Raw genomic sequence first — 129,892 nt, 5'->3', positions numbered from 1 at the left:
AGGGAGTCTTCGAAGTCAAATTCGGACCGTCTTAGTTTTAAGACATTTTCTAAGGTAAATAAGTACTTGCCTAATCGATGGAATCATAAAAAAAGGATGTGAAAACTAATGATTACTTCTTAGAGAATTGACATACTATAATTGTAAACAAATTGAAAATAGTGGTTAAATTCATGAAAATTATGGTTGTGCTGTCATAAAACAATATTTACACAGAACAATTTTTTACATTTGACAGGCTTTTTTCAGGCATAAACTTTCATCAGTTACCAAGACTACGGTACTTCAATGCAGTAAATGAGCACATACATAGTGTTATTACATGGTCAAAAATCGTGGTTTGAGAATAAACCATACAAAAATAAAGTCAATTAAATGCCTCATACATTCATGAAACAATTTCATCATAAATCAACATACGCATTAGTTTTTTCAGTTGTCAACTCTCATATTAGTATAGACTATTTATAAAATATTACGTAAAAAATTAATTACAGTTAAAAAATACCAATAGATTAACTTTGCTAGACATGTGCGTATGCAACAGACAATGAGCTGTGCCCTGCAGTGTCAGTTATAATTCATCACTTTGGGGTTAGCTTACACACGTCTGCCACTTCTAACCGAAATGCTCTGTCACTCTCTCTATTAAATTTATATAATTGCTCTATATTAGTCTATAACAAAAATGTAAAATGAGTTATGTTTAAAAAGCTAATGGGTTGGGGTTTACAAAAGAGCTGCCAATAAACAGATAAAAGAAGAAACCCTCCTAAAAATTGAAAAACCTAGTGCTTGGGATAATCTATTTTTAATAGCATTGTTACTGGATGTGAAATCCTCAATGCCCTCCTGTCTCATGATTCAAAAATGCCAGAATACAGATGACGTACAAAATTATGGAGTTGTCACCATCTGTTATACCTGACTTTATAGAGGTGCCTACAATCATGGTTCAAGATGTTTTCATAGATACACCTCAGCAACATGGAACATTAATGATAAAATTCAGGTAAGTATGGTAATTAAATTCAACATCAAGCAACATTTACAGAAAGACTTCTCAAAGTATGAACATTACTAGATTAAATATATTAAACCCATACGCAGTAAATTTATTCTCTAGCATAGTTCATAACAGTGAAACATTTCAAAGAGAATGGCCGTTGTACTCTAAACCTTCAGGTTGTGTTTTCCATACCTTGCTTGCTATGTCAACCCAAGGAAAAACAAATATCTTTTTCAAGAGGATTTAACGACTGGGAACATTACTTAGACTTAGTTAAGCAACACAAACAGTCGAGAGATTAATGCACATTTCTAGAACAAAATCCTCGTAGAAAAACTGGTGCTCACACAACATGAAAATTAGGTAAAATATTGGTAACATGTATTAAAGTAAATGAAATGAAAAATGTGTTTATTAAAGAGGCTGAGTTAGAGCTGTTAAGCCCTCTCTACTACTCAACCTTACCATATATACAAAATTAACAATAATTTAATACAAAATATAATTTTAACAAACCATACTTATAATGAAATGTAAACAAAATTACTTAATTTATATAATATTAAATTATAAACTTAATAATATAATTAATTCTTAATGAAAGAAAAAGAAATAAACAACAATGGAAAAGAGGGAAGAAGCAGAAAACCCCATATTTAGTCACTCTAATATACTGTCTGACCACAAACACCGCAAGCACCACCACCTCCAATAGGCCTTCCAGAAGCAAGTTCCTAACCCTCGCCCCGGGGTCACTCAATACTTCTACAGTAAACAATCTATTAAAAATTATTATCTATGAATTTGAATTGACAGTCAAGTGTCTTCCCTTCCTGTCATTCATTAATTTCCAAGATAAAATTGAAATGATCAAACTGATAAATAAGAGTTTAAGTTTTTACAATTAAGTATATAACATAAAGAATTTGGAATTGGTGTAATTCTGAAGTTTCATGAGTGATAACTCATGAAAATATTGTGAAACGTGCTCATGGCTTATAAGATTTAAAATAAATCTTACACAGTAATTCCTGAGCATGGTGCAGTCTTTGCGATTGCTCAACAGTCAAACCACTAATGATGTCACGTAGTTCAAGTTTGGAAATAAGTGTCTTAAAAGAAGAAACCCTCCTAAAAATTGAAAAACCTAGTGCTTAGGATAATCTATTTTTAATAGCATTGTTACTGGATGTGAAATCCTCAATGCCCTCCTGTCTCATGATTCAAAAATGCCAGAATACAGATGACGTACAAAATTATGGAGTTGTCACCATCTGTTATACCTGACTTTATAGAGGTGCCTACAATCATGGTTCAAGATGTTTTCATAGATACACCTCAGCAACATGGAACATTAATGATAAAATTCAGGTAAGTATGGTAATTAAATTCAACATCAAGCAACATTTACAGAAAGACTTCTCAAAGTATGAAACATTACTAGATTAAATATATTAAACCCATACGCAGTAAATTTATTCTCTAGCATAGTTCATAACAGTGAAACATTTCAAAGAGAATGGCCGTTGTACTCTAAACCTTCAGGTTGTGTTTTCCATACCTTGCTTGCTATGTCAACCCAAGGAAAAACAAATATCTTTTTCAAGAGGATTTAACGACTGGGAACATTACTTAGACTTAGTTAAGCAACACAAACAGTCGAGAGATTAATGCACATTTCTAGAACAAAATCCTCGTAGAAAAACTGGTGCTCACACAACATGAAAATTAGGTAAAATATTGGTAACGTGTATTAAAGTAAATGAAATGAAAAATGTGTTTATTAAAGAGGCTGAGTTAGAGCTGTTAAGCCCTCTCTACTACTCAACCTTACCATATATACAAAATTAACAATAATTTAATACAAAATATAATTTTAACAAACCATACTTATAATGAAATGTAAACAAAATTACTTAATTTATATAATATTAAATTATAAACTTAATAATATAATTAATTCTTAATGAAAGAAAAAGAAATAAACAACAATGGAAAAGAGGGAAGAAGCAGAAAACCCCATATTTAGTCACTCTAATATACTGTCTGACCACAAACACCGCAAGCACCACCACCTCCAATAGGCCTTCCAGAAGCAAGTTCCTAACCCTCGCCCCGGGGTCACTCAATACTTCTACAGTAAACAATCTATTAAAAATTATTATCTATGAATTTGAATTGACAGTCAAGTGTCTTCCCTTCCTGTCATTCATTAATTTCCAAGATAAAATTGAAATGATCAAACTGATAAATAAGAGTTTAAGTTTTTACAATTAAGTATATATAACATAAAGAATTTGGAATTGGTGTAATTCTGAAGTTTCATGAGTGATAACTCATGAAAATATTGTGAAACGTGCTCATGGCTTATAAGATTTAAAATAAATCTTACACAGTAATTCCTGAGCATGGTGCAGTCTTTGCGATTGCTCAACAGTCAAACCACTAATGATGTCACGTAGTTCAAGTTTGGAAATAAGTGTCTTAAAAGAAGAAACCCTCCTAAAAATTGAAAAACCTAGTGCTTAGGATAATCTATTTTTAATAGCATTGTTACTGGATGTGAAATCCTCAATGCCCTCCTGTCTCATGATTCAAAAATGCCAGAATACAGATGACGTACAAAATTATGCAGTTGTCACCATCTGTTATACCTGACTTTATAGAGGTGCATCACCTTACTGTTGAATTGCAAATACAAAGCAAACCTCGTTAAGCAAAGACTTTGTGGCATTTTACTACAACATGAACAGCCCATTTTAGGCTTGTATTCATAGTCAGTCTGGGTTTCTTCAGTTTATTTTGGTAAGTTAGATCACAACTTGTAAGTTTTTTGTTTTGATGTGGTATCAAGGTTAATACAGTTTATCATTCACAAATGACTTATAATTATTGCTTGTGTGTTATTTTCATTCAAATTCAGTTTAGCCCGTAGAATTAAATCATTTCAATATCCAAGTTGAATAGTAACACAGAAATGTCTAGTTCATTACGTAAACAGTTAATATATGTTTGTAAATTATTAGCGTACAGATAAATAATAGAGCCCCTTACGATTGAAGTAAAAGTAATAACCCATTTCTTTACACATTGCTGATGTCCAGTAACTAAAGATTTTACCCAGTTTAAACAACCATCGGAGAAACCATACTTGAATAATTTGATGTAAAGGGGATGGTATACGCAGACCACTTTTCTTGTTTTGTTTTGACTTCTCTTTTGTTAGTTAGAAAAGTCTAAACATATTAGAATGGTCACTAGCCTCTTGTCCATTGCCAATCAGATATGTTTTAATAAAGCTGTTGTGGTACTGTGATTAAACCTGAATCCCAGCTGAAATCTGTTTAAAATATCCTGATTGCGTTGCTAGTCATTCTCTAAAAACTGTCCAGTACCTCACTCAGGTGCAAACGAGAACCTGCCGCGATGCTTCTTGAGTAGCAGCTACCAGCTCATCTACATTACTGTGAGCAACAGATTGATCGATTAGACTATTTACAAAATAATTTTTAATTATATTTAGATTACTTAATTACTTGAACCTTATCAAGAACAGGTGTGTTGAAATTTTATTTTGCAATACATAGGTGTTTAGCCCTGCTCCACAGTGACCTCACGGACTGTTACTTGGACAGTCTTATGATAAAATCTGACTTTGGCATTTCAGATCTGTTGTGTGTGATTCCTGAGGTGTTTTAATTTGTCCAATTATATATTAACTTTTGACTTATTGGCTTTTTAAATAGCTGATTTACTTTGTTTCTGTAAATCTTATAACATTATTTATCCAAAAGGTGGGAGCTTTCAATTTTCGTTTTGTGACAATCGGGGTACGTATATCAAATACATTTATTAGAAAAGAGTTCAATTAGATAACCATATCGTTTACATTGTTCGTGACAGTAACATCATGCCAGAGCAAAGCAGCAGTGTCAAAGAGAAGAGCAGCATAATTTATTTCCCTGTACTTTATATGATAGTTTTGGTATACATTTTGGAGTTTATAGGCGCAAAAGATGAGATTATGTTTTGAAAGGCCAGGGACAGGAAGTTGTCTGTGGTTCACGACATTGATCGGATCAGCGAGACAGCCATGATGTCCAGCCAAGTATAGGTTGTAGTGGTATGGGGAGTAGGTTAAAGTAATAGTAAAGTTCGGTTACAAGATTGAAACATTGTATCCGAGCATGTTTGGCCGTGAGTAGGACCATTCAAGTCTGAGTTCAGGTCGTTATGACTGTGGTATAACTTTAAGGAACCACAAGGTTGATAATTGTGTGTTAATATTCAGCAAGGAATCCTATATTGGTAGCTTTATACGATACACTTACAATAATAATTGTTCTATTGGCAATAACGCCCAGAAACATGTATTCAGGATGCTTGTTAAGTATTTATTGCGTTAAATAACTTGTTTTTTATTGCCTAATATGAAAAGGCTACTTTTATTGAATAATAATTATGTATATATTTTTTGGGCAATTTATACTCTATATTTGCCTTTATTTACTAAACTGTATATACTACATTAATCCTATATCTCTTTATGCAGCCTAGCGCCTACAATACCATTCCTTACTGGATTAAAATATTCACGTACAGTGACAGACAAATGAACCATTGTTTCCCGAATCAGCTGTTTACTGTACAACTCACCAACCAATCACAACGGTTGACTTATCAAGGATCAATTGCCTACCTTGCAAGCGACGGCACGCTTGCTCGTTATACTCTCGGTCCCGCCTGGGGCACTTATGTACTCTCTAGCCACTGCTTACCATACTTACTCTCTCCCCCATGCGTTACTCTCTTATTTAAATATTAGTTTATCTCTATTTGTTGTACATTTACATTAACATTAAAGTCAGTGCTCTGGATTGGCAATCTCTACCAGAACGTCTCTGCTCCCGGACACCCGCGTCTACCGTGCTCTACAGGACTGGCCACAGTGTTATGAACTATTCGTTTGCGGTCGTATTGTGCGTGAGTGAATCCGTGGAGGACATCTTCCGTCTTCACACCTGCCGACAAGACAGCAGCCTATTTCCACACTTACTGATCACAACCTGGCCCTCAACAACAGCAGACTACGGTTAGGTACCTCTCATGAAAACAAAGGTAACTGTTTATTTTCTGCACTTTATTTGAATATGCACTGTTCATAAACTCATTATGTGTAACCTGGTGAACTCTTGTTAAAATCAGTGTGTTCGGCGTCTTCACTGCCTAGTGTGAGGTGGTCCTTCTTAATCGAGCCTCTAAAATATTATCTAACGGTTCTCATAACCAAAATTCATTCTTTTCAATGCTCTTACCTAGATTAAAGTTAAAATAAGGCGTGATGTAGGCAGCAACTTCCTCCCTCAAGCTTGTGCAGACGGTTATTTCTAAAAAGGATACAGCTAGTTAGTTCGACGCCTTTGTCCCTTGGAATAAGTTTTAGCCAAGTAACAAGCGAGAGTGGCACCGCACCGTGATACCCGTGCCCTTCAACTTCTTATTACTGTGTTAATAGGTCGGTGCCTCTTCTTGCCACCGAGCTCGGGCTTGGATTAACCGCCGACTTCAGTACGATCTGTAAATAGCGGATGCTGGTAGGTCCACATTAAGTTTTTCCCGGCATATATCCACCATTATGTAGTCGGTGTCCTCTCCCGTCTTCTCTTGCATTTCGAAGATACGAAGGATCTGGTATTGTTCAAGGTCGTCAGCGCCCCTGTAGTCGGTCGTCCAACTGAGAACTTATAGTAAAAGCTGTATCGCTCCTTTGATGTGAGCGGTACCGCCTTGATTCCATCCGCAGTCAATGAGGGGCAGGGATAGTGGCATGCGGTGACATATAGCCAGTATGACACTGCTCGCAGCCTTCCCGTTGTCTTGCAAGTTGTGACTTGTTAACTTAGTTACTCTGCCTCAATTGAGTTATTATAGTTGATGCAGCTGGTTGTGATCAAGGGAGTAATCCATTGTATTTTATGGATTTATAGATGTTCCAAGTGTTTTAAATACCTAGGGCTACCTAAGTCTTCAACATGGCAAATTGTGTAAACGCGATCTGCTCAAACTGTCACATAAAAACAATAATTGGACGTGCAGGTTATGTAACATAGGTTCCCTAAAGATCCGGATATGTGTCAGTTGTGGGTTGTCAAGTGTAAAAGACAATAATGTTTAATTATAAAATGCTTTTATACCTAATATATGGTCCTGCGTCCAACCTCTACAGTCTCCTGGCCAGGCTGCTCGTACAGTCTCTTCGATTACATTTCAACTGATCAGTTTTTAAAGTCAAACTGACCGAAAATTACACTCGAAGAAATATGTTTACCGACAAGGACGACGATGACAGTAGCATGAACTTTAGCAGCCTTCTCGGTCCTAGTGCGAACCTTCGTTGTTTTAGAGTAGCCTGGTCGGACTATGTAGATAGGGAGCGCACGAACTCTCCTTATAAGCTATGCAAGATATCAAAACAGGCCCATCCTTAGATCCGGACCTCGTCCTGCGACAGCGAACGAAACACGAAATAACTATTTCGAATAAGTGATTTTATTTTTACACATCTAATTTGATGAATCAAAAATCCTCAGCGAAAATATTATCTTAAATTCCGCGTGTGTTAGTCCCACATTTTATCAAATCTATGATAAAAATCCCAGTAAAAGGGTGATAATTTACAAAGCCAACGTGCACACGTGTCTACTCGCTATCAGTCATCCCCTCTCTAAAGTAGTAAGTGTTGTAAAAACCTCAAATTCTGGTATGTGTGTACATTTCTCGAGGTTATGGAGAAATAGTCTGAAAATAAAAAGAGAGGAAAAAATTAATTTTCAATGCAGGAAAATTCAGGGTTGTTACCCTCAGAAAATGAAACACCTCATAAAATAAAGTATTAACAGTTGGAGACAAGCGTCATAACAACTTAAAAAAAGCATATTCACGATGGTTTCCAGCCACAAATTCCGCCTGTCGGAACATGGTTTTCACTAATCTGTTAGACGATACTTGAAACTGATCAGTGATCTACTTATAAAATTGCAAGTTTTATATAAACTTGGTAATAATATTAAGATTATTCATGAAATAGTTCATTACTTTTGTTTTTAAGTTTACAGGTTTAAATGAGTAAAACAACTTACTAAAGCAAATTGTAACATGTCCAGTATATTCTAATTCTTCCTTTCAGTATGAATACAATCACGTTTTTAGAAGTTAACTTTTCCGAATTTTCTGTAGGAGGATCTCGGACTCCCATATTCCGATTTCCGAGACATTTCATGAACCCTCCCCCCCATGGTACTTGCAAGTTTACGAGTACACCCCTGAAAATAAGAAATAACATAATACATAATACTTACTCTCAATCAACTATTATAAAAAAAATATTAGAAGCAAAAAAGTGTCAATAAGGAAATTCCTATTTCTTTCTTCTCGATCTGCGAGGTTACATGGTAATAACCTTCGTCCCATATTCACATGATCAAGAAAACATTGAGACATAACCTCTTCTATCATGTTACTCTTGTACGTATTGCTTGCACAGTTTTCCTAATTTAAACATTGTTAACTGTTAGATTGTTAATGATAACATTTAACTGAAGGATTTTCCTTTTAATATGAATAGTTTTAAATACTTATTTAATTTCCTTTTAGCAATTTCAATATAAAAGTAGTTATGTAAATCTGGTAGGCTAATCCAAGAAAGATTGTTATAGAGTGTTATTTCCAATCAATTAGTTAATATATTTAAATTGTGCAATAAACTGTTAGTTGGTTTTAGATCAAATGAAATCAAAACATAGATTATAATTGGTTTGAGTCCAATAAGTGCATCCTTCATATGAATAAGCCTAGCCAACATATTTAATTTACTAATCTATAGATTCAGTATCAAAGGCATCTTGTAACAATTTATACTAGACACAAGACTCAATCCAATATGAATAATAATTAATAAATCATTACTAGATCAGCCTGCACAAAAATGATCTGATTATGATGGCTGCTGTGTTTTAATCCTCCCTCTTTTAATCCTACACCCAATAATTGTCAGTTTTACAGGTATAAAAATTACTGATCCATCTCAAAATATGATGCAATAAACAAACATTATTAGTTGTTATCACAAGCAAATATACGTCATTTGATTTCACACATCCGTTTTTTCAGAAAACATGTACAGTAACTCAAACAGACAGTAGTGATCGTTTAACATCATAGCAGGTACAAATAGTGGTCATCAGAGATATGGTAACTGCACCTCAAATGTCATCAGACTGTGTTGGTGCAGGTTGCTGTAGGTATCGTTTTTTTTTTATTAATAACACGTTTATAACATTTTCACATAATGTGGCGGCTATTATTTATTCAGCTATTATTACAAATATAGTTTCATTCTAATTTATTAATTTAGGCTATTTCAGCCAGGATTTATCGGAATATTGGTAGCCTAATACTTTCTTTAGTTATTTAGGATGACTGATCAGTTATGTTTATGCTCTTAACATAAATCATGTTTTTGATATGCAAATGAAGGAATGAATAAATTGTTATCTATTGGATCTAAAAATAATTCTCACCGTCTAAACATTATGAACACACACATGTTATCAATATGTTATATTATGTATTTTCTTACTATATTTTAAAACATTTTGCTCCTTATAAGATTTTCTGCCTCCTGAAGCAAATCTTACATCGCTTTGTAATTTTGCAGACAGCATTGGCTTCAGCAAAGTTAAATGACAAAATAACCAGATTCTGGATTCTCAATTGTGTAAAGTTTATTGTAGAAAAGTTTGTTCACTAATGAAATCAAGGGTATCAGAGAAATTATTGGCTGGAATGCCAATTCTAATTTTAAATGTTACTAATGTATTCTACACATTCTCTTAAACATTAAACTATACATGGTTTTAGGGGTTGAAAATCACAAATAAAGAGGATTTTAACATTAGAAATAGAAATAACATGAATGTTTTCTATTTGTATAAGTTGGTTAATGAATTTTTAGACTGCCTCTAGCTGTCATAGCTGATAAATTATAAACACTCAAATAATCTATTATTAGGTATCTGCTTTAAACTCGTTTGTTGTATAAACGTTTATAAAGTGAGTATGACACTTTAAAATTTAATGTTAAAATAAACTGTAACTGGGTGTAGAATAGATGTAACTAAGATGTAGAAAAAAGAAATATTGCTCCAAAGCGAACAAAAACTTGGAGTTTTCTAAAATTTCATTATTTTTTATATCCACTCTGAAACTTATATTTGTTTTGTTCAGGAGGATGATTGCATTAGATTAATAATGTGAAACTCATAATTAAACTCTCCAGACAATAATTTTATTTTATATTTACCAAAATGAAGAAGCTAGTTGAAAATATTTTAGAATGTTATGATAGTAAGAATACCATTGGAAAGGCTACTAGTTTTTAATTTTAACCCATCATACACCAGGCTCTATGTTTTGAGGGGAAAATGTGCCGTACTAGAAGAAGAAAAGACTTCAGCTAATCATAATGTAATATAACCTACTACAGTAAGTTATACTTAAAAGAACCTAAGGTGTTCCCCTAGTCGTTACACAATAAACATTTGACACTCACACCTACATTTGATACTCAAGAACAAAATCCATTGGAGTTATTACAGCTTAAAAATTTGACTAATGATATGGTTTTTGAGATTTTTAGTAGTTAGCCTTCAAGACTTACAGCCATAAAAATAGTTCTAACCTTTTGATACCACACACTTGGCTTAGAGCCACTTTCAAGCCACATTGTTCAACGTACGTTTTGATGTTACTTATTTAGTGTGAGATGTTTGTTGGACTCCATTTTGTTGAACCTCAGAAAAATTTTAATTCTATTTTCTGAGAAATAATTTGAAATTTTATTTGTATGTTAACTTTGGGAATGAAAATAGTCACAGGGAGAAGTATCATGTGACTAAAGATCTGTTGTACTTGTGGAACTTGACGTTTAGTCAAAATTTGTTCCAAGTTGCACTTATCTGCTGAAGTATTACCTAGTAGAGTTGCTAATTCCCAGTAATTTAAATATATCTATAGTTTTCTTTGAATATAGTGTTTTACCTTCTTTTTTCAATGTCAGTCGTAATTGTGTTATCTTTCATACTTGTATAGAATCAGAATCATCTTTATTTACAATCATTGAGATTATAAATAGTGTCTTTTACAATAATGTGAGTTTTGAGTCTTCAAGCAGTTTCAGATGAGAGTTTCACTGTAGAATTCTTCGAGTTTGTAAAATGGTGGGTCCAGGAGCCATGCTTTTAGTGCCGATCTCAGCGAGTTCCCTCTCTTGGTGTGCATTTCTTGAGGCAGTGAATTGTGAAGTTTTCTGCCGATGAAGGATGGTTTAGTTTCAAATAGCGTTAGGTGGTGTGCTGGCAGGATGTAAAGCTCACCGTTTCTGGTGTTGTGATGGTGAGTGTCCTTGTTCCTTGGCAGATCTTTTCCATCTACGTACAATACTACCTCTTGGATGTAGAGTGAGACAACAGTCATGATTTTCTGTGCTCTGAATGTATCTCTGCAGCTATCCAGGTGGTGTAGGCTGGCAAGGGCCCTAATACATTTCTTTTGGAGTGTCATGATTCTTTTTAGGTTGAGTTTTGATGTACCACCCCATACAGAAAGACCATATCTTACGTGTGATTCAAATAGAGAAAAATAAGCTGTTTTAGCTGTTTCTAAGTTGCTAAGAGATATTTGTTTTATCATGTATAGGCTAGTATTTAGTTTTTTACTCAGATTGTCTATGTGTGGGGTCCAAGAGATGTTTTCATCTATAGTCAAGCCTAAGAACTTAACATGTGTCTCCAAGCGTACATCTGGGATGATTTAAACTTCGGTCGCTCTTCTTCCAAATGCTATCTGGCTGGTTTTAGTCGCTGGGTTTGAGACCAGATCATTCCCATTGCAATATTGGTATGCCATGTTGTGGGCAACGTAGGATGATACTGCCAGGTCGTCTGCGGTTTGTCCTTTAAGTAGCAGGGTTGTATCGTCCGCGTACATGAGAGGTAAGCAAAATTCTCCCACATAGTGAGGCAAGTCATTTACAAACAAGATGAAGAGTGCTGGTCCTAGAACCGATCCTTGAGGCACGCCTCTTTGAACTGGAAGAGGCGGTGATCTTATTCCTTCTGTGATTCCTCTGTGTGTATGTTTCAGTTCAACGAGTTGTTGTCGTCCCTCTAAGTAGCTTTTAAACCATTTTTTTGCAGTGTCACTCACTCCCAGGTGTCCTAATTTATTCATGATAAGACTGTGACTGAGGCAGTCGAAGGCCTTACTCAAGTCAAGTAGTATAGCGGTTGTTAGTTTTCCTGCTTCCAAGTTGTCTACTACGGTTTCAATTAGCTTTATTATGGCTGTGGTGGTTGATTTTCATGTAGAGAAGCCATGCTGGTTGTCGGTAAGCAGGTTGTTTCTAGCACAGTGGTCTAGAAGTCTCTTTAGGACAATTTTTTCATACACTTTTGAAAATGTTGAGATAAGGGAAATGGGCCTGTAATTACTAATTTGTGTTTTTTCACCATTTTTGAATTTTGGGTAGATTTTTGAGACCTTTAGTTTTGAGGGAAACCTCCCTTCTCGGAATGATCTGTTGAAAATAACGGTAAGGGGAATTGTGAGTTCATCTCAAATCAAATCAAATCTTTAATTGCTTGTCACAATTACACATTGTATGGCAAACGTCAGAATTAATTATAAATTTAAAACTCGCATACCACATTACCACCACGTCCAAACTTACATAATTTTCATGCATTCCAGTCTCATTCATTCATTGCCAATCTCAACCCACTTTCAGCGCTGGAGTCAGTCATCGAATTGGGCGGTCTCCCAGTTAAACGCCAGAAACTCGTCAACGCTGTAGAATGCATTTGACATCAGGAAGCGCTTAAGACGAGCTTTTGACGCCTTGGGCGTTTGGGCGTTTGTAATAAAATTTGGCAAACTGTTGATGAAATGAACACCTGCCTGCGAAGGCAAGTGCTCATAAACCACCGTTCTGTGTCTTCCAGTACGGTAGTTATCTCTGCCTCTAGTCTCATACCCGTGTATGTCACGTCCCCTGGTTAGGGCACATTTAGACAAACAGAACCAAGATGTTTCTAAAATGTAGAGACTGGGCAAAGTCAACAGTTGCAAAGTTTTGAATGCTGTCCTGCACGACTCTCTGAAATTCAACTTTGCGATGATACGAATAGCTTTTTTTTGCAATTTGAACACCCTCAGGAAATTATTGCCTGTACAGGCCCCCCACAACACCACTCCATAGGAAAGGTGAGAGTGAATTAGCCCATAATATGCCGCAATCAATACCTGACTGGGGCAGTACCGGGCCAAGGACCTCAAAACATATATTCCTGAGGACAGTTTGGCGCACACATGGTCAATGTGATTATTCCATGTCAACCCTCGGTCGAGGAGTATTCCAAGGAATTTTGAGGAGTAGACTTCTTCCAATATGGAATCTGCCAACATGACGGCTGACCCACATTGGGAGTCCGTTGGACGCAGTGTGAAATTCAACACGTTGGATTTCGAAGAATTCGTTTGAAGGTTGAGGCTATTGAAATATTGCACACAATTGTTGATATCTACGAAGGATTGTAGCTCCAAACCTTCTTGTGTGTTATCTCTGAAACAGAGAGTCGTGTCATCAGCATACTGCACAATTTTACCATGCAGCAGCGATGAATGTACGTCGTTGACGTATATCAGGAAAAGGATTGGACTGAGTATAGAGCCCTGAGGGACTCCATAACTCAGTTGAATTGGTTTAGAAAATTGGTTTGAGATCTGAACCACTTGACTTCTCTGACTTAAAAATGATTTAAGCCATAAGAGCGGCACACCTCGGATGCCATGAGAATGTAATGTGTCAAGCAGTATTTCATGGTCAACGCAGTCGAATGCTTTAGAAAGGTCCAGGAACACACTTAATGTGTGATCCTGACGTTCTGGACCCTCTACAACCATATCAACCAGACTCACCACTGCGTCTATCGTCGATTTATTTTTCCTGAATCCAAATGGTGTTCAGAAAGCTGGTTGTTTTTATTTAAGAAATAAAGCATTCTCGTTAGAAAGAGTTTTTCAAATATTTTGCTCAATACAGGCAAAATTGAGACGGGCCGATAGTTATATATTGAACAGGGGTTTTCTTTCTTGAAAATTGGATGCACTTTTGCAATTTTTAGGAGAGAGGGAAAAACTCCTGAGTTAAAAGACAAATTGATCAATTGAGTCAGTGGTTTCACGATATGCTTAGAGCATTGTTTTATTAAGCACATGGATCTCGATTCTAGATCATTCGATTTTTTAGCTGGGAATTGTTGAATGATTTTATCGAGCTCTTCCTCAACTACAGGAGTCAGAGCCATTGAGGCTGTTGGACTCTGTCTACGCGTGGGATTCCCCTGTGGCAGCGATGGACGAGGGCCTCGTCCACAAGCAACAGACGCAAAAAATCCGTTAAACTCGTCGGCAACCCTAGAGGCATCGCTCACAAGGGTGTCCCCAATTTTGACTGTGATTTGCTTGGATTCTTGATGTTTATTGTTAATGATGCCCCATACAGTTTTTAGAAACGTTTTTTGAAGAAGTAATTGATTTTGAGACATCATACGATTTTGAAGCTTGGATCACCTTCCTGTAAATTTTTTTATAATTTCGAAAAAAAGATTTTGAACTGTTCATTGGCTGCTTTTCTGTTTATTTCGGAGAAAAACTTGAGTTTTTCTCTCGACACCAGAATGCCTTTAGTGACCATCTGCACAGTGCTTTAGTATTTGTGGATATCTCATCAATGCCGGCTGAATTCTTAGTTTTCATTTCAGTGATAGTGTCCCTGACCCCTTTAGTGTCTGCAATGATATTGAGATTTTCAGTCGGTTCATGGGTTGCAGGATGTATTGGTTTCCTCTTGAAGCTGGGATTTTTTGCAGAGTCTCCTCTGCTACATTTACAAAATATGTGTTAAATTGGTTTGCTATTATTTTTGGGCTTGTTATTATTTCACCATTTATGTGGAGTTTGAGCTCTGATGGGCTTTTCTTTTTGTTTCGAGCACTGTTTATCCCATACAGCCTTTGACTTGTTTTCAGCTCTGGTTATATAGTTGGTGGTTGCTTGCTGTCTCAAGAATTTTAATCTTTGATCGTAGCTCTTTTTCTTTCAGTTTGCCTCTGCTTTATCATTTTGATTTCCTGTCACTTCAAATCGACTTTGAGATGTTAAATAGTCTCTTTTGAGCCTGATTGCTTCTTCATCAATAAAGTGCTCTGGCTTGTACTTTTTTTAGGTCTATTTTTCTTTTTAGGACATGCAGTGTTTAGAGCCTGTGTTAAGGTTTGATTGAAAATGTTGTATGCCTCTTCGACCGTTGAGGCTTCAGTCAAGTTCTCCCATGATTCATTTGAAAGAATGAGTTTGAGTTGGTTTAAGTTTTCTTCTCGGAGGGCTCTACACACCATGGTTGGTTTTTGAGCTGGTGGTTCTGTGTAGAGTGTGTGGAGTTGTGCGGTGTGATCAGAGATTCTTCCCTCTATTACTATGCTTTTTGTAGTTTCATCATCAGGGATATTAGTGCAAATACAATCGATTGATGTTCTTGAATGTTGAGTTATCCTTGTAGCTGGTAGATTTAATCTGCGGATGTTGTGCAAAGCAAGTGTTTCATTTAGTTTAATGTTCTTCCTGTCTGGGTTGAGGATATCTATGTTTATGTCTCTCATAATGATTAAGGGAGATTTCTCTATTTTGGTTTCTTCAATGGAAGTTGAGAGTTTGTTTAGTGCCTCGGCAACGTCTGCATCAGGTGGTCTGTATATGCCCATGATGTTAAGGCATGTTTTATTTAGGATTATTTGTATCATAGCCATTTCACAGAGCAGTTCTTGACAGTACAACCTTGTTTCTATCTTTTCTGTATCCTTTACTAGGTGTTATTCCACCAATATTGCCACGCCTCCCTTTCTGTGATGTTCCCTGCTATAATGTGCTTTGAGGCAGTATCTCGGTATTAATTCAACATTTTCAATTTGATGGGGTTTAAGTCCATGTTCACTGAGGATTACGACATTTGGTTTTGGGTTTGTAGACTCTATAAAATGAATTAATCTGTTAATTTTATTAGAGACTTCTTGGACGTTTTGGTGAAGTATTGTTAATCTGTGCTTGAGTTTGTTTGTTTTTCTTTGGCCCTTCCCTTTGAGTTCATTTCTAAAAACATGTCTTGTGTTTGGTGTTCTGCAGTTTTTATGAGTTTGGTTTCCTCTAAAGTTGTAGAGTTTATGCGCCCGGCATTTTTCTCAAAGAATTCTTGTGGATGGTCCGAGTTTTGTAGCAGTGTGCGGGGGGGTTTTCGCAACCTTGAATATTCCGTTGAGCTCTTTTTTATCAAGATTTATGTTTTTTTCATGGTGTGGTTTTGCTGGGGCAGACTGTGGTTCATTGCCTATTGCTTGTGCAACCTTGTTCTTCTGATTCTTTGCAACTTGGAGAGAGATACTAAAGATGTTTTTTTCGCCGTCTGACTGGAGGTTTCTTCCCTCTGGACAAGAGGTTTTTTGAGATTTTGAGGTCTGTGGAATTTCCGGTGAAATAAGTTGCAGGTGTTTTGTGAACTTGGGGATTGTTTAGTGGCTGATTAATTTTGCTCTCCTGTGTATGGTGTTGCTTAGTTGTTTCTGTCAGGTTCTCTGAGGTGCATGATGTTGGTGTTGGTCCAGGCAATTGCGGTTTAGGCGATGGTAGGTAGTCAGGAGCTGGATGAGGTTCGAGGTTCTCTAGAACTTTTTTTATGTACAGTTTAATTGTGTCATCATATTCCAACAGCTTATGCTTGAGGTTATTGATTTCTTGTTTTGCCCTTTCAAGGGTGTGGCTTAAGAGATCCATTTCTTCTTTTTGGGCTGTGTTTTTTAGCTTGAGGTCATCTAATTCAGTGTTTATTGCAGTTTTTACTGCCTCTATATTTTTTATTTTGTTTTTTAAGGCAGTGTTCAGGGATGACATATCTTTTATTCATCTCGTTTGGCTGTTACTTTCGGTCTCTGCTTGTTTAATGTATTCTTCCCTCAGTACTCGTTCAATTTCAAGTTTGCTCTGCAGAGATGTTATTTCATGGTGTAGATTTTGGTTTTTACCTTTGAGGTCATTTATAATCTCTTCTGCCAGGTTAAGTTTGTCTTCTAATGCAAGTTCGTGTTGGGATTTTTCAAGTTTAATTTCATGAATTTGTTGTTTAAGGTTATTATTTTCTGATAATAACGCATTATCTAATTCCGCAGCTAGAGTCAGAGATTCATCTGGGTCGAAATTCTCCCCTGATGACAAATCTTGGATTTTTGACTTTAGGTTTTCAATATTTATAGCATTGTCATTTGGTTTGCAGCTGTCACAAGACCAGGTGTTTATGTCATTGTCTGTGAGGTTTTTGAACTTTTTAGAACTCCATGCAAGACACTTTGCATGAAACCACCTTTCACAGGTTCTGGTGCATTGAATGCCTTGGTATTTAACGCCAATATCACAGATTCCGCAAGGATATTTTGACATTTTGTTGAGTTTGTTCTGGTTTCTGTGTAGTAAATCTGAGGATTTTTTGTTTTTAAGATGTATGTATGCCCAGGGTAAAGAAACACTTTTATAGCGAAATTTAGCAGACTTCTCTGTGTTGTTATGGACTGTTTTTTATTACGAGGTTTGGCAGGCTCCTCTGTGTTATGGTATTTTAGTGTCAGAAGTTTGAAATTACTGTTTTTTATTATGAGGTTTGGCAGGCTCCTCTGTGTTAAAATTTGTTATTTTTTGAAGTCATAAATTGCAATGGGAACTGTTTTTTATATAGAGGTTAGTCAGTCTCCTCTTGTTAAATTTCAATGCAAGGGAGTTTATGTTATATTGTTATTCAGATGCAATATAACAACTTAAAATATTGTGAAATCAATTGATAATATTAATAATAATATATGTATAAATGTTCTAGTACTTTGATTTCAATTTAATCGATTTACCCTTTTTATTTAACAAAAACACTGAACAGTATTTTATTAATTAAGCTATAAGATTGCAAGTTAGCAAACTTGTTTGTTATCAGATAGCACAGATGTATAGTTATGATTAGTTTGTAAAAGAAGCTCTTCGAACCTTGATTTTATGGCTGCTCTGTTATTTGATTTAAAAGCTTGTATGTGTTCTTTGATTCTTTCTTTGAAATTTCAGTTTGCCTAGACAATTTTTCACAATCACTACAATTAATTTAGTAAACTTCAGAATTTGTTTTCCTATTTTGTTTATATTTTTGTTAATATTTAAAAAAAAACAATTGTTTCTAGTTCCAATATACAAATAAATTTCTAAATTAAAAATATAATTATAATATTGTAATGACTTTTCCTGGAGAGACTAGACTGGTAGTTTAGTTATTTCCACAAACTTAACATATGTATGTAAATGATTTTGTTTAATTATTATTTATTTGTCTAAAGATACTTGAGGTTAACTACCGTGATAATGGCTTAACAGTTGAGAAACATGTCGGTGAATAAAAAAATATGCTTCAAGATTACCGATAGATTACCTTGTCGTGAAATGGGCCTTGATTCCACATTGGACAAATGTCACTGCACGCATGCACGATTCGCTCATTTAATCAGTGCAGACAGTCAACACTGCCTTCTCCATAATTGAAGTGCATACTAGTGTGACTAAATACATAAATATCAATACTTAAAATCGACACTTCAAGTGCTTCAGTTTCAAAAACTGTTTATAAGTTTATAAATATATGAAGAAACTGTACCAGTAATTGAGTACAGTGTGTTTATGAAGTACAGTAAAAGCCCATTAATTTGACACCTGATGGTTCGGCTCTCTGAACAGTCCGGCATCAATCTTGTGAAAGTTTATCACATTAAAACGTATTTGGTCACAACTGGCAGTGCCTACACATTAATTTTTGTATTAAATTGCGCATGAATGCTCGGAAGAGTTCGGACTCTGTTGAGAGAGATAGTACCGAAGGTTACTGACTACGAGCACCTGCCATTTTGTGTCAGTCTGATGTTTGCCTCAGTCCCTGCTAGACAGCTTGCTACTTGTGCTAATTTTTTTGTCAGTTTAATTTATTGTGGCTAACTTACTGTGCTATGTTTTTTAAATGGTGCGTTTCTACAAGTAAAGTGGTGAAAAAACATATGCATGTTATGCATACTATTCAGCAAATGCTGGACATCATAAAACGTTAAGAAAAAGGTGCGAATAGGAATAAGATAATGGAAGAATATAATATGTCCTAATGGACCAAAAAGCTATGAAAAATATATATGTATCATTGCCAAATACTTGTATACAGTGCTGATGAAACTGGGCTACTTTGGCGTTGTCTGACAAATTCTACTTTGGCAGCTGGTGATGAAAAATGTGCAAAAGGCTTTAAAAAGAACAAGGAACCTGATAGTTTTATTTTGTGGTAAAGCTTCCGGTGACCACATTTGACTCCTTTTGTCATAAGAAAGTAAAAAAAGCCCAGGCCTTTAAAAGAAATTAAAAACTTGCCAGGAGTTTACGGGGTTCATGCAAGTGCATGGATAGTTAAGTTTTATTCAAGGATTGGTTATTTCATCACTTTGTTCCATCTGTTAAAGATAATCTAAAAAAAAACATGGTTTATCTGAAAACAGTAAATATATGTTGTTGCTAGACTATTGAAGAGCTCACCCCTTAGCATCAGAATTGATCTCTGGAAATATTTGTCTGTTACATCTATACTCCAACCAATGGATCAGGGAGTTATACAAAAAATGTAAAAGTTATCACAAAGCTTCTCTCCATCATAGTTTAATAACTTAAGATTGTATGGTAATTGAGTTTGAAAGTAAATTCAACATAAAAAACACAATTTTTGGTACGGCTTTAGCATGGAGTAAAGTCAAGCCTACTACTTTTCATAAGTTTTGGTGAAAACATGGTTCAAAGCATACGAAGAAGTTGACTCTACTGTTACAGCCATAATGAAGCAATAGTGGATTTGGTAAAAAAAAAAAAAACTGTTTTCAGGATGATATAAGGAATTTGCTACTAGAGGAAATGGATAGAAGCTTGATTAGATAGATGTTAATCGTGGAGTCTATTGTAGAAGAAATTACTGATGAACCGCTCATAGAAAGTGTGTTAGGGCCCCAAGCAGAGCCTCAAGATATGGATGCTGAATCAGATAAAGAAGACGAAATTGGTGATAATTCTACATCCCCACCTACGTGGAATGAAGCAAGTGCCACTATTGACAAATTCATAAGGTTCGTGAAATACAACAATTTCTTCAGTGCTTCAGAACTTGATAATCTATATATGATGTAAAAAGAATTTTTGAACAGATCTGATTTAAAAAAAACATAGACATTAGGTCTTATTTTAATTGAAAACATTTGTTAACAATGTAGTCTGAACACAAGTAAGCATCTTTAGTGTACTATTAATGTTTTTATAAAGGCAATAAATATTTCTCGTTTTATTTTCGGAATACGATGTAATTTATTTGTCTCCTTAACTATTCTTTACAGGTACAGTACAGAACTTGTGTCCACATACAATAAGTATGTCAAGACATAAAATAAAATATTGACCCCAAATACTCATTACAAATTATGTGTAATCGACACGCTTTGTTTTTTTACTTGTGTAGCACTAATTTTCTGCAATCTGGCACATTGTTATCACCAAAGATGCTGTATTAGTGGATTGCTGTACAATGAAAGCCTAGGCACGCAACAGACCTATATCTGCAATAGTTCTAGTAGTATACTGGCTACACTTGCCACCCGCTCCTTTTACCTCAACCAGCCCACACTTTCCCTCAAAAGCCTCACCCCTCAACGCGTAAACCTTTTCATGTCTAAATAATCAATCTGTGCTATTTTTAATGTTTTTCAAATTTTAATATACATACAACTACTATCTAGAAAGTAGATTAAGTTTTCATATAGACAAAAAACAAAGTACATGAAAAAATTGTATTATCTACATTTGAAAGTTATACCAAAATACTATTTTTTTAAATAGTCATCATACAAATATAGGCACTTATCTAAATGAATTAGTTTTAAAATTCCAGCATTAAATAAAAAATTCTGCTGACCGAGACTTTAACCAGGCAGTCTTACCTTCCCGCACTTCCACGTCGTCATTAAAGTGCTGTATTGCAAGCCAGGTCTTCATTACTGGAAACAGGTGATAGTTGCTGGGTGCAAAGTCTGGACTAAATTTTTTTACCAAATTCACTATTCAGAGTCAACTTCTTCGTATGCTTTAAGACGGATGTAGAAACATTTCCCACTTAAAAGCATCCAGGACAACTCGATTTCGATTTGCCGTGTGTGGTTGGGTCACACAGAAACAAAATTTTCCTCTGTGCTTGTTTTGTATTTTTCTTATCTTTTTTAAGGTTTCACAATACCTCACAGAATTCATGGTTGTGCCATGTTCTAAGAAATCAACAAGAAAAACTCCTTTTCTGTCCCAAAAAACAGTCGCCATAATCTTCCATGCTGACAATGTTTGCATGCATTTCCTTGGTTTTTTTTTTGGAGGGAGTATGTGTGCCCCCACGCCATAAACTTTATTTTAGTTTCACAATTCACGTGTTTACCGAAGTCTCGTCTCCTGTAATGATTCGATCAAGCAGCAATTTACCATATTTTTTTACGGGTTTCTGTTAAGATTTTTGGTACCCAGCTTTTACAAAATTTATAGTAACCTAACTGTTACATTACAATTTCATGTAGAAAAACTCCTTGAAATTTGAGGAAAACTACATGAGAGTTCTGTTATAATGAGTCGGTAGTCTTCTTTAATCTTCTCATCAACAAGAGAAAATTTCATCGGTCACAATGCTTGGCTACCATCATGCACATTAGTTTGGCCATTTTTAAATCTATTGCACCACCGATGCTCTCTACCTTCAGTAATCACATTGTTCCTATAGACTTCACAAAGTTTGGTGATAAATCTCAATTGGTTCATTGTGCTTAACCAACAAAAACCGTATACTGACCGCACTTCACAACTCATGGATTTTCAATTGTGTCACAAATTTTAACTGCTATTTTAAAACAACAGTAACCTCTCACTAGCACGGCTGAATTAGTAACTGAACGGAACAATACTCTGACATCAAAATGGCCGTGATAGTCCTGCCCCTAGTGAAATGTAATCTACTTTCTAGATAGATCTGTTATATATTTATTTATGTATGTAAAATTTGGAACGTGGGGGGAGCATGTTCGACAGTGTTACAATGAGGACAATTGCAATAGGCTCATTTTGTATACAGAATCTATCTAAAAAGGAGTGGTTTTTTTCATAGACAGCACTAAAGAGTCTTAATAGTTCTTGATGAAGTTCAAATGAGTCTGTGTACATATCTTCCATTATCATTGTTTTAGAGAGTTGAAAAGATTGATGACAAAAGTACAGATATTGGTGTGGCAGCTATTGTACCATGTGATTTTTGTTGTCAGATGCGTGCAATCGTGATGCCTAGTGATGTATTGCCGGCGTTTCTCCAGCGGCCCGCCCCTCTCTGTCATTGCCGCTGTCTTCATCTTCATTATTTTCATGACGAAGCAAGCCAAAGATCTATATGAGCGCAACCAGAAACACCACAGAATGGAGAACTATAACGAATTTGTGAGCCTGTTGTACCTATCTATAGTTTTGAATTTGATTCTGTTTTCACTCTTAAGACATTCTGGGGTTTAGTGTGTGCTTCATCAACTGCGAGTATTCCGAACGACTACTGTGAACATTCTCACATGATTAGTATCACATCTCATGTTACTAGTACCATATCACATTTTCACATTCCTCTTGATTTGACGCATGTATTGCTCATCATCAGGTGCATACTTTTCAAACATGACAGTTTATTATGAATTATTTCACATATCATATTAAAAAACAAGCGCAGTAAATTTATTACAAAATAGCTGTTTATGCATCAGCACCTGCAATGAGGTGTAAACAATATTTATTAAAGCAGGTCATGTATACCACTCTGGTTCATCTTGATAAACTTACATTAATACAATAGAATTTATAAATTTCAAAAAAATTTACTTACGTAGTGATAGTTGCAAACATTATTTGTTACCAATCAAGTGAATGTTTTTGCTAAATGTCAATAAGTAATCTTCGTCTACATATCCATGTGTTACATGTACTATACAATGTCAAAACCACTAGACCTTGTTATCTATATGGAATTGGTATAATACTCTAATGTTCTATGTTTTAAATGTAAAAATACAGTATTGAATCAAGGATTTTGTTTTGTGAGGCATAAATTACTTGTTTTACTCGTAAATTATCTTCTTCAAATAGTTTGGGCCCATACACTTAGAATGTTTAGGCCATAGGATGTCATTAGAATTTAAACAAAAATCCTATGTCAGGCTTTTAGTTATATGTGATATTTTGAGCAAAACAACTTATTATCTGTTTGCTTGTCAGATAAGTGATGTGTCGTCTGCTATGAGCGAACTAGAGACTTCAGTGAACAAGTCTAGTGATGCACTTCATCAGCTGATGGGAGTGTTACGCCAACACCGACCAAGGCGAGGGCACAGATGACACTCAGGTAAATAAAAAGGTTTTCAGTGATAAAAGTATACAAATTAACCCTTTATTAACCCCATTTGAGAACGTCAGCATGTTGTGTGAGAACCTTCAACGTCCTTGTATGAGGATGTTTTGTAATATTGCTATATTTTTAGTATTTAAACAGATAATGAGGCCTAATTTGGTGCTTTGTCATCCTAAAAGATCAAACTAATAATGTTTATATGTTGGTACCACTGTTTCACAATAATCATATGTCTCAAATATGAGTCTGTCACCAGCTATTCATGCTAGGTGATCAGCAAAAAGCTTAAAAAAAATCAGTATTACTTCTGTCAATAGACAGTATGAATTTTAATGAATTGAAATAAAAAACAAAAGGAAAATAGTCTTTATAACCATTAGGCCTAAAATTATACGCACTAGAACGCCTTCATGGGTGGATTAGATTCGACAAACCAAATGCTATACTGTTATTTAGATGAAAGATGTACTCTGCGCTGTTGGAAAATAGTAACGTTCACAATTGTTTTAGAATCATTGTGAACCTCTACGTCCTTTATGAAATGAAAACAGACAAGCCCATTTCAAGACTAGTTTTCAAAAGTTCCATTATAGAAGCAATCACTGAAGAATGGCTCGCAACCCCACTCTGGTACAACATGCAGGTTTTGATAATGACCCTCTTTAACCGAAAACAAACAACAAAATTGTTTAGTGTACACAGTACCGATTTAGGAGGCAAAAGAAGAAAAACTCATTACGCCCGCAAACATTGCAATAAAGGCGTTCCTCCCCTCTGCTTGACAAAGCACAGGTGCTAAGAAGAGTACGGACGGCATCATGAACACAAGTTTTGTACATAATTGTGTAAATAATTCTGGTTTTTAGTTTTTGTATATGCTGCTAAGATACATATTACATCCTTAAAAAGTATACACATACAAGAATATGTCCAAACATCTTCAAGATGAAATTTGCACTGTCCATACTGACTAAGAACGCCAAATAAAGAGTATGTTGGAAACACATTTTTCTATATTTTAGAAAAGAATTATTGCTGTGTTATTTATCATTCAGTCTTCTTGAAACTTGTCACGTCTCCATTATTACATGTACTAGAATAAACAAAAAAATTATTTAAATAATAATGTTTGTATTGATTGAGGAACATAACAATTTAATTGTAAAACTTTTTTATTTTAGGTTTTAGTACTTTTTTGAAAATAACATAATTAAAAGCTTTGATTAAATAAGTTTATTCAATAGTATAGTCAAAGACAAAAGAGAGCAAAAACATATTGCCCTAGCTTCAACAGTCATGTTTTTAGAGTTATTTATGTAAAGTACTAAAAAAATGGCGATTTACGTTAGTCAGCCATGCTACACGCCCTGCAGCATTAAATTTATTACTTCTTTGTACAATTAAACATTCTTTTGTACATGTTAGCTGCAATGTCAATTAAATTTATTGTTAGTGAAAACTATATACAAGGTGAAACAGGCCATGTCTAGCGGCTGAACCGAGAAGTTTGAGTTGAACTTTGAAGTTTCAATGAGAAGTATGAACTCCTAAAAATAGTTTAATTTTAGGATTTAATTTCAAACTTGTAAAATCTAAAACATTCAAATAGCAAGGTATGACTTTAATCATACCTATCAATAGCTATTTTAAAAGCAAAAAAAAATTGTATTTATAGTTTGATTTTATCTTGGACGGTTGGGAAATGGTGGCAAAATACTAATTTTCAAGTCGTTTTGTTGCATTAGAGCATTTTGAACTGCTGTTTTTGCTGTAAGTTAAAAATTAAGGAGTGAGCTGGCACCCCATTATGCACTAAATTTCTTGGATAATTTGTTTAGGAATATTCAACAATAAATTAGGTAAGTAATCAATGAGGAAGTTGTGCATATTTCCGTCCAAGTGTCCTTCAAAAATAGTGGGCCAACAATTTGGGTAAGAATAATACCGCACCAAGTATTGAGAGTCCAGTATATTTGGTTGTCTACCTCTCCCATCCAGTGGGGATTCTCAAAAGCCCAGAGCGACGTGTTGTGACGGTTCTTTTCTCTATTGCTCTGTAAGGTTGCTTTGTTGTACCATAAAACCTTGTGGGGAAAAAATCATCTTTTATTCATGCATTTTATCACAAGCCTACATACAAAAGTTCATTTGTAGAAGGTAGTTGCCTCTATGCAGTTCTTTATGTAGTGAGATCTGGTATGGATACACTTTATTATCCATGTTGGCTAATTCTTGCATCAGAAGTCACTCTTCTAGATGCGTAACATGGATTTAGCTGAACCGCAGCCCTAAACGTCTGGTGCTTTATAATCCCTTATAGACCTAATGAGCTGTTTCCTTTTGTTGTAATCACTTTGTTCGATTTCGCAGAAACGACCAGTAAGTCTTGGAAAACCTTTAGTGAATGATGTTTACGGTCAAACCTTAAGTGAATGATGTTCATGGTCCAGGTAACTTTGAGTGTACAGAGCAGCAGCAGCTATGTAGTCCTCTAAACATTTACCTAACACTATCAACATCAATAAAGCTTCCTCATTGGAATTCCAAATATTTTCCAGACAACAATGCACGTCTTCACGGACAAAACATAAAACTGACTAACTAAACAACAACCTACCTGTATCTGTCACTGGTCAAGGCACAAGTGCTTTTTAGAGGGTGTCTAACTCAACTGTGCATATCAGTTTACAATAGTATTTCCCAGGATCTACATGAGGAGAGCTGAATTCTGTTTTTAAATTTTTATAAACAGATGCTTTTATTCTTTTAATTTTTTTTTTTTAGACTGTGTTAGTAGTTTGTTTAATAAGACACATTATCCAATATTTAATCACATATACGTAATAATCAGCACAATGTTGTTTTTATTTATTAAATTGATCTATCTATTGACCTGTTGCACTGTAAGTTGTACATTGAACGAAAAGAGAAATTAATGGAATATATAATTCAAACCACACTTTTAGCTGTAGAGTAAATACTTTTATATATTTAAATAGATTTGTCATCTGTTTTTACCCCATGGGGTTTTGTGCCTATTGAAGTAAAAATGTTTATCATAATTTGATCTAAAATTATATTATTAACATGTTATTGAATAAACCAGGAATCTAAAAAACTAACTTTGTAAAGTAAATTAGTTGTACAAAGAACTATATATGTCAAATGTTAGTCACCCGGTTTGTCTCTACTTACCCCTAGATCTATTTGTAAATCCAATATTCAATTATGTCTTGACTAAATTTCTGGTTTTTTTTCAGCTCTTCATCCAACTTCAGTCCTTGGTTTGGCCTCATGTATTTTTATATTAGCACTGTCCAACTAGTTGTTACTTTACTAAAAGTGTTGCCAATGCCATACATGTAATATTGTTGAATCTTTTCTACATTGTAAGCTGCCTATTCGTTTGTGATTGTTGACGTAATCTATGTATTGCGTACAAAGATAAAATTTAGTTCCAATACATTTTTAGCTGTGATTAGTGAATCTCCTAATACTGAATAGCAAAGTTTTATAACTAATAGATTGATAATATAGAATGTTATGAAATTTATATAGTAAGATCAAGTATTTGTAGTGTAATGTTGTTTACCTTATAGCTTTACTGTACTTTATATATTTATGTTTTTGTTGTAATCTCAATGATGTTTTCAAGCTTTATGTTATGGAACTGTATGGATTTAACAGAACTAACATTGTTATCATGTGTTTACATTAATAAATTATATTCTTTGTATATTGTGTGAGCTTTATTGTGCGACTCTTCCAGAAAGTAAGTGTACTAAGGCTCTCATGGCCTGGGGGATTTTTTGACATATTGGTTACACTGCCGTGTAGCCCAATTTCTTCCCTCCACAACGAGACCAGTTCGACGTCAGTACATTGAGAATTGTTGATGCGACAATACATTTCTTGAAAAATATCATTACAGTCTCCCACCAACCATGAAATACTCAGCGTCATCAATTACGTATCTCATTAGGAAGGGAAAAAGTTTTATTGAGAGGTAAACTCTGCATATGGTGATAAAGTTATGAATCGTAGGAAGTGTTCAAGTGGTGTTGCGAGTTTACAAATGGTCATATGCCTGCATGATGATTAGAGAAGCAGAAAACCTTCAATTGTAACTTATGAAATTCTGGAAAAAATTCTTGAAAATGTGCTCCGTAACAATTGAATATTGACTGTGTATGAACTTTCTGTGACATTTCCGCAAATTTCCAGATCTCTGCTACGAGCATGAAACCATTACAGAAACCCCAAGCTATTGGGAAATGTCTGCGAGGAGAGTCCCAAAACAGCTCACAGACCAACACAAGTTGAATCGAGTGGAGGTTGGGCAAGAGTTTATTCAGACGCTACAAACTGCATTCAGATCAATTTCTCTGCTCCATCATTTGGAATTTTTCTCTTCCAAATTAGGTAACAGATGAAAATGCGTATTTCGCACTTGGTGGGAAATTGGGGTAACATTTTTAAAGAAACGTATTGTCTCAGTGTAGTGACCTTGAACCGGTCTTGCAGAGATCTACATAGTAGTGTAGCCTAAACGTATAAAGAAATCCCTCCTGCTGGAAGAGCCTCAGTACAATTACTTTCTGTATATACCTCGTAAGTGGACCTCATTCCACTTGGCTTCCTCAATAAATGTCACTTGTGTAACTGCTCTATTCAATTTGAATTTATGGCCTCCACCAATGGTTTTATCTAAATCTCGAAGTGATATCTCCACAGAAGCATTACCTAATCACCCGCCTTGATTTGTGAATATTCTTTCTTTAATTTATGATTGATTACTGAAGAAAACAACAGTTACTACTGCTTAAAATGTATAGTGGCTAGAATCTACATTTACATAAGAACCTTGTTTGTTAGGACTAATTGGAAGATTGAAAATTTGTATGATGCAAAGATTAGGCTACTATGGGAAAAAATGAATAAATTAAAAAACAAACAACACAATTTTTCTTGCTGATATGAATGCACAACATGATCACACAAAAGTAACTTGTAGCACTGCCCAGGATTACTTTAGGCACACTGCCATAAAAGCTGACAAGAACATGAAGGACTCTGCAAACTTTCATCATTTGGTTGAATTTTCTATATTAAAGAAAAAATACTTAGATAAATGCTTCCCCATGATGTATCACTGCATCTGTAATTATAAACTGTAAGGCATCTGAGTGATCATAGGTTTTTCCCATATTTCTGTAAGAAAAGAAACTTTCTAAAACATCATTATTTAACTTTAATGTAAGAATGTATGACGACATGCAGCACGTACTACTTAAATAAACAAATTGAATTTTGTTTGTTACAATAAAGTCTTTTTAAAAAGGAAGATGGTATCTTTTTTTACCACATACAAGCATTTTGTCAATAAAATAAGACAGTCTGTCCATTATTTTCACTTTATTCTCTATATGTAGCACATAACCACTTTTCTTTAACAGGCCCATAAGCGAACTGATAGTTTATATCAAACACAACACCTGCTTTGATATCACTAATATTCTGCTTAGACTTTGGAAGCTTAAGTGCCACGACTACATCTTGTTTGGTTTCCGTAAGATTTTGGGATATAGTTAAAAAACAAGAGTTTTTAAAGCAAGACAGTAAAAAGCAGTCTGTGAAGTGTTCAGAACAAATTGTAGCATTTTAAATTAAAGTGGTATAATCTCCTACTGGCAACTATCCACTGTGTTGTATGTGTCAATTTTGGGAAATTTACTTATTTTTTTTTCCTGAGGGAAAAGGACAGTTTGTCCCCGGGCTTATTCCTAAAAGGACCTTTGCGCCTCCCTTACTTTAATTTTGTGTCCTCAAAGTCTGAGGCTTTTGCAAAAACCAATCAGATTTGAGGGGTCCTGTTCTCTGATATCCTTGGGACTGAGGAGATATTCTCCCAGGTATCTTTTCCGAGTTTCTAAGATGGCAGGACAATCTAACCAAATGTGCTCTGCTGATTCTTCCTCTTCTCCACAGAGTCTACACTCATTAGTCTGGCTAAGACCTACCTTCATAAGATGCATCCTTAGAGGGCCATGTCCTGTCAGCATTCCTAATATTAGTCTTATATCCTCCTTATTCTGATCTAAGAGAGCTGTCCACCCTTTAACGTAAGGAGAGGTAAACAATTTGGATACTCTTAATCCTGAGGCTCTACTCTATTGTGTCTTATCCCTTTTCCCAATCTTTGACCAGAGCTTTAATGTTGGAGAAGGCTATCCCGCAACCTGGCTCAGGCCCCACCATTGTGGATTCTGCTCCCTTTTTGGCGAGGATGTCTGCTTTTTCATTTCCATGAATGCCTTCATGACCCGGTACCCAACCGAGTGTTACTCTGTTATTCATTGCCAGCTCTGCTAGAGCGTTCTTACATTCCCAGACCGCTTTCGAATCAAACGAACAGGTATCAAGTGCCTTCAATGCAGCCTGACTATCAAAAAGTATTAGGTTTTTTAATCCTTTTGTCCTCATTTGTATGAGTCTTCTGGAACATGAGTCTATTGCCATGACCTCCGCCTGAAAAACTGGCATGTCTTCCTAGGGGCACAGCCATGTTGACTCCTGGTCTGTGTATTCCGTATCCTGCCCTAGAGTCAAGGCGTGAACCATCTGTGTAAAGGAAACTTATAATACTTTATATTACTAACTTTATTTTCTTCTGCTGTAGTTTAAACATCTGTAAACAATACAACCCGGCAAGGTAAAGTATTTTCTTTAATAATGTAACAGTCTATAATGTTAAAGCTGTTTAAATTGTTCAATTACAAAAAAATAAAGTAAGTTACTGAGCAAAAATGTCACCAGTTAACAATAAACAAACATCAGCCACCGCAAGCGAGTGACAGCACGTCAAATCAGCTATTCCGTGCTCCATGAATGACACATCTAATTAGCTGCAATCCCGCAGTACATGCACAATGGCACACCTATTTTTCTGTCCATCATGTTACGCTTAGAGAGACAAAAACATTCAATGAACTAGGACAATACTCTTACTAGATATTTCCATTAGCAGTTCCAAAAGCAGCCATATGATGGCAGTACAAAACATTGATAAAGCAGTTAGGGGCGATTGGACTTAAGTGCCAGGCTTCCTGTTGAGTGGATTCATAGTGATTCACCGGAAGGTTAACCAATATTTATTACAGGAAATCTCTTTTATCTCATAGTTAAATTAAGAAGAGCAAAACATGGGGGAAAAATTACTACTTATGTCCTTAATGAAGATATCATTTATTGATAATGTCTTAATAAAATAGGACACCAAAATACAAACATACATATAACAATATATCCATCATGGTACATCTTAGGACACCATCTCACATTCAACCACATCACTAATCTGTCAATACTCCATATCTTAAGTAGTATACAAGATAAAAAAAATCTGTATAAAAATAGTATTTTTCTGATCAAAATGAAATACAAGATTGATGTTCCAAATAAATAAAAACTGATAATAATTCGGTCACCTCATCACATGTAGTTTTTATGTAATACTTTTAATCAACTATCTTGACATTGCTAACAGTATATAAGCTCCTAAGACATTTCATGTGATCAAAATTTGTAAAGCTATACAAAAAAATACCAGTATAATAATAATACCAAGGTAATAAATCCATTGCTATCACAAGGAATACATAGACAGAGGAACCCACAATAAAAAAGAAAAATTATTTACAGGCACATAATAAATTTTTGGAGAAAATCTAGATTAAGTGCATAAAAATACTTCCTTGCATTTCATTACCTACTTATCGATACTAGTTAAATTTTATGTATGTGTGAAAAACAAGTCTGTTTTTATAAAACAAAAGAAAACAGCAATCTGCAAAATTACAGCATCCAGTCTTAGTGGAGAGATGATTTCGTTAACAGTGAAATGTGCATTACTTGAAGCTTGAAAACCTGAAAAGGAGACAAATTATGAGTTACTATTATCAGGATGTCCACTCATATACGCTGAAGAAATTAAAATACATTCAAGATAATTCATGGCGTGCACCATAAAAAAATTCAAGGTGTTTGAGGTGTTTGAAAATACTATTATTTAAAATGTTGTAAAATAATAAACATTTATTACCAGATCACATACCAGATATTACAATATGGACATAAAATCTGTTTTATTACTACACAAAAATAAAGTCTTGAATAAGAATAAACAAAATTGATGCCAACTTAAGAATTGCCTTCTTTAATGTAATTTTATTTCATAATTTACTTAATGATGAATTTCCAAAAAGAATTTCAAACCATACATTATATTAATTCTAATAGAGCCAAAACAAACTGTTTTAATACCTAAAAATTTTAGAATTTTTATTATTTAGCACTATATTGTATATGTGTCAAGTGTTCATGTAAATGGAAGCTAAATTTGTATAAATATATAGTTTGTGTGAAATATCTTTAAAGAAGTATTTTTATAATAATTCTTTTACTTTTTTAAAAAACTACTGGCACATTATTTACAGTCATTTTGTTTAGGCATAGCTGTTATAAATAATTGAAACAAAATAACAATCAACTGTATAGATATCAAAATAACAAGAAATGTAGAAAACTAAATAGGTGGTCTGGACAGCTGGTTGTTGCAGAAAGATGTTCGTTATAATTATCATATGTTGAACCAAAAATGTTAAGAGCAAAAAGCTCACCTAGTCTTCCAAAGTGACGTTCTTAAACAGGTAGGACATGGACTCTTTGTTGTGAATACGCCGGATAGCCTCAGATAGTAATACACTGATATCCACGGTCTTGATCTTGTGACACTGCAATTTCTGGATCTCGTGTGGGATGGTGTTTGTGACAACCACCTGTACAGAAACACCAAGTATATATACCGACTGTATAGGATGTCCATTTTATCAGGCTATAAGAAAACACTGTGATGGATAGAGACAATGTACATTTCAAATGATGATTTCTTTAAAATTTTACTAAAATTATTTCTATTTACATAAATAGTAAATGAAACAATATTGCTTTCTTCTAAAAATATATCTTGGTTTTCAAATGTAAAAAAATCTATAAATCTAATAAAATATATTCATGGACAACAGTATTTCTTTCTATACATAATATTTTTCTTATAGTTTGTATTTTCTATGTGCATGCATCGTTATGTGTCTATTCTGTAAAAGAGTGAATGTCCACTTCTCAGTGGTAAAAATAGATGTAAATGTTTTTTGCTAACTTCATAATTTGTGTGGTTGTCTAATGTCATCATGTACAGGGTGCATTATGAAAGTAATCTATCTTCTAAGAAAAATAGATTTATTCAACTGATTGTTACAAAAGGTTACAATTCTTCAAGATAGTCTTCTCCTGAATCATTAAACCCGCGGAGATGATTCTACCATACCTAGAAAGCACCCTGGAACTCCTCGACTGAAATGCCTCACAGGAACTTTGTAAAATGAGTTTGGATGTTCTTCACAGACTCCCAGTGCTTTCCCTTCAGCTCTCTTTTCAAAATTCATATGGATCAAAGGCAGAACTGTAAAAAGACTGGGACCAAGAGTTCTGGGTCAAGTAGTGGGTAACGACAAAGGCAGTGTGGCAGGGGACGTTGTTGTGTTGGAGCTTGAAGACATTTTTTATTTCAAGCCTGGCATGAGCGACTCGACATTTCAGTCTCTTGAGCACCTCCAGGCTAGGCTGCATTGACAGTTTATCATTGGGGTACAAACTCAAAATTGATGATTCCTCGGTCGTAAAAAAGACAATCAGCATTGCTTTCATGCAATATTTATTCATGCACGCCTTTTTTGGATTTGGGAAAAGATTTCGTGTGCCACCTTCCCCGCACTTAGATCTCAAAATGCATTCCTACTCAAAGCCCTCTTGAAGCACTTGATAAGTTTTCGTTGCATTCTTCCGAAACCGAACATAAAACTTAATAGCGTTCCACAGTTCCAGCGAGCTTTATTGTGGCTTGAAACAATAAAAAAACGGACTTCATGCAGGCACATCCTACCACTCTTACTGCTTCGAGCGAACTGAGACTGGATGCGTTTGGAAGGGCAGAACCCCCACCACATTATCCAACCGGTCCAAACTCACTGCGATAATCGCGTCACAATAAAATCATGTGCATTACTTTCATAATGCACCCTGTATATATTTTAAAAGGTTATATAAGACTAAGGGTGGTTTGAAATTTTATGATCACCACTTATACTGGCCAGATTTGCTTTAATAGTAACAAAACTATTTACCATATTATACTCGTAGTCACCTTTATGATTAAATAGTGGGAAATTCCATTTTTAAATGGGAATTTAGATGGGATAGGAAGAGAAGGTTTATCTTTACGAGATTGAAAGGATATTTCTCTTCTTCTTTGAAGAGTGTGTTCTTTTTATTGGCTGTATTACGAAGAAGAAGAAAAAATTCTTCATCTGGTAATGGTTAGCCTTCACGCCATTTTAGTTGTTCTACGTTGTTTTCAGTTTTCTATGAACGTTTAAAATGTTTAAGACAATTAGTGATCTCAACGATTGTGAGATTCTTCTTCTCTGTTGATTCTTCTTCATCTTGCCCCTTTATTCGGATACTGTGTTTTTCTTTATATTCATTAATTTCTATGCCTCTTTTAGTTAGTTGCTTGTTTAGCGAATCAATTAAGTTTGAGAGCTGTTGTTTGTTTATCAATAATACTGGTAAAACTTCTTTCACTGTTTTTTCACACAAGACACCACCCACCATTCTAAAACACTTTCTATCTTCATTCATTCTTTAATAAGATTTTTTTTAAAGAAAGGAATGTGAAACCGGCTGAAATTTATCGTCAACTTCGAGATGTTTACGGGGAAAATGTAATGAGTAAAGGAATGGTTAGAAAGTGGGTTAGAATGCTCAATGGTAGTCGAACAAATGTCCATGATGAGAATCTGAGCGGTCGGCCTTCTCTTGTCACCGATGAACTGGTAAGGACAGTTGACGAAAAAATCCAAGAGAACAGACGTTTCACTATGATAATGCTATTTGACGATTTCCAACAAATTTCACGCACTCTTTTGTACAAAATTGTTACGGACCGCTTAGGTTATCGCAAGCTGTGTTTCCAATGGGTTCTAAAAATGTGCTTTGACTTTTCTCACACGGTAGAGTGATGATGGTCAGGATTTTTTAAACAAAATTGTGACAGGTGATGAAACTTAGGTCCGTCATGTCACACCAGAATCCAAACAGCAGTCAATGGAGTGGCCACACATGCAATCCCCAAAGAAACAAAAATTCAAGATGACAATGTCTGCACAAAAAACCATGTGCACTGTCTTTTGGGATTGGAAAGGTGTTTTGCTAATTGATTTTTTCGCAAGAGGTGAAACCATTAATGCTATGGCAAGGTATTGCTAAATCTTAAGAAAACTAAGGCGGGCAACTCAAAACTAACAGAGAGGAATGCTCATTAACGGAATTGTGTTACTCCATGACAATGCTCAGCCCCATATCGCTGGTGACACATTGGTTCGACAATTTCGTTGGGAGCATACAGCATTTTGAACTTGCCGTCTGACTACCACTTTTTCCTGCACATGAAGTGCGAGCTAGGCTACCAATGCTTTGAAACCGACGATGAAGTGAAAACTGCTGTGGAGTCGTGACTACATTCGTTGGCAGGAACCTTCTACACAGGCGGTATAGGCAAATTGATCACCCGCTATGACAAGTGTTTGGACATCAGTGGAAACTAGGTTGAAAAATAGTTTAAAGTTTGGGCTTTCATGTAGGAATAACATTGTGTTGAAAGAAAACTGTTTTACTTGTTTTTCTAAAAACGGTACTTTCTGAACATGCCTTATATGTATCTCAGAGATACACTCCATCATTAGATATAGTATAAAATTGAATCTGCCGAAGGGCTTATACTGCAGTTGGTGGTGTGTTATCTCTGAAACATGTAACTTGTGACAAAACCTCCCTGATTGTTTTTTAATTTAATGGAGGTAAAGATATCTAATTAGTTGTTAAATTAGTCCAAAAGGGGTATTGCCAATGAACAGGAATCCGTATCAAATTCAGAATCGACGCCAAGTTTTGGTATTGAATTTCTTTGGTATTAGGTGATATTTAATAAAAAAGATAAAACATTTTTTTGGAATCATGCTACATTATTTCTTAGTATGAAATAACACAGGAATCGGAATCAAACTTTTCGGCCTATCACAATATTACAGGAAACAGTAACAACTGTTTCACATGAGTTTAGCCAACTGTAGAAATAAAATTGAAATTTTGAAACATGCAGTTCCTCATGATTTTGTAATAGACGTATTTAATTTTTAATAATTTGGTCAAATATATAGTTGATTTCTCTATTATTTATAGTCAAATTTAAATAAATATATCACTGGATTTTGTACAAAAAATTAGAGTTTTTAATGTTATGTTATATTTACTTCCAGTAAAGCATTTTCATGACATTTTATAAAAGAAATATTAAACGACTGCCATTTTGAAGATTGTGATATTATTATTATATTTACCATTTTACACTACAAACATCAGTAATCACCCCAAATTTGTTGAAATAACTCAGTTGTTTTCGTAGATCAAAAATATTCTTAAATCACAACAGGTTCAAGACTTTGCTATCATCATGTATAACACTGTTTCAAGGATTGATATATATACTCTTCGTCAGATGAAAATACATGTGACAATGGACTGCCACTAAAAAAACATATCCCACTTTTGCCTGTGCTAGTGTGATTGTGCTCTTGACTTCTAGCGCACTTGTCTTCTCACCTGATGAAGAAGGTACATTTCAATCCTCGAAATGTAGTGTTATACATTTTGTAATATATAATGATGACAAATGTCTGAAATCCTATAATCCTTTCAAACCTGCAATCATTAATAATAAACTTTAACATACAACATACAGAAAGATGGACGGAACACATAACATCTTATGTCATAACCTTGTCTTTGTTTTTCTTATGTCTAATCACTTTCCAAATTATTTTACCAAAATTTTGAATTACCACATATATAACAAAATAATATTAAATTTTCCTTTTAATTTTAGATCCTTCAAAGAACAACGGCACCCCTAACTATCATATCATGAAGATTAATTTACCACTAGTTCCATTTTAAACTCCAACAAAATTGCTAAAAACCGCCTGTCAATTGGAAAAATGTTGGCCTTTTTTAAGGTTAACACATTAACTGCGGTAAAAATATTTTACCGAATATGAGACTGGCTGAACCCCAATAAACCCTTAAACAAACAATGGCGTGCGCGGTAGCTGGCTACCGCCACGCTCTCCACTGGTGTTCTGTGGTGGTTGCCGGTGACCACACCTCACACGATGTGTTAATTCTAACAATTTCAAGCAGAAAATAGAGTTTTAGGATCTGAGTATCATATTTGGCAGACAGAAAGAAATGGCCGCCCCATTAAGTACAAAAAAATTTTAATATAAACTGTAAAAAGAATTACCTCATCTATGGGCGAGTCTTCAATAAGTCTTGGTGCATCGGAACTGAGAAGACCGTGAGTGGCAAGTACATATATCTTGTAGGCTCCCCTCTCCTTCAGTACTTCAGCTGCCGCAACAAATGATTGGACATCATCAACCATATCGTCCTGTAATACAATAACAATAGAAAAATATTTTGTTTTAAAGACAAAATAAGATATGAGATTCTATATGTGCATATAACATTTTATACATGGGTTAATTTTACAAAATGTGACAGTTTCAATCTCTATAATATACGATTAATTATAAAGAAATGAACTGTGTTTAATTATTTACTAGCTGTTTCCCGTAGCTTCCCATGCTTTTCGTAAACTTTGCCCGTGTAAGAGCACTTCTGGTTCAAGTGAATTATATTTCCAACAACGAAATAGAGTTACGCCTGGTGGCGAGTTATTACAATGGGTATGGCATATAAATCTTCTCCATGGAAAAATATATATACACACACAAATTTTCATAATGATCGATCAAATATCAATGTCATACACACAAACATTCTCTTATATATATATATATATATATATATATATATATATATATATTAGAGGAGTATTCCTACTCCTTATAAAATTATACCTATTTGAGGTTGTTCCCAAATTGCAAGTAACTAAAAATGTTAATATACAAGTCGCACAGCTACCATGTTTTTTATTTAACAGTTCATAAAACACAAAGTATGGAGTAGTTACCACTTTAAAGTAAGAATGAGAAGTTGAAGAGCAATTTCAAACATAAATAACTAGATAATTTATATCAGTATTAAGTTAGTCATCTTTAACTCCAGACCCTAAAATCACATTAGATAAGATATGAAGCTGGTCTAGGAAAAAACTTTTTGTATATAGTGGAAAATGGAGTTTTCTATGGTACTAATATTATTAGGAGATGATGTTTACAGTTTAAACACTTCATCAGAATATTTACTTTTAGAGGTAATAAAATTGCAAGAGCTATACATACTTTAATTGAGTTACAAGTCAATTCACACATGCTATAATAACAATTATTAACCTGAACTCAATTTATCATTCAGCACGTTTGTTTGGCAACAGTTTTTTTTCTTAAATAAACAAGTTATTAACGTATGAATCACTTACGATAATTAACTCATATTCTGTATACGACTTGTGCTATATCATGGTAATAATTTATGCTTCCAAATGGTTTAGCTGTTTGTTTGGTAACAGTTTTTTTTCTTAAATAAACAAGTTATTAACGTATGAATCACTTATGATAATTAACTCATATTCTGTATACGACTTGTGCTATATCATGGTAATAATTTATGCTTCCAAATGGTTTAGCTGTTTGTTTGGCAACAGTTTTTTTTCTTAAATAAACAAGTTATTAACGTATGAATCACTTATGATAATTAACTCATATTCTGTATACGACTTGTGCTATATCATGGTAATAATTTATGCTTCCAAATGGTTTAGCTGTTTGTTTGGCAACAGTTTTTTTTCTTAAATAAACAAGTTATTAACGTATGAATCACTTATGATAATTAACTCATATTCTGTATACGACTTGTGCTGATATCCATGGGTAATAATTTATTGCTTCAAAGGGTTTAGAGCTGTTTGTTTGGTAACAGTATTTTTTTTCTTAAATTAAACAAGTTATTAACGAATGAATCATTATGATAATTAACACATAATCTGTATACTACTTGTGACTATATCATGGTAATTATTTATGCTTCCTAATGGGTTTAGTTAGCTGTTTGTTTGCAACAGGTTTTTTTCTTAAATAAACCAGGTTATTACGTAGAATCACTAATGATAATTAACTCATATTCTGTATACGACTTGTGCTATACAATGGTAATCATTTAATGCTTCCAAATGGTTTAGCTGTTTTTGTTTGGTAACAGTTTTTTTTTTTCTTAAATAAACAAGTTATTAACGTATGAATTCACATTATGATAATTAACTCATATTCTGTATACGTACTTGGTGCTCATATCATGGTAATAATTTTAATGCTTCCAAATGGTAGCTGTTTGTTTGGTGACAGTTTTTTTCTTAAATAAACAAGTTATTAACGTATGAATCACTTATATATTAACTCATATCTGTATAACGACTGTGCTATATCATGGGTAATAATTTAAGTGCTTCCAAATGGTTTTAGCTGTTTGTTTGGTAACAGTTTTTTTTTCTTAAATAAACAAGTTATTAACGTATGAATCACTTAATTGATAATTAACTCATATTGCTGTATACGACTTGGTGCTATAATCATGGTAATAATTTATGCTTCCAAATGGTTTTAGCTGTTTGTTTGGCAACAGTTTTATTTTTTTAAATAAATCAAGTATTTAACGTATGAATCACTTATGATAATTAACTCATATTACTGTATACGACTTTGTGCTATATCATGGTATAATTTAATGCTTTCCAAATGGTTTAGCTGTTGTTTGGTAACATTTTTTTTTCTTAATGGTTTAGCTGTTGTTTGGTTAACAGGTTTTTTTTTTCTTAAATAAACACAGTTATTAACGTGATGAATCACTATATGATAATTAACTTCATATTCTGTGTATACGGACTCTGTGCTATATACAATTGGGTAATAAGTTTTATGCTTCCAAATGGGTTTAGCTGTATTATGTTTGGTAACAGTTTTTTTTCATTAAATAAACAAGTTTATTAACGTCATGAATCACTTATTGAGATAATTTAACTCATATTCTGTATACGACTTTGTGCTATATCGATGGTAATAATATAATGCTTCCAAATGGATTTAGCTGTTGTGTTGGCAACAGTTTTTTTTCTTAAATAAACAATTATTAACGTATGAATCACTTATGATAATTAACTCATATTCATGTATACGATTTCTGTGCCTATATCATGGTAATAAATTTATCAAGGTAATAAATTTATGCTTTCCAAATGGTTTAGTGTTTGTTTTGGCAACAGTTTTTTTTTTCTTAAATCAAAACAAGTTAATTAACGTATGAATATCACTTAAATGAAAAATTAACATCCAAATTCTGTATACGACTTTGATGCTTATATCATGGTAAAATATTTATGCTTACCAAATGGTTTAGCTGTTTGTTTTGGTAACAGTTTTTTTTCTTTAAATAAAACAAGTTATTAACGTATGAATCACTTAATGAGAAATATAACTCATATTCTGTATAAGGACTTGTGCTATAATTTCATGGTAATAATTTTATGCTTCCAAACTGGTTTTAGCTGTTTGTTTTGGCTAAACAGTTTTTTTTTTTTCTTAAATAAACAAGTTTAATTAACGTATGAATCACTTTATGGATAATTAAACTCAAATATTCCTGTATAACGACTTGGTTTTTTTTGCCTATATCATGGTAATAACTTTAATGCTTCCCAAATGGTATAGTCTGTTTGTTTGGTAACAGTTTTTTTTCCTTAAATAAACAAGATTATTAACCGAATGAATCACTTATGATAATTAACTCATATTCTGTATAGACTTTGACGCTTGTGCTATATCATGGTAATACACATTTATGCTTCCAAAGTGGTTTAGCTGTTTGTTATGGCAACAGTTATATTTCTTAAATAAAACAAGGTTATTGAACGTATGAATCACTTGATGATAATTTAACTCAGTATTCTGTTATACGACTTTGTGGCTATATCATGGGTAATAAATTATGCTTCCAAATGGTTTTAGGCTGTTTGTTTGGTAACAGTTTTTTTTTCTGTAAATAAACAAGTTATTAAAAACGTAATGAATCCAACATATGAAAATTAACTTCATTATTCTGTATAACGAGACTTGGTGCTATAATCATGGGTAATTAATTTATGGCTTCCAACAATGGTTTAAGACTGTAGTTTGGTAACAGTTTTTTTTTCTTAAATAAACAAGTTATTAACGTATGAATCACTTATGATAATTAAACTCATATTCTGTATAACGCACTTGGTGATCTATATCATGAGTAATAATTTAGTGCTTCCAAATGGTTTAGGCTGTTTGTTTTCGGTAACAGTTTTTATTTACTTAAATAAACCAAGTTATTAACGAATGAAACACTTATGATAATTAACTCATATTCTGTATACGACGTTGTGCTATATCATGGTAATAATTTATTGCTTTCCAAAATGGGTTTTTAGCTGTTTTGTTTGGCAACAGTTTTTTTTTCTTAAATAAACAAGTTATTAACGTATGAATATCACTTATGATAATTAACTCATATTCTGTGGTATACGACTTTTGCTATCTACATGGTAAATAATTTATGCTTCCAAAATGGTTTTAAGCTTGTTTGTTTGCTAACAAGTTTTATTTTTCTTAAATACACAAGTTAATTAACGTGATGTAATCACTTATGCTAATTAAAAACTCATATTCTGTAAACGACTTGTGCCTAATATTCATGGTAATTAATTTATATGCTTCCAAAATGGTTTTTAGCTGTTTGTTTGAGTAACAGTTTTTTTTTCTTAAAATAAACAAGTTATTAACGTCTATGAAATCACTTATGATAAGTAACTCATATTCTGTATACGACTTGTGCTATACTCATGTAATTAATTTATGCTTCCAAATGGTTTAGCTGTTTGTTTTTGGCAACCAGTTTTTTTTTTCTTAAATAAACAGTTATTGAACGTATGAATCACTCTATGATAATTAACTCATATTTCTCGTATACGACTTGTGCCTATAATCATGGTAATAATTTTATGCTTCCAAATGGTTTAGGCTGTTTTTGTTTGGTTTAACCAGGTTTTTTTTTCCTTAAAATAAAACAAGTTTATTAAACGTATGAAATCACTTTATGATCAATTAACTCCATATTCTGTATAACGACTAGTGCTATTATCATGGTAATAATTTGTATGCTTCCAAATGGGTTTTCAGCTGTTTGTTTGGCAACACGTTTTTTTTCTTAAATCAAACCAAGTTATTAACGTAATGAATCACTTATGAATAATTAACCTCATATTCTCTGTATACGACTTGTGCTATATACATTGGTAATAATTTATGCTTCCAAATGGTATTAGCTGTTTGTTTTGGCAACAGTTTTTTTTTCTTAAATAAACAAGTTAATTAAAACGTATGAATCACTTATGATAATTAACCTCATATACTGTATACGACTGTTGCTTATATCATGGTAACATTAATTTATGGCTTCCAAAATGGTTTACGCTGTTTGTTTGGGCAACAGGTTTTTTTTCTTAAAATAAACAAGTTATTAACGTTAATGAATCACTTATGATAATTAACTCATATTCCTTGTATACGACCTTGTGCATATATCCATGGTAATAATTTATGCTTCCCAAAATGGTATTAGCTGTTTTGTTTGGCAACAGTTTTTTTTCTTAAATAAACAAGGTTAAAAAAAAAAAAAAAAAAAAAAAAAAAAAAAAAAAAAAAAAAAAAAAAAAAAAAAAAAAAAAAAAAAAATTAACGTATATGAATCACTTATGATAACTTAACTCATATTCTGGTATACGACTTGTGGCTGAAATATCATGCGTAAATAAATTTATGGCTTCCAAATGGTTTAGCAGTTTGGTTTGGCAACAGTTTTTTTTTTCTTAAATAAACAAGGTTATTAACGTATGAACACTGTGATAAGTTAACCTCATATCTCTGTAAACGGACTTGTGCTATATCATTGGTAATACTTTATGCTTCCAAATGGTTTTAGCTGTTATGTTTCGGCAACAAGTTTTTTTTTCTTAAATAAAACAAGTTATTAAACGTATGAATCCTTATGATAATTTAACTTCATCATGTCTGTAAAGACGGACTTCGTATATGATCATGGTCATAATTTATTGCTTCCCAAATGATTCTAGAGCTGTTTGTTTGGGTAACAGTTTTTTTTCTTAAATAACTAGCTTATTAACCGTATGAATCACTTATGATATTAACTCATATTTCTGCTATACGACTTGTGCTATATCATGGTTAATAATTTCATGCTTTTCCAATATGGTTTTAGCTGTTTGGTTATGGTAACATTTTATATTTTTTCTCTTAAATAAACAAGGTTATTAACGTAAGGAATCACTTATGATAATTAACTCATATTCTGTATACGACTTTGCTATATCATGGGGTAATAATTTATGCTTCCTAAATGGATTTAGCTGTTTGTATTGGCTAACAGTTTTTTTTTCTTAAATAAACAAGTTAATTAAACGTATGAATCACTTATGATAATTAACTCATATTCTGTATACGACTTTTTTAAGTGACTATAACATGGTTAATAACTTTATGCATTCCAAATGGTTTAGCTGTTTGTTTGGCAACAGTTTTTTTTCTTAAATAAAACAATGTTAATTAAACGTAATGAAATTCACTTATGATAATTAACTCAAATATGCTGTATTACGACTTGTGCTAATATCATGGTAATAATTTTATTGCTTCCAAATGGTTTTAGCTGTTTGTTTGGCAACAGGTATTTATTTTCTTAAATTAAACAAGTTATCTAAACGTACTGAATCACTTAAATGATAATTAACTCATTATTCTGTATTAACGACTTGATGCTATATCATGGTTAATAAATTTATGCTTTCCAAATGGTTTAGCTTGTTTGTTTGGTAACAGTTTTCTTTTTCTTAAATAAACAAAGTTCTTAAACTCACAATGTATGAAATCCACTTATGATAATTAACTCATATCTGAATAACGACTTGTGCTCATATCATGGTAAATACATTTCTGCTTCCAAATGGTTTTAGCTTGTTTTTTGTTTTGGGTAACAGTTTTTTTTCTGTAAATATAAACAAGGTTTATTAATCGTATGAATCACTTATGATAATTAACTCATACTTTCTGGTATACGACTTGTGCTATATCCATGGTAATAATTTATGTCATCCAAATGGTTTTAGCTGTTTGTTTGGTATCCAGTTTATTTTCTTAAATAAACAAGTTAATTAACGTATGAATCACTATATGAAAATTAACTCATATTCTGTATACGACTTGTGCTATATCATGGTTAAATAATTTTAATTCTATCCAAATGGATTTAGCTGTTTGTTTTGGCAACAGTTTTTTTCTGTAAATAAACAAGTTATTAACGTCATTAAGAATCAACTTATCATAATTAACACATATTCTGTATACGACTTCGTGCTATATCAATCGGTAATAATTTATGCTTCCAAATGGTTTAGCTGATTTGTTTTTGGCAACAGGTTTTTTTTCTTAAATAAAACCAAGTTTATTAACGGAATGAAATCACTATTAGTAATTAACTCATATTCTGTATACGACTTGTGCTATAATCCATGGTTAGATTAATTTATGCTTCCAAATGGTTTAGCTGTTTGTTTGGCAACAGTTTTTTTTTCTTAAAATAAAACAAGTTATTAACGTGCGATGAATCACATATGAGATAATTAACTCATATTCTGTAAACGACTTGTGCTAATATCAATGGTAATAATTTATGCTTCCAAATAGGATTAAGCTTAGTTTGTTTGGTAACAGGTTTTCTTTTTCTTAACATAAAACAAGTTGATTAACGTATAATCACCTTATGATAATTAACTCATATTCTGTATACGACTTGTGCTATATCATGGTAATAATTTATGCCTTTTTTTCCAAATGGTTTTAATCTGTTTGGTTATGGTAACAGGTTTTTTTTCTTAAAATAAACAAGTTTATTAACGTATGAATCACTTATGATAATTTAACCTCATATTCTGTATACCGACTGTGTGCTATATCAATTGGTAATAAGATATTAAGCATCCAAATTGGTTTAGCTGTATTGTTTGGCAACAGTATTTATTTTCTTAAATAAAACAAGTTATTAACGGTATTGGAATCAATTATGATAATTAACTCATATTCTGGTATACGACTTGTGCTATAGTCATGGTTAGAATAATATATGCTTCCAAATGGTTTTAGAGGCTGTTTGTTTGGCAACAGTTTTATTTTTCTTAAATAAACAAGTTATTAAACGTATGAATCACTTATGATAATTAACTCATATTCTGTATACCACTTGTTGCTATATCATGGTTAATAATTTTATGCTTCCAAATGGGTTTAGCTGTTTGTTTGGCAACAGTTTTTTTTATCTTAAATAAACAATGTTATTAACGTATGAACTACTTATGATAATTTAACTCATATTCTGTATACGAACTTGTGCTATATCATGGTAATAATTTATGCTTCCAAATGGCGTTTAGACATGTTTGTTTCGGGCAACAGTTTTTTTTTCTTACATCAAACAAGTTATTAACGTTGATGAATCAATTATGATAATTAACTCATATTCTGTATACGACGTTGTGCTATATCCATGGTAATATATTTATGCTTCCAAAATGGTTTAAGCTGTTTGTCGGTAACATGTTTTTTGTTGTCCTTAAAAAAACCAAGTTAATTAACGTCATTAATCCTACAACTTATGATAATCTGAACTCATATTCTGTATAAACGACTTTGTGCGTATATCATGGTAATAATTTATGCTTCCAAATGGTTTAGCTGTTTGTTTGGCAACAGTTTGTTTTTCTTCTTAAAAATAAACAAGTTAATTAACGTATGACATCACTTATGATAAATTAACTCAGTATTCTGTATACGACCTTTGTTCTATATCATGGTAAATAAATTTATGCTCTCCAAATGGGTTTATGCTGATTTGTTTGTGGCAACAGTTTTTTTTCTTCTTTAATAACAAGTTATTATACGTATGAATTCACTTATGATGAATTAAACTCCAAAATTCTGTATACGACTTGTTGACCTATATCATGGTAATAATTTTAATGCTGTTCCAAATGAGTTTTAAGCATGTTTGTTTGGTACCAGTTTTTTTTTTCTTAAATAAAACAAGTTATTAAACGTATGAATTCACTTTATGATAAATTAACTCATATTCTGTATACGACTTGGTGCAATATTTTCATCGGTAATAATTTAATGCTTCCAAATGGTTTAGCTGTTTGATTTGGTAACAGTTATTTTTTCTTAAGATAAACATAGTTTATTAACGGTATGAAATCACTTATGATAAATTAACTCAATATTCTGTATACGACTTGTGCAATAATTTCATTGGTTAATAATTTTAATGCTTTCCAAATTGGTATTAGCTGTTTGTTTGGCAACAGTTTTTTTTTTCGTTAAATACAAACAAGTTATTTAACGTATGAATCACTTTATGATAATTAACTCATATTCTGGTATACGACTTTGTGCAATCATCATGGTAATTAATTTATGCTTCCAAATGGAATAGCTGTTTGTTTGGCAACAGTTTTTTTTTTTTCTTTTAAATTACCAAGTTTATTAACGTATTAATCACTTAATGTAAATTAACTCTATATCTTCTTGTATACCACTTGTGATATATCAAGGTAATATTCTTATGCTTCCAAATGGTTTAGCTGTTTGTTTTGGTAACCAGTTTATTTTTCTTAAATAAAATCAAGTTTATTAACGATGAATCACTTATGATAATTAACTCATTATACTGTATTACGACCTTTGTGCGTATATCCATGATAATAATTTATGCTTCCAAATGGTTTAGCCTGTTTGTTTGGTAAACAGTTTTTTTTTTCATAAATTAAACAAGTTATTAACGTATGAAAGCACTTATGATAAATTAACTTCATAATTCTGTATAATAACGGACTGTTGTGCTATATCATGGTAATAATTTTGCTTTCCAAATGGTATTAGCTGTTTGTTTTGGCAACAGTTTAGTTTTTTCTTAAATATAAACAAGTTATTAACGTATGAATCAACTTATGATAAATTAAAACTTAACTCATAATTCTGTATACGACTTGTGCTATATCATGGTAATAATTTTATGCTTCCAAAATGGTTTTAGGCTGTTTTGTTTTGGTAACAGTTTTTATTTTCTTGAAATAAACAAAGTTATTTAACGTATGAATTCACTTATGATAAATTAACTCATATTCTGTATACAACCTTGTGCTATATCTATGGTAATTAAATTTATGCTTCCAAATGGTTTTTATGCTGTTTGTTTGGTGACAGTTTATTTTTTTCTTAAATAAACCAAGTTATTAACTAATGAATCACTGTATTGATAATATAACTCATATTCTGTATACGAACCTTGTGCTATTATTCATGGTAATGATAAATTTATGCTTCCAAATTGGTTTAGCTGTTTTGTTTGCAACAGATTTTTTTTTCATAAATAAACAAGTTATTAACGTATGAATCCACTTATGAAAATTAACTCATATTCTGTTATACGACTTGGTGCTATATCATGGTAATTAATTTTATGCTTCCAAAATGGTTTAGCTGTTTGATTTGGCAAACAGTTTTTTTTTCTTTAAATAAAACAAGTTAATTAACTATGACATCCACTTTATGATAATTAAACTCATATTCAGTATACGAACTTGAGCTGCATATCATGGTAATAATTTATGCTTCCAAATGGTATGTTTAGCTGCTTCTGTTTGGTAACAGTTTTTTTTTCTTAAAAAATAAACATGTTCATTAACCGTATGAATCACCTTATGATAAGTAACTCATATTCTGTATACGACTTTGTTGCTATATCATGGGTAATAATTTATGCTTCCAAATGGTTTAGCTGTTTGTTTGGTAACAGTATTTTTTTTCTTAAATTAAAACAAAGTTATTCAAACGTAATGAATCACTTAAGGATAATTTAACTCATATTCTGTATACACGGACTTGTGCTATATCATGGTAATAAATTTATTGCTTCCAAATGGTATTAAGACTGTTTGTTTGGCAACAGTTTTTTTTTCTTAAATAAAACAAGTTATTAACGTAATGTAATCACTTATGATAAATTTAACTCATATTCTGTATACGACTTGTGCTATTATCATGGTAAATAAGTTTATGCCTTCCAAATGGTTTTAGCTGTTTGTTTTGGTATACAGATTTTTTTTTTCTTAAATTAAACAAGTTTTATTAACGTATTGAATCACATATGATAATTAACTCATATTTCTGATATATCGGACTTGTGCCTTATATCATGGTAATAATTTAATGCTTCCCAAATGGTTTTATGCCATGTTTTTTTTTGGCAACAGTTTTTTTTCTTAAAATAAACAAGTTATTAACGTATGAAATTCACTTATGATAATTAACTCATATTCTGGTATAACGACTTGTTCTATAAATCATGGTAATAATTATATGCTTCCAAATGGTTTAGCTGTTTGGGTTTGGTAACAGTTTTTTATTTCCTTAAATAAAACAAGTTATTAACGTATGAATCACTTATGATAATTTAACTCCATATTCTGTTATACGACTTGTTGCTATAATCATAGGTAATAATTTATTCTTCCAAATGGTTTAGAGCTGTTTTGTTTGGTAACATAACAGTTTTTTTTCTTAAATACCACGTTTATTAACGTATGAATCATCTTATTGATAATTAAACTCATAGCCTTGTATACCGACTTGTGGCTAGATCATGGTAATTAATTTATGCTTCACAAATGAGTTTAGGCTGTTTGTTTGGCAACAGTTTTTTTTCTTACAATAAACAAGTTATTAACGCTATGAATCACTTAAGATAAGTTAACTCATATTCTGTATACGACTTGTGCTATATCATGGTAATAATTTAATGCCTTCCAAATGGTTTTAGCTGTTTGTTTGGGCAACAGTATTTTTTTCTTAAATAAACAAGTTATTAACGTATGAATCACTTATGATAATTAACCCCGCTATCTCATAGCCTTTTCTGTATACGACTTGTTGCCTATATATCCATAGGTTAATAATTTAATGCTTCCAAATGGTTTAAGCTGACTGTTTGTTTGGTAACCAGTTTTTTTTATCTTTAAAAAATAAACACAGTTAGTAACGTATGAATCACTTTATGATAATTACCTTCATATTCTGTATACGGACTTGTGCTATATCATGGTAAATAATTTATGCTTCCAAATGGTTTAAGCTGTTTGTTTTGTAACAGTTTTTTTTTCTTAAATCAAACAAGTTATTAACGTGGTGATGAATCACTTAATGATAATTAACTCATATTCTGTATACCGACTTGTTGCTATATCATGGTTAAATAATTTATGCTTCCAAATGGTTATTAGCTGTTTGTTTTGGCAACATGTTTTTTTTTCTTTAAATAAAACAAGTTATTAACGTATGATGAAAACTCCACTTATGATAATTAACCATCCATATTCTGGTATACGAATCTTGTGCTATATCATGGGCTAAAAAATTTTATTTGCTTCCAAATGGTTTTAGCTGTTATGTTTGGTAAACAGTTTTTTACTTAAATACATACCAAGTTATTAACGTATGAATCACTTATGAAAATTAACATTCAATATTCTGTTATACGACTTGTGCTAATATCAATTTGGTAATTAAATTTTATGCTTCCAAATGGTTTAGCTGTTTGTTTGGCAACAGTTTTTTTTTCTTAAATAAAACAAGTTATTACACGTATATGAATCACTTATGGTATGATAATTAACTCATATTCTGTATACGACTTGTGCTATATCATGGTAATAATTTATGCTTCCAAATGGTTTAGCTGTTTGTTTGGTAACAGTTTTTTTTCTTAAATAAACAAGTTATTAACGTATGAATCACTTATGATAATTAACTCATATTCTGTATACGACTTGTGCTATATCATGGTAATAATTTATGCTTCCAAATGGTTTAGCTGTTTGTTTGGCAACAGTTTTTTTTCTTAAATAAACAAGTTATTAACGTATGAATCACTTATGATAATTAACTCATATTCTGTATACGACTTGTGCTATATCATGGTAATAATTTATGCTTCCAAATGGTTTAGCTGTTTGTTTGGTAACAGTTTTTTTTCTTAAATAAACAAGTTATTAACGTATGAATCACTTATGATAATTAACTCATATTCTGTATACGACTTGTGCTATATCATGGTAATAATTTATGCTTCCAAATGGTTTAGCTGTTTGTTTGGCAACAGTTTTTTTTTCTTAAATAAACAAGTTATTAACGTATGAATCACTTATGATAATTAACTCATATTCTGTATACGACTTGTGCTATATCATGGTAATAATTTATGCTTCCAAATGGTTTAGCTGTTTGTTTGGTAACAGTTTTTTTTCTTAAATAAACAAGTTATTAACGTATGAATCACTTATGATAATTAACTCATATTCTGTATTATACGAACTTGTGCTATATCATGGTAATAATTTATGCTTCCAAATGGTTTAGCTGTTTGTTTGGTAACAGTTTTTTTTTCTTAAATAAACAAGTTTAGCTGTTTGTTTGCTATAAAACATTTTCATCTTTACAAGTATATAGGCCATCACATTACATCATAACTTTATGACAGATGATTTCTCATGAAAATTTAAGAGTAAACAACATTAAAATATACTTAAAAAAGCCCATACCACCATTATGGCGATGCGTCCACCTACATCCCCCACCACATTTATAGGAGGTTTTTCCTTGGCAGGGTGCTGGGGCACCCCCACCCCCATGTCCATAGTACGGCTGAGTAGTGGGGGTGGGGGAGGAGAGTACCTCCCATCCACCTCGTCACTTTCCGCCTCCTGAACAGAGAATTGACCTTGAGGCCCATCTGTGTGTAAACTCACTTCAAAAAATCATGTATAAATTGCCAGCCTCTATTTAATTTAATTGATTCTTACATTTAACTGCAGAATAATATTCATATTATAAGTATTATATTAAAAATTATTCGAGAAACATAAATACATTATAGTGAAATATATTTCAATTTATAATTAAACACGAAATTTGAAATAAATAAAATGCATTTTGGTTTATCCAGCACCTATAAGATTTGTCATACTATGAAAACCATGAAAATCTCATTAAAATAGCTATATTTGTACTGTAAACAAGCATAAAATAATATTAATAAGATGCTAATGATATAAAGTATTTAATTCAATTGCAAGGGCTTGGGATAAAACATGTTGTATAATATGTATTCTACTAATTTGTTTAAAAAAGAAACAGAATAATGGAATCAATGTATATGTTTAAGGAAAATGGGTGCAGATTTTTATAAAATGTTATGTAAAAACTGTAAATTTAAATTTTTTTCAGTGATTGGTGAAAATAGAATAAGCTACGAAAACACAGATATCAATTTTGTCATGATTTTACAATAACAATTCACAGTATATTATGACTTGCTTTTACTACCAAACCTATGTAGCACACCGTAAGTGATAAATAATAACCTTGATATTATGTATGGTGAAATGGCTGAAAACTACACAAGCTGACAGAAGAGTGTAGCATCGGAATTTTGATTTGCAGAGCATGGAATATGAAAAATATATAAAACAAGCACCAAGGAATAGTTGAAATGCATTACTTATAGTTATTAGATTTAATGCCTAAAGTAACCTGTTTTATACGGATTATTACCAAAACACAAACCGTCTATCAGACTGACTATTGTCCCTCTGATTAAACCCTTATTAATATGTTTTGTTTTCTCTTTGTACAAGTTTTTTTTTAGTGCTATAATAGTGCATAGTGCCCAGCTAAAATAGTGCAGTTAAATGAACCACACAGACAAACACATAATAATTTAAAGACTGATTTAGTTACTTTTTGTTCTCCGTGGATGACAGCAATTCCCAGACGAAGACGCTCTGCGTAAGATGTGGCTTTCTTGGCTGATCCGGGATTACGAGCTACTATTACTGCATTACGGTAATCTGGTATCTGCAATAATATAACAATTATAGTAGAACTACAATTATTCCAGTGAGTGAGTTATAGTACTTGGCTACAGCTACAAATAAACAATAAAACAGGTAATAGAAAAATTCCTAAATTATACAATCTGATAAATTTGTAAAGCATTACAATAGTTCATGAAACCTTGGTATAAAGTGGTTTTGTTCAATGCTGCTTGAAATTTTTACTTTTTCAAAATAATGGAACTTTTTAATCCTTAAAACTAAAAAGGTGAAGTAGCAGCAGAAAAATGTAACAAAACCTCCAAATAAACATAATAATGTTTTCTATAAATGAAATAGACAAACCTTAGATTGTATCTGCATAAGTCTGAAACCAGTGTGGACTAAAAGTCATGAGTAAAATTTGAGAAAAGTTAAGAGTTAAAAACTGGTTCTCTTAAAATTAAATTAGAAGTGACATATAAATTCAAATTTAATAGCATTTCACTAAAATAATTTCAGTAAATTTATACTGAAGTTCACTGAAATCATTAGTATGGTATCTTATGTAATATCCTTACTACTATTATTACTTTAAATAAATGGTTAAACTTAATTTGTATTCTGATTATAGTTAGAAATAACAAATAACTCAGTATGATATAAATGTGAAATTTTAATGATGATAAATTAATTGACATACAAAGTTTGAATTTTGAAACAAGATGGAGGATACAATAATAGTAAAATTTTTAAATACAATTCTTAATTTTTAGGGCAGGGTGGTCGTGCTGGCTTAATGAAATAGAAATATTGGGGTTTTTTTTTTTTTATAAAAGATATTGTAATTTTGAAAATTAATTGTTGTTTAAATTTTAAATTATATTAAAATTGAATTATTAGCCAAATCGAATGTTCCTGGGTTTTATGTTCTTCCAATGAATCACTAGTAAACTTAAAAGGAATTTCTCACCCAATGTCTGTCTTCTGCTTCTTTGTGTACTTCAGTGATAATAAGAATTTAATAAAGTAACCTTTCAAATACTGCTGAATAAATGTAACCAATTTCTTTATAATAATAATCTTGCTTCACTTCTTTCAGATCCCTCTCTCCTCTTCACCTTTCAAATATCTGCTCTCTTCACTCTTCAACAATCATCCCTGCACACTGTATCACTGACTTTAGTTCACTTTATAATTTTTGAATTTTATATGTAATTAAGGTGAATTTTGATTAATTTTGATTTCGTATTTATTATTGTTTGTAGTTAAATTTGAGACAATTTTATAAATAATTATTCCTTAATTATTATTACTAATAAATTTCTAAATTAAATTAGGCCCTAAGTATTGAAATGAATGTGAGAGATGGGCGTATGAAATGAGTCATTACAATATCCCCTCAGAAAATCATGTGAAATAAATGAACATGGTTTCGATACAATGACGAATGAATAGCAAATGATACATATAGATGTGTGATACTTAAAGAGAAGGATGAACCACATTAAATGAGTGAATTAATTGATGATCATACATACTATTTAATAAATTTAATTAACAAACAAACAATAGGGAAAAAGGAGAACAAAATTAACATTAGGGTTAGGTAGTATTTAAGCTAAGCCAACGAACAAAGTTACAAGTTTCTTAGTATACAATAAAACAAACAATAGAGAAACATTAGATCAATGGCAAATATTAAACTCAATGTCAAAGGACATAGTTTTTTTTTGGAAATACACATTTAATGAATTGTGTACCGAATAGCGGTATACTTTCCACTAACAAATTATTATCCCCTCCTGATAGGAAAATGTTTATATAGTATTGATTAAAAGTGTCTATGTCACTGGGTGTATAGTTGCACTGTTTATTTGGGGAAATAGTATTAATTTCACACAGGTCCCCAACGCGTTCAACTTCAGTATATTCTGTAGCGTTGTTGACCGAGTTTTTATATGACTTCAAAGAGGATATATGATAAGGTCCATATACATGCTCTTGGGATAAATCAGAAATTTGGTTAGGTCGATTTCCCGAGGATTTCTTGAATTATGAATGGTCCTTCGTACACTTCAAATAATTTTGATGTTTCACCAGCTATAGCTTTAGAAAGGTGATGGGACTTTACCAATACTTGGTCATTAATTTGGAGAGAAACTGGTTTTCTCTTTTCATTTATCTTATCAGATCTCTTCTTTCTACTTTCTTCAAGTTTACGCCTTGCAATCAGTAGTTTTGTGTTCGATTGGTACTTCTTCAGCTAGAGGGTTTGATACATATTTTTCCCAAAATCTGATATTTCTTGTTCCAAACTGTAGTTCGTTTGGTGTGAATCCAGTTGATTCATGGTAAATTTCATTAAGACATTCATTTATAAACAGGTACATATTTCACCCATCTCTTATGATTCTGTGAACAATATGTTTCTGAGACAGCGCTTTATTTCTCTAATTGGCCGTTCTGCCAAATTAAAACTGGGGTGATACACTGGACTGTATATTAAACTGTATGCTGTGGGATTCAAATTTCCTGATCCATTCGTTACTTTTAAATTCAGGGTTCCGTTATCTGATTGAATTCGTTTAGGAAAACCGTAATTAGGAAAGTGATGGTGAAATAATTTATGTAATATACTTCTGGTTGTTGCTCTTTGCAGTGGATAAAGTTTAACGAATTTGGTAAATATGTCAATAACAATTAACATGTATTTTTGTATTTCCTACACTAGTCGGTAAGGGGACCTATGATGTCAACTGCTAACTGGTCATTCTTCTCTCTGCATTTAACTCCTTTGGCTTGACTGTTGAGTGGATGGTTGTTGATTTTGCAGCGCTGACATTTATCACATGATGATAACAGTTGCCTGATTGTTCGATGCATATTCTTGAAAATAAAAATTTTCACGCAGTAACAGGAAACAATTTTTTTGCACCGCAGTGTAGATAATAGAGATGGCATTCTAGTTATTAGTGGTTTAATTACTGATTCTGGGATGACTATAAGCCATTTGCCCTTAAATTTTTGTAGTAAAGTGTTGTCATATAAACGATAATTAGTATATAATTGTTGAAATTCATTTGTTTCCATAGGTGACTGTAAGATTTCTATAAGTGGTTGTAGTTTAGGGTCTTGATGTTGAAGCTGAGGTAAGTTTCGGAGTTGATCTTGTAGATGTTGGTCGGGAATTCCTCTCGATGTAATGAATAGATAACTCAGTGAGGTTGTTTGCATCGCTTGACATGTGCTGTGGGGATATAACGACTGAGAGTGTCAGCAAGTAATGTTGTCCCGTCCCTTTGCAATGGATTATTTTAAAGTCGTACTCTTGTATAGCCAATATCCATCTTGCTAATCTATTGTTTAGCAAACGGCAGGTTTTCAAAAAAGTTAAGGCATGGTTATCTGTAATTACTGTTAACTTTAAACGCCCATAACAATGTATCGACACTTCTGTAGGCAGTGGATTATAGCAATAATTCCTTTTAGGTTGTGGTGAAACGCTGTTTCTGCTGGTTGTAATGTGCGTGATATGAACATAATTGCAGCTTTTTCGTTATTGTCTTTTATTTGATATAGATGTCCGCCAATTGCAAATTCGGACGCATCGGTCTGTAAGTAGAATTCTTTGGATGGATCGGGGTGTGTTTAGAGTGTTAGTTTTTATGAACAGCTGTTTAATTTTGTTGAATGTTGTATCATCATCTCTAGTCCAATGAAATTTAACCTTCTTTGACGTTAGCCGTAATAGTGGCTGGACTGTTTCAGAGATTTATGAATAAATTTATTGTAATAATTTATACATCCGAGGAATGCTTTTAATTGTGTACGACTTCTGGGAGTTGGGAAGTTTAGAATTGGATCAATCTTACTGTTATCCAAACAAAGACCTTCATTTGTTAGAGTAAAACCTAGGAATGGTACAAAATCTTTACAGAATTGAGATTTTTTCAAAGTTTATTGTCATGTTGGCTTCAGCTAGCTTTTTGAATATGTATTTCTAGGTGTTGTAGATGTGTATTGAAATCGGGGGAAATGATACATATGTCATCAACGTAAATTGCTGTGAAAGCTTCTATCTCATCATCAAACACGTTATCAAGAGCTCTTACTAGTGCAGCTTGGGAAGTAGAAATTCCAAATGGTGTGGACTTTGTACTGGTAGGTCTTGCCTCTAAATTGGAATGCGGTGTATTGACGCGAAGTTTTAGTAAGTGGGATTTGCCAATATGAAGCCGTTAAGTCTACACTGCTTATGAATTTCGCGTTTCTACATTTACTTCAGAATTTTCGCTAAACACTGCGGTTACATTCGAAATCTGGTTTACTTATTGCGTTTTACTTTGCGGGCATCTAAAACACAATCGAATTTCTCCAGACTTTTTAATTACTGGGATGATAGCATTTACGTAGGTACTTTTGCTTCTCTCGATTATGTTAAGGTTCTCCATGCGTTGAATCTCAACTTGTACAAGCGTCTTGGTATGCTTGAGGTACTGGATAGGTTAATGATTTAAAATTTTTAGGATTTTCTATATTTAATTCGTGTTCATATTTAGTGCAACATCCGGGTTTGTCTGAGAAAACGTCCCTATATCGGTATAGTAGATTGATCAAACATTGTTTTTGTTCTTCATTTATGTAGTTATTAGGGATTAGAGTTTTCATTATGTCTTCCACCGACATATTATCTTTGGATGATTATACTGTGTTGTGTATCAATGTAATCATTATTCTCATTATTAATCTTGTTATCTTCCCATTGTTTCATTAGTGCCATACTCATTAAATGTTGACATTGAGTCATTAAAATCTTCCATAAGCATAACGCCTTGTTGAGTGGTGATTTCACATAAGTGCCCTTCATTTATTGCCATTACAAACTTTCATTATAACATTTGTATTGTTTATTTTCATATTTATTGTATTATTATTAAAGTTTAGCTCTGCTTTCCATAATACTAGCATATCCATTCCTAAAATTCACTGGTTTGACAAGATGCGGTACTATAAGGAATTGTATGTGAGTAGTCTCGTCAGCTACTGTGACAGGTACATATATTACTCTGTTGATTCGTTTTGAAATGTTTCCAATAGCAGTTTTAATGGTAGTATTGGCTAGGGGCAGTTCTTCAAATGGCTTTAATGATTGTTGGTTGTCCATAAACCAAGACTCTGACAAACAAGTAATAGATGATCCGGAATCAATTAAGGCATTAGTTTCTACATTATTAATTTTGATGTTAATTTCTGGACATCTTATTTGTATAGGATTAGTTATTAGTGGATGTTCTATTTTTTCCTCAAAAAGGAAATCTTTATCACATATTATGTTGTTAACTTGAAATTCACTACTAGGGTTATAGTTTGAAGAATAATTCTGATTTAAATATCCGAGGTCGTTATTTTCTAGCGCTGTAGTTTCGTATTTTATTTCTGGTGCGATGTTTCCTCGGTTCCGTTCTACAGCGCGCAGCCGTTTCCCGCCGCTGGAAACGTCTTCGCTGCGGTCGTTGCCGGGTACTAGAAGGTAGATTTCGAGCATTTTCTCCCTGGCCGCACGATAGTGCATACTTGTGCCTGTTCTGTGGTGGGGTAATGTCTATCGTTTCCTGGGTAGTAGTGAGTATTCTGTCGATTTTGGTAGTGGTCTTTGTATGGTTGTGTCTTACTCTTGAATTCATTATCATTACGACTGTTGTATGGGTGGTAATAGTTTTTGTTATGTTGGTTTCGATCATTATAATGTTGATTTTTGTCCGTGATATTGATTCCTTGGCTGATATGCTCTTTGTTCAATGTTATTATGTGTGGTGTGACTGGGGATTGGTGAGGGTTTCTGGTGTATTGGCTTTAAAACCAGATGAATTGTGATTTTTGGGATGAAATTTATTTTGTTCCGTTTTGGGCCGTCTCGGATGTCTTCTCGTTGTAGTAATCGTTCAAACTCTTTAATGGTGTTGATGTTTTGAACGCTCCGGCTGTCCTGAATAATTTGTTCAAACCGTTCCGATAAAATGGTGACGATTTCTTCTTCGGTTATCGGTGGGGTAATCGATTGTAGTGTGATAACACGCTCTGTGAAGTATTCAGCACGAGTCAATGTTCCATTATTCTTGTAATGTTCTGATTCTATTTTTGCACGTATGCCGCGTTGCACATCACGACTCCAATATTTCGTAGTAAATTCTTGTGCAAAATCCTCCCAGCTTTTAATATCGTGTTTTATTAATTGGAACCATCGTGACGCGTGACCTTCGAGACTACTTTTCTAATATGTCAATGAGATGTTCAGTGTTAGATGTGTGTGTGAGTTGCACACGACCTATTTTTTTTTCGTAATACCTTCTAATTTTTTGTAAAAATTCCATTGGACTGGTAGAACGTCCGTTGAATTTTGGCACTTGTCTGTCTACAGAATCTCCTCCGGTACAAATGACTTGCAATGGTTCACATGGTTTCGTCTCAAATTTGAGATTTAGATTTTATATTTTTCTAATTCACATTCATATTTATTAATACACTCGGCTAGATTGTTTATTCTATCATGATTGTTTTGGATTTGTGGTTGAATTTCATTTATAATGGTTTTGATTTGTATTTTATTTGTTTCCGCGTTTTCATGTCGTACTTGGTCTATAGCATTTTTTATTTCAAAAAGCAATTTTATTTTCTAGAGTTTGATTTTTGTTTTGTACCGATTCTAATATCTTGAACTGTTGGTTATTCATCTGTTGGTTTACAAATGCCTTATGTTCTTCAAAACTATGATTTTAATTCTCCTCTAATGCTGTCAGTGGATTATTTAATTTTCAGGTCTATTTTTTTCACGGAATTGATCTTGATTGTCCCTTATAGCGTTCAATTCATTTCAGAATTCAGTTTGATTATCCCGCAGTTCATTAATTTGTGTCTCGAGTGTCTCCCTACAAGATTTGATTTCATGGCTAAGTTCGATTTTAGTTTTAGAAATACAATCACTTATTTTCGTTTATTTTTGCGTTTAGGTTTTCGTTTAACTCAGATTTAGTGCTAATCAAATTTTCATTAAGTTGTTTTAAACCGTTCATGATAGCATGAAGAGCTGTCGATTGGGATTCGTCAGCGGTTTGTTTATTTGACCTGTCACTGCCAATGGCATCAAACTGATTGAGTATAATGAGAATGTTCAACTACGTTTAGTGTGGGAGGCGCAGTAGCTCCATCTTCACGTCTCTGCAGGGAATCAGGGAAATTTGCCGCGTAGGTGTTTGGTAGCACTGTTTTCATTCATCCGTGATTCGTTGTTGACCGCTGTGAGAATGTTGACTTGGTTAGCGCGAGGAATTATGGGAGTTTGTTCTGCTTCTTCTCTCTGTTCGCTTTCGTCTTCGATACCGGGATTAATGGCGTCTTTGTTTACGTTTAGCACTTGGTTATTTTCCATATTATCTGTTGGGAATGGGTACCGTTTAGGGTATCTTAAATTAAAATCACGGGACATTAATTGCGATAAAAGATAGAATAATATTACAGGACTAATGTATTGTTAATTAATGTTTTATTATAGTGAGTTATTAAAATAACCTATAGCCTATTGACAGACAATATGAATAAATGACAACTAACTACGTACAGTACTTATGTCTAGGCTATTGTTACGATCTAGAAAATTGTCTCAAATCAAAGATTATAAATATTTCATTAAGCCACGACTACGTTGGACGCCAATTTTGTAATATCCTACTACTATTATTACTTTAAATAAATGGTTAAACTTAATTTGTATTCTGATTATAGTTAGAAATAACAAATAACTCAGTATGATATAATGTGAAATTTAATGATGATAAATTAATTGAGACATACAAGTTTTGAATTTTGAAACAAGATGGAGGATACAATAATGGTAAATTTTTAAATACAATTCTTAATTTTTAGGGCAGGGTGGTCGTGCTGGCTTAATGAAATAGAAATATTGGGTTTTTTTTTTTATAAAAGATATTGTAATTTTGAAAATTAATTGTTGTTAAATTTTAATTATATTAAAATTGAATTATTAGCCAAATCGAATGTTCCTGGGTTTTATGTTCTTCCAATGAATCACTAGTAAACTTAAAAGGAATTTTCTCACCAATGTCTGTCTTCTGCTTCTTTGTACTTCAGTGATAATAAGAATTTAATAAAGTAACCTTTCAAATACTGCTGAATAAATGTAACCAGTTTCTTTATAATAATAATCTTGCTTCACTTCTTTCAGATCCCTCTCTCCTCTTCACCTTTCAAATATCTGCTCTCTTCACTCTTCAACAATCATCCCTGCACACTGTATCACTGACTTAAGTTCACTTTATAACTTTTGAAATTTTATATGTAATAAGGTGAATTTTGATTTCGTATTTATTATTGTTTGTAGTTAAATTTTGAGACAATTTATAAATAATTATTCCTTTAATTATTATTACTAAATAAATTTCTAAATTAAATTAGCCTAAGTATTGAAATGAATGTGTGATGGGCGTATGAAATGAGTCATTACACTTAACATAAATCTAACCCTGTTCATGGTAACATCAGTGCCATCTCCAGCAGCCAGGCAACATAGTTAATGACATATTTGGTCCAAATAAAGTGTTTTTCATTTCTTGTTACCTAAAAGTAATTTAAAAGAACACTCCATTATCTTTTCTTAACTCCTCAAAAAGTATCACAACAATTTTATTTTCTTAAGTTGATTAGGTGAATCCACTATGTGCTGTCTTCTCTTTAACTCAGTGAGGTAGCCCTGGTTGTGATGTATCAGTTATGTCATCCACATATACCTTTGTATTATTCAATTTAGCTTGCCAAATTTTTTTATTAAAATATGCTCTTTCTAAGCATTTAGAGACAACAACTACACAACTAACCACATAAATACTTATGTTTGTTGGGTGTGAATAGTCCGATTATTTTTCTTTTTGCTGTTGGCCTCACTTATGGTTTGTTTTATTGTTTGACTTTATTACAACTGATGCTATAAGGTATTGACTATTGATTACACTTCACAATTCTGAGCAACTTATTTATGATGTTGTTGTGAAATGGAGGTTATGATGACCATTGCCTAATAAATTAATTCATGGATAAATTCGAGTCTGAGTTACACAGAGCCTAGTCTGTGAACTCTATCATGCAACCCTTCAAATCTAATCTTGTAGAAAGATTTTTAATTCTCTTCGAATTTAATTCTTATTTTCTCAATATAGTAGACAATCTCGATTTAGGCAATACTCCGCCTATTGGGTTCTCTTCGCTGATATTGAAAGACTATTTTCCGGTAACCAATCAACTGAGTTCAATATTTATCTATCCACGTCTTACCACAGAATGTTGAAAGTGTAATAAAATCTCTAAAAAATAATACAGCTCCAGGAATGGATGGAATTAGTTCTTTTTTATTAAAACAGGTTTATTGTAATATATTACAAATTCTAACTTATTTAATTAATTTAAGTTTTCAGACTGGGGTTTTTTCCTGAGCGTCTGAAAACTGCAGTAGTCATACCCATATACAAAACAGGCTCGAATAAAAAATGCATGTAACTTCAGGCCTATATCTTTGCTTTCATGCTTTTCTAAAGTATACGAAAAGATTATGAAGCAAAGATTGGTTAAGTTTTTAGAAAACAAACAATTTCTTTAGCATGAATCAATTTGGTTTCAGGGAAGGGATGAATACTGAAAGTGCTGTGTCAAATTTTATAACTGATATCTATAATGGAATCAATGAAAACAAATGTGTCAGTGGGTTGTTTTTAGATATAAGAAAGGCTTTCGACACTTGATCATGGTATTCTGGTAGACAAATTGTATAAAAGTGGAATAAGGGGTGTTAGTCTTAAATGGTTTAGGAGTTATTTACTAGAAAGAAAACAGTGTGTTAAAATAAATTCGTACATCAGTGAAATGGGTATAATAAAGCAAGGGGTTCCTCAGGGCTCTGTTCTGGGAGCAACCCTTTTCATAATTTATATAAATGATCTATGTAATGCCAGATTTCAAGGAAAAGTTACATCATTTGCCGATGACACTGCCCTTTGCTATGTTGGTAGAAGTTGGGATCTAGTTCAATCGTCAATGCAAAACGATCTTAAGGCAATTCAATGGTGGTTTACCAATAATAATATGCTATTAAGTGCAGAGAAAACCAAGTACGTAAATTTTAATGTAAAGAAGAACATTATTTTTTATATTAATCTGGAATATAAGTGTGCTAACTGTCTTATTTACCAGGGAGTTTGTGGGACGGGTAAATGTGCTGTTGTGGAAAGAGCGGAATACATTAAGTATTTAGGGATTCATCATGACGAAAGAATAAACTGGAAAATTCATATCAATAAATTAAAAAACAATTTAAACAATATTTTGAGATACTTTTATTTTTTACGAGAAATGTGTAATGAAACATTTGTTACGAATGTTATATTTTGCTTTGGTCCAAAGTAGATTAGAATATGGAATAGTTTTTTTTGGGGAGGGACATATTTTTCAAACATTAAGCCATTATACATTCTGCAAAAACATTTCATAAGATTAATATCCTTTAAAAATAGAACTGAGTTTTCACGTCCTCTTTTTGAACATTTAAAAATACTTCCATTACAGTACTTGTTTGTCTTACAATGTAATGAAACTTTTCTATAAAAGAATGGTAGCATGCCTCGAGATAATAATACATACAAGCATAGACTTAGGGAATAGGAATGCATTTTTTGTCCCAAAACCTTGTACAACCTTTTTTACGAAAATCCTATATTTTCGTTGCCCCTAGGATTTATAATAAATTACCGGAGAGTATTAAAACTTCTAAAAATGTAAATATATTCGTTAAAAAGACTTAAAAATTGGCTATTTAGTATAAAAGAGATTTAAAACACTGCTAGAGATTCCTGGATGAGTAAATTAAAGTTGTAGTAGCAAAAATTGCAGCAGGGTATTGTTATTTATTTTTTCGATTTCTTATATTTCACAATATTCGTAGTAGCTGTATTAATATTATTTTATTGTTATATGTATATATGTATGTATGTGTGTATGTATGTTTATATGGATATGTGTGTGAATGTATATTTTACAAGGAGTTATTTTATTTTACATTATATGGCACAATTTAACCATATTAAATAGATGCGTGTTTTGTTTTGATTGTTTATGAGTGAGAAGTTGAATTTTATGTTTTTGTAATTCTGAAGCTGGATAAACCATTTGTAAAAATACATTGATGGAACCTCCAAACAGGCTTAGCCTTGGAGGCCCTATTATTTCCTCATATATATTAATATCATATTTTTATTTTGTTTTAAAACTATAAATTAAACTGGCGTTTAATTGAATTTAAGTTTATTTTTAAGTAGGACTTATGTAGCCTAAAAACCTGGCAACAAGACATTTGAGTTTTAGTTTTAGTTTTGAATTTTTCTATGTAAAAATGAATAACTTGGTAAATGTTTATTTTATTTTGAGGAAATAAATATATTCTATTCTATTCTAAATGAAACAATGATGGTGAGTACAGCAAACAACACACAATACCAAAGTTTAACAGTGGCTATTTGTCTTGAGCACGACAAATCATCTACAGCAAAAAGATAAGTGTAACAACACACACTATTATGAGCATATTAAAACTCTTTCATGGCCAGATAGTATAAAGTAACCTCTACAGTGACGGTGATTACATTCAAAGGGGACATATTCTAGGAGACTCACACATTCTTGGATATACTGTAGCAGGAAGGGGGAAGCTCTGAGATTATCAACCGGACAGTCGAAAAAGCCCTGAATCTCTTTCTGATGCAGATCCATTGTAATGATATGGGTCAGACCAGAGTTGCACATCATCTTCGCCAGCAGCTTTGAGACGATACAGCCTCGTTTCCGCATCTTGCCTGTATCACCACAAATATAGTCAGTATTCCCGGAAAAGATATTCTCCAAATTACAAATGATGGTTGTTGAGTGCACAATATCTTAACATTTCAACTTGTATGGAGAAGTATGGATATAAACAGAGAAGGATGAATGCTCGTACCCACAACACTAACTCCTATAAATTGAAGTAGGAGTGTTTTAACCCATCAAAACTATGATGCCACAGTTTACAATGTTAAAAAATAAAATATTGTTAATAAGTGGCTAAGAAGTATTTTTATCTAAAAATATAATAAAGAACAATGTATCTGAAAAGTTTAAAATACAAAAAAGTTCAATCTTTTTGAATAGGTTAAAACTGACAATTTAAAACTTTGGCTACCACTCAGTCATAATAATAGTTTAGTAAATTTACATAATTATAGAAATACTTAATTTAATATAGACTTTTCGAAGACTATATTGAATAGTATTGTTCTTCAGGGTTATGCTAAGCCTAAAATAACAACTTAAAAGACTATTGTGGTCTTATTCTTACTAAATAACAATTATTAAAGCATAAATGACAGGATTTACAGGATTATAACAGTGTTCATCTTAAGACAAAAAACAATTAAGATGATTCTGTGGGCTATATATGTAAGAATTGAAACCATTTTCTTTCGCAATGTTAGTATTTTTTTTTTTTTTTTTAGTATTTCAAACACAAAAAACTTATATTTTGTTGAAACTTAGATTTCTTGTTATTTTTGTTTTCGATTTGTGTTGTTTAATGTTTCGGAAGGTATTTACTTTAAAATAATAACCATAATAAAAGAGAATTAACCAAGTCTAGTGTTTTAGAGGACAATTACCAGCAGTTAGTTATAGTGTTAAAAGAGGATAATGAGACCTACCTATCTTCAGTCAACAAAGCATGAACCGAAACTTACCAGACCCATTAGTAATTTTTGTCTGGATAGGTGAGTTGTAGCTTTATTTTGATTGTTACTTACCCAATTATTATCAATATGGCTTCTCTATCACTAGATGTCAGCTTTTTGATAATTTCCTACAGTTGATTATTATTATTTCTACGATTTATTTTATTATCTGCAATAGCAGGGAGTTTTGCAAATAATTTGGTTTTGATATTCATATTTAGTTTTGAAAAATCTGTGCCTAAAATATTTCAAGTTTTTCATTGTGTAAGCAATGTTTTGACGAGATGAGAACTGGAAGACTGATGTTATTTATGACACTAGCTGCATAAACCTAAGACTAAGATTGCTTAAAAATTTGTTTTTTTTTTTTCAACTAGTGACAAGACTAACAACAAAACGACTTTCCCTGCAAGTAAAATGTTAAAAGTTGGTTGCAATTTATTACTTACACTGTTTGCTGTAAGGAAGGTAGGGGATGACCCCAACTATGTTCTTAGCAGAAGATGTCTTGCAAGCATATGCCATGATTAGCATCTCCATTATGTTGTTGTTCACGTCCCTGGAGAATCAAACAAGAATATTAATAAAATAAACATCAAGTCTGGTATTGTTTGTATTAAAGAAAATAAAGGATAACCCTAAGATATCTTGCAAGTTATAGTATGACCAAAATCTCTAATACATTGTTCATGTCCCTGAAGAATCAAACAAGAATATAATATTGTGAAATCATAAGGGTTGGTACTGTTTGTTGCAAAGAATGTAGGGGATGACCCTGTGTTTTTTCATATAAGATGTCTTGTTTTACGCATACACCATGGTTAAAATCTCCCAACAAATTTTAATCATATTTAAATAACACTAAGTAATTTGTTTAATAACAAAACAATTTTAAAGAGTTGATTTTGAAATAAAATCAATTATGTCAAACTTTTATTACTTAATTTTTAGTTAATTGTAATATTTAATAGACTCTGAAATTACTTACTTACATAAAGGAAAAAATAATTATTATAAAATTATGTATACTCTCTAATTGTATGTTTAATGATTGGAATTTTATTATAACATTTACATTAAAAAATAAAACAAAATTTAATGAAAATTTTGACAAAACAACATGTAATGTTCCTGTAAACAAGCTGAATATCGTCAGTTATCCGTAGGAACGCAGTCCCTGTACTGTGATAACGACGGAAGCCAGATTGATACGTATTGAGAATATTGTGGGACAGTAAGAATTCATTTATTTGACAGTGCACTATCCTCTCTAGTCCTTTAGAGAGGACAGGGAGAATACTTATCGGTCTGTCGTCATGTGGGAGTGCATGGGTGAGATCTTGTTTAAAGGTCGGACATGGGCTAACTTCCATTTGTCGGAGAAAATACCAGAACTCAACGACAGATTAAATATATCTGTAAGTGCAGGAAGAGTAGCAAAGACAATCTTTTTCACCAGAATAATTTAAATATTATCAGCTACTGTAGCATTTTATCATATTCGGTGAATAACTTTAAAAGCGTCTACCTGTAATATTGGCTTAAACTAAAATTGTGTGATATGTTCTGCACGAGATTGTTCTGTGAGGTGGGATAGGTGTGCTTCACTTCTGTTTTGGTGATGGGCTCAGAAAATAATCATTCAATTCATTTAAAGGGGTGTTGATGGGGGGAGGGACGATTAATGCTGCTTACCAAAACCCATTTTACTTATATTGTACCACATATTGTTTGAAGACTGGCGTTTCCTGTCGGCAAATAATGTGTTTATGTATCTAAGTCTGGAGTTGTGAAGACTCTGCTTTACTCTGTTATAAAGTCGGCAATATTGGTCCATGGCGTTTAAAGTCTCTGTAGCTAATGAATCTTTCTACAGGCTCTGGTTTCTTGTACGATAAAACACAAAATATTAATTCATGCCTTGAATTTACTGGAACTGGAAGCTGCCCTTTGTGTACGATTTTTTTTCATCACTTACAATAATAAGGTCTATTAAGGTGTGGGATTTAGCAGTGTGGTGTGTTGGATTCAGTGGGAGTACTGCCATATTGCTACATTACATTTCGCTGATGTATGGGATTAGTTTAGTGGGTTCTACTAGCCTTGCATTGTGCTGCTACCTCTCAGGAATAGTTTAAACTATTTGAAACAATATTGCAGCATAGTTTCTTTAAAAGAAACACAATTCTCCAATAATTTTTATTTCATACACAAGGCCTTTCTACATACAAGATGCCTTCATCAGGTGTGAATATAACAATTTGAAACAGTATACACATTTTTACAATTTAAAAACAATTATCAGATGAATAAAGCTAATAAAAGATTTGTATAGTTAAAAGTATAATTATTAATATATGTATAAAAGATCAGTCAAAAATCTGGGTCAACAAGGATTTAATTGTATTTTAAATGAAGGTGAATCTTGAACCGGACTAAAATTTCAGTAGATTTCAGCTGTCACTGTGTTGCAGCAAAGTCAGTTGAAGATTATGCACTTCGTACTTTCTTCGAGTACCATCCCAGCCAGGAGACGGAACTCTACTAATGAAACTTTCCTGACTTACAACTAATCTATATCTTCATTCTGGATCAAGTTCTTCTTTCAACTATGAGTCCACTTCACTTGTTCTCAGATTTCCTCTATTCATTCTATAAATGCACTTAACTTCCATAATAAAAGAGGGCTTATTATAACTAAAAGCAAACAAAAAAACAAATTTTACCAATATCGCCAAATAATAACAAACACAGCACACTGCTACAACAATAAAGGAAACTGAATACGTCAGTACTGGGACATATAACAGCTGACAATGGCCATTTAAATGTGTTATTGTTTTGTTACAAAATTAATAATGATCCTAATTAACACATTCACTGCGGGTGACGAAAATGGCGCACCGGGCGGTGGACGAGCGAGCTCGGCATACAGCAGCTGCTTTCATATTGCCTCAGTGTGAGCTGAGCAGTTGCCCTGGAAGGCTGTAACACTCATAGCGAGGTGTGCCTGTTTCGGTGAGTCAGTTGGTGCGATTCGTCGCCGGTTTACCATTTTCATTTGTTGTGTAAACTTTGCGATATTGTGTGAGTGGATTATAGTGTCTGTTGACTGTGTAAGTGTATGTACTCATAATGGAGGAAGACGATAATGTTATTGACGATAATTTTTCATCTGATGAAGACAATGAGTCGCAATGAAATGCACTTTCTCCAGGTTGTTGTAGTAAATTCTTTTTACCTGTACAACATGTACAACTCAGATAGACTGTCCCTGTATGACTTACGAGTTCGTGTTCTTGAAGACCTGCTCCCTCCAAAGGAAGCCCCACTGCTCATCACACTAACCCGCAACAGCATGCATCGTCTCTCCAAACTTACGAAGCGCATAGGAAACGGCAAGTCAGTTACCCGGAGGTGCCGTGTTTGCTACCAAGAAGGCAAGTGTAAGGAAACAGTATACTATTGTGCAGTGTGCCCTGACGAACCAGGTCTGTGTGAACTCAATTGCTTTGATAAGTATCACGAAGACAAATAAGTATTTTTTAGTCTTTGGTGGTGGGTGGGGATGTATATAGTTTTTTCCTAATTTTTACTTGGGGAGGGGGAGTGTTAACTGTTTTTGATATTGTATATTTTTCAAACTAATATGTAATATATATATATGTGTAATTGATGTACTATCTACGTGTCATTCATGTAGTATATACGTGTAATTCGCGAGTGTTTGTGCCGAAACCTAGTGCGCTGCGAGCACATACAACACGGTGACCGGCACCCGGTGCGGATGACGAGCAGACTCGGCACAGACATGACGTCAGCCGTTCCGACCAACGAAGCTTCCGGGATACCTTGGACAACCCTTTCGGCTATCCTGACTACGTTTTAGGTAAATAAAAAACAAACAAAAATCCCCGCATTTTCTGTCGCCAGTAATTTTGTCATCCGCAGTGAATGTGTTAAGGGCTATTTTGGCTGGAATCATTTTTAAGTCAATATTAATAAATTAAATGTTATAAGTAATAATTTTGAGAGTGATAACATCTTTTCAGTGAAAACCATTCACAATGCTGTGCAACTTTAGGACGGCCAGTCTTATATGCGTAAATAATGACCAACATTAAATTGACCGCCTCGTATTTTAGCATATTATTCTGTCAACCCAAAATCATACGGCTGGTCCTCAAAGGGTTACATTTTAAATCCAAAAGTAGCCCATATTTTAATATTGTAAAACTTTTATATAAAATCTTCAGTTTTTAAGTTATGATAGTAATACAGTCAAGTTTCCCATGGCTACAATTTTGGAACGGAATAATTTATAAACCTTTTTAAAAACAGGTCTACATTAAATTTAAAATGTTGTAATGTTTGAATTTTTATTAATTTCAAAGATAATTTTTGTCTAAATAACAGAAGCAGACAGACTAAGATATGACTACACTTTATTTGACTTCTTACTTATTTTGATCTGAAAAACCATACTATGAAGTTTTATAGACAACCTGTTTCTGTGTTAAATTTAAAACACTATGCTTAGTATTAATTCATTGAAAATTTATTAATTGAGTGATTACTTCCTTACATCATAATATATAAGTTAATGTCAACAAGGGTAGCTGAGGTGAACAAATTAAATTCTTTCCTTACTTAGTTCCAGTTTGAATAATGTAGATGTCTTTGCCTCGAACAGAGTCTCCAATTTCCACCATTGTCTCCCGGTTGGTTTTATGGTAAACAGAACAACCGCCACTCTTCACACCCAGTCGGCTGAAACCAATAAGTAGTGTTAGCTGTTGCAACTTGCAGAATTTTAAATAACCTATTGCATCCCACAGGAATAACGTGTGTCTTAGCCACATTCCCAGCCTATGGGCACATATACATTACCCCACAAATTAAGCGTTCGAAAGCCATCACTGACGTTCCCTAGAGAGCCACGCATCATTACTGCCATACGGAAATCATGCCAAATCATACATCTGATCACAAGAAAGTACCAATCACAAATTCCCTTAGCCACATTGCTGGCAGTAAAAAATACATCCTCTAGATAGTAGCATATCTACAGTAAAAGTTCAGTTCAGATCTTGTGAGCACTTAAACCAATTTTCAGGTTGGACGATATAAGAAGTGGTGGAGCATGTGGGCAATGAATTTCTTATAGCTTGGTAACGTCAACAATGGCTTTCCGATACTTAATTTTCATTTTTCTTACTCTTTAAGGACTTTCTGATTGTTGTACTAACACATGAAATTAATGGCCGTAGATCGTCGCTGTTCTTGTCATTACTCTGTCGCAGCATCTTTAGATAAAAAAAAAAAAACAATTAATTAAGTAAATTCTGGAGTTTTTGGCTCAAATGAATAATGGTATTCTTTAAAACAATGACATTAAGAGAATAACGATCAAATCAGGCTGCAGAAGCACTATCTGCCCCGTGCTGATGGCGACAAAATATATATTTTAGTACCATACCACTAAACGATCAAATTCTAGAAGGTCTTATCACAAATGGCTCCAGTAATTACTGCTAGCTTGATAATACAACTTGAAAAAGTAAACAAATATTGTAAATTCATTTAAATATAATCAAAAGTTAAAATCTTTTATTGTCATTCAACTATATACATAGAATTGACAAAGATCAATCCAATATTATTTATCTATAAAAATAGTTGACATAAGAATTAGATTATAAAGCACCTGCTTACAGTGTAAAGGACATTAAATATAAGATATGATAATTATGTATATGATATGTCATTATAGTATCACTATTTAACAGACTGGACAGTTGGGTATAATACTCTCGGACACTGTAACATTCCCTAAAAATGCTCTAAGCCTCCTCCAAAACAAAAACCACACCCGACTCTGACCTAAGCTATGGAGGAGAGGCATTACATAATTCAATTGCAGAGTAATAAGTATGTCTTTCAAAAAATGAATTGTTGTGCCTTGATATAACTAAAGATTGTATCTGTTAGTATTAGTAGGTTGAAATATGTTCTTATCTTTCATGTAAATTGTTAAGGTGTTAAGAATGTAGATACTAAAAAATATCAAAATATTATGATTCTAAAAAACCCCTTTACAGGAATCAGATGTTTCATTCCCAAAAGTAGCATAATTGATTTTTTTTGCAGGCGAAAGTTTGTTTTGTTTTTGTGGTTTCAACACCCCAAATTGCAACTGCATAGAACAAATATGGATATATACAGCCAAAATATGCTGTGAGTTGGACATTCCTGTCAGCAACAAACTGTGCAAGCCTCCTAATAACAAAGATAACACTGTTTAACTTATCAGATACCTTACAGATATCTCTTGAGAAATCAAGGTGAGAATCAATTATAAGTCCAAGGAAATTAGTGTAATGGCTTTAATCAATTTCGTCCTTGCCTGCAATAATCTGCAAGCATTTCCATCAGAATTCCTCAACCGAAAGTTAATGAACACAGTTTTATTTGTGTTCACTTATAAATTATTGTCAGCTAACCATTGCAATAGGAATGCAGCCTGTTGGAACACATAAATTTCAAGATCACTACAAGAGTGATTGGTAACACTTAACAGTCGTCAGCAAACAAGCATAAATCAGCACAAGTCACACTTCTAAAATCATTATTAAAAATACAGCAAGAAGAGAATCTGTCCAAGGAACGATCCTTGGGGAACTCAAAGCTTACAACAATTTCCTCTGATTCCTGGCGATAAATACAGCTCCTGTCATCTACAAGAAATTTGAACTGTTTGTGTTCTACCTATAAGAAAGCGGAAATCCAATGAAAGGCTTTGCACTTAATTCTGAAATGGTCAAGCTTTTTTAAGAGCAGCCTATGGCTGACCATATCGAAGGCCTTACTTAAATCTAAAAATATACCAAAAACATGTTTGTGATCATCCAGAGCCTTTGAAACATTCAAAATGAAATGAAACATAGCATCCTCGGTTGAAGTGCCTAGACAGAAACCAAACAAAATATCTGACAAAAAGAACACCATTTAACATTAAAAATGGACAAAGGTCATTAAGAAATAGATTTCAAACATTTCTGAAAGTTTTGACATTATAGAAATAAGACGAGTAATAGTAATTATTTTTATCGAGAGTACTGCCCTTTTTGTGCAAAGGTTTTCCAATGGCCGATTTAAGAGATTTGGGAAACTCACCCTGCACAAAAGATGCATTTACCAGATGTGATAAGTTTAGTGAGATACTACAAACTCATCAACATCCTATAGTAATTTGGAGGAAATACCATCACGGCCAGCAGTGCTACTAATCTTAAGGCAACTTATAGTTTTCAACTTCACTGGTTGGAAACAAAAACCGAGATGAGTTGACACTTCCTAAATCCAAAGTGTTATTCTTATTTGCACAATTTACCAGATCAGATTTAAATGCTACATTTGCAAAGAAATTATTGAATAATTCAGCTACCTGTTTGGGCCTAGAGACTGTAAAACTGTCATCTTCTTTCAACATCCAGTTTTTCATCTGCTGTGGGCTTTTTTTACGAATTATTTCTTTAATTACAACCCAAACAGCTTTTTAAACTGTTATTTGAGTGACTCTATATGAAGTGCATGGCAATAGGCCGCCCCATAAAAGAAAAAGAAAAAGAGAAGAAGAAGAACCACAGAATGCTCAGATACACTACAGGTGCAGATAAAAGAAGCATAATACAAAAATATAACTATAAAATTATATTCCCATTTCCAATAGGATATTACAAAACATTATTTGTGATGTACTCATAAATATCCAATTCTTTTCCTGATCTGTATCAATGACATAGGATCATAACTTCTGTACGGAAGACTTTTGCAGTATGTTGATAACACTCTCTCTGTTTCACTACCAAATTAAAATTGATTCTGGACCAGCACAGTTTTGTTGAGATCAACAACTGTGTCTAACATTTCAACAGCCTCAATTTCAAGACATATTCTTCAACATTTTTTGCAATCAGTAGACAGGGTAAACAAGTCACCTGTTATGTTGGCTGACACCATGTTGGAAAAAGGCTACTGTTCGAAATTCCTGGGAATATTACTCGATCGAGGGTTAACTTAAGAAATTATCACATCGACCATGTTTGCTCAAAACTGGCCTCAGGCATTTATGTTTTGATGTACAAAGCCAAATAACTGCCCTTACGGGTTCTGATGACAGTGTATTATGGCTTGATTTACCCCCATCTCAATTATGAGCTGGTGTTGTTGGGAGCTTGTGTAAACAATCAATTCATGAGTATTCAAGCTGAAAAAAAAACACGTAATCCGCATAAGGCTTTAAGAGGTTGCAACTATTAATGCTGCCCATTCTTTACATCTTGGAAATAACTTTTAAAACTAAATAAGCACTGAAGGATGGCTGAAGCATACATAAGTAGATATAACTACCGGCTAGGCAGATATAACTAGGTAGATATAACTAGAGGCAGATATAACTACCGAACTGGAAGACACAGAATGGTAGTTTATGAACACTTGCCCTTACAGGTAGGTGTTCATTTCATCAACAAGTTGTCAGATTCAATAAAAAATGCTCCCAATGCCCAAGGTGTAAAAACTCCCTTCAAACGCTTTTTAGTGTCGCACACATTTTATATAGTTGAAGAGTTTTTGGCATGTGATTGGGATACCACCAATTCACAAGACTAACTGACTCTGTCGCTAGAAGTGGTGATAAATGAATAAAATGATGGGTACTTTGGGATTATACCGACCACACCAGTATGAAGAACACAAAAATATAAATTTATAGAAACAAACATGATAGAACGAAAAAACAACTCTTTAATTACAAAATTACATCAATCAACAAGCATTTCCAGGTATTGTGATCGGTATTGTTGTCGCTGTTATCTTATCTTTCTCGAGAATCCCGATTACGGCAGGCCGCGCGGCATCACATGATTATTTAAGTTTTTTGCACGGTACATAATTGCCTTTCCATTACAATTCAATTTATATTTCTGATCAGCCCCTCTAGAATTTGATATTTTGCTGATAGGTACTATCTCGAGGGATGTTTTTCTCTCGTTGACATCAGCGCGGGGCAGCACCCTGCCGAAGCCCACGCTGATGGCCGGAGGCACTCGCATTTTGGGTGGCGGAGTGTGATCAAGAATAAAAACAAGTTTTGTGTGTTTTTTCAATAAAGAGTTTAGTTTTTGTTTGGTAATGTTTGTTTTTGTTGAATTTTTGTGTTTAGAGAAATGTAGGAGACTGCAATCACGTTATCTACTAGACCGCTCGACTTTGACCTCTTGTCTGAGGATGGGGAGGGGTTTGCGATAAGACAATTCCTGTTTTATATTGACAAAACATTGTTCTACGCTAATCTAGTAATCAGTAGAAGCAAAATGTCAAATAACGATTCATGTCTGGGTGTGGTTGGTATAATCCCAAAGTACCAAATGATGTACATAAATTATGCAAATTGTATGTTTGAATGAGATTTCTAGTGGTGAGGATGACAAAATGTTAGGCAGTAACAATTTTACCTTTGCTATGAATAGTAAAATGTTCCGGCAATAAAAATCCGATTTGATTTTATTTCCAACCTCTAAAACCACATCAAGTACTAATTCAATAATTTCTCAAAACTGCTGCCCGGTAGAGTTAGTAATTAAGGTCATGTAAAATAAAACATTTTTAAGCCTCAAATCTTAAAGGCTTAACAACATTTTTAATTAGCCTAACTAGACTGGCTGCAAAATAATAAACAGTCATCATAAAAATTGGTACTTTGGGATTATACCGACCACACCCAGACATGAATCGTTATTATTCGACATTTTGCTTCTACTGATTACTAGATTAGCGTAGAACAATATTTCGTCAATATAAAACAGGAATTGTCTTATCGCAAACACCTCCCCATCCTCAGACAGAGGTCAAAGTCGAGCAGGATAGTAAGTAGATAACGTGATTGCAGAGTCTCGCCGCCCGTTCAGCTGGTGCGTCGCTTTGTTGTACTTCCGTGTTTCCTCTACATTTCTCCAAACACAAAAATTCAAACAAAAACAAACATTACCAAATAAAACTAAACTCTTTATTGAAAAAACACTCAAAACTTGTTTATATTCTTGATTACATTCCGCCACCCAAAATGCGAGTGCCTCCGGCCATCAGCACGGGCTTCGGCAGCACCTTTGGTGCTGCTTCGCGCTGATGTCAAGAAAAGAAAAACATCCCTCGAGATAGTACCTATCAGTAAAATATCAAATTCTAGAGGGGCTGATCAGAAATATAAATTGAATCGTAATGGAAAGGCAATTATGTACCGTGCAAAAAACTTAAATAATCATGTGATGCCGCGCGGCCTGCCGTAATCGGGATTCTCGAGAAAGATAAGATAACAGCGACAACAATACCGATCACAATACCTGGAAATGCTTGTTGATTGATGTAATTTTGTAATTAAAGAGTTGTTTTTTTCGTTCTATCATGTTTGTTTCTATAAATTTATATTTTTGTGTTCTTCATACTGGTGTGGTCGGTATAATCCCAAAGTACCTAAAGATCTAACCAAATTATCATTTAGAAATACCTAAATTATCGAATAAAAAAAGTTATTTACAATAAATTACTGCCAGATCTTTTAAAATAAGAATTGAACTTATTAGCTACATCAGCTGAAACAATTTAAAAGCAGTTTTATTCATTTCTTAAAATAGTATGTTCCATTTTCAGAAAGAACTTTTAAGCGTAACTTATAACTGCACAATAACTGACAATGTGTTTTTAATTATTTTTCCCATTTTGTGATGGTAAGATTTTTCTGTGTTGTGCATTTCAAAATAGAAACGTTCTTTGTGTTTTGTAGTCGCCTTTAGCCAATTTTTGTTCAAGTTGTGTTGTGTTTATGTGATAGTAACCTTATAGACCAATGGATTTACCTTCTAAAAGTGAAGAAAATTATTGACCTACAGACAATACATGTAATGGGTGCAAAGTTTTTGATTATATTTATGACATTCTAATACTGTGTACTTAAAGTTTTACAATTCATTTGTTTGTGTATAAAACATGGCAGGCATTGTCCTCTAGCTAAAAATACACTGTTTTTATAAGGATTTAATATGGTTGGGCGAGCTTCTATTATTTAGTGAACATTAATGATCAGCTTTTTGAAATTTTATATTTTACTGATCGGTACTACCCGAGGTATGTTTTTGTTTTGAAGGTGCTGTTTTAGTCTGCACTGATGGCCGCTAACATTACTGCTAGCAGATTCAACTATTTGTGCCTTTTACGAGATTAAAAATATTTCTAAAATTTAATTGGCATCTGTTGTTTTTTTAATTTAATTTTTAAGTATTTTCCTTTTAAAGCAACAAATACCGTGAAATGGCTAAAGTAAACAATTGCCCATTTAATAAATACACATTAGATAGTTTTAATCATTAAACTATTACTTTTTAAACATAAAAGTTAGCTGAACGATACTATAATTTTAAATAGGTCAATCTATAATATAATTTTTTTTAAACTGTGACACGTTCGACATCAACAACAGTGCACCAATTATCAAAAGTGTGCTCGCTGCTCCTCAGCATACCTTTGAATAGAACAGTGGTCTTGTTGAATGACTGTTACATGAGCATACACTTTTCCTTTACTATAGTATTATTGTTTATAAAGTTGAGTTGTTTTTGCATTTATTATTTATTTATAGCAATTGTTATTTACTTGTATATTTTTGAACTCTTCATTGCCCATATTATTATTTCTCATATTTTAGTTTGTCCTAAAACTGTAGCAATTAATGCATGTTTCTTATTTAGGTATTTTTTTTTTTTTTGTTGGAATGAAGTGAAGAAATACAAGAATTCAGTTCATCATTTTAGTCTATTATTGCCAAGTAGTTCAGATAATCAGAAATATTGATGATTCGACTGTTGTGGTGACAGCTAATGATACTGTAGCCACTAAACTTTTACTCTTAACAGTATTCTACATTACTTGTGTAAAAAACCAATACACTTGGTTATGTAAAAGCAAATTAACCAATATTTTATAGGGTTTATTTCTTGAAATGATCATGTTTGTCTACACTCAAAAGCACAGCATATACATGTTGAGTAGGCCTTTCTAGCCCCTGTGATGAAAATAAACTTTCTTACTTTTAAAACTCAAGTTACCATTTTGAATCTTTAAAATTGACAATACTAAGATTTTGTTAAGGGCAAAGCTATAAGAGTTAGGCTAAAATTAACTATGCAGCTACTTTTAACTCAATGTTTGGTTCTACCTCATCCACCTTATATTTTGACAAAGTTAATAGGTTCATATCAACAAGAACAGACATGGTGAATTCAAGAAATTAACCCATTTATTGGCATGTGCCTCTTATGTAATGAGTGTCTTGATTAGTAATTAGTGACCTACAAGTTATTCATATCTTGGGATATTTCTAAACTATAATGAATATAACTAGAAAATTGTTTCTAAAATAGAAACACAATTCACTAAGAATACAACAGGAATATTCAGTATAATACTTGGCAATCAGATTTGCTAGCTCAGGATGAGAATTTCCATGAAGTAGCATTATGTCCGTCGATGTTGGCCCGTCCATCGTGTAATTACGTTTTGCAAAATGACAAAAAAGTTATCAATTATCAAAATGTACGCAGAACTTTTTACAATTCTCACAATAAAATTGTCTAATCAATCAAACCAACTAAACATAACACAGCCGTTTATTCATTTGTTGAAGTTCTTCTTCTTCTTCCCTACTCTACGGAAAGGTTACGTTATCAATTCCTGACCTTTAGTTAATAATTCCTTTCCTCCTTTGAATATAAGGTTATAGTTTTTCTGAGACAATATACGTCATGCTCTGAATATATTAATGGTCTGGTATTTTTGCCGAACCGTAAAAGTCACAGCCTGAGTCTCACTAAGTATTAATCAAGCCTTTAAGACAAAGCCCCAACATAGGTGGCCTAATGAGAAAAGTAGTAAAATTCATTGTAATGGAATTAATAATAAATTATAAAATACATTCAGTGTCTGCGTATTCCATATTTATATACGGTATTCAATCAAAATACCTAGATAAATTTGTTATAATGTCGGTTTTTTAATAAATAAGAGCAATGTCACCAACTCTTGTTTAGTATAACTCAAAATTAATTACTAATGCTCATCTTGTACATTCTGTTTGTGGTTTAAAACATCTGAATTGGCGTTCGCCGTTGTTAAGTAAATATACAAAATAAAATCACCCCTATGAAAATTCAGTCTTTATCATAAATATTATAGTTGGGTTATTATTTTCTTTAAGTTATTTTTGTATACATAAAGTTTCTTTTAGTTGGAGTTAAGATTAGGTAATTTGTTTTCAAAATAGTGAGCTTTGCAGTACTACTATCGGCTGTGTTTTTTGCAACTATTGCATTTGTTTAAAGGTGTTGAATAACATTCCTCACCAAATTAGAGCAATTTTTTTTCATTACAGTAATAGAAATGTGAAAGATAACTGACTCCAAAATCGATTTTATATGCACTCCGCAAATGAATTTTGATGTAGGTATTTGATCTACTGTGTTTTTATTATTTGTAGCAAAGTGCTGGATTTCAATTATCTCCTATGTGTGGATTAGATAAAATATCAACCATCAATGTACTGCTTCATTTGAAATTCCAATTTTATTTTATTTACCTACGGTACCTAATAGTAATTGTATATTGAAACAATACATTATTTTGAAGTAAGTAAAACAGCCCAATGCAATCCCCCAACCTCCACACCATGCACATAAATATTGATATCCAATTTAGAATCTGATGAGCTTTAAATACTGATATTAAATGGTACAGTAGGACTATCAATTTTACGTTGGATGCATTAATAAATAAATTAGTAGTTTGTAGATTTATTCAGACCAGTGTTTTATCATATATTCAAGTCTTTTTGCAACAATTGTCAAGCGTCGAAAGGTTTTTAGTGTGTTAAAGTCAATATAACTGTTAATAGAAGAGTATGAATGGATTTTTTTTTTAATTTTGACAGCTTTTAAATTGGAGCTTAAGTAAAAAAATTCTTGAAAACTTTCATAACTAAGGAAAGTCTGCAGTAGTAGGAAAAGATCTAGACGATACGATATTTAAGATATTTACGGCAATAATAATATAAGTAAACTGATCAAACAGTTACCAAACAGATATTTATAAGACAATGCTAGATTAGAGAGAGAAGATAAGAGAAGTGGCTTCGTTATTTTTCTTATCGTATATAATGTTATACGTTATTATGGTTTATATTTTCTTTCAATGTCTCCTAACAGATTTTTCATTAACGTCGACTTTTGTTAATTCAGATCAGATATTCATATAACGGTTTGTTTACTTTCATATAAAGCTGCCATGCTACTTTGATAGCATGTACGCTTAGAAAACATAAACATTCGTGACGTGAATCGAAAGTTTTTTCCCTCGTGCAAAACATACATCCATAGCTCGCCAAAAGAAGTAGTCACTTATAACACAACCACTTGATTATTAGCAAACGTACTTTTTCAAGATATATTTCACGGTCCGTTATAAGAAGTAGTCTGTCTGTCTGTTCCGCGACTGCCTTTCCATTTTACTTGTATTTTTAACGAGAGCAGCTTCGTGGATTATAATGAGTCACGAATACTTCAGCTGTCAGATATGTGATTTTATGTATAGTTTTTAAAACACAAACCTGGAGAAAGAAGAATAAATATCAGTTATTTGATTTGTAATTCATGGATTTTAAATACTACGAATTAACATTATTATACTTGTAATATGTTATCGGTGCATGGAATGTTACTTTGTTGTGTTTGGAATCCTTGGATTTATATATTAAACAGCTGATATTCTTTCTTTTGCCAGTTTTTTTTATCTCCTTACAAAAGCGTCAAAATGGTGTCGAGATTTGAGTGTTGTTATGCTTATTACTAATGAAAGGAAGGAAATGGATAAATTGAACATATTCGAAGAAAAACTGAGGGAAGCATCTTGCATTGGGGATATTGATACAGTTGCTGAACTTTTGGCTAAAGGAGTTGATCCCAACGCAAAGCATAAGATAAACGGGTGGTAAGCTTTATTTTTTATTATTTTTTTTGTAACCTAGTGTGAAGTTATCAAATAACCTATTGTGTTTAGTTATGTCTTTTTTGTACATATTAATTTGAGGAACTGCTCATTATTTGCAGTTTGTTTTTAAATTTTCATTTTTAAAGTTTTAAAAAAAGACAAACTTTTTTTATCTTACAAGTTAGTATTATTTTAAAAACCTGACAGTACAGTTTAAAACCCTTGGGCCATCAGTACAGGCTGCAGCATCATCCTTAGGTGCTGCTCTGTGCAGATGTCAATGAACGAAAAACATCCGACAAGCCAGAGTGGCAAAATCCGAGTATTAACCTTTTAAAACTATTGTCCCTCTCATCCCCCGGACCAAAACAATATAGCCTAAGAGTTCAAAGGGTGGAAATGAGAAATTACGAAATTATAGAACATGAAAAGTGGACTTTTACGCATGTGGAGTAATATTTCTTTATTGTACACCTGTGTTGGATGTCACGTGGATTATTGTAACCGTGAGCTAACCTAGTATTGGTTGTTGGTGATGTCAGCTGTTCTGCCATATTTGGATAGTACAATAACAGTAAGGATAATGTTTACTTTAGCCATATTACCTAAAACCACTTTTAATAATTTATTAAAAACTTATAGCCTACTTTCATTTCTAGAAAGCAATTAGGTGGTCGTAAACCATAGCCTAGGCTGTATTGCACAAAAAGGTTTAAAGTGTTTTAATTTAGGTTGTATCTTTATCTATACATCTAACTAGGGATCCGAGAGGAATCGGAGTTTCTTGGTTGGGGAGGATAACAAACTAGGGAGGGGGTAGGTTTAAGGGGGCTGCAGTATAATAAGCGGCCACCGAAACACTTGATGATGATTATCGAATGATATGGAATCAATATTCATGACCATCCAAAGGACAAAGCAAAGTGTTGGACCAAGTAACATAATAGGTATTTCAAAGAAAAATATGATGTAGTGAGTTTTCAATCTTAGAAATTAATGTATAAATATTAATATAATTTACAAATTAAAATATAATATATAATTATAACAAAACAGTACCATTTACATATCTTATTTATTTTTAGGATAAATGTGACTAGGATGTGTGCCATTAGTCAATAACAAAACATACAATTTTAATTTTGAATTTATTTCCAAACATGTTTTTACTTTGAATACATTTTGAACGATGATGTCAAATTGAATTAAGTTGTAGGCTTTAAAAAAGGTTATATATAGAAGCTATAGTTTTATACATACAAGGTATGAATTTTTTTTTTAAATTGAATAGACTAAATTGTATTTAAAGCACTCTTGAACCGTGTAGTACTAACTATTACTCCACAGGGTAGACGTGTTTGATAGCATTTAAAAAATGCTTGAATGGATCACCACCATTAATCATAATCTCTCGTCAATAAAATATTCTGCAAGATACTTCTGAGACCAGTTTTTATGATTTCTTTGTTTACAAAAACATTTTGAGCCAGTATGCATATTCATCGCCATTGTTCTTGGTGTTGTCAATAACCTTCTCCTACATAAACGAAACAACAGCTGGTGATGACGCCACTAGTCTAAATAAAGAAAGCTGGTAATGATTAATTATGAATGTCTATAGGTCAAATGTCTTATTCAATAGTATCGATATTTAAAATCGATAATCATCATCCGATTGTGTTGGTGGCTGCTTATTATACTGTAGCCTTTAAGTTTTCAAAATTCGCATGAAGAGAATTTGAACTGGAATAGGTATCTACCAACTGCATTTGAAGATAGTTTAATAGTTTCTTTTTTGTCGTTTTGGTCGCAGTTTCTAACTCCATGGTGAAGGATAGTTTTGTTTTTTTTTTAGTTCTGTTAGCTAATGTGCAAATTCTTTGGGCTCTCGATATTTGATTGGATAGATCAATGTATAACATCAAACTTACATTTAAAAATTTACTTTTCAAGAGAGCTTTAGAAAGTATGAAAGTTGCTATTTGAATTTTTCAGGTTTTTATGAATGTAAAATATCCTAAATTAGAACTATTTAAAAAATTGGAAATGTGCTGAAAATTACAACCTTAACATATTTTTTTTAGAAAAAATACTTTTTGGTAACTATGGATAAAAAGTTGCTAACATTTTAACAAGGTAATAGTTAAAAAAAAGACTCATTTTGGACCATCCTGTATACTAAGAAGCGAAATAAATTAAATCTTTTTTTTTCAAAATGATTTGTGAATATACTAGAGACATTTAAAATGAGGTGTGGCTCGACTTACTTTTCTTTACATTTGAAAATCCTTCAAATATGATCCACACCCCCGAAAGTGCCATTTTAGATTGTTTTGGGTGTTGTTACAAATTATTTTCTTGAGTTCTTTAGGTTCGAAATATGAGGGTTTTTTGTATTAAAATGAAGAAGTTAGGTTTCTCTGTTCAGCCACTCAATATATATCGTGGACCGGTAGTCTGCCTCACCCTGTATAGCCAAAAAATGATATTTCCATTTCAGTTATTGAAAATCTCATAGTTATGTGTTTTTCGCTAGAATCACAAAATGTACACAGTGTTTATGGAACAGTTGATCAATAATTTTGGTCTATTTCACATGTTAAATAACTTGCTGAATATGAATAAATAACAGTCTTTTTTTATTTTTATCTCTTCATTAGCATGTATAAGTTACTATTGTAAAGTATAATGCTCACAAAAATAAAAGTATTAAATATTGGTTTTTGGTGTTTAAATAGCTATTAAGTTACGGTACTATTGTAAAGATTGATTTGTCCTTAAATCCAGTACTGGTAGTTTTTTCAACATTCACTGTATTAATTGCCTTATGATTTTATTATCTACAAATTTTATGAGTAGAACAGTATTATTTTTGTATGGATTGGGAAAGCTTCTTAGACTACAGTATAATAATTAAATTGTAGAAGAAATGAATTTAAAGTTCCTATGAAAATTTCTTTTTTGGTATTCAACCCATTCACTTTAGAAATCATCTTCAATTTTAGCGTTCAGTGTATACCAAAGATAAGAATAAGAACTAAAATACTAAATTCATCTAGAGTGATATTTTTCCAGGTATGACTCATTGTCATTTGGGTAATGGTCTCTAATACCATCAATCTTTTCTTTTCCTAATACTGTTTTATTTATTTAGAAAGGTAATTTGTTACACATTTTTAAAATAGGTCTACTCTATTTTAGATGTTTTTCATCAATTCCAGGATCCGCTAGAATTAGAATCGTTTAGTTCTTCAAAAATTATATCAGCAAGATTTTATTTAAAATCACAAATCATTATTTGTTTCTTCTTTACATTTCCACTATAATTACAGTCTCAAGTTTACGTGTCAGCAACAATTATGAAATTTATCACTGTCTTGGTCACTGTCATTATTAACAGTCTGTCTGCTGTCTGGCCACTAATAATAATTCTTCCAGCTGGTGACCTCACTATCCTCACAAATTTAGGATGTGAGTTATGATAACGCACGCTTAAATCCTGTCTGTGATCGTTGCTCTTTTATCAGTACTATTGACCTTGTACTTTACTAACTCTCCTCCTTATTCTGTTTGATAAGATCCTTGCACAGACCAGTGATCCAAGAGGACAGTCAGAATAAGGGTAGAAAGGGCATCACCTAAAACGAAAATTTAGAGGACTTTCATCATTTGTGAATAAAATATGTATTCACTTAAATGACATACCTAAAACCAAAAAACATTTCAAACAATAGGCTTCAGACAAGGAGTGTGCTTAAAAAAATCTCAGTGCTTAAAATCAGATCCATTATATGTAAAAATGTAATGTATATTGTGTAATTTCACGTGGTATATGTGTTATCCTGGAGCCATTTTGTATTTTTAAGAAAAACATACATTTCGGACCATCTTCGTGCAAATCTAAGATTTCTAACTTATTGATAGTCCAATACAAAATTTCTCAGCACATAAAACCAAATATATTATTATATATGTCATAATGTAGTGTATATTGTGTACTTTCACATTATATATATATATATATATATATATATATATATATATATATATATGTATGTGTGTGTGTCATCCTGGAGCCTTTTTATATGTTTGAGAAGAACATACACTTCTTAGCGCCTGCCTGCAAAATTGAAGAATTCAAACCACTGGTAGTCTAATACAAAAAAGTTTATGGAAAACTTAAAAGTTTTGACTGTCCAAGTGCAATTCTTAGAATACGAACTGATTGGTAGCTCAATAAAACATTTTTCAGCGCATAACACCAGATGTATTTTATGTACCTAATTTTGTAGTGTATATTATGTACTTTTGTGATATATGTATCTTGCTAGAGCCATTTTTTATTTTTGAGGAAAAAGTAAAGTTCGGACCGTCGACATGCAAATCCCTAAATTTTTGTTATGATTTTCAAATCTGCTGCTGAAAATAGCCAGCTATGATTTTGTGACTTTTATGATTTATTTTTGTTTTAGGTGCTGACATTGTAATTATAAATGATAAATTTATATTTAGTTAAGTATCGTTCCAATCCGTAGATTGTTTTATCTGGCAAACAGATTTTATTTGCAAGTTTATAGTTGGTTTCAATGAATGTTGTCTGCCATCTTCTTCTCTCGCTTCGGTAATTGGTGGGAACTGGCTTTGAGGTATGGTGGGGATAGTGAGGGAACTCCTAGGTAGAGTTTATAGTAAATTATAAAAAATGTGACTGTTTCACATTTTTAATTAATACACTATAACTAATTAATGCATTATTACAACCTTGACATATAAATGGATTAGAATCAGAACAACTTGAACAACATCAGGCACAGTCTGGCTGATTTTACTGAGTCCTGTATATTAATGGTAACATGTGGACTCTGAACCTTCATATCACTTGACAATATCAGTGATTGTTTTCTGACACTTAAGATTCAACTTTCTGAGGACTGTCTGGTCATCATACTTAAATATGAAAGACATTGAGGTTGACCTAATTATTTCTCAAATTACAATTTTAAGAAGTAAAAAATGGAATGGGCAACTCATGTTTCTACAAGACAGTTAAATAGTATCCAACTTAAACATGATAGTTTGTGTTGGCCAGGACTCCTTTGCATTGGGCCTGTAAGAGGGGGCACTTGGACATTGTAAGTCTCCTACTGAACAACAAGGCTGACAAGTCTGTCGTAGCGGAGAAGGGGGAGACTCCACTGTCTTTGGCTTCCAGACCAGAGGTGAGTGGCAAGAACAGACTAGGTTTAGAATACAAACTCAAGCCATAAATGGGGCTTAGGCATTTAACTCTGTGTACTGCAGCAAGTCTTTGGCTGTACTCTGCGCTGTGTGGGTTTTACAAGGTTAAAAACCAGACTTCAGGAACGTGTCAAGAGGAACATGTACCCTAAGACATATGTGAAGTGAATAAAGAAATTAAAAATTAAATTTTAAAATGCCTCATAAGTTTTCATTATAAAATATTTAGGCTAATTTTGACTAAAATTCATTCAACTATGGTGTCTAGCGTTGATTTTTATAAAATAAAATGTATCCTAGGACTCCATCCCTTGTCTCGAAAGTACGACAATTCCAGGGTTGTAATTTATCACATGAGCTATTTAATCCAATTTTTGGCTCAAATTCTCCCAACCACAAGGTGTCTGTTGAATTTGTATACAAAAAGGTACTGGCCTTGAGGCTTCGCCTCCTATGGTCTGTTAGGAAACAACAACCAGCCTTGCCATTTACTTTTAAAATGTCCATATCAAGTTACGTAAATATTATGTAATTGCAGACTTAAATATTATGTAATTGCGGACTTTATTGTTATGATACCAAGAGTCAAAGAGTCTTTATTAAACATTGATTATATATAATGAAATAGTTTTTGTCCATTAATTGTATATTAAAAATATATAAAACCTATATTAAAATCGTAAACATATTAGCCTAATTAAAGTGTACAGTGATATCACAGCTAAAAATCCTTTAACAGATTAAATTAAATACACTAAAGAATATAGTGAATCTTTAGGACCTGAGGAAGCATCTTCACAGAGTTGGCATCCTTCTGGAGGATCCGCTCTGTGGAAGGTGTAATGAGCAGGAGGAGATTGCTGAGCACCTGCTCTTTGATTGCCCTGCAATAGCAAGAGAGCGGTATGTCATATTTGGTAGTTTGGACAGGGGTGGTGAATTTTCCCAGGAGGACTTGATAGGTTGTTTTCGGCGGTTTGTTGAACTGCTGAAGTTGTAGACTGGTGGGCCTCATGGTGTGTTTCCGGGGTGCGCAAAAAGCCTTTGAGGCTTAAGTGCATGGCAGTAGGCCGCCTCAAGAAAAAAAAAAAAAAAAAAACCCATCTACATATTTCAGTCCTCAATGTATCTGTGGACACAGTTTTAGCAGACCGTGGCAGTATATCATACTGATTGTGTGAGATTGTGGTTAGTTGTGTATTGCCATATCGATTTTCATTTATCAATGTGTATATTTTTCTTACGGAAAATTCATCTAAATTGGTTTTTATTTATATTATTGAACTGAAAATATATAGATTTACATCAGTTAAAACTTTTACTTTAATGAACAAGGGGCAACTATGTTTCACTAGACTAAACCAAAACAATGTATGAATTGTTGAATCAATAAAATGTCACTAATTTAAGAGAATGTTCCTGCAAAAATAAACCATATCCCAAATGTGACTTGAAGTGCAAAATATGCTGAGTTCTAAGATATTTTTCTGAAACAAAATGTCATAATTTTCAGAAAGGTAGCTCATCATAGAAACTCCATACAAACAAAATCTGTATGGTTTCCAAATTCAGTTTTAAAACAGCATTAATGCCTATTAGTAACTAACCTATGTTGTGTATTATTGAATAAATATTTTAAAATTGACTCAAGTTTTTCATTCTACAAAGCATATTATTAGTTGAGAACCAACTTACTGTTCTTTTAAGTACTGATTTTAAAATGATCTGTAAAGTTGCAATAACTTGGTGCTTGGAAATGAGAATTATGTCACCAGCATCAGCTGCATTCTTCATAAAACTGGATGGCAGATCATTGGCTGCCACAATGAATAAAAATGGTCCACAAGCTGAACTCTGCAGAATCTTAGTTATAGATTCTTGTTGTTGATTGAAACAATATTTATACAAGTTCAAGCAATATTTTCAGAGAATCACCAGAAAATTCTAATTTAATTAATAAAACATCAAATAGGATACAATCTGATGCATTACTTATATAACATAAAGAAAGCAATTTTGTATTTTTTACTTCTTTTAAAGTTTGGAATTATTTTTGAAATTTTCAGTTCCCAGGGAAATAACCATATTTTAAGCATTTGCTATACATTAAAGAAAGAGATTCATTAATTAAGTGGATAATCTTTAATTATGAGTGTCTTGTATATACATGGAAGCCCATATAATAGATGAAGAATTATTTACATTTACACATGGCCAAAATGTTCACTAGGCTACACATATAAAAATGAAAAAGTATAATAAAACAAAATGTAAAACTTAAAAAAATACCTCGGAAATATCAAGGTAATTTCATATATTTACATTTACAATAAAATATTTTTGTATCAAATAACAAGTTCTCCTATGATGACTTGTCTGTGATAGGTGAGGCAACTGTTGGGTGGAGACCCGAACCCTCCTGCTCGAGAGGAATCTGGACTACCCATCTCACCCAACTACCTCAAAAATCCTCCACTCAACGGTCGGGTGGACACCTACCCTCTGAACGGGATGAATCACCGGAAACTGAATGGGACAACGGAGATAAACCACCAGAGCAACCATCAGAGCTCACAGCCTTCGCCGTCTGATGGTGACTTTTTTAGTTAATTTTTTTAGCTCATTACATTCTTCATTGAGTTTGCTTGGAGTCCTTCCATACATTACAAATGGAAATAATTTGATCTTTATTTTTAATTGTGATGTTTTTATACTTATTACCCAATTTTTAAGCTTATGATAGAAGTTAGCAGTAATTTATTATCTAACTGATTTGTGGACAATTCATTAATGTAACAACCATAATGTTCTTATGTCCATTGTTTATTGCAAACTAAAAATTATTTTAAATTATTTGCATTTACAATTTTTTCACATACAATATTATTTTATTGGTACAAACTTTTAGCAATTGTGTGTATAAATAATTAATTCATTGATAGTTTTAACATATCTAATTTGAAATTTTGGATAATTCAGACTTTTTTATTGGTCCTTTCAGCTTTGCATGATTTAAGTTATGCTGTAATAATACACAGCAAAGTAGGTTACATTTACATTTAAAAAAATTCAGTAAGTTTCAACAATACAGTATCAACTATTTCGGATATATCCAGATTTAGTTTACATTGTTAGGAAATTATAAGGAAAAAAAAGGAGGTAAGTGTATAAACAGAAAAGTAATGATAGGGTTGGTTCTGGTACCTAGAACAATAATATTGACCTCTGTGCAGTTTATCTTACTTCCACATGTAGAAGAGAGAGACAGATTATATCTAAGTTCAATAATTAGTTATATATTTGTATATTATACTTAGTAATAACCTAATGACCTCAACCATCTTTTCCAAAACCTTAGTTTTTAAGTTGTGTTTTAAAATATAAATTGGTTAATTTAAAATGATTTTTTATATTTAAAACTCCAAACATAGATCATTATTATTATTGATCCTGATATGTTTTTTGTTTAAAAAATCATATTTTTTATGGATCTGGTGAATTTAATAAATGATCTATTTCCAATTGAATGGTTGGAATGGTACAAAACATAAAAGTGTTCTATTTAACCCTTTGGCTGCTAAGAATTTTTTGACATGTTATACCAAAAGTGCTCAGGTTTTGATCGAATTTTATCCCAAAAGTGCTAAGCCTAAAATGGTGAATTTGTAGAGTTTTACTAAAAAAATCATAAGTTCCTCAAATTTTAACCTATTTCATTGATTTATGTTTTGTTTTGTAGTATAATATATGTAAGAAAATAAAAAATAATACATTTTGAAAAATACAAAACTATGTAAACAAATAAATAAATATTTTTTTGTTTTTGTTTTTTTTTCAACATTTGACACAGAAAAACATAGTTAAATTTAACTTTTATTTTTTTAAATACATTTTTACTTAAAACCATATGTTGTTTTGAGTACATACTGAAATTTTCATGCAAAAATATAGATTTTTACTTATGTAATGAAAAAAAATACAAAAAACTTACCCTGTGCTATCTAGATCACAGCTGTTTTTGCAGTTAGTGTACTATAAAAAAACCAGCAAATACAAGTGTTGTTATTATTTTTAAGGAAAAGTAAACTTATTCAACTGTCATTTACCGCAATCTGCGTGTAAATAACGTAATATTTAGTGCTGGAAAAAAAAATTCGCAACAACGAAATATCGTTCCATAGCATTTTTCGGAACAAAGGCCAACTACGATATTTCGTTGCATAGCATTTTTCGGCACGATTACCAAAAACGACATATCGTTGCATAGCAGCCAAAGGGTTAATTATAATAATTGTATATGTACATGCAATTGAAATTAGCAGAATTCAAACATTTCAGAGACCTTCAAGAACTGTCTTGTAGTATGAAAATGGTCAAATATACAGTGTAGTGTGTAGAGGGACAAAGTGTGCTTAATATTTTGGCATTATTCAAACAATGTGCAACATTATACAGAACTGGTGCTGAAAGTCCGAGTGGCCAACAGTGGTGATCCAGACTACATAGAGGTGGAGCTGCCGCAGGTGGAGCTGACGTATTACACTCTGCTGCGTGTTTGCTGTGAGGAGCTAGGTCTCTCCGCCAGCCAGGTGGTGCGCATACGCAAGTTGCCCGACACAGTAAGTGCACAGTATACATTTAATTCCTTCACTGCCAATGTTCGGTTTTCAGGTTGTTGAAAACCTACGCATAAACTGCCATTGTCCGTTTTTTTATGTTTGCATAAAAGTAATAAACTATGTCAAAAGTGATATTAGCAGTTAATTAGAGTGATATCTTCAGAACTAAATATTTTATATGTAGTAAAATTCTATGAGCAACTGAGTTATTTCTGTTGTGTAAATTATGTGCAAGTTATTTCTGCATTTGGCTTTAAAAATAGCATTACTCTATAATAACACTTACAAAAATGTTTAAATGTTATTTATGTAGGTGTTCTTTTTCTATATTGTGTAAAAAATTGAAAGTGTGTTGATGAATAAATTTGTAAAAAAAATTAATATAAATCTTCACTATTCTATACCAAGACAAACTTATTTATAAAACTCCAAACAAAATGGTAAATAAAACATAGTTTTTTACTATTTAATTTATAATGTAGAGACAATTTTTATTGTTTCTAATACTGATTTCCTTTAGAAAAAAAAACAAGGAAAGAAATAGATACTAGTTGGCCATGATCATAAATAATGTGATATGAATTGTTTTTGGAAAACTCTGCAAAGTGTCTAAAACTAGTCTAGTAGTTTAAAGATAAGTATATCTTTGATGAAAGGCATGGCAATATGGATGCTGTACCAATGTTACACATCTATATCAATGTACATTTATTACTCTATGTGGTGGAGGGATATTAATCAGGTTTGACACGGGACCTATTGTCCTCCTCAGAGTAATAAAAATTATTTCAAAGTATCTATTTTATTACCAGTTTTTGAGGCCCCTCCTCCGTACACCACTTTCATACCAAATTCAGGGCTTTTTGCTAGAGTTCAGTTAATAAAACATCATGTCTACCCCTTACTTTAATATTACTAGATCACCTGCATAACCCTGTACTTCTAAGCCTTAATTGCCGAGTCTGGTCGGGCACCACAGAAGAGGTGATAGAACACTTCTTTGAGGACAGCCTTTAGCGCTGTGTTCACAGTAATGAACTCTCCACCGAGCCTAGCAATTACTGTATGACAGACAACATCGACCTGATCAAACAAAGAGTCACTAAGTCTATCTGTGCCCTTCCTAAAAGTTGTTCTGTAAATTGTCTGTAGATGTGTGCACCCTTAACATCCAGAAATACATAGAAAGTTACTTCCTTGTCCACCAATGACTTCTCAGTCATGGAAACCAAGGTACTAAGGGTCCGAGTTGTGGACTTCCTAGATTTATAGGCATTTTGTTCATGACGTAGAGGTGGGGAGTTAGCAAGCACTCCATCCCTAATGTGTCTATTGACAATCTTTTCCATAGTTTTTAGTAGAAAAGATGATAAACTTAAGGAACAATATGATTTAGGCTTTCCACTCGGGAGTGGGGGCCAACTTATGGAATAAAAATCATCTCCACTCCCCCATGCATTGTAGGGGAATATGTCCCAGCAGAAAACTTGACTTTTTATAATTGTATTAGCAATTTGTAGACTCTTGGAGCAATTGGAAATTCTTTAAATATTATTAAATATTAATAAAAACACTACTTTTCCAAATTGTTTTATTATTTTTGGGCGAGGCCTTTCAAAAACCAAAGGTTTCATCTTCAGGGCAACTCCACAAATAAATATTTACATATTGTTTGTTAAAATTAATATTAAATTAACATATGGTGTAAAATGTAAATACAAAAATTTTGGAAATATTTCAGCCAAGTATGAAAAAATTATATTTGACTAGAGTTTTAATTTTTGAATAAATTCAGAAGAAAGAAGATTGGAATTTTCAATAGGGCCCTCTTCATTGTTCATGAGTTTTTTTCTTTACTTCTGTTTTATGTATAGTGTTTCCCAAGCATTCAAGTTCATTGGTTTTGTTATTTCTTTTATTAATTTTAGATTTGTAATTGATGTTCTGTGTCCTGATTCAATGCAGTGCTTGGCTACAGCAGATTTGTCAACTCTTCCATATTTTGTGTGTGTGTGATAAATGCTCTTTAAATCGTGTTTTTATTGTTCTTTTTTGTTTGTCCAATAAAATTTTGTCACAGTCATTGCATCCAATTTCATAAATTCCCGATTTACTATCATTTGAAATTTTTGTCCTTAGGGTTTCCTAAAATTTGGGATAATTTGTTGCTTGTTCTGTGAGTGACAGTTTTATTTGTATGCTTTTTAAAAGTTTTGCATATTTTGGTTTGAAAAAGTGCTGTATGTTGTGCAAATAAATTCATGTTTTGTGTCTTCAGGTGGTCTTAATGTTGTCTTATCTTTTCTACTTTTTTCTTTTTAAAGCTTGTTTTAGTATATTGTCAATGATTTGTGTAGTGTAACCATTGAACATAGCAATAGATTTGATGTAATTTAGTTCTTTCTTGTAGTTTTCTGTTGAAAGTGGTGTATTTTAACAGTCTATAAATCATTGAATTAAATGTTGCTCTTTTTTGTGCAGAAGGATGGTTAGATTCATTGATGATGAACCTATCTGTATGAGTTGGTTTTTCTGTAGATATCAAATTCAAATTTTGTTTCATTTCTAATAACTAATACGTCTAAAAATGGGATACTATTTGTTTTGTTTCAATTTCATATGGTAAATTTAATAGTAGGGTAAAACGAATTTAGAGTTGTGATAAAATCTTGTATGTTTTCATTTTTATTAAATATTGCAAAAATATCATCGACGTATCTTATCCATTTTCTTGGGAAATATGTCATTTTAGATTTGGCTGTAGTTTCAAAATAGCTCATAAAAATATTGGCAATAAAACATGAGAGAGGATTTCCCATAGCTGTTCCATCAATTTGGGTATAATAAGATTCTCTATATTGGAATGTGCTCTGATTCAATACATTAAATTTATCATACGGGAATATTCATCAATTATTTCCTTTTGTAAATTTTGAGAAGTTAACCAATCTGTAATTATTTTAATTGTGTCCTTAATAGGAACATTAGGATAAAGCGATTGTTACATCAAAAGAAACGAGATATTCATCTTCATATAGAACAATGTCTTTAATTGATTCTATAAAATCGTATCTGTTCTTGATGGAAAATGAAGGAAAACTTTCCTAAAGTTGAAGATTTTTTCGACAACCATTGAGACAGAAAATATGTTGGGGAGTTTATACATGACACTGTTGGTCGCATTCCATTCCCAGGTTTGTGTATTTTGGGGAGACAGTGTAATTTTGGAATGGTAGGATTATCCCAAATGGAAGCAACAAATTATCCCAAATTTTAGGAAACCCTAAGGACAAAATTTCAAATGATAGTAAATCGGAATTTATGAAATTGGATGCAATGACTGTGACAAAATTTATTTGGACAAACAAAAAGAACAATAAAAACACGATTTAAAGAGCATTTATCACACACAAAATATGGAAGAGTTGACAAATCTGCTGTAGCCAAGCACTGCATTGAATCAGGACACAGAACATCAATTACAAATCTAAAATTAATAAAAGAAATAACAAAAACCAATGAACTTGAATGCTTGGGAAACACTATACATAAACAGAAGTAAAGAAAAAACTCACGAACAATGAAGAGGGCCCTATTGAAAATTCCAATCTTCTTTCTTCTGAATTTTATTCAAAAATTAAACTCTAGTCAAATATAATTTTTTTCATACTGGCTGAAATATTTCCAAAATTTTTTGTATTTACATTTTACACCATATGTTAATTTAATATTAATTTTAACAAACAATATGTAAATATTTATTTTGTGGAGTTGCCTGAAGATGAAAACCTTTGGTTTTGAAAGGCCTCGCCCAAAATAATAAACAATTTGGAAAAGTAGTGTTTTTATTAATATTTAATAATGTATTAGCAATGTTTCAACATGGTGTGAAATGGAAGACTTATTATTTAAGTTATTAAAAGTACCAAAGTGCACTTTGGTCAACCAAAGCATTACATTTTTAGATGAAAAATTCATAAATATTAATGTCACTGTCGTTTTTCAGTGTTAGGAATATTAGTTCATGTCCTAAACAATTTATTTTAGATAAAATAAAACTCTAAATTTGAGACATTAAGTGTGAATAATCCAGTGATGGCAGAACACAGATAATATTCTAAGCATTGCAATATTGGAACTGTTTGTTCCCAATGCACCTCAATAAGTACATAATAGTGCATGCAGTGTGCCATAATGAATGTGTGTGCATAGTAATGTTACATAAGTACATATCAAACATCTATTGTAATTCACATTCTGATTGTGTTTCTGGTGATAGGTTATTCGAAAGGACAAAGATGTCCAGAGGCTCAGAAACTTCCAGGAGATTGAGCTGGTCGTGTCAGGAAACCATGGGATATCTAAGTCCCTGTCCAGTGGGATTCTGTTCCCGGGAAGTGCTGCTAACAATGGTTACCAATCTATACAACTCTACAAGAACCAGACAATTCTCTACTAACGTAATATTAATGTTTTCATTTTGTTGTACGTTTTCTGTCACACCATTAAAATCGTGTAATAGTTTAGTTTAACTTTTCATTTTAACATTTTGGATATTAGCTATTGATTGAGAACATTGTTCATCAAAAATCCAAACTATTTCATATCTTTGTTTGACATAGCATAATTTGTTCTTATTTTTGCACATCATGTTTTTAATGAAAAATATTACATTTTTTGGGTGAGCATCAGCCAAGCCTATTGTTGTTTTTCCACATGACATCTTTTATTTGAGGTAGCCTAGGTGCTAGCTTACTACTTTGAATATGCACTGAAAGAGATAAAGAATTTAACTTTTGGTTATTGTAAAGGAGTCACCAGTAATAATAATAATAAAAAAAAATGTAATCAAAAGTTTAACACTTACCAGTGTTTCAAAATAAAAAGTGTTAGTTTAAAATATAACACTGTACTTTAACTAAACATTTAAATACAACCAGATAGAGAAATTAGCACTTTTTAATAAGTCCCAAAAGGATTAACCTTTTTAAGTGTTTTTACAAATGGCGGTAAACCGGCCGCTGGCACTTCTTGCGTATAGTGCCAACAGCGGATAAGCCGGCCGTCTGTAATGTTTGTTTTATTTAGTTATTTAAAATTATAATAATCAACATTTTGACTCGTAAGATAATACTCAGAATGTAATAATCTTCAATTACGTTTGTTATGATGTATAAAGTTACATATAACATTTATAGAATTGTTTTAACGGGGCAGTTTGTAGTTTGTCTGTCTGCCACAAACCAGCTGGCCGTCAGTTGTCAGCAACTGTGTAGTTGCCTTTCTTTGTTGTCGTGTATTGTGGTTATTATGTTACTTTTCACTATTGTTATTATCTAATGAAATGTAAAAAAATGAAAAGGGCAGCTTCACCTTTGAGTGAAAATACTGTTTAGATGGTTTTGGAAGAGGAACTTTTAAGTGACAGTTTTGTTTCTGACTGGACTATTTAATTACTTTGGGCAGTGATTCTAGTAGAATAGTTGATACTGACTCAGACTCTGGTTATTTGCTTAATCACGATAGTCCATCTACCTCAGGTAATATTTCTAGCTTACTTTCTAACTGTCCAAACATTGACATTTCCACTGATGACAACAGTGATGATGAAGTTGAATCCACTAGGCCTAGGCCTAGAGGTCGTCCTAGGCTAAACCATACTTCAAATAGGTTGAATAATTGTAGTAGCAGTGATAACGAGAATGAGTCTGGCTGGAATGAAATAATTGATAACCAAGATCCTGGTTTTGCTCATGAGTTACCAGGCCCAAAACACTGCCCTCCAAAAAACTCAAGCCATGTAGACTACTTTAGGTTGTTTTATTACTGAAACACCTAAAAATTTTTGTTACTTATAGAAACGAGTATTCTGAAAACTTTCTAAACAAAAATCAAAACCACTTGAAGCCTAACAGTCGAGCCAAGAAATGGAAACCAATGACACTTTTTGAAATCCAATCATTTGTAACCGTTCTTATAAACATGGATATAAAACCTCAGCCTACCGTTTATAGTTATTGGTGGACATATTCAAGCCATCCCATCCCTTGGTTCCCTAGAATATTTACAAGGAACAGATTTCAAGCAATCCTGCAGTTTTTTCACATGGTGGACTGCTCCAATCTACCAAAATCTGGCCAACCAAACTATGATCGTTGTGCTCGCTTCAATCCTCTGGTTGATCATGTTAACCGCTTGTTCAAGCATTATTTTGTCCCTGGTCAAAAGTTATCAGTGGATGAAAGTATGATTAGCACTAAATCCAACTCACAACTGAAGCAGTATTTGCCAAAGAAACACCATAGGTGGGGTGTGAAATTGTGGATGTTTTGCGACTCGGCCACATACCATTGCATACATTTTTTTGTGTACAGAGGATCAGATAGAAATGAAATAAAAGAAAAGGGTAAGGGCCACACTATAATTGTCAAGCTTCTGGAAATTGGCAACCTTCTCAAATAAAGGTTATTACATATTTGTGGACAACTTTTTCACTTCTCTGAAACACTAAATATTTATATTCTCAGTGTACCTTTTTGACAGGCACCATTAGAAGAAAGAGTAAAGGAATACACAATCATTTAAAAGGGAAGTTTAGTATTGGAGAACAAAAATATCTTAGGAAAGAAGGAAATGCTTCTCCTTTAATTCAGAGAGAAACAGTCTCAGAAAAACCAAGTACTTCTGCTTTCAACCAATGGTGAAGCTGGCAGTGAATGTAGAAAAAAGAAGAGAGACAATAGAATTTGTATAACAAATAAACCTAAAGTGAAGTGAGGCTACAATGACTTTATGGGAGGTGTGGATGGCTCTGATCAAATATATCAATAACTTGTTGACCGTAAGGCTCTAAAATATTTGAAGAAGGTAACGTTACAATATTTTTAGACGCATGATACTTAATTCTTACCCTATTTACAAACTAAATAACCACAAGCCAGTGAACATACTTATTTATACTGTTTTATTAGTAGAAGAACTTAGTAAAGAATGGTTGCAAATACATGAGAATAAACCTGTGCTATACAGACCACCAAGAAATGGGCCAGTAATCTAAGATGATGTCGATAAAGGCAGAGCTTCCAAAGAATATTTTGAAAAACTGCCTCTAAAAAATGGAAAGCAGATGGAGAGAAATTGCTGTGTATGCAGGAAAGTCAGCAGGAAAAGATCTTATGTCTGCAGAAAATGTAGGAAAGCAGTTCACACATACTGCTTCCCTAAACATACCTGCTAGGTACGAGGGTAATTCGGAAAGTAAGGTCCGATTCGCGTTAACCAGACAAACGGTAAGCGAGCAGCGAAATGCGCATGCGCACCCACTCCCGGCATGCATTGCACGCAGAACGACGCCATTTGCAGTGTATATATTATGTAAATATGTTTGCTGGTTCCAATATTTTTTATTTATTGAAAAGTGATTTGCTACTTTTATTTCACTGAGAAAACCAGTTTAGTTCAGTTTTTCTTTAAATTTCTCTTTTTCGGAATTGTATAAAACCATAGTAACAACAAATGTTGATAAAAAACCGTGGTATTCCACTTTTCAAAAAAGTACAGTGAATAAGTTATTTTTTGACAAACTATAATAAAATTTGGTCAGTTCGTAGATAATTCTATGGGCTTCAAGAGACTGTAATCATGATTGGCCCAGAGATTTTTTCACTGTGGATATGTGCAGTATAACTTGAAAAATATATATATATATTTAAAAATACATATACATATATTTAAAAATACATATATTTGATGTATATAAAAAAGTGTTTTATTGGATGTTGTTGTTTTAATTTTTGCATGTAAAAATATAGGTTTTTTATGAACAATATAAAAAAGGAACATAAAAATTCAGTCAAAAATAACAGATATACATTTTTTCTTAAAATAGTACTTTTTTGATGAAATTGCCCTGGCATTTCATGTGCGGCGACCAGTAAAAGACCAGGTATTTTTTAGTAGCAAAACTAAAAAATGTCTGGGACAAAAAGGGTTAATAGTAGTGAAAGAGAGAAGAAGCCTTACAAAAGAATTTAGAGTACACAATCCATAATTTTCAAGAAACAATTTCAAAGCAGTGGCAAAAGTTCTTTAATATCAATGAAATATAAAATGGTAGTCATGTAAATATTGTTATGTTTGTTGAACAATTTCTTCACAGTTCCTAGTTACAAAAGTTTGATTATATCTTGATAATTTTGCATTGTTACGATCAGTAAGCTAAACGATGGGTAATGAATTTGATCAAACTGTATGGATATCAAAAGTAGTTCATCTTCCCACTTTTAGCTATAAATTCATTCTTACCACCAGACTTGTTGCCACCTTGCAAGGAAACAAATTATAGTGAAGTTTTAAAATTACTTAGACAGGTAGTGTTGTGAATATTGCAAGTGATGTAATAAATCATCAAACAATGACAATTTGAACTAAGTAAAACAAGACAGGAAGATAAAAACATGTATTTGAAGGAATATTACTACCATTAAACATTTTGAACTTAGTACTCTCAACTTTTAAAATTCATGTTAACTAATGAGATAAAAAGAAATAGTATATGGAAAAAAATCTTGATATTTTTTGAGTATTATTAAAAAAATGAGCGAGTTAAATTACTATAGTGATGTATAGATAGTAAAAATGTCATTAAAGTTCAACTTTATATATACATATATATAATATGTACTATGTATATATATATGTAATATTGTATGTATGTGCATATACTATGTATTGGAAACAGTAATATTAATTAATTAATTTGCAACATAAAGTATGAATTGTCATAAAATTAAAATTAGGAGACAGATGAGATTATTCACTCACCCTGATACTATAGCAAGTCACTGAGTCCTGGAGTGCAGGCATGGCACATAGTGTTACATCAAATGAATACTTTGTATAACTTAAGTAAAACCCAACATTATTTTTGTAATGAGTAAGAATATATCTATCAATAAATCAATCAATGGTCATATTAATCGGTTGCAAATCCCTTTTAATATGTTTTGTGACCTATCACAGCTAACGTGCATTGTTGATTTCTAAATCAAAATTTGAATTTTTGAATAATAACAGTAAAGTTGAGTCTATCAAAACCTTTTACTTGGCATTAAATGTAGGTAGTAATATTACTGTAATAACAATTAAAAAAAAAGAGTTGCTCTATCGTGTACAATAAGCAAAATAAGAATGATTATCCAAACGGCGTTAATCGCAACTTCAAGTTTTCATTACCTTAGAAGGCTTTTTTTACACTCACTGGTGACTTTTACAATAATGACAAGTCTAATTCTCCAACTCTTTCAGTGCGTACTCAACGTAAGCTAATGCCTCTGTTATGTAGGCTTTGTTTCTGTATATGAAAGATTGAGTTGGGTGATGGTGTATGTCTCCCATTGGGATGTGGTTGAGTGTTAGCAAAGCCAAACTGTTTGCAGTATATCTCAAAAACAAATTGAGCCTAGATTTGAAATTGTGCATGAACTTCATTTTGATATAGGCAACAATGAGTTTGGTGATTGTGCATGTCCCTCCATGAGACTTGGCTGTGTGTCAGCAAAGCCTAACTGTCAGTATGATATCTCATTAGAAAACATAAACAAAAAAGAAAATTTATATACAAAATTATTTTTAAATGGCTGCCTTTTTGAAACTATTAAAAATTATATTTAATTTTTTAAAGTTATATTGTAAGTAAGATATTCATGTAAAATAGTAAATATAACTTACAATTATGGTAATTAACATTTCAAGAAAAAAAATATATATATAGACAGTGGAAAACCAAGCAAATTACGACCATATTTTATATGAAAATTCTTGTGTATTAGGTGAAAAAGTCATTTGATGAAGTTTGAGCAATTTCTCGACACACTGTAATAATGTGATACATAAACATGTTTTAGCCTTATATTACAATTTACAAAGGAACAAGCAATATTATAGTAATGCAAGATTAAATTCATCTATATAAATGTAAAAAGGCTAAGGAGCTTAAGCATATTACGTAAAAACCAGTGGCAATGGGCGTTTCAAAGAAATCAGTGTACTTATAGATAAACATATACTGAGGTAATGATGTATTGTTGCTTGCATCTGGTGGTTAAAAACAACCTTAATGGATTTTAACATGTTAGTATTTTAATTTTTATTGAAGAGGCTCAATAATTTTTAACTAAACCTTTTTCTTTTATTAGTAAAATTTTAATATTTACATAAATTTATGATTATACTGTTTGTTAAATACTTTAGGAATCTCAGGACATTGATGTAATATTTACCCATTTAATTTGAAAGATATTAGGCATTCAGACATTTGGCATTGTTATATGTTACAAACAACATACAGCACAAGGGACAGACTGATGGAACAAACCCAAGTGATGTCAGTGCACTGCCAAGAGGACAAACAAGTCAAACCCCAACCTAGCAAAGGCGAAACACTGACATCAATGTCGGCATTTCTTGTGGTTTTGTGGCACATCATCTGATACAAAGAGAACAGGGTGGTATTTGTGGGACGGGGAGGGGTAGAGGGCAGCTGCCTTTGGCTTCATGTTCTGGTCCTTGACCTCAATGTCACTTTTTAGTTTATAAGTTTTTTAAATGTATTTTTTAAATGTATGATGAGTTTTTGTCACCTGAAAAAAGGGTACATTTCAATTCTAAAAACATAGGTTTATAACAATGGCAAATGTCTAAAATTGATTATCTATTCAAATAATCAATTGTCAGTAAGAACCTTTAAACAAAGGATTTTAATTGTTAGGCGGTATCAGTTTTGTGTGGATAAAAACGTTTCATTTTATTTCAAATTCTTTGAGTTAGTAGATAACAAATAGACTTCATAATATTCACTATTATAGCTAATGCCTATCACGATTATTCATGTAAATGGCATAAAAAATTTTTATAGCCTTAAATACCGTAACAGGTGATTTTGTCAGAAATTATTATTAGGAACAAAAAACTGTTACAATTAGTTTTGGCAACAACATTTGACCTTTGTACAGTAAAACGGATCAAACATTCCTAATGTACATAGTGAAATAGATTATATTTTACCATCAAAATGTCGTTAGATATTTCAAGTATCTGAACTTAGGGTGCTAAATATGTTAAAAATATATAAATTTGTGACTCAATAAATGTACACCAATTAATTCATAAAATAATGTAAGTCGTATTAGTGTTTTAATTTTAAATCTAATTATGTTGTAGTCTGTTTCTAGAAACCAACGAGTGAAATTTGAACCAAAGATATAGTTTTCAGCTTTATGCCGAATAAATTGTAAATAATACCAGAATTTTAGATTTAATTCAATATAATATGATTTAACCCGCCGTTAGTTGGACGTAAAACTTTTGCTCATTAATAATTTTGACTCATACCCTACATTGTTATTATACTAGTTTTATTTTAAATCAAAATATGACTGTTTAAATAACACTCTTTTAGTTATTATTTGATGTATATTACAAGAAATAACTATATTTATATGTTGTATTATGAATATCAATTTTTAAATTTAGAATAAAGAAATTTACAGTTATATTTATTTGCTATAAAGGATACTATAATATATTGTTAAGTGTTTGTAAAAAATTTAATTTAAACAATCCACAAAGTATTATGGATATATGTACTATGTATTATATATATATATTTTGTAGTGTAATGTTTTGTTTAAACTGTAAAACAAATTTATTAGGTACTAAGAAGCTTATCACCTTTACAAAAAAAAATTTAATTTGATCAATATTACGAGTAAAAGTGTTAAAAATTAATTACTTTAGTATTATTGTTACAAATTCCTTAGAATAATTTAATGTTGGAGATACATTATTGATGACTAATAGAGTTATTCATTCTGTTACTGCATCAAGTAACTGAAGATGAAATGAATATAACGTAAAATAAGAAAGTACAAAATTTAAATCAATTAAAAAATTTTATGCGGTTAGTCATGTGTGGAGATTTCTGAACTTAATCACCTTCTAATCAGCAACTGGAACATGCCAAAACTGCTCTTAGTATCCTGGTTGAATACTAAAACATTTTTGTTGACTTGCAGCGCTCAAATAACTGAATCCGTTTTACATCGACTAATGGTGGGTTAAATATACTGTAGTACTTAAGTTTAAGAAATACATGATATTATGTTCTTAAGAATTTACATGATAAAAAATGTATTTTCATGTTGACCACTTTTAATGTTTTTATTTTCATTTTTGATGTAACATTTTACAACCGTTGTACTCATTCTTGTATATCACTTATTGCATGTAGAATTAATAAAATTTTGTTATTATGTTGGTTTTTTTATTAATATGCAGCATATCCATCTTTGTTATCAGAATTTTAAATATTAGAATGCTTTGAAGGTATACCAGAAATATGTATGCAAATATATGTTCTTTTATCACTAAACTGTACAAGACTAGGGAAGTAATTTTGATTATGAAAATATTGATTTTAATGTTTTACCCATGTAAAACGTCTGTTAGAAACAGTTAAGGGTTGACTTTTTAATACAGTATTGTGGACAGTATCTGATTCCACCAAATTCTCAATAAAACTAAAGCATAACTAAACCTTTGCTCTCTCAAAATCCTGATTGAAATTTTTTATAATAATCATTGTGCAATGTAAATAAACGAAGCCACACTATAGCAAAACTTTGTGCCTTCTATGTGTACACACATATTAGACATTGTATATAAGTATTTTCACACAAGTTCTTTAAAGTTTACGTTAGTCTACATGGTTTCAATTGCATTGTTATGAGATTTAAACATTTAATTTAAATCAAACCATTAAATTTGTATACAGGGTGGCTGGTCATCAGTGTTACAAAAATTGTTGGGTGAAATTACAAAGTAAATGAAATGTAATGATGCATGTAAGAGGTTCCAAGTAAAAAAAAATTGGCTTCAAAAAGAATTATTTTAATTTTTTCTAAAATAAGCATGTTTTTAAACATATTACAGCAATTTCTCAACTACCTGTAAACAGATTTGAGTAAATTACGTAATTTTCGTATTCTACATTAAATTTTGAATAAGAATAATAATTTTCTATTCATTTCATGGCCATAAATCGTTATCTAACTATCAAAACAACACTGGTATTTTGAATTATTCTTATCTATTAGATAATGATAAGATAAAATGGATTATTCCTGTTTTCTTCTTCATGTTATTTTTTATCTTCTGATCAAGCAAATACCTGCTTATATACAACGTTGTGGTCAGTCAGTTCTTCTTTGTCAGTGATGCTAGAACCATGTCTTTCTCAAATCGCGAATACGCTGAAATGCACTTCATCTACAGGCTGTGCGACGGTAATGCACGAGCGGCACAGAGGGAGTACAGGGCTCGCTATCCTGACTGTGTTATTCCTAGTTCACAGGTGTTCTCCAGACTCCACCAGCGCTTAACAGAAACAGGATCTTTCCATAAGTTGAAAAGAGAGGTAGGTCCTAATATTGATGTTTATGCAGATGAAGATATTTTAGCGAGGGTTGAGGATGATCCCGAACTAAGTACTAGTCAGCTAGCTACAGCTACTGGCCTTTCTCGTTGGAAAGTTTCTAATGTTTTGAAGTCTAATACGTTTCACCCATACCATTTCACCCTGGTTCAATCACTTGAACCAAATGACTTTGAATCGAGAAGAACGTTCTGTCGATGGCTCCTAAACAAAGACATTGAAGAGTATCACTTTTTCAAAAAAACATTGTGGACAGATAAAGCCAGTTTTACAAGAGAGGGTGTTTTCAACTCCCATAACATGCACGTTTGGGCCACAGAAAATCCTAGAGCTATGAATCATCTTTTCAGCATCGGTTCACAATAAACGTGTGGGCGGGAGTAGTTGGTGATATTTTCTTGGGACCCTATGTCATTGATGGAAGCTTAACAGGAGAAAAGTATCTTAACTTTTTACAACATAACTTGCCTCAACTTCTAGATCAACTCACTCGACAACAAAGAGAAGAATTAATTTTTCAACACAACGGCACTGTTGAAAAATTAAAGTGAGAAGGCAAAAAAATTAAATTTTCCAACAATGTAAGGCAGTGGTTGAATGAAAACTATCCAACTTGGATTGGGCGAGGAGGGACTGTTGCTTGGCCACCCAGATCTCCGGATCTCAACCCCATGGACTTTTATGTTTGGGGATACATGAAGAGCCTGGTGTACAAGACAGTCGTTCCCAATGAAATGGATCTGCACGACCGTATAGTTGACGCTGCAAACAAAGTGAGGGATGAGTTGTCTCACAAGGTTACTGTGCGTGCCATTCGGAAAAGAGCAAGAGCCTGTGTTCGGGAAAATGGAGGGCAATTTGAACATAAAATAAAGTAGAGAGTGTTCTCAAATCGATATGATTGTAATCATACTGTATTTTCACTGCTTGCTTGTCTTTTGTAATGAATAAATACAATGTGCATATACTTAGTTTTTTAACCAGTTATTAAATTTTTTTTATATAAGACCATTTGGTAAATGTTAATGCATAATCAAGTATTTTTTGAAAAACATTTGGCCCAATCCAATTAAAAGCGAACTATTAGATTTTTTGAATCATGTGCAATTATAATAACAATTGTATAAATACAAAATAAATAATGTTTAACATTTTTGTTTGTTTTTTTTTTCTTTGTCTTAACATGTTAAAGAATTAAAAAAAAAAATTTGTTAAGATTTTAATCAAATAGTAAGCATGTATTCAGCGAAACTTTTGTTTTAGTTATAGTTTGAACAAGTTTTTAAGTTCCCTGTGTTTTCTTGTATTCAAACTACTGAAACAAACATATTCAGATTCAAACTTCAATAGTGTAGTGTATGATTGGAAAGCTTATAAAATGGCGCAGTTTAAAAAATATTTAGCTACCTTCTTGTATACAGGGTGTAGAAAAATACAATAAACCAATGTTTTTTTATTTTTAACAGATACTTAAATTTTAAACTTTGGAACTATTAACAATGGAGTTTTTATTATTGATCCTTTAAAATTTTCACTTATTCCTATTCAAAATTTAATGTAGAATACGAAAATTGCGTCATTTACTCAAATCCATTTACAGGTAGGTAGTTGAGAAATTGCTGTAATATGTTTAAAAACAAGTTTAATTTAGAAAAAATTTAAATAATTCTTTTTGAAGAATTTTTTGACTTGGAACCTCTTACATGCATCATTACACTTAATTTACTTTGTAATTTCACCCAAAAATTTTTGTAACACTGATGACCAGCCACCCTGTATAGTATGATCAACAACCATAAGATTGTTCAGATTTAGTGAACACACTCACAAAATAATACAATATATATTGTATTATACAAATTTAATGTAAATAAAAGTCATTTGACAGGTATTTGGTCTTCCGATCATATATTAATTTAGTTATTTAAACGCATATGTAACAGATACGGCCAAATAAAATAATTGAATCGTAAAAAGTGAGGGCTCTGTGGTGTAATGGTAGCACATTCACCCGACAAGTGAGAGATCTGGGTTCGAGTCCCGGCGGAGCAAGTACTTTTTGCGATTCGATGTTTATTGAAATTAAATAAGGCTATTGCCATTTATACAAATTTAATGTATATATATACACAGGGGTGCTGAAAAGTCCCGGGACGGTTTAATAACTTTTGAACTAATTACAATATATATAAAAATGAATGTTTGTATGTTTGTCCTTTATGGAATCGTGAACTATTGGACCGATCATGATGAAAATTTGTACGTATATGTATTTTTCCACGGAGAAGGTTTATAAGCTATGCCCATCCCTTTCCCGATTCAGGATTCCGCCCCACTGGTTACAGAAATACCCATAAGAAATGCATTGCAGCAAACATATGTTAACGTCTTTTCAAATTTTTAATCAGCTGTTCTTTGTAAACATATATTACACTTATAGTTTTAAAGCATAGAGTAAGCTTAAGAGAAACGACAAATTTTGTTTAAACTGTTTTTGCAATCACTGTTAAACATAGACTTTACTATCCAGATAATACAATTCAAATTTGACGTAAAAATTCACCTTTAACTGCAATATTTATTTAATATAAACCATGCTCATGCTTGATCAGAAGAGTAATGCAGATATCATAATTACTATCTTACGTTGGCTACAAATATAAAGAATGTTATAAAATCAACCTTAGTTGTTTTTTTTTTGACAGAAGTATGGTTCTCAAAACTCCGTGTGTACATATTCTCTCGATCGAGACAACAAAGCAAGCTCAATCGTGGCATCGGAGATATAACTAATTTAATCTAAAATTTATTATAGTAAAAAAAAAAAATTTTTAAGTAATATAAGGACTTCGGTTCTTAAGATTTGCGTGCGAAGCCGTGGGTAACAGCTAGATAGAGGCAGGAATATGGTACATACCTTCATAATACGCCCAAGAGGCTCACGATGGAACGACTATCAATTATCTCAGCAATGTTTAGAATGTGATAGAAAAAGAATAAGTGAATATAGTGTACTGTTTTCAACGGGAAATTGCGTGCGAAGCCGCGGGCAACTTTTGCAAAAAATTATTGAAATGCGCAGCAAAGCGCGCCGGGCCCGCTAGTTACAATATAAGAACCAAAATTTACATCAAGCTTTTGCTCATATAAAACTATTATTTTCTGTATTTCACCATGATATCCTGCTTATGGGGGACGTCCCGCTAGGGGTTGGTGAAAATTCATAAATAGAAGCATAGGTCGAGTCGTACATCAAATTAAAGCTCTTTTTAATTAGAAACATTTTGACGAAAATCTGACGTAAAACAGTTGACGCATTACAAAATGACGGACACTCAAAGATTATAAAATACAGAATTTTTCAAATGCAAACATTCTGGTTGTTAGAGAAAACTGAGACACTTAATCTTTTATTTTACTTCTTTTACTTCAAATCACTTACCAAAACAGTTATAACAAATGTTCAAAGTGTTTGCCTTCAGTTTGCTGACAATATCCCAATCGATTGTAGAACGCTGATATCGCATTGTTTAACCCTCCGAGCGTCGGCCGACTTGTTTTAAGTCGACGGCACCTTTCGCTTAAACGTCGCCGTCTTATTTTAAGACGGCGGGCACTTGCCGGTCAAATTAATTCGACCCGCGCTATTATTCGCGTAATATTGTTCTAAATTACATATAACGAAAGCCTGTGAATTGTTCTTTACATTTAGTGGTCTTTGCATACCTCTTGGTCTGTACCAGATGCTAGTGTACGTAGTTTATACCAGCTGTTATTTCGGGCGGGACGCGGCTCGCGCGATTGTTCAGTGTGTTGTTGTGAATATATTATGATATAACATTATGAATATATTCACAGAACCCTATAACCCTGTATATTTATGTGTTGATGACTAAATTTGTTATAATTTGCCTATTATGAAATTGTTGTAGAGGTAATATAACAATAACATGTGGATACTTGTATATTTTAAAAAATATTTTCAAAAATATTTTTTCCCTTTCTCAGGCTGTTGAAAAAAGAAAATTTTTTTACAGATTTTTATTCTTATATAATCATATTCTGTGATTCTTTCCAAGAAAGATGATGTATAATACACTATATTTAAACCATTCTTAAGATTGTTTATGAATTGTGCAAAAAAAGACTGCAAAAGTTACAAAAACAGGTGGACGTTTAGGGAAATGTGATGGACGCTCGGAGGGTTAAAGCTTGGACAGGAACACCCTGAGCTTCTCTTACAATACGGTTTCTCAACTCATCCAAATTTTGAGGTTTTGTTTTAGACACTTTTTCTTTGAGGTAGCCCCAAAAGAAGTAGTCTAAAGGGGACAAATCTGGAGAACGGGCAGGCCATTCTATTGTTCCCCTTCTACCAATCCACTTATGTGGAAAGACATTGTCTAAAAAATGTCTTACATGTACGCCATAATGTGGAGGGGCTCCATCTTGCTGAAACCAGATATTTTCAAAATTATCACCAGAAACACGTTGAATTTCAGGAATTATCTGGTTTTGGAGTAATGCTAAATACACTGCAGAGTTTAAATTTCCCTCTACAAAGAATGGCCCTACCACATGCCGCCCCACAATACCGGCCCAAACATTTAACTTTTCTGGATGCTGAGTATGTGTTTGTATCATCCAATGTGGGTTTGTATCGCTCCAATAGTGGCAGTTGTGGCGGTTTACTGTTCCATTCAAGCAAAATGTTGACTCATCAGTAAATACAATGTTTGCTAAAAATCCCAAGTTTTCATTGATTTTATTCATCATAACTTCGCAAAACTCGATTCTACGATCAAAGTCGTCTTCGCTTAGTTCCTGCACCAATTTAGCTTTATATCCTTTGTAACTATTAGTTTTTAAAATATCTGAGACTGAATATCGACTAATTCCTTGTTGTTGTGCTATTGAGACAATCGATTCATGTGGGTTCTCAACAAAACACTGTATAACGTCTAAAGCTTTGTCCTCATTGGTCGCGGTCTTGGGCCTTCCGGATCTAGGGAGATCTGCAATGTTTCCTGTCTGTTCAAACCGCTGTATTGTCCTTCCCACAGTAGATTTTGAAATTGGAGGTCTATTGGGAAAAGTATCATTAAACAGATGCCTTACCTCATCACATGATTTAATACGGTCACCAAATCCGCGCATCATTAATAAAGTTATTCTTTCTCTCTCGGAATGCGCCATAGCAAAATAAACTAGCACTACTGAAACTACTTGCAAAATTAGGGCTTGAAGACTTCTAAGTGACTGAGTTGATAAAACAACTGTATCTGTCAGCTGGCAATTTCATTGTTGTCTTTTTGGTCTTGTTTGCTCCAGCTGATTACCTTCCAGATAAGGAAGGTAATAACCTTACCTGCTGATAAGGAATTTCCAGATAAACAATGCGATATCAGCGTTCTACAATCGATTGGGATATTGTCAGCAAACTGAAGGCAAACACTTTGAACATTTGTTATAACTGTTTTGGTAAGTGATTTGAAGTAAAAGAAGTAAAATAAAAGATTAAGTGTCTCAGTTTTCTCTAACAACCAGAATGTTTGCATTTGAAAAATTCTGTATTTTATAATCTTTGAGTGTCCGCCATTTTGTAATGCGTCAACTGTTTTACGTCAGATTTTCGCCAAAATGTTTCTAATATTAAAAAGAGCTTTAATTTGATGTACGACTCGACCTATGCTTCTATTTAAGAATTTTCACCAACCTCTAGCGGGACGTCCCCCATAAGCAGGATATCATGGTGAAATACATAAAATAACAGTTTTATATGAGCAAAAGCTTGATGTAAATTTTGGTTCTTATATTGTAATTAGTTCAAAAGTTATTAGACCGTCCCGGGACTTTTCAGCACCCCTGTATATATATAATATATATTTATTATTATTGATTGTTCTTATTTCTAAGAACTGAAGTATGTATAATTTTGTTAAGAACCTAACAATGCCATAACTAGTGAAGATATAGCCATAATCACTGTATGAGTATTTAGGGAAAGTTTTAGGCATTTACACAAAAACTCTGTATTGGGCAACAGATTTATATTGAAAATGCTTATCCTGATATGTAAAAGTCCAACAATCAAATAAATTACTGCCCAATATCGCACTTGCTGGTCTATAAGCCTCTATCTGAACCACTGTCATTGCCATGTGTCATCACATTCTGTATATCACTGTTGTGTTCATCAGTTCCTTGTTGAGGTGGTGTGATCCCCTTGTACCTCAGACACACAAAGAATATCTCACTGGACTCTTTCCTGGATGCTTGAGGCCTCATAATGTGCACAGCCTCATAGACAGTTTTGGCGTCTGTCACCAGTTGTTTGCTCTCACTACCATCAAAGGCTTTCATCACCAGAGATCCGCCTTGTGCAGAAGTTTCCTTGGCAAACCTGATAACAGATCCAGGAATTTCTGATGAATTGAAATACGTTTATTATCAAATAGGTTTACAATGACTTGTACCAGTGCTACAGTAAACATTTCATTGTCATTGAGAAATGTCCTTTCAATACTGATCAAAATCAAGTAATAAAATATAAACAGTTTTTCTAATATAAATATAATAAAAATTAACAGGTACTGTTACTGAGTGTTATTGTAGGTACTCAATAACAAAGCAGCATGTCTGCTCTATAAGGTGGTTCCTTAAAAGTATTTTAAAGTGATTATAGTTTTGTTCTTCTTTACTTTGTTTTGGCAAACGGTTGTCAAATCAGAGTAGAATGGTCTCGCACAAATAGGTCAAGACAATTCACAGGGTACTGCAAGCAAATATTTCTTAGTGAAAACCCCTGCACCGGCCTGTTTAAGCCCCTCTGGCAACTCCTTTACCACAATATTGTTTCCAATATGTAAATACAAGGAAGAGTGAGGAGTATATTGAGTCCTTTAATCTACTTTCTGCATAAATATATAAAACTCAATTTGCTAATGATTCGTATTTTTGCATTTTGAAAATTTTTAAATAGTCAGAAGAAGTACCCAAAAGACCACTCCATATCTTATATGCGGATAAATATAACCATATTATACTGACAACAGCACCTCTTGTGTTGTGACAACAGGTCACTCGCTTGCTGAGTTCAGATTTGCTCGATGACTCTGGATATGACTTTTCCAATTGAGAGTTATATCTATAGTAACACCCAAGAATCTGGTATCCCTTTTCACTACAATTTCCTCTGTCCCATGGATATGAATTTTGTTTTCAGTATATAAAAAAATTAAATTAGTGTAGATTTTGAAGTGTTTCATTTCAAGGCATTTGTGTGAAACTTTTCATGCTTTTTTAAAAATCTCATTTGTAGACATCTCAAAGCTCAGTAAAATTTTCTCAGATAAACTAAGCAGAGTATCATCTATAAAGATAATTATATTTTTGTCATCAACACTACTTAAAAGATCATTTATATATATATATATATATATATATATATATATATATATATATATATATATAAGGAAGAACAAAGGCCCCAAAATAGACACTTGTGGTACACCTCTTTTACATCAGTCCCAGGGCGATCAATGATCAGTTGATTGACTGTCAATGTAATCAACATACTTAGGTTCTTAAGGTAGGATCTGAACCAATCCTGACCAACTTTCCTTTTAGCCCACAGAAATCCAGTTTATCAAGCAGCACTATTAACACAATCTTCTTGAGGTCACAGAGTTGAAGCTACATGGTCTCCGCAATCCAGTTGAAATATGATAAAGTCAATAAATTTGCAAATAGCTGCTTGAGCTTAAAGACTTGTGAAATCCAAACTGGGTTGGAGATAGAGAGAATTTTATAACCTGAGAAAGCATTAATTTTTTGAATAATTTTGAAGATTGTGGCAAAATACATAAATTGCATTATTAATATAGAGTGCCACACATGTTAGGAATGAGTTTAATTGCTTAATTAAAAAATATAGCTTTACACATCAATGCATAGTATTGATAAACTATTTAATGCCTACCTTCAGTGAAATGTTTATGTAAAACTTCACTCCCTGTAATCTGAATATGGGCCAGTCTTTTCTAAGCACTCTTGTAGTTCATGGGGCTAGTAGCTACTACCTTGCCGTACAATGTTTTAAATTCATGATGAGACAATGTAATCTGATGTAAAAAGGTAAGTCAAAGTGATGTGCATGTTACAAAGAATGACAAAATATTTATCGCACAAATCACTAAGTATAATAAAAACATTCTACAGTTACAAACAAAACACAATTTTAAAAAATGCAATTGGAAAACCCCAGCTGTTGTAGTAGCTAAAGGTACGGAAAGAATGAAAAACACTAGACTGAAACATTTGGATTCTAACCATATTAACCACAATACTGAAAAATAAACAGAACAAAATTCGTAGTGTTGATATCATCGACTCTGGCACTTTTTTGAGTAATGGATCATTGGTTACAATGACCCTCAGAAAGAATTAAATAAAAGATACAAAATAAAGTATGCTAAAGATACTTGCGTTAGGGCTGAGTAGCAAAGTTTGATAATGTTGGAGTGGTCCATGGACTTGATGCCGGAGGCAGAAGGGGCCATGTCACTCAGCACAACATTAACTGGCCTGCCGTTGAGTGCAGCTATCATTCTCGCTCGAGCACCGTCTGTTGTGAAGTCCAGAGCATTCAGCAGTGTGGCGCCCTCTATTGGGTGGATAGGAGATAGATCTATTCCCACCACCAACGATTTTGACCCTAAGCATAGTGTTCTTTTACATGTTGAACTCTAATAATTTCAAACCTTCATTGATATCAATTCTGTAACTAACAAATGTTCTGCTCAACTCATTTCAAAACTCATCATAATTGTTTCCTACATTTTTAGCAGAGTTATGATGAACTCCTAACTAATAGTTGATGGCGTTAAGCTGGAGAAGGCCAATTCTGCTAAATTTCTAGTAATGTACCCAGTTTAACTTGGATATTCAATATCAAAAGCATTTATTTCAAAGTCAGAATACAGGAATGGCAACTGAGAGATTGATTGATTCAATAGTACAGAACTACTTGCATGTAATACTTTTGAAACTATAAAGGGTTTTCAGACCATCCGCAGTATCTGTAGCAGTCAAACAAAATGAGTGACATATTTAGTTTCAATGTAAATTCCTCTTTTTCGACTCCAAAGGATTCAGAATGTGTTTAAACTCAAAAATGTCCCAAAAAGGCCATGAAATGTCTCTTATTACATATATTTCCACTAAAAAAATTGTTTTATCTTATCTTTTTTGTACAGTGTGTGTACAATCAGTTCAACATCTAACTGCCTCTGCCTAATATTAAATTAGCCATACAAAGAATTCTAAATTAATCTAATCAAATATGTTATATATTTTTGGTACTTATCAAGAAAGGGTGTTAACAACTCAATAACCATATACTGACTGCAAGGTTCCGCCTAATCAAGGTACACCATCTATCTCGCAGTAGATATTGGGACCTGCCTGTCTCCTGACATGAAAGACTGATACCATTAATTTTCTTAACTACAACCCCTGTGGAGAATGCCACCACACTTTAGATTTTTATATTTGCCTTATTATTAACCCTGTTGTCACCAGGAAAACACCCTTCTTCATATGTTTCGATAATTTTCTCTTCTTAAATAATCAATTGCTTATATCATCTGCAAAGAGTATAAAATGTGATGACACACTTAGTCCACTTCATTCACAAATAGATTGAACAATTTTATTTCAAGAAGGGAACTCTGAGAGATTCCAGATGCACTGACATCCTATATCTGGACTGGTCAAAAATAATGACCAAAAACCTCTAATAATGCTGTATAATTGTTTAGTATTCCCACACATCTTTGAAGTACTCTATTTGTTCCATAATAAACCTGAGAGAGAATTCAGATTGTAAAAAAAAGTAAATTGATTCATTAAAAATTGAACTAAAGACAGTCGTGTCAAAGTGGATCTCATATGAGATGTGGCCAGAAAATAACCAGACTGAGGCTGAAAACATATTTTACAAAAAGATATTTACAATTTGATGTTATTCCTTTCAATGTGCTCCCTTTCTTGATCTCTACACTGCTCCATGCAAATTTTCCACTGCGTAACAATGCTGCAGACTATTTTCCATAACCCTGTTCATGACGTCTATCCCTTTTTCTATTATTGCTTAACAGTTTCAAAGTCCATTCATTTCAAAGCAGACTTAAATTTAGGGAACAAATAAGTCACAGGGGGCCAGCCAAGTTAAATGAAAATGATTGTATAATCTAAGATGAGTATATTGTATTTGGTCAAAAACGTCACTGCTGTCGCTGGTGGAGGATCCAACTTGTTTTTCCACAAATTGTTCCCTTTTTCTGTTCACACTCACAAAGAGTAGTCAGGACGCTAATGTAGTAACTATGATTCTCTGTCTGCCCCTTTGTTACTCAAACAAAGTGCATGATCAATCGTCGCATCAGTTTTTGATGACGATGGTCTGCCAATGCGTATGTGGTCACTCATATCTTCCCACCCATCTAGAAATCTTATAAGCCACTCAAACACTGGTGTTCATGATAAACAGTCATCACCATACACTTATTGATTCAATAAGTTCAAGAAACATTCAAATTTTTCACTTGCAGATTTTCCAAGTACTATGAAAAGAAACTTGATGTTTACACGCTGTTCTTTCTGGATACTGAACACTTTTCCGATGCAGACAGAAGATTAACTACTGCTTATTACTGAAGCTAAGGGCGGAATGAGTACAGGAGCCAGACAAAACTTGAAAAGGGGGAGTCATGTGACTGGCCGTACGATATTCAGCCTTGTTGAGTTTGTTCTGTGGCTCCGCCAATACTAATCCAGTTATTTTCTAGCCACACCTTGTATACCTAGTTTTGTATATTTATGGCTTGATTTGAATACCTTTACATTTTTGTAATGTTTAATTGTCCACATAAAAGTTTCATCAATCTGGTATCTGAGAAAGTTTACAATCTCCATATCAAGTTTGAACACTACATCTCGAATTTATATGTTTAAATAATTATATGAGCGAGTCCTCACTCCATGTGGTAGAATCAGAAACTTTATTTCATCAACATCTAGTTTAGAAAGAATGTTCACAATATTGATTTAGAAATATTAAAATTGTGCTAATTGCCAATGGATGGAGTTAATTTATGTTCACTACTTATGTTCATCCACCTATCATCTTGCTCATCATGCTACGCCTAGACCACTTGAGTCCAACTGCCTGCAGCACAACCGAGATCCACCACAGTCTGCCCTGCTCTGAGTATCTTATACTGTTTTAGTGTAATAGGTAATAATTATATAAGTAAGTAATACCTGGAACATTGGCTCTAGTTGCTTTCACAGCCACTTGAGTCCAACTGCCTGGAGCACAACCGAGATCCACCACAGTCTGCCCTGATCTGAGTATCTTGTACTTCTCATTTATCTCTAGCAGCTTGAATGCACTGCGACATCTGTACAATGGCCACAATCCACATAAAAATATAACCAAAATACTGCAAAACCCCTACTATACACTAAAAATCATACTTTACACATGTTAGACAAGTTGAAATAAATGTTTAATTTAAGTATGTTGAAAGTTTTGTTCGGTTTTTCAGGTTCATAGGTAAAAATTGTTTCTTTTAATAAATAAAAAGATGGTATTAACCCCAGAACTGGCAACTGACATAATGTCGATCTGACACGCATGTGTTTGACAGTTCATACAGTACATAAATCAACACCACCAACAATATTTATATATTAAACAGAAAAAATTGATGATTTCAATTGTGAAATTTGTTTTGCTGTTTTTGCAACAGTAATGTCACAGTGACATCATATAACTTGCCAGAAATATCGTCTCCATCTAGCCATTTAGAAAATTAATGATATAAAATGGGTAAGGTTTATTGTGTTGGTTTATAGCTTGTTATAGCTTTGTTTTAGGCTATGCTATGCTAAATTTTGGTATATTTTGGAAATATTAGTGTAAAAATTATTTTATTGTTAATTTTTTTAAATAACCGTACTCATAGTAACAAATTTAGGTACGTCCCACCACTTTAAAAAAATAAAAATACTAAGAAATTTTGGTACTTTGGGATTATACCGACCACACCCAGACATGAATCGTTATTTAACATTTTGCTTCTACTGATTACTAGATTAGCGTAGAAGACTATTTCGTCAGTATAAAACAGGAATTGTCTTATCGCAAACCCCTCCCCATCCTCAGACAGAGGTCAAAGTCGAGCGTCTAGTAGATAACGTGATTGCAGAGCCTCGCCGCCCGTTCAGCTGGTGCATCGCTTTGTTGTACTTTCGTGTTTTACCTCTACATTTCTCCAAACACAAAAATTTAACAAAAACAAACATTTACCAAACTAAACTCTTTATTAAAAAAAACACTCAAAACTTGTTTTTATTCTTGATCACATTCCGCCACCCAAAATGCGAGTGCCTCCGGCCATCAGCGCGGGCTTCGACAGCACCTTCGGTGCTGCCCCGCGCTGATGTCGACGAAAGAAAAACATCCCTCGAGATAGTACCTATCAGTAAAATATCAAATTCTAGAGGGGCTAATCAGAAATATAAATTGAATTGAAATGGAAAGGCAATTATGTACCGTGCAAATCACGTGATGCCGCGCGGCCTGCCGTAATCAGGATTCTCGAGAAAGATAAGATAACAGCGACAACAATACCGATCACAATACCTGGAAATGCTTGTAAGTTTGTAATTTTGTAATTGAAGAGTTGTTTTTTCGTTCTATCATGTTTGTTTCTATAAATTTCTATTTTTGTGTTCTTTATACTGGTGTGGTCGGTATAATCCCAAAGTACCGAAATTTTTTATTTATGGTTTTATAGTGTGTATAATAATTCTATAGGCTACATTTTTTATGCATGATGTTTATATACCATGTTGGATGACTCCACACTGGAAGAAGTCAGTTTTTCAAAATTCCTAGGAATGTACCTTGATCGAGGACTGACTTGGAATGAGCACATTGACCGCATTTTTGTTTTGAGAACTTTAGCCAAATACTGTCAGAGTCAGGTACTGATTACGGCGTATTACAGCTTGATTTACCCCCATCTGGTCTACAGAGTGGTCCTTTGGGGAGCTTGCGCAAACACTCAGTTTCAAAGAGCATTCAGACTCCAAAAAAAAGCAATTAGAGTAATCGCCAAAATCAAATTTAGAGAGTTGTGCAGGGAAGCTTTCAAGAAATTGCAGCTGTTGACTCTGCCATGCCTCTACATTTTGGAAACAACTTTGTTTTGTATGAGTAAATGTGCCTTAACCAGAGGCCAAGACATACACATGTATGAGATGTGTGGCAGAGCAAACTACCGGACTGGGAGGCACAGAACGGTAGTTTATGAACGCAAACCCTCGCAAGCGGGTGTGCATTTTCTCAACAGACTGCCCAATTCAATTAAAGATGGCTCAACGCCTAAGGTGTTAAAGATGGTGTCTCAGGCATTCTATAATGCGGGTGAGTTTTTGGCATTCGACTGGGAGACCGCCCAATTAGAAAATTGACTGCTGTACTAAGTGGGTTGCATTGGCTAAGAATGAAAGAGGCGTGGTTGTAAAATTGTATGTATAAATGCCTGGAATTTTAGAAACCCCGTATTGACTTTTGCCATACAATGTACATATTGACGCTGCAATAAAAAATATTTTCATTTTAAAATTAAGTTTTGTTTGAATAATGGCTGTAACTACAATAGTGATGAACTTGTTATTTGTGTCACAAGCTGTTAGACACACTTATCCTTCAAAATAGTAAGCAGTAAGTTTTACACGGCTTTTTTGTTTTATGTAATAAATAAATACAAATAAATAGTCTTTAGCTCATTATTAAATTATTAATTTTTAGGTATAAAACATAACTGAAATATACCTTAGTATGAAATACCTATAATGTAATTTCAATTCGTCATTTTGGTTTATTATTGTTTGGTAGTTTAGATCAGAAATTGATGATTTGATTTTCATGGTGGTCACTTATCACATTGCAGCCACTGGGACCACACATACTGTCCTCCATTAGTCTTGAAGGGTTAACCTTTAATTTAAAAAAATCTTTTACTATAGAAATAAATTATACACTTTACAAATCATACAGGATTGTTATGAAAATAAAGATGGGTAATTTAATACAGGTAGACTATGCATTTTTTATTTCTTGAAAACAGCATACTAAATATCAGGAAAATTGTACCTCATTTCAGGTTAACCAATCACCAGTAAGTACATGGATTAACCAAATTTAACAATATGTAGCTTAGGCCTACCTGTAATGCTCAGCTTTTGCTTTTTTCACATAACTATCATTTATTTGTCTAAGAAGCCATTTTTGAGAACTAGATTTGAAGTTACTAGCATTTTTAAGGCTTTCTTTTAAAAATTGAGATGATGTGCTTATGTTGTATACACAAAAAATCACTTTTATGCCATTATTATTAAGTCTATTTATTTTTGATCTACACCAAATCATATTAAAATCTTTTCAGAATGTTTAAATTCCTAAAATAGGAAACATTGAACACAATTAGTATATCAATTCCATTCGACAAAATTATACGTAGACCTACATAAACATTATTTATAATGTTTAAATCCTAACCTACACCTACACAGTTTATTTACTTTCCTTCACCTTCTCCTTCTCCTTTATGCGTACCAGCACACATTAATTTATATCATGATGCTATCCTCTTTCTCTCTTTTGTGACGGCTTTGTAATTATAATTTTACAATTTCATTTCTCTGCAGCTGCTTGTGTTTTAAGTTAAATAAAACAATATATTAGTTAACAGATAGGTATTACAAACTTTTTTATAATTTGTATTAGTTATTGTATATTTGTGCTTTTATTTTTGTGAGATAACCCATTTTCCATTACTGTTATATTTATAGAACACATTTCAAAATTTGTATTATATATTGCCTACTAAATTTTTAACAAACTTACTTTCCCCATAAAGCCAGTCAACTAAATAAAAATATTTTAGAATTTACAAATTAAAACAACTGTAAAATTCAATAGCATACAATAGTTGAAAAACAATTTAACTAGAAGTATTTATTATAGATAAAACTGACATTTTTACGCTGTTTGTGCTAATTAAGATTATGCTATTTTTTACTTGAAAACTTAGAATTAGAATTATCAACACAGTAGCAGTTAATATATGTGTCCTGGAAATATGATGTTATACAGTGTTATATAGTGGTGGGAAAATTGGGTTGAGTCATCGCAGAGGTTGAAGTTGCTGCTTGTCGTGCCTTGTAGTCTGCTACTCAAGTGTCAGTTTGTCTGATATTCAGCTGTGTTCTAATGTACAAACCCTAAAGCTAAAAGAACTTCAAAGTTTTTTGAAAACATTCTTTTCTCTGGTTACCACAAATGTCAATACGTAGTATTAGAGTACAATGGAAGGGTTGGGTATTACTCTTAATTGCTAATTTCATGTCTAGGAATAAATTTACACTGCTCAAATCTAACATCCATTTAAATAACAATACAAAACTTAACGATGACAACAGTTCTGGTAAGTATTCAAGATCAGGCCCAGTAGGAATCAGTATGTCATTATTTAAGTACAGCTTATTTGGTGACAAACTCGCTCTTGATGAAATGAATATAAAGTATTTTGCAAGACAGAATGAATGGCAATTAATTACTGTAGAAGTAGAATAGAAGCTAATTTATCTAGCATATCTATTAAGTGTTTTATATGATAAAAAGGTTGGAGAAATTAATAAAAAAGATTATTTACATTTGATTGTTGTTGAAAAATGACAATTAAAGATCAAGAATGTGTAAACATTATTTTTTTTTAGAATAAAATTAGTTTTGTTAACATTTAATATGCTTTACATTAATTTTTAACAGCATTTTTATTCATTCTCAACATCATCACGCGATTTCGAGTAATATTCATTATTCGAAACAGGATTTTTATACATTCAACAGATTTTTCATTTGTTTTATCTAATTTACATGATCTTATTTTACCTCTAGGCAGTATTACATTCAATATGTTCATTTGAGGCGGTCCATTCCAAAACTCACAAAATCCATTTTTTTTCGAAATTGAGTTATTGGTATCACTGCATTTAGCAGAAAGAGAGGAATAAAGCAGTCAGGTCATATCTTTCCAAAACTAACTGTATCATATGGATATTTAATGCTAAAAACTAGGTGTCATTTCCAAAACTCACTTAATTTCAGTAATGCTATTCCAAAACTAGCATAATCCATCAGCCAATGGGATGGCGTTATTAATGTCATGTGATCATTAATCATCTATCATTCCAAAACTATCTTTATCCTCTTACCCAATGGGTGGCCTGGATTCAGTCACATGACTTTGTTTATGTTTGTAATTTTGTCTTGCCTCTGTATTGCTGCCTGTGAATTGTTCTGTATTCACTTAATATTTTTACAATCTAAATAAGTTAATTGTGAAGTTGTAATGAGTTTATCAGAAACCATTTTACCAACTCCACCTAATAAATCAAGGAGAAGGAAGTCAAATCCTGAAGAATGGAAAAAGACAAAGGATAAGAGAAAAAGGTAAGCAGAATAATAACCTACAATTTTGGCTTATGTAGGCTAAGGTTTATTGAATTATCTGTTTGGATACATGATAGTCCAGCCATACCATTGTTAAGCTTCGGATTAATGGATGTTTTAACTAATGTGAGTTTGGATAAGCATGAGTCCGGATTTCATAAAGTTGTCGATTGTTGTTTTCCAGTCATTGGTCATTGTTTGTAGATGTGTGGTCATTGTTTAAATAGCTCTAACCAATTTTACTTTCTTTAAAACCTTTAGCCTGATGAATTTGTTTGTTTTCAGGCACATGCCTACTCAAATGCCAGAACCTCCAAGATGTTTTCATAACGGCCCAACATACAAATGTAAATCACTAAGGATGTCTGACGTAAAGGAGTTCCATGATGCATTTTATAAATACCCTGTGAAGACTCAGCAAGATACATTCATCCTGAAACATATTGAAGTGTCATTACCTCAAAGAGAAAGATCCAAACAAAATGGTGGAAAGAACAGCGTCGCAGTTAAGTACCTAGTAAAAATTAAGGGGACCAAGGACTTTAAGATTCAGGTATGTCAGAAAACATTTCTCGGAATTTTAGGTGTTAGTAGATTTCGTGTTAACAACATTGCGAAAAATTATGCCACAACCGGACAGATGCCTGTTGAAAAAAAAGGTGGCGCTAGGCTCATAGAGAAATTCCGCATTAAAAGAGAAAGTGTAAAATCATTTATTGAAAAGCTAAAGGGAGTAGAATCTCACTATTGCCGAGGAAGAAGTTCCAGGCAATATCTCAGTTGTGAATTAAATATTTCAAAACTTTGGAAAATTTACAACTCTAGTGTAAACGAGTCTTTAAAAGTGAAAAGGACTTTCTTCAGGAATATTTTCTGCCAATATTACAATATTGGAATTGGTAGACCAGTGACTGATGCTTGCTCAGAATGTATTGAACTGCGTGAGAAAATCAAGGTTGAACAGAACCAAGTACACAAAGTAGAATTGATGATTCAGTTGAGAGTTCACAAGCTTCGAGGTAAAGCTTTCTATTCCAAACTTAGAGAGGAAAATGATAATATGGTTACCTTTTCATTTGACTGCCAAAAAAATTTAGTTAACCCTAAGGTACCGGACCAAGCAGCTTACTATAGCCGCCAGTTGTATACTTACAACTGTACAGTAGTGAAGGGTTCTTCAATATCAAAAATAACAAATGAGAATGTTTTTATATATACATGGCAAGAAAACGAGCACAGTAAAAGTTCAAATGAAATATGTTCCATAATTTTTGATGTTTTGTCAAAAAGTGACCTGAGTTCGTTTAAGACAATTCGATTGTGCGCTGATGGTTGTGGAGGGCAGAATCGTAATTCTATAATGGTGAATATGTTAAGCTACTTTTTGTTGAACGTTGCCCCTGCTAATATCAAGAATATTGAACTTATATTCCCTGTACCTGGCCACTCTTTCCTTCCTTCTGATAGAGTGTTTGGTCGGATTGAGAAGACACTTATAATAAAGATAATAAAGTAATAATAATAATAAAGAATGATTTATTTTCTCATTTTCTTACAGGCTACATACATTACATCAGTACGTAACGGTAAATTAATATAATGGGGTTATATAATTTCCTAAATCTTGCCAGGTCTGACTGCAACCATTACAAAAGACTGGAAATAAAAAATTACTTCTTCAAAATACCTATAAACTAAATTTATAGTTAAAATATAACCTACATCTAAATGCGCTTAGGCCTATACTATACAATAAATGAGAAAATATAGGGCCTCCAAGGCTAAGCCTGTTTGGAGGTTCCTTATTATATTTTAACACATAAAAAAACATCAGGCAAACAACTTAATTTAACAATTTAGATCTCTCTTGAGGATATAAATTAATATATTATTTAATCAAAACATAATATAATAATAGTTATAATCAACCTGCTTTGTTTGAGTTAGATTAGATTTTTCAAAATTATTTGAAAATATATATAAATATGGGCCGTGAGGTAAAAAACCAGTTACTATGTCTGAATATATAAAATTGAATTTATATCCTCTAGTTCAAACAACCACCTTCCCAATTTTTTTTTAAAAATACTAATTTGTTATTTGAGTTTTTTATATTGTTAGGTAATTTATTAAAAATCCACGGTGACATAAAAAATGAATGATTTAGTAAAAAAAATATTTGTTTGGTTTTGGAACTCTTATATTTCCTGAATTTCTTAGTTTTAAGCTGTATTCATTTGCTTCTAAGTTGGTAGTATTTATCAAATCATAGTATTGTTTTAATACTTTATATATAAATAACATCTTGATAGGGAAAATTCCTAAGCTGATTAAATAATGGTCGTGAGTGTTCAAATATATGACTGTGGGTTATTAATCTGACAAAGTGCTTTTGCTGCATAAGTTAATGAGTTTTAAATTTTGAATCATACGCACTTCCCCAAAGAAATATGCGTATTCAATTCGACTTTGTACAAGCGCAAAATATAACATTCTAAGTATTTTTAAATTGCAAATGTTTCTTAAAAAATAAAAAATTCTTATAATATTATTGAGTTTTTTTGTAATTTTCGATATGTGAATTTTCCAATTAAATTCACTATCCATATGAATTCCCAAATATTTTATAATATCCGATTTTTGTATCATTGAACAATCCATTGTTAAGCAATTATTGATTTGGCTTGATTTCAAAATACAGTCAGCACATCTATAGAAAACAGGTTCAAATATAATGTCATTTTTTTCTGAGACTGAAATTGACATATTTTGTTTTTTCCGTACTTAAAAGCATATGGTTCATTGTGAACCACCACTGAATTATTTCTAGATCTTTGCTCATAGCAACGTGGATATCAGTCCAGCTATCTTTGACATAGCTAAGGGCTGTATCATCAGCAAATGATGTTAGTGTTCCTTGAAAATCTGGCAATCGCATCATAGATCATTTATATATATAATGAAAAGGATTGCTCCCAATACTGACCCTTGGGGCACGCCATATAAGATTTTACCCATTTCACTATATGTGGAGTGCATTCTGACACACTGATACCTATCCCGTAAATAACTTTCAAACCAAGAATAAGCTATATTCCTCGAATACCACACCTATAAAGTTTTTTTAATAAAATTGTATGATCTACAGTGTCGAATGCTTTTTTTATATCTAAGAATAAAAACCACTTATACATTTACTTGAATTTAGGCCATTGTATACATTTTTGGTTAAAATTAAATAGAGCGCTTTCGGTATTCATATTTTCTCTGAAGCCAAATTGATTTTTACTAAAAAAATCGGTCTTATTTAAAAAAATTAACAATTTTCTTTTTCATGAGTTTTTCATAGATTTTTGAGAAACAAGAAAGCAATGAGATTGGGGCGATAGCTATTACACGTACTGCTTAGTCCACCTTTATATATAGGAATTACAACGGCTGTTTTTAATTGTGTTGGAAAAATTCCTTTTTGAAAACTAAAATTGATCAAATATGAGAGAATAGTGACTATTTCTGGTGCGACAGTTTTTATAGTGTATGAACTAATTTCATCTATACCTGGAGAAGTATTATTTTTCAATAAATTAATTATACCAAGGATTTCTTCCTCATATACAGTTTCTAAAAATATAGTTCTTTGTTGGTGTTTTATCTATAAAAGTAATTTCTTATGTTTAATTTAGAAAAAATCAGATGGAACATTATCGGACAATTTTAATCCACTTACTACATTAAGAAAATACTGATTAAATTCATTTGCTACATACTCTGAATCATATTCAAGTTTGCCATTTACATCTAAGGACTATGGTTTTGCTATTTTTTGTTCTTTGGTTTGTAATGTCATTCAAAAACTTTCCAAGTGTTTTTAGTATTGCCTTCACACCTTTCTAATTTATTTTTATAATAATCATTTTTCAATATCCTAATTTCCTCTAATAGCTTATTTCTAAAACGTATATAATGATTTTTCAATTGAATGTTTTGAGGATGATTTTTGACTAATTTGAATAATGAATTTCTTTTTTTAATCTTGTAACAGATTGTATCATTAATCCAAGGTTTTAGTTTCTTGAATTTATTTTTTTGTAATATTGATTCTCTGCTACAACTTATACAATTTTTAAATGTTTTAATAAACGAATCAAAAGCTGGACGACGGATCAAGTTTATTTGTAAACACAAGACACAATCCTCAGCGGCTAACAGCTGCTTTAGATTCACATAATTGATTACGCTGGCCGTCCGGTGGGGCGGAGGAGGGGGCCGGGTCTCCCCTCCGCCACCCCACCAAGAGCAATGCATACCAGAGAGTGGTCTGTGATACCAGCGTGTATTGTTGTGACATCGATTGTTTCCGAGCGCTTATCATATAAACGCGCATAGACATGATCAATACATTGTTGCTGAATCTACTGTAATTCTTGTAGGTTCATTAACAAGACTTTCTAAACCATTTACTGCCATTAACCTTTGATAATTATCTACAAGATAATGATTTTCCAAAATTTTATGTTAATGTCGCCTACAACTAAAAAACTTTTTTCCTTCTTACTACCATCTAAAAATATTAGTAAAACTCTTTAATAAACGAATCTTATTGTATATGAATATAATCTATATAGAGCCAAAATACAAAGGTCAAAGTTTACATAATTTTAATGATATTTTTTAATGCGTCAGCTGTTTGCATTTCTACTATTGTTGAATTTATAACAGTTATTGAATTTTTTAACATAAATGATAACGCCACCAGCTCTGTAGGTATCATTACAGTTTGAATATAAAACATAATTTGGTATTTCATAAAAATTTATTTCATTACTGTTGATCCATATTTCAGATAAAATAAATTATATCGGGAAAAGTATTTCTCTGTTCAATTTCAAGTATAAAAAGATCAAAGTTTTTACGAAGGCTTCTTATGTTTTGATGGATTATTTTTACAGAATGTTGATTAGTCATAATTAAAGATTTTATGTTTATATTTACTTAATACTGAATACAAAATAACTAGTATACTTTTTATTCAAAGTTGACCTACATAATATAATAATAAAATAAAAAAAATAACACTTAATGTATTAACATACAAAAGAAAATAGATACTGGTACTGAGTTTAACCTTCATTTACATAAGCTATTTATTTACATTTACCTTTGGCAGGTCAGCCTGGCAAGTTACATGAAATAACTTTAGAAGTCTCCTCTTTTCGTAAAAAGATCCTTCCATCCCGCACCCAAACGAACTGATAATTGTTCTCACGCTTTTAAAACTTCCGTGCCTTCTGCCATGAGCTTCCTCTTCATCGGTGTCAGGGACTCGTTGATATAGACCGGCTTGTCCATTTCCAGGTTCATGTGCCGCGTCGAGAAGTTACTTTTGACACGTCTTTTTCTTAGCAGCTCTTCTTTATTCTAGTCGGCTTACAAACTTCAGCACTATTCCAGGCGGAGGACTGTTTGGGCTCAGATCTTTTTTCCCAGACGATGGCAGGCATCAATCATTGTATTGGATATATTGAAGTCCAACGCTTTTCCCACCTCCTTTACGACAGGACACCACGTCTTCATTTTTTTCCTGTGGGATAACCATGGATTTCAACAGTGTTCCTTCTTGAATACTGCTCCTGCTCCTCGATTGCGTGCTTCCAGAGAACTGATTTTCTCCCTGAGTATTTTATTCTCATTTACTAGGCCATCAAACTATTGCGAGGCATTTTTCCACTTCCTCAGTTTGTATCTTGACGGCTTCGGTACTCTCGTCGATTTTACTGTAGAGTGTTTCATACGACTTATTGAAGTTTTTCTCCATTTCTTTTTTTGGCTTTCTGCCACTTCAATAATCTTCTTCATAACGTCTTCTATGGTGGAGTTTCCCCTCCGTTGCTTGAGACTCGAACCTCATACTCTTTCGCCGTTCTGAAGCACAAGGTTGGCATCTCCACACTAGGTTATCCGCTGTCACACACTCTACATCAGCCTTGCTCATTTTTAGACAACTTGCGTGAAAATCCTTAACACAGTCTTTGCACGACAACCTTATCTGCTTAACCGTAATTGTTTTCAGGCACATCCACACATAGACATTTTAAAAAATTTAATTATGTGGCAGTCACCAAAATAAAACTCTCCAAAAACCAATAGTATTAACACAGCGCGGCAGGGTTGACAATTGATTCACTCGCGAAATTTAAGACTCCCAAGAGAGACGTGAGCTCTTATCAGACACAACCTTCCTCAACGAGCGCTGACTCATTACATGGTTCGAAAGATACCAACCATCACTAATCCAAAAACCTACATTGACTATTTGCTGAGCATGGCACAGTACGCATATTAGGTGTAGACTGTTCAGTTTATAACTGGAAAGAAACTGCTGCTGAATATTTTAAAACCATTGAAAGCATGGCATTTTAAATTTAGTCTTGTTAAGAGATTTGTTTTTAGCAGAAACATTCAACGGAACAGGGTGTTGGTTAAAAGGGGAGAGGGAGCTACAACTCCAATTGCGAAAAACCCCAAGTGTTTGACAAAACCTGGTAAATCTATTAAAGATATAGTTTTGTCAGCAGTCAAAAAAAGGAGTTCTAATCAAAAAGGCAAAATTAACAGACATCGAAAAATTACTAAAAGAACATTTTGGTGATGATTGGGATCAAAGAGAAGACCTTAAGTTCTTCAAACGTTTGATGATGGAAAACGAGGGAATCACAGAAGAGGAAGTACCAGATGTGGAAGAGTATTGTGAAGGTCACCAAGCCCAAGAAGATGATTTTGTAGTTTAGTTACGTGTTTGATGTATAATAAAAATGATATATAAATAACCATTCTTTTATATTTCACCATACTCCCAGTGATGGTCAATTAAAAGAATAGCCCCTAAGTTAGTCAAAATCACAACATTTAATTTGTTTTAAGTGTTTTATGTTAGCCAAAATTAAAAACGTGTCATGACATAACTAACTTTATCCTAACACCATCTTTCCAAAACTATCTTTATCCATTGGTGTCAGGGCAAAACTAACATTATCCAAACTTTAATGTTAATTCTGGAAAAAACTAGACATCTAAAGTGAAAAAGGTTTACACTATTTTATGAAAACATGTATCCTTCACCTGAAGAAAACAAAAAAATAACATTTTACTGTAAAGTTATTAAATTAAACGTTTTTATTGTTTCCTGAAAAATTTCAGGAATTGAATTATGTAAGTTTTGGAATGGACCGCCTCATTTAATACATTCAATATGTTTTAATTTTTAAGGTTTTGTTTATTAGAAATATAGAAGTTGTCCTCCTCCGTAGACTAATGGTTATAGTCTCGGCTCTCTAACTAAGAGATCACGGGTTCAAATCCCGGGGAGGGCCAATCATGTATAGACATGAAACAGTGTACTTTGAAAAATAATAATAAAACCAGTGAACATCGCAGCCTACATAGCAGAAGCTGAGGCTTAAGAAAAAAAAAGTATAGAAGTTCACAGGAAAAGTTTCAGATATATCGCGCATGGGTGAGCACGTGTGTGTCTGTATAAAACAATAAAGCATTTGGACAGCAAAGTAAAACAAGACTTTCCTGTTTTATTCCATAGATACATTTATGGAGATTAGACAGAGATTTTACATTGATTTTCCAGTGGCCCTAAAACTGGTGCAAGAACCCAATATTCTGTCCGTATGTAACGATTGTGGGCCTCTGTACTATCAGTCAATCAACGTCCCTCCATCTCTTCCCATCATCCATCATCCATCAGCCAACCCCGAACATATACATTAATTTATACCGTATACATAAGCGACCAAGCTGATTAAACTTACATTTAAAATATATTTCCTCCGTAGTTGTTTAGAAATTATAATAACATTTATTCAATAATCCACTGTTAGCCTAGTTCTAGTTTTTGTATTATTAAAGGTGGAAATAAAAATGATGATTCTAAAATTCGTTCTACACATCTCCATAATGTTAATGAAAACAATATCATCATTACAGAAAATATCTTGTTAAATTCAAAGAATCGCTTTCTTAATTTAAAGAATTGCGTTCAGCTTATTTAACTAGTTGTGGATTTTGTGTAACTTGCTTTGAACAAAACGTCAATTACTTCATAAAAACCAAGATTTGTTATGTCTGATTCAATGCAGAGCACTGCCACACAAACGGAACAATTTTAAATATTGTAATTAACACAAATAGTTGAAAGTGCACTATTGTTGCAACACCGCCCTCGATAGTCTGGCGGTTCGCGCGTTTCAACGAGCAAGCATCGACCGCGATAGATTAACAAAATCTAATCAATTGTTAAAAATTAAACTTTGGAACAGTGCATTTTACCAGCTTCTTTGTTATTGGAAACTAAATGCTTAATATATGATCAAAACTCCAATAAATAAGTTCAGTTATGTGGGTCTGACGATGTGTTCATTGAGCACGAAAGGCCTCACAAAAAAAATTTCATTTATTGGAGTGTTTGATTATATATTAAGCATTTGGAATAGTGGTTTACAAAATTACACGCCCGATATAATGATTAAGAACTCTAGCGTGACCACTACCGGTACTGAATTTATGAACCGCCTGGCCAAGAATAAAAGTTAAGGTGGTAATTTGATAACAAATTTGATTCATAAAATAAAAAGTTTAAATTTACACATTCAAAAACATTACACTTGTAACTTATCTTTTATAAAAAAATGATCGTAATTGGATAACAAGTTTCCGAGTTAATAATTGGCCTAAGACTAACAGTTGTTTACAATTCTTCAAAAAAAGAACGTGCATTGTAAAGCCAACAACTGGTAATCATTTTTCAAAATGTTTATAGCCAAGTGGTTACGATACATTGCATAGAATACCACACATTATCAATTTTATTACGTTATGTTGGCGAGAGTAACATGGATTTTTACTCCCCATACACAATTTTTCTTAAAGTATTAAAATTAAGATAAACGTCATTTAAGTTTATGTTTTTTATTTAGATTAGGCTATGTCTTTATGTCATATTTTCATCCTTCCTTCCTAATTGTACAATGATTAAAAAACGAATACATTATAATACGTTAATAATTGACTAAAATTAACATTGTACATTATTTTGAGTTTTTTCGGTTTGTTTTAAAGACCCAACTTATAGACAACATACAGTCATGATATTCAATAATTAATTTAAAAGCTGTTAGTCTAAGAAAAATGTAACGGGAAAATTGAAGTTGAAAAATTAGGGAAATATAAAGTTTGGGCAATGGAATAGGAATATTGAGTATTGACCTCATCATCGCTGTTCAGTGTCGGATGTGTACATAACCTAAAAACTTTTGTGGTGCGAGAGTTCAAATTCGTGTTGGATTTCGAGTATAGTGTATGGTTGCCGATTTCCCGTGACTAATTACCTTATACTTAGAGCCTTCTTATAGAACTTCTGTCTTCTTATGGTATTGTTGGGTAGTAAAATAATGTAATCTCACTTTCATTAATTTTACTTTAATAATTCTAACAATACAAGGCATTTATTTTACTTACATTTGCTTTTCTATTTAAACACCTTAATAGATAGACAGTTGAGTTTTTTGCTTGTCTCGGCTGGACCTGACATGTCTGAATCAGGTCTAGCCAACCCAGAGCAAGAGGTTATGAATGCCTCTGAGCTCGAAAGAGCGATTGAAAGTATCCTTACACCTAACATGGAAACAGATCATAATTACGGTCTAGTAAATACTAACACTAACGAAAATAATGTAAATGACTTAAAACGAAAAAGGCATGAAAGAGATCTAGATGAAAACGGTAAAACTACTAATGTGAGTAACATTAAGAAAATGTATACAAAAAGATATTACAAAGAAAGTAACAAAGGACCTTTTGAAATCATCATTCAGCACAAAGAAAAGTCAAAGTTAAACCCCTTTCAAATAGGCAAAATTATTAAGCAACATCACCATGATATAGATTTTATTGTTCATGCAGGCAACAACTTGTCAGTGATGTGCAAAAATTACATTGCTGCAAACAATTTAATCGACTCTCAGTATCTGACTAGCTTAAATGTATTTGTTCCCTCTATAAGAATACACTCGATTGGAGTCGTTTATGTCGAACCAGACATAACTGAACAAGAAATTTTGGACGAAGTAAT

General features: G+C 32.6%; 3 protein-coding genes across 5 annotated transcripts; 1 reads left to right on the top strand and 2 right to left on the bottom strand.

Moving 5' to 3' along the window:
• Positions 1-30,922: 30,922 nt before the first annotated feature.
• On the bottom strand, positions 30,923-77,502 carry LOC124356176 (phosphoribosyl pyrophosphate synthase-associated protein 2). The gene is made up of 9 exons (XM_046807351.1): positions 77,243-77,502; positions 69,372-69,491; positions 65,171-65,280; positions 63,637-63,815; positions 51,830-51,946; positions 50,632-50,793; positions 37,174-37,320; positions 32,375-32,533; positions 30,923-31,622 (listed from the first exon to the last, which is right to left on the bottom strand). The coding sequence occupies exons 1-8, from the start codon at positions 77,317-77,319 to the stop codon at positions 32,375-32,377; spliced, it is 1,071 nt and encodes a 356-aa protein (XP_046663307.1). The 5' UTR covers positions 77,320-77,502; the 3' UTR covers positions 30,923-31,622.
• Positions 77,503-79,623: 2,121 nt separating this feature from the next.
• On the top strand, positions 79,624-94,504 carry LOC124356175 (ankyrin repeat domain-containing protein 40-like). The gene is made up of 5 exons (XM_046807350.1): positions 79,624-79,814; positions 84,904-85,033; positions 87,438-87,645; positions 89,508-89,671; positions 93,951-94,504. Exons 1-5 carry the CDS (start codon positions 79,663-79,665, stop codon positions 94,128-94,130), a joined length of 834 nt encoding a protein of 277 aa, XP_046663306.1. The 5' UTR covers positions 79,624-79,662; the 3' UTR covers positions 94,131-94,504.
• A 14,692-nt stretch (positions 94,505-109,196) lies between these two features.
• On the bottom strand, positions 109,197-117,842 carry LOC124356174 (rRNA methyltransferase 2, mitochondrial). 3 transcript variants are annotated; one of them, XM_046807348.1, is made up of 4 exons: positions 117,467-117,842; positions 114,489-114,628; positions 111,651-111,789; positions 109,197-109,566 (listed from the first exon to the last, which is right to left on the bottom strand). In XM_046807348.1, exons 1-4 carry the CDS (start codon positions 117,667-117,669, stop codon positions 109,290-109,292), a joined length of 759 nt encoding a protein of 252 aa, XP_046663304.1. In that variant the 5' UTR covers positions 117,670-117,842; the 3' UTR covers positions 109,197-109,289. The 3 variants fall into 3 exon arrangements, with proteins under 3 accessions (XP_046663304.1, XP_046663303.1, XP_046663305.1); XM_046807347.1 differs by having other exon boundaries at positions 111,651-111,879; positions 117,467-117,838; XM_046807349.1 differs by lacking the exon at positions 117,467-117,842 and adding an exon at positions 117,073-117,182 and having other exon boundaries at positions 111,651-111,879.
• Positions 117,843-129,892: the final 12,050 nt, after the last annotated feature.

The sequence above is a fragment of the Homalodisca vitripennis genome, chromosome 2 (assembly GCF_021130785.1).
Source record: "Homalodisca vitripennis isolate AUS2020 chromosome 2, UT_GWSS_2.1, whole genome shotgun sequence".
In the NCBI taxonomy this organism is placed as follows: domain Eukaryota; kingdom Metazoa; phylum Arthropoda; class Insecta; order Hemiptera; family Cicadellidae; genus Homalodisca; species Homalodisca vitripennis.
The sequence above is the reverse complement of the archived record's forward strand: the minus strand, read 5'-3'. Positions and strand labels throughout refer to the sequence as shown.

Coding starts and splice junctions, on each gene's coding strand:
- LOC124356175 (XM_046807350.1), top strand. CDS start 79,663: ATGCTTATTACTAATGAAAGGAAGGAAATGGATAAATTGAACATATTC. Junction 87,646..89,507: donor ACAGCCTTCGCCGTCTGATG/GTGACTTTTTTA, acceptor AACATTATACAG/AACTGGTGCTGAAAGTCCGA. Junction 89,672..93,950: donor TACGCAAGTTGCCCGACACA/GTAAGTGCACAG, acceptor TTCTGGTGATAG/GTTATTCGAAAGGACAAAGA.
- LOC124356174 (XM_046807347.1), bottom strand. CDS start 117,669: ATGATTTGGTGTAGATCAAAAATAAATAGACTTAATAATAATGGCATA. Junction 114,629..117,466: donor GCAAAAGCTGAGCATTACAG/GTAGGCCTAAGC, acceptor GCCATTGTACAG/ATGTCGCAGTGCATTCAAGC. Junction 111,880..114,488: donor AACTAGAGCCAATGTTCCAG/GTATTACTTACT, acceptor CACTATGCTTAG/GGTCAAAATCGTTGGTGGTG.
- LOC124356176 (XM_046807351.1), bottom strand. CDS start 77,319: ATGGACGGGCCAACATCGACGGACATAATGCTACTTCATGGAAATTCT. Junction 65,281..69,371: donor ATTATTCAAACTGGAACTAA/GTAAGGAAAGAA, acceptor TTGATTCTCCAG/GGACGTGAACAACAACATAA. Junction 63,816..65,170: donor CCTTCCTTACAGCAAACAGT/GTAAGTAATAAA, acceptor GTGGTGATACAG/GCAAGATGCGGAAACGAGGC.